Source organism: Spermophilus citellus, assembly GCF_964194105.1.
Source record: "Spermophilus citellus genome assembly, chromosome: 16".
NCBI lineage: Eukaryota > Metazoa > Chordata > Mammalia > Rodentia > Sciuridae > Spermophilus > Spermophilus citellus.
In genome coordinates, this window is record NC_138196.1 from 10,897,556 (window position 1) to 11,016,819 (window position 119,264).

The window sequence follows — 119,264 nt, forward strand, 5'->3', positions numbered from 1 at the left end:
ATATCACAAAGTCTTTAATAGCAATTGCTTGCATTGGTATTTTTAATATAAGTTCACCATAATTAGTCTAGTGTTACCTGGTATATAATGTGTACTTCTGATTTTAGGTGGTAAGAAAATATTTTAGGTCTTAAAAAACTTTGGATAGTATTGTAAGAAAGTTTTTACCGTTTTCCGTTTTCTTTCTGCTTATGATAACGAAAATCTGTTTGATGCTTGTCTGTCTTTAACAGTCTTTTATTTTGTCCATTTTTTTCATAGCCTTCAGCAACCTCTAACTAAAATTTCAATAATAGATTTATCATTTCTTTTATTTTCAATTTATCTCTTAAAAGAAATAACAAGTGATATTAACTTTCAATTTAAAGAAAATACACTGTTTAAAATATATTAAGTAAATGATAACGTATCGATGACTAGGGTTTGGTACAAATTCTGATGATGACAGACAAATGATAAAACACCGCTGTTTAAAATTTTAAGTTACTTGTAAGTTTTTCCCACTATAAATATGGCTGCAGTGAGCATTTGTATAGCTAATAGGCTAATTATCTTTTTTGTATAAAAGATAATTATAGACAATATCTTTTGTATAAAGTAGTAGAACAGAACAAGTGTGTTTGGAGCTCCTTGTTTTTGTGTGTATTTTCATATAATCTTAAATCCAGAGATTATACTGTGAATGAGAGTCCCTCTATTCCCCTGTTCTAGTTATAGAATAGTTATTCCCCTAACTCAGCTAATTTCCTCTTCTTTAGGCAGAAGCCATGGAGGACGAAGAAAGAAGGAGAATGATAGAAGCTGGTAGAAAGAAGGTAGGAGAGCAGGGGACCGCCGGGCCAGAGGTGGGAGGCGGTGGCCGGGAAAGGGTGGGAGGAGGCCTGGGGAACGAGTTTGCGGCAGCCGGGTGCGCTCAAGCCGTAGCGTGCTTGCCTGGCATGCATGCGGCCCGGGTTCGATCCTCAACACCACATACAAACAAAGATGTTGTGTCTGCCGATAACTAAAAAAATAAATATTAAAATATTCTCTCTCTCTCTCTCTCTCTCTCTGTCTCTCTCTCTTTTAAAAAAATAGATAAAAAATTCAACATACATTTATTTAATATTGCTCTAGGCTTTTAATATATAGAAGTAGGGAGGAAAAAAAGTCCTTGCCCTCATGGGGTTTACCTTCTGGTTAATTTTTCTGAAAAAATAATATAACTCATATAATGAGTAATATAGGCCTAGAACATTATCTTTTTAATTTCTAATTTCCTCTTCTTTAGACTTGACATGTTCATTTCTTACCCCTCAATATTTAATAAGTTCATTCACAAGTACCTAGTGTTACAAACTTTACAACCCGAATATTCAATCCAATAGTTATTCTGAAACTGTGAAGTCATCTATATTATTATCATCATTTTAATTTGGTGATAGTTTGATCTTTTAAAGAAAGTGATCCCAAAGAAAAATTATCATTGATGTTAATGATACTTTTTCCTGTAGCTTGCCGAGTTTCGAGAAAGAAGAGCTCGATTGGATGGACAAAACCCTCATAAGAAGCCAAAAAAGAAGAAAACCTCAAGCAATAAAAATGATGTTCATGGCTTGAATATTGATCAATCAAAGAGTGAGGAGATGTTCATAAATAGTTCTCAGGGTGTTGGATCGGCCGTGATGCCTGAATCCACAATAATGAGAACTCTAAACAATGAAGAAACGCTTAAACATGAACAAGTCTTTTCTGGTGATGTAAGTATTCATCCAGATTTTAAAACATTCTACCTCTAACTAGAAAGTAGTGGCAGTGAAAAGTCATTAGCATCCACCTGAGGGAAGCTTGACAAAGTCATTGACTTTTTAGCATCAAGAACTGATAATTCTTTTAAAGAACTTGAATTTTTCTGATGGCATGTTAAGGATTTAGTTTTATTTAAAAGAGTTACATAAATTAGAGGAATGGTGTCTTTGATGCTTTTGGCTTACAGATGACATCTACTATATATGTAAAAGTTCTTGGTACTTTTGTATTTATAACAATGCCTTGTGATAAATTTTATATGCATTATTATAAGTCATTGTAATTCATAATGAAATGAAATTTTTAAAGATTTGGATAATTTTTACTAGTTTTTTAATAGTATTTTTGTGAATTTTCTATCATTGTTACTAACAGCAATGTCTTAGTAAAGCAGGATTTTTTTTTTTTTTGTAAAGTATGATATTTAGCAGGGGAAAAATGTCATAATTGTAATCATGTTTTACTTTTGTTTTAGCTGGAAAGTGAGATTTCAACCACAGCAGATGATTACAATTTGGAGGTAAGACTAACATATCCCAATTAAAAATGTCATAGATAAAATTGATATTTTTTTGAAATTATTGATTGTTGGTACTTTATTTCTTATAAATTTATATGCTTCTGTATATATTTAATATAAATTAACATAATATAATATAAATGGATTGAAAAACTGAAAATTATATTTTTTGCTGTATCTTTTTCCAGTGGTTAGCTAAAGTCTTAACTGTTTGAATTGCTTAATCCTTAATTATATAGCAGCCCTATTTTGGTTTTTAGGAAAGTGAGTCTGCATTTCTAGGACCCATGACCATTTTAAGATAGCCATTTAGCACAGTAAAAATTTTATAATTTAGTATGATTTTTATAGTAATGCTTTTTACAAATGTTTGAATACTAGTTTAATAAAATGTGTTTATTGGAATTAATGTTGCTGTAGTGTTGTGTATGTGTGCATGTGTGTACGTGTGTGTTACTGGGCATTGAACTCGGGGCCTTGTACATGCTAGGAAAGCACTTTGTCACCAAGCTACATTCCCAGCCCCTTTTCAGTTTTATTTTAAGATAGATTCTCACTAAGTTGCCCAGGCTATCTTTGAACTTGTGATCCTCCTGATGCATGGTGTGCATCACCATGCCTGACAATGATGATTTTTATTTTAGGTGATAAACTGTAAAATAGGCATTGGTCTCTTAAGAAATACCTGCCTTCTTTACATGTTTGCAATAAGTATCACTTTGTTATCTTATTCTTTTTAGATATGATTGTCATTTCTTTGCTCCCAAATTTAGAGTACATGGAAAATTATTATTTACTCTGAATGTTTAAGCAACTTAGTATATTTCATAAGTCTGAATTTATTGTAGGCTTCTAATAGAAAAACTAGGTTCTTTTTTTTTTAAGAGAGAGAGAGAGAATGAATATGAACCTTTTTTGTAGATGGACACAACACGATGCCTTTATTTTATTTTATTTTTTTTTTAATGTGGTGCTGAGAATCAAACCCAGGTCCTGCCCATGCTAGGCGAGCGCTCTACCACTGAGCCACAATCCCAGCTCGAAAAACTATGTTCTTAAATTAACATATTACAGTTTTTATTTTTGTTGTTTGGGTGTGGGTGTATGTTTGTTACTGGGGATTAAACCCAGGGATGCTCTACCACTGAGCTACATTCCCAGCTGTTTTTATCTGAAACTGACTTGCTAAGTTGCTCAGGCTAGCCTTGTACTTGCAAACCAGAATTATCTCAACTTTATCCATGGTGTGGTTGACTCTGAGGACCTGCCTTTGAACATCTCCCAAGAAAATGCTCCAGCAGAGCAAAATCTTGAAAGTCATTCACAAAGACATTGTTAAAATTTGCCTTGAGCTTTTTTTCTGAGCTGGCACAAAATAAAGAAAACTACAGGAAAAAAAATGTCAGAGGCATTCTCTAAAACTCTCTAAAACCTGGAAGCACTGAGGACTCCCAATAACTACTGATGCCTTTCTGAGCTGCTTGACTATCATACCTCCCAGTCTGGAGGTGAGATCACTTTTCTGTCAAAAATGTCTGTTGCCTGAAGGAGACTCAGGTCTCATCACTGAAGAGAGCAAAGATCAGATAGCAACTCTGCTTTTGTGGAGTGGAGAAACAGGGCTTTCAGGTTGTGTATTGGTGAGTATTGCATGCTGTAGCTTGGGGGATTTGGTGGGAAGGCCTGCAACTAACTAAAGATGAGGATGAGAAGAATGAAATGGAGGGGAGTGAGGTGAAGTTTGAGAACTCTTCTGCAAACTTATGAAAGAAATCTTAGATAAGAAGTTGAGAATCTTAGTTATGAAGGTTGTGACAATCCTCCAGTAGGCTGTCTTCAACCTGCTGCATTGTGACTAGTACTCAGGGCTGAACAGCGAACTCAGAGCAGATCATAACAGTCCAGGCACTTCAAGACAACTCTACAGTGGGCAACATGATGACCAGAAAGTACTTGGAGATAGATCCTAACCAACTCATTGTGGGGCATTATAAATATGTTTAAACTGAATTAGAGGAGAACTAACTGAATATTTGCTATAGAGGTATTAGATATAATTATTATACTGGATAAATAATTTATGTAATACTGATAACATGATATTTGACATGATCTTTGATGGATATTTACAAATATTCATTTTATTACACTGTTACTTCAAAATAGAAATTTTAGTGTGTACTAAAATCAGAATGTGTCATTTCTGAGTCATGAAAAACGAATTGAAATTTAGAAGTATTATAATTTGAAAATTATCACAAGTGACTTTATATCTAGAATTAGTATTCCTACATTCTTGTGGTTTTTCACCAATTGCAATAATGTGTTAACAAAAGTTGGTTTTTTGCCTTCCCTTTAGCTTTATTTCTCAGAGATTATTCTTAGAATAAAAGTAGAGCAATCAAACTGATTTTTAAAAAGTCTCTTAGTTAGGACCCTCTCCCCCTTTTATTTGGCAGTTGTGGGTATTGGGCCTTGCACATACTAGGCAGATGCTCTACAACTGGGCTACATCTTCAGTCCTAGGATTTGTACTTTTTAAAGTGGCATGGCTCATATAGTCTTAATCCTAACTCTAGACATTCTGACTGGTCTGTCCTACATATTTCAGTGTTAACAATTTCATTCTCCTGGGTTCTATTAACATAGAATTGTGAAGGCTTAAGATATGGGCAGGAATGTGTGCAGGAATGAAGGTGGTTTTTGTACTCTATCATCCTCCTTTCTCTTACTACAACATATCTGTGCTACAGACAAGTGGTGATATGTTAAAGAAAACCCCCTCATCTGTCTGGATGGCGTGACTAGCAGTAGTACTATCCCCAGAGGAAAGTTCTTAGGGGAGTGTTCTTTACCTCTTTATTTCCCTTGGTTTGCTTACTAGCCTTTAATTAAATTTATACCAGTAAATGGTTTTATTTGAAAATAAATAGGGCTTAATTTTAAAAATATATTTAGCTAATTTTAAGGAAGCATTTTGTAAAAGAAGATCTAGTAACTTGAAGCTTTTAGTTATCTTTCTGAAGACTAAATAGGAACTGCACTTAGAACTTCAGTTACTTAAATGAAAGTGTCTTTTGCATTGTAAGAACTTAGATGTTTGAGGAATGATTGACATTTGATATGCCTCTTAGATACTTCAGTTAAATATAATCACCATATTTGTTTTGCTATTAAGGCATTTTCCCTAGATGTAAAAGATACAGTTAGTAGAAATATTATTGTTATGTAAATAAAATTTGGTCTATCATAATATATCAGGAAATTTTTTTATACAGGTAAATGATTGCTGTAATGTGGTGAAAACAGAAAAGCCTACCAATTTATTAATGGTACAGTATATAAAACTACTCATGATACTAATGTTTTTTATTATTTAAAACCAGTTGACTTACTAACCAAGCTTTCTCCTGTATGTAATTCTTTCTGTATGTGATTTCTAAAAGTTACTAGATCTTCTTTACTGCTTAACAAAACAAAGTTACCTCATTTTCATTATAACATTGAATTGGAACAAAATTTGCAGATATGCTGTTTAGGTGTTTTTAAGGTAATATCACATTAATAGCAAACCAGATTGCTATAGAAGTGAACTTCAAAGTGAAGAGTGATGTTTTAAAGTGGATTTTGCTATGGAATTCAATATTCGAATTCCTATCTCAGGAATGTTGCTAGTACTGAATCATTAAAAATATTGGTTTGATTTAGGAAGAAGAATTTGGTGTCGTTGATTCTTATTCTGAACAAGGCACACACTATAGTGAGACTCGCCTAGAGTTGATAGAAAACGAATTAGTTGGGAAACCTGAACATGAGCCCGAAGAACTGAACAGAGAACTGGAAGAAATGAGGGCCACCTATGGGACTGAAGGATTGCATCAGGTACATTTACCTTCTGTGGCCTTTGTTTGCTACTCACAAAAACAAAAAAGGAAATTTTTTAAAAAATATTTATTTTTTAGTTTTTTTTAGGTAGACACAATATCTTTATTTTACATTTATGTGGTGCTGAGAATCGAACCCAGTGCCTCACGCATGCTAGGCGAGGCACTACCACTTGAGCCACATTCCCAGCCCTCCAGGAAATTTTAATGATAGTTTATGTATTTAATGAGAATTACAGGTGTTAACTTAAGATTATCTCATTCATGAGAAAAATGGGGTTCTTGCGCATAGTATTAAGAATCCCATTTTACAACTAGAATTCAACTAATAGGGGTAACATGTATGTTACTTTGTTTATTTAACTTAATAAGATAGAGTAAAATAACTTTAGTGATTTCAGGATAGATGTTTTTCTAATGAGCCTGAAAGAAAATTGTGGTATAAATCACATTTTTTTAAAAAATGATGACTTAAACCCATTAAGAATATCAGCAAGTCCCTGTAAATATTCTCTGCAGTTAGAGTGACATCTCTTGTATTAAGTAATCAGTTATGAACTCAAGATGAAAATGGGACATTAATGAGGATGACAGAATAGATTTCAGTTTCATCCTCTCCAAAAACAAGTTTGTGGTGTTGCCTGGTAACAGATTGGGGGAGCTCCCCAATATAAAGGCATTTGCTTCTAGAATTAGATATATAGAAAAGCCAGAACAAGTGAAAAATTTTTGCATGTGCACATTAATTTCTTTGAGATTGATTTGGAAGTAAAACAAATTTCTTAAAGCTCATAGCTTTCAAATGTGGGAGATAGCATATAAATTGTAAGAATTCCATTAATGTGCTTTGAATCTCATATTTTTTAAAAAGTTGCTTGTAATAATGATAATCAGTTTTATGTAAAATATAAGCCTAGAATGTAATTCTTTTCTCTGATTTCCTTTAGTTACAAGAATTTGAAGCAGCAGTTAAACAAAGAGATGCTATTATCACACAGCTCACCACCAATATACAACAGGCAAGAAGGGAAAGGGATGAAACGGTGAGAGAATTTTTAGCGTTGACGGAGCAAAGTCAAAAATTGCAGATTCAATTCCAACAAGTAAGTATTACAAGTAGAACAAGACTTACTCGATTTTTATAATGAATTTTTAAATTTTTTCACTTTCTAGAACAAATCTGTTATAAAGCCATTTGTTTATTCGTACTGGAAAAACTAGTGAATAAGTGTTATGTTAATCAAGAATTTAATTTATACTTCTTGGGTAGTTTCTTGCTGTTATTTTCTTTGTACTTTTCCCTGTCTCTATTTAAAAATTCTACAAAGTCTTATCAGGTGTATTTTTGCAGAAATTAACCTGCAGTTACACCCTACTTTTTCCAACCCTGGTATGGTTTTATGTTAATTAGGTTCTCAATTATAACTAGACTGACAACTGGATATATTCCATTAATCTTTAGTTGGAACTATAATCTAATTGCATTAAACAAAAGGGAGGAATTTAAGGTAAGAATACAGGCTTGTTTATAGAACTTAAGGGCAGAAATACAATCGGAACTCTGAGAGAAATTGGAACTAGAGTTTGAAAAGTCATCAGGAATCCAGGAAGAACTTTCAGTCCGCATTTTTCTCTGCCTGTCTGCCTGTCTTATTTCTCCTATTTTCTCAGCTTTATAATGTGAAAGGTAAATTCTTTGGCTCATTACCCAAAGTGCACATTACCTATCAGCATGTTGACAGCATGGAAACATGTTGACTGAGATTGTAAGCCTATGAAGTGAGCATACTTTCCAGAGAACCCCTGTGGGCTGAGGGTATGATAAAGTGTCACTTAAAATTTAATATTTTGAGGTTTCTATTTTTAAGTTACAGGCTAGTGAAACTCTACGAAACAGTACTCACAGTAACACAGCTGCAGATTTACTGCAAGCCAAACAACAGCTTGAAGAACAAGACCATCTATTAGAAGATTATCAAAAAAAGAAGGAAGACTTCAAAATGCAAATTAATTTCTTACAAGAGAAAATTAAAGTATATGAAATGGTATGTGTATCTTAAGGAAGTCAACCTACTTGTAGCAGCTTTGTAATTAACTTTAAAGTTTTTAATGGAGGTGTTTATCTTTTTTTTATGCATATGCACCACAAAATTTCATAATTGAGACAAACTCTTTGAGTACATAAAATAATATATTTCAAAAGCATTGAGAATTTCGTAGTAATAGTTTTAAATATGATACTACTCATTACTCTGCTTAAAAGTGATCTGCCTATGTTAAACTGAAGTCAGGAGAATCTATTTTTATAACTAGGATTTCTATCCTTTTTCCCCCAACTAAATGTATTTCTTCTTATTTTAGCCATGATTATAAAATTCTGAAAAAGAAATTTTGTAAATTTAAACTACAAAAAAATGTGGTTGATTCTTTTTATTCACTTGAGTTATATTCCAGTTTGGGGAAATTATTTAGTCAATAAGAGCTCCTGGTAGGAAATGTATCACATGGATTGTAATCTTTAATCTTTTTTTTTCAATTATTTTTTTTTATTGGTTGTTCAAAACATTACAAAGCTCTTGACATATCATTTCATACATTAGATTCAAGTGGGTTATGAACTCCCATTTTAACCCCGTATACAGATTGCAGAATCACATCGGTTACACATCCACATTTTTACATAATGCCATATTAGTAACTGTTGTATTCTGCTACCTTTCCTATCCTCTACTATCCCCGCTCCCCTCCCCTCCCATCTTCTCTCTCTACCCCATCTACTGTAATTCATTTCTCTCCTTGTTTTTTTCCCATTCCCCTCACAACCTCTTATATGTAATTTTGTACAACAATGAGGGTCTCCTTCCATTTCCATGCAATTTCCCTTTTCTCTCCCTTTCCCTCCCACCTCATGTCTCTGTTTAATGTTAATCTTTTCCTCCTGCTCTTCCTCCCTGCTCTGTTCTTAGTTGCTCTCATTATATCAAAGAAGACAGTTGGCATTTGTTTTTTAGGGATTGGCTAGCTTCACTTAGTATAATCTGCTCTAATGCCATCCATTTCCCTGCAAATTCCATGATTTTGTCATTTTTTAGTGCTGAGTAATACTCCATTGTGTATAAATGCCACATTTTTTTTATCCATTCATCTATTGAAGGGCATCTGGGTTGGTTCCACAGTCTTGCTATTGTGAATTGTGCTACTATGAACATCTATGTGGCAGTATCCCTGTAGTATGCTCTTTTAAGGTCTTCAGGGAATAGTCCGAGAAGGGCAATAGCTGGGTCAAATGGTGGTTCCATTCCCAGCTTTCCCAGGAATCTCCATACTGCTTTCCAAATTGGCCACACCAATTTGCAGTCGCACCAGCAATGTACAAGAGTACACTTTCCCCACATCCTTGCCAGCACTTGTTGTTGTTTGACTTCATAATGGCTGCCAATCTTACTGGAGTGAGATGGTATCTTAGGGTGGTTTTGATTTGCATTTCTCTGATTGCTAGCGATGGTGAGCATTTTTTCATGTACTTGTTGATTGATTGTATGTCCTCCTCTGAGAAGTTCAGGTCCTTGGCCCATTTGTTGATTGGGTTATTTGTTATCTTACTGTTTAATTTTTTGAGTTCTTTGTATACTCTGGATATTAGGGCTCTATCTGAAGTGTGAGGAGTAAAAATTTGTTCCCAAGATGTAGGCTCCCTATTTACCTCTCTTATTGTTTCTCTTGCTGAGAAAAAAAAACTTTTTAGTTTAAGTAAGTCCCATTTGTTGATTCTTGTTATTAACTCTTGTGCTATGGGCGTCCTATTAAGGAATTTTGAGCCTGACCCCACAATATGTAGATCGGAGCCAACTTTTTCTTCTATCATACGCAGAGTCTCTGATTTGATATCAAACTCCTTGATCCATTTTGAGTTAACTTTTGTGCATGGTGAGAGAAGGGGATTCGGTTTCATTTTGTTGCATATGGATTTCCAGTTTTCCCAGCACCATTTGTTGAAGATGCTATCCTTCCTCCATTGCATGCTTTTAGCCCCTTTATCAAATATAAGATAGTTGTAACTTTGTGGATTAGTCTCTGTGTCCTCTATTCTGTACCATTGGTCCACCCGCCTGTTTTGGTACCAGTACCGTGCTGTTTTTGTTACTATTGCTCTGTAGTATAGTTTGAAATCTGGTATCGCTATGCCACCTGATTCACACTTCCTGCTTAGAGTTGCTTTTGCTATTCTGGGTCTTTTATTTTTCCATATGAATTTCATGATTGCTTTATCTATTTCTACAAGAAATGTCATTGGGATTTTGATTGGCATTGCATTAAACCTATAGAAAACTTTTGGTAATATTGCCATTTTGATGATGTTAGTTCTGCCTATCCATGAACAGGGTATATTTTTCCATCTTCTAAGATCTTCTTCTATTTCTCTCTTTAGGGTTCTATAGTTTTCATTGTATAAATCTTTCACCTCTTTTGTTAGGTTGATTCGCAAGTATTTTATTTTTTTTTTGAGGATATTGTGAATGGGGTGTTTTTCCTTATTTCCATTTCAGAAGTTTTGTCGCTGATATACAGAAATGCCTTTGATTTATGCGTGTTGATTTTATATCCTGCCACTTTGCTGAATTCATTTATTAGTTCTAGTAGTTTTTTTGTAGACCTTTTTGGGTCTTCTAGGTATAGAATCATGTCATCCACAAATAGTGATAATTTAAGTTCTTCTTTTCCTGTTTTTATGCCTTTAGTTTCTTTCGTCTAATTGCTCTGGCCAGTGTTTCGAGAACTATATTGAATAGAAGTGGTGATAGAGGGCATCCCTGTCTTGTTCCAGATTTTAGAGGGAATGCCTTCAATTTTTCTCCATTCAGAATGATGCTAGCCTGAGGCTTAGCATAGATAGCTTTTACAATGTTGAGGTAAGTTCCTGTTATCATCCCTAGTTTTTCTAATGTTTTGAACATAATGGGATGCTGTACTTTGTCGAATGCTTTTTCTGCGTCTATTGAGATGATCATATGGTTCTTATCTTTAAGTCTATTGATGTGGTGAATAATATTTATTGATTTCCGTATATTAAACCATTCATCCCAGGGATGAATCCTACTTGATCATGGTGCACAATTTTTTGATGTGTTTTTGTATCCGATTTGCCAGAATTTTATTGAGGATTTTTGCATCTAGGTTCATTAGAGATACTGGTCTGTAGTTTTCTTTCTTTGAGGTGTCTTTGGTTTCGGAATCAGGGTGATGTTGGCCTCATTGAATGAGTTTGGAAGAGCTCCCTTTTTTTCTATTTCCTGAAATAACTTGAAAAATATTGGTATTAATTCTTCTTTAAAGGTTTTGTAAAACTCCGCTGTATACCCATCCGGTCCTGGGCTTTTCTTGGTTGGTAGTCTTTCGATTGCTTCTTCTATTTCTTCCATTGATATTGGTCTGTTCAAATTGTGTGTATCCTCCTGGCTCAGTCTGGGCAAATCATATGACTTAAGAAATTTATCGATGTCTTCACTATCTTCTATTTTATTGGAATATAGGTTTTCAAAATAATTCCTAATTATCTTCTGTATTTCTGTAGTGTCTGTTGTGATATTGCCTTTCTCATCCCGTATGTTAGTAATTTGAGTTCTCTCTATTCTTCTCTTCATTAGGATGGCTAAGGGTCTGTTGATCTTATTTATTTTTTCGAAGAACCAACTTTTAGTTTTGTCAGTTTTTCAATAGTTTCTTTTGTTTCAATATTGTTGATTTCCGCTCCGATTTTAATTATTTCTTGCCTTCTGCTACATTTGCTGTTGTTTTACTCTTCCTTTTCTAGGGCTTTGAGATGAAGTGTGAGCTCATTTATTTGTTGGTTTTTCCTTTTTTTTTTTTTTTTTTTGAGGAATGACCACCAGGTGATGAATTTCCCTCTTAAAACTGCTTTCATTGTGTCCCATAGATTCCGATATGTTGTGTCTGTATTTTCATTTATCTTTAAGGATTTTTTGATTTCCTCCTTTATGTCTTCTGTAACCCATTGATCATTCAGTAACATTTTGTTCATTTTCCATGTGATGTAGGATTTTTCCTTCCTTCTTTTATCATTGATTTCCCCGGTAGCTGGTGCAAAAGACCTCAGTTGTCAGCACTGGTGGGAGCGGTAGCCGGGGGTTCCTTGCCCTGGGTCCTGCGCCACTCTTGATTCCCTTGGTCTGACTATCGTGCTCACGGGAGAGCTGGGAGGGGCCCTTAAGGTTTCCCCACTGTGTGGAGAGTGTGGGCTGGGGGTTACACACCTGTAGCCGCCGGTTTCAATGGAGTTATCTCCTCCACCGCATTCTGGTGACGTCAGTTCTCTGCCATGGTGGTATCCCATGCAAATGCCGACTGTTCGTTCCCTTTGCCGGGTGACCAATGCAACGGGTGGGTCCTGACTGGCTCTCCCAAGCCCCGTCTCAATCCTGTGGCCACTGCCTATGAAGGCTCGGTTGGTATTAACCTCCGCAGGTTCAGAAGGGCCGACCAGTTGTTTCAGCGGGATCATTTAGTGCTGAGTCACAGTTGTTTGTCTGCGAGACACAGGCGATCCAGGCTCAGTGTGTGTTCTGAGAGGCCCAGACTGTTTGCCCCCGATCCACATCAGCTCAGCATTGCCTAGTGATCCTGAGCAAACAGCATTTAGACGGTTTACGACTCCCTATGCCCACGCAGCTGAAGAGGTCAGAGACTTGATGTCTCCGCGCCCGCCGCCATGTTGTAATCTTTAATCTTAAAAACAATTCATGCTAGTAGATTCTATTTTTTTTTTGTTTGTTTGTTTTTTTGAGAAGTTGAAGTTTAGATGTGATTTGCCTGAAGCTGCCCCATTAACAGGTGCCAGAGTTGAGATTTTGAGCTCCTTGCACTACACTGCATTCTGATCCTTGCCATCTCTGTCCTCTTTTTTTCTCTATGAGAGTTGAAACAAGGCAGTGTGATCATATAGTGTGATCATATCATTTGAATATAGCTGAACATCATTTTACAGTAACTCAAATTTCTTGCCATCACTCTGTGCATGTCTACAAATGTCTATGAAAGCACCATTGTTATGGATTTGTGGGTTTCAAATAAATTTGAGCAAGTAGGCAAATACAGAATCTGTGAATAATGAAGATGCAGAATACATATAATACAGCATATTTTATAAACATAGAAGATTCTACAGAAAGTTGAGAAATTACCAAGGCAAGAATATTGTTTGGATAACAAAAGCATTAACTAGCACTTATTAAGTACTTACTCTATAACAGGCAGTATTCAAAGCCTCTTACACATATTAATGCATTGAATCATCACTACAACCCTATGAGATAAGGGTACCTTTATCATTTACATTTTACAAATGATGGTACCAAGACAACGCAAGATGAAGGAAATAATCCAGGTGCAGAAGTGATGTATTGATAGAGCCAGATTTCAAAGCTCAGTTATCTGACTCCAGAGACTCCTCTTTGAAAAATAGGAAATGTACAAATTAAAATTATGAGAAGGGCATGCTTTTCAACTAAGGTAATTTAAAGATTATGCAAGTGTTTACAGAATATCTATTCTGCAGTAACCCTTGCAAAAGATATATGATGAACCTTAAGATGTCCCCTTTCTTCACTGAACCCATGGAGAGGTGTGGCATGTACACAAGTTACCACAAAATAAAAAATAAGTGCAGGTAACAAGTGTTATGATTGTTTTGACTAGGTCTGCTTTATGAGGAAAAGATTCAGGGTAGACATCAGCAGGGAGGTAATATTTGAGATAGATCTATAAATTGGAATAAAGTGGTATTTATATTTTGTTTACCCATAAATTGGTATAATATATGGAACATAATAGCTATTCAATATTTATTTGGTAATCAAGATAATTGTTTATGAATTCATAACAAATAGAGGTAGACAGGATATTCTTTGCGGGGTGTGGAGTGGGCATAAAGACCCAGGCTGAAATGTTGAAAATGTATAGGGAGCAAAAAATAATTTACTTAGAAAGCAGTAGGCTTTGGAAGTGTCTTTCTGGAGGGTAAGAGTAGAAAGATAATCGAGGCCTAGGTTGAAAGTGCCCGGATCTAGGATTTTATTATCTCTTATTGTCACTAGGCAGTATAATTTCATATTATCTAAAATTTATGTAATTCATTTTAGTAATGAAAATAAACTGTTTATTTGAATGTTAGCAACAATACTTTTATTGTTCTTCTTATTATATTTTAATTTCTCAGTTTTCAAAAAATTGAATCCCTTTGACAAGTAGTTCTGTCAGAGCAGATGAAGTAACTATATTGATGGTCAAAGGCTCATTATCCTAATTCTCCAAACCTCCTGTGTTATAATAGTCACAAACAGGAAGTATATTATTCCCCACTCTTTCAGGTGTAGTTCTAAAAATAGAGGATTGCATCCTTGACTGAAGGGCTGTCAGTTTTGTAACATAGAACAAGTCATTTAAAACCATGTAATTTGAAAAAAGCTAAACAAAGAAAACTGTGAACTTGTGGTGTTTAATAGTTGAATGAAGAATTATGGTTAGTTATTTATTAATCATATTAGGTGTTGGACAGTGTTGAATTAAGTTATTTTCTTTTATGAGGAGTGTTCCTTTTATCTTATAGAAAATCAGGAAATAAAATTATAGCAGATTTTTATATCAGTGTTAACATTTTTCAAAACTAGTTATTATTTAACAGTTTAGCTAAAATTGACCATCATGAACTGATTTTACTTTTTAAAAAATTTTTTTAGTTGTAGATGGACACGATATCTTTATGTATTCATTTATTTTTATGTGGTGCTGAGAATTGAACCCAGTGCCTCACGCGTGTAAGGCAAACACTCTACCTCTGTGACCCAGCCCCAGTCCTGATTTTACATTTTATATAGGTTCCAAATGATTTATAAATTTATTTCTAGTATATGAATATATTTGTATAAAGTTCAGTAAAAATAAAATACCTTAATTATTTTATTTTAGCCTCAAACACATTCTGGGAAATAGAGGAAGTTTATCTTTATTGTACAGATAGAAATACCAGGATTAACAGATTAAACTAATTTACTAATGTTGCATTCTAGTGTAGAAATTAAGAAGGCTCAGCACTTGGTAATAACATATGATGTAATTGGAAAAGGAATATGTGACACTAAGACAACAGCTCATAGTCTCACTCAAGAGGCTGCACAAGATAACCTTGGTTTATGTAGTGCAAAATTTGGCCTTTATTTGTTAGGCTCAGAAGTCTTTTTTTTTTTCTTGAGCTATATCAGAGGTGAATTAGTTCAAGAGGTTAATGTTTAAGTCTAAATATGAGACTGTGAATTTACAATGAGAAATAATTATCACAAACTTCAGATTTTAAGCTCATTGGATTTTATTTTCTTTCTATGGACAGATGAATTTTAAAAGCCAGGTAATAATTTAAAAAGTTGTTTATTAAGTATTAGATGAAAGGGTGTTGGAGGAATCAGATCTTCAGTGGCATGAGGTTGAGATAACCTGTTACATCCATCTCAGAGTTGTAATGTTCATGTCTGTAGACTAAACTTCTTAAATGCTCCTTGCTGTACCTCCCAACATTGTTTTCTGCATTAAGTATGGCTTTTCGAGAGGGATCAGACTTCTCAAAGGTTGACAGTGCGTTGGTCTTCTTCCAAGAACTATACTCAATTGATCAATGCCTACATTTTCTTAGTACATTCATTCAAGGCGCCTAGAAGTCCTGTTTGGCAAGGACTCGTGTCTCCTTAAGATAACTTTACTTCCTTACCCATATTTTCATCAGTTATATAGATTTCACTTATTTCCTTGGCTTTGGGAATACAGCTCTTAACTGTTGAATGAATATGCGTTAATATGTCTTGTCTTAGCCTAATCTCCAGTTCCAAAATTGAGTCCCCAGATAGGAACTGGGGAAAATTATCTGATGGTCTTTTATATTTCTGTTTGAACTGTGAGTCTAAGCCCAAGTTGGTATGCCGTAAATATACAGTAGTGGTCTTAGGTGTCACTTGATGTTTAGTCACTTAAGCATTGCATATCCCTAAATTTCTGATTCACTTAAAACCCCAGGAATGAAGTTAAGGAAGACTTAAAGGAATCCACTTTAGTTCTTGTTGTTTTTCTCATTTTATAGCACTTGTCCATGAAATACCTTCAAATCATTAGAATCCAGGGGAGGACCGGTATTTATTTATTTATTTTTTGTTTCTTCTGAGAATCCAGGGGAGGACCGGTTTTTATTTTTTTGTGTCTTCTGAGAGTGTCTAGAGAGTATGTAGTACTATAACTAGCCATCAGAAATACTTAATATTTAGAATGTTGACCAGTTAATAAGAAAAATGAAAATGTGATGGTTTATATAGATATTTTAGTCAGACTGGTTTTTGTTTTGTTTTGCTTTTTTCGTGGTGCTAGAGATCAAACCCAAGGCCTTACACATGCTAGGCAAATTAGATTGCATTTTTAAATTTAAATATTTAATCACAGCACAATATAAGAGAAATTTCTTCCCAAGAAGGGTAAAACTGTTATATTGTTTGCTCATATGTACTGTCAGGTAGATAAGTCCTAGGTCTCCTTGTACTGGGAAAAATGGGGGGGCAGGCCCAACAGTTGCTTTTTATAGAATTATATAAAAAGGAGACACCCATAAGAAGTTGCCAGAAGCTAAAAATGTCATTCTTATATTTTCATTTTCTTTTCTTTCTAAAGGAACAAGATGAAGTAGAAAAGTCAAATAAAAAAGAATTACAGGAAAAGGAGGCAATCATCCAGGCATTAAATATAAGACTAATAGAAGAAGAAAAAAAGAATCTTGAGCTAAAAGATCAAGTCACAGCCACTGAAAAATTAATAAGAGAATTACAAGAACAAATTGCAAGTATGAAATTAGAGCTGGCTAATTCTAAGCAAAAAGAAAGACAGTGTTCTGAAGAAATAAAACAGGGTACAGCTGAAGACCTTCAGAAAAGATATCATTACTCAGAATGCCAGTTTGAATCTGATGTGGTACAGAGAATGGTGGAACAAGAAATGCAGAAAAGATTAGAACAACTCCGAGCAGAGATGGATGAAATGTATGGGCAACAGATAGTACAGATGAAACAAGAGTTAATAAAGCAACACATGTCACAGATAGAGGAACTTAAAGCACAACATAAGGAAGAAATTGAGAGTGTTTTAAAATCACATTTAAATATTACAATTAATGAAGATCAAATAAAGTTAATGAACGTGGCAATAAATGAACTGAATATGAAATTACAAGATACTAACGCTCAAAAGGAAAAACTCCAAGAAGAACTAGGAATAGTTTCAGGAGAAAAATCTACTCTGCAGAGACAACTTGATGACCTTTTGGAAGAATTGAACTTTTTAAGGGACCAAATTCAGAGAGCTAGAATGATAATAGCTGAACAAGAAAGTCAACTGAATGAAGCACATAAGTCCCTTAGTACAGTGGAAGCTTTAAAAGCTGAGATTGTTCTGGCATCTGAATCTAGGAAAGAACTAGAGTTAAAACATGAAGCAGAAGTTACAAATTACAAGATAAAACTTGAAATGTTGGAAAAAGAAAAAAATGCTGTATTAGACAGAATGGCTGAATCACAAGAAGCTGAATTAGAGAGGCTGAGAACACAGCTCCTATTTAGTCATGAAGAAGAACTTTCGAAACTAAAAGAAGATTTAGAAGTTGAACATCGAATAAATATTGAAAAACTTAAAGATAGCTTAGGCATTCACTATAAACAGCAGATAGATGGCTTACAAAATGAAATGAGACAAAAGATAGAAACAATGCAATTTGAAAAAGATAATTTGATAACTAAGCAGAATCAGTTGGTTTTGGAAATTTCAAAACTGAAAGATTTACAGAAGTCCATCATGGATTCAAAATCAGAAGAAATGACCCTTCAAATGCATGAACTCCAAGAGGAAATAAAAATATTAAGACGAGAAAAAAAAGAAAAAGTTACACTTGAACAAGAAGTTCAGGAATTACAACTTAAAATTGAATTATTGGAGAAACAAATAAAGGAAAAAGAGGATGACCTTAAAGAAAAGTTTTCACAACTTGAAACAGAAAATAACATTCTTAAAAATGAGAAAAAAGCTATTGAGGACATGTTGAAAATTTATGTTCCTGCTGAACAAGAAGAAAAATTGATTTTCATTGACTCCAGCAAGTCCATATCCAAAGATTGTAGCTGGCAAAAAGAAATGGAAATGCTTACAAAAGAGAATGAGGCCCTCAAGCAACAGTGCATTCAGCTAAATGAAGAAATTGAGAAGCAAAGAAGTACATTTTCATTTGCTGAAAAAAATTTTGAAGTTAACTATCAAGAGTTACAGGAGGAGTATATTTGCCTTCTCAAGGTAAAAGATGATTTAGAAGATAGTAAAAACAAACAAGAATTAGAGTATAAAAGTAAACTTAAAGCACTAAATGAAGAGCTTCATTTACAAAGAATAAATCCAGCTATAATCAAGTTGAAAAGTGCCATGCTTGATACTGACAAAGCTTTTGTCGCAGAGCCATTAGAAATCTGTGAAGTTGTTGAGAAAGATACAACAGAACTTATGGAAAAACTTGAGGTAACCAAGCGAGAAAAGCTAGAATTGTCAGAGAAACTGTCTGATCTCTCTGAACAATTAAAACAGAAACATGGTGAGGTTAATTTTCTCAGTGAAGAAGTCAAATCTTTAAAGCAAGAAAAAGAGAAAATTCTATTGAGATGTCAAGAGCTAGAACTCCTAATTAACCATCATAGAGCAGAAAATGTAAATATGTGTGATGTTCATTTAAGCTCTTTACAAGATGGAATAGTAACTATTATAAGCAAGGATTCTCAAGGATCATTATCTAATGTAGGTGAATATTTTGGAGAAGAAGCAAAAACAGTAGTGGAAGAGAAAATTTCTTTTGAAAATGTGGCTATTAGAAGAGAAAGCAAGCAAGAACAGTTATTTTCACCATCAGTAACAAATGAATCCTCACCTGGGACAGATCAATCAAGTGAAAACGATAAACTCCTTCAGGAACTTTATGTACTTATATCAGAACAGGTATGTTTACTTATTTACATATGGTATAGCACAGTGAAAATGTACATTTCATGCTAAAAAGAGTTTTCACCTTCTTAAAACAAATTCATAAAACAGAATGAAAGTGAATCATGTAATTCTCATTTGGATCTATCATTTATCATTTAATTTTCCTATTTTTTCTTAAACACTGTTTTTCTTTTAGCTAATCTATTACATATTCTGCTCAGGAAGTAAAGCAATATTTTCTTTGTAAAGACAATACTTTAAATAATATTGTTTAGAATCTCAACTTTACAAAATTATTGATTTTATAACTTAGTATTTTGTTGCAATTTCAAAGACTTTTAGAGTTTTTATTTCATACTGGTCTTTTTCAAGGTTCCACAATTGTAAACAAACTCTTGAGTGTTTTAGAACCTTATGCAGTTGTTCAATAGTTAAAAATTCTTTTTCCTTTGTGCAAGAAAAACACTTAAGTCCTAGAGTTTTTTGAGTCTTATACCTGAGGAGGAAAAAATAGTATTAATTCTCTGTACAGCTAAAGAAATAGAACACATAAAATAATAGGTTATTTCCTTTTATGTCAGCTATTGATATTAGAAATAACAGAAAAGTCTGATGTGTATCTTCAGTATGATAATGCTAAATAAACTTTTTATAATTAAAAACATCTTTTAGCTATAGATGGACATTTTACCTTTATTTTATTTATTTATAATATGGTGCTGAGGATTTAACCCAGTGCTTCACACATGCTAGGCAAGCTCTCTACCACTGAGCCACAACTGTAGCCTGCTAAATAAACTTATGTGTTTCTAAAACTTAGGTAATAAATATCTTTTGCAGATATAAGAGTTTAGTGTTGAAACAGAGAAGAAGTTAAGGAGTATATATTTCAGTGAGGAAGACAGGTAATAAATTAGAAAATAAGACAGAAATATTGTTACAGTCTATGAAGAAATAAAATAGGGTATTGTGATAAAATAAAACAGGGAAGCTCACAAAAGAAATTGAGAATGATGGGTGGAGGTGGGTGGTGGTCTGGAGCTTGGAGGAATTAACATTGAACTGAGATTCGAATGAGAGGGAGGAGGCTGCATTATGGAAATTAGAGTAGTTGTACCATGAGTAAGTTTGAGGAACCGAATTGAAGGCCTATGTAGTTGAGTTTGAGAAGAGTTTGAAGAAGGAAGAAACTCAATCATAGGGAGCCTTATAGACTTTGTAAGTTTAGATTTTTATCCCTAAGTACAATAGGAAGTCATCTGAAAGTTTTCTGTTTTTATTTCTACTGACATGTTTATGTTGATGATCTTATCAAATGTGGTCATACTTTACGTTTTTAATAACTTGAATAGAGCCAAGAAATTCAAATTGCTTAACTACTATTGCTATGATGAATATTGCAAATTGTTTTTAAAACTATAAATGGTGGTGATTACTCCTAAAAAATGTCAGACATAATTTAAATTTTATTAAAAACATTATTCAAAGAAGACCTGAATTTGAAGCACATTTGTCAAATTGGTGAAATTTTCTTAATAGGAATTTTGTTTCTGTATTGAAGATACTTGCAATGGTATTTAGATACTCTCTCCTTGAAATTAACTAAACAAAGTGAAGAAAAGCAAGTCTGTTAATTGCTCCCATTTATCATTACTAAAATAAACTCCATCATTGATACAGAGAGGAGTAAGGTATGTATGCAGGTGGAGGGAAGCTCACAGAAGAAATTGAGCGGTGACTTACATAGTGATACTGTTTACTTGTCTGAAATACTGCAGAGGCAACAAAATACTCCTACTCTCAGTATTAAACTTAGTAATTAGAGCAGATATATCTCACTGAAACCAAAATAAATGTGGCTGTTAAGAATTTTTAACTGGCCAGCTGCAGTGGCAAATGCCTGTAATCCCAGCTGAGGGAGGCTGAGGCAGGAGGCTAGTGAGTTCAAAGCCAGCCTCAGCAACAGTGAGGCGGTAAGCAACTCAGTGAGACCCTCTCTCTAAATAAAATACAAAATAAGGATGAGATGTGGTTCAGTGATCAAGTGCCCTGAGTTCAATCCCCGGTACCAAAAAAGAAAAAGAAAAAAATAATTTTTTAACTGAAAAGAAAGAAATGAATAGTTTTGGAGTATAATTCCAGATTATCAGAGAATCTTTTCAACATTGGGGTGCAAGAAATAAGGAGTGGCAGGAACATTATAGATATTGGCTAATTATTGATGCTGAGAGAAGCCATAAATTCAAGTGTGTGTGTTTAAAATTGGAGGTAATTATTGGTATTGGAAGAGATACTAGAGCTTAGAAACATATACTGGAGCTTAGAAACCTCAAGAGGAACCATAATATCAGTTCTGTGAGTGAAGAGACACTACTATATAGGCTATATAGACAGCTGCTATATCCCTAGTACCTAGAATAATGTTTTGCACATGATCAGCAGTTAATAATGTTTTACGAATGGACAGATGAGGGGTGAATAGGGGAAATAAAGCCGTTTTATCAAGAATCAGCAGTGAATCAGGATAGGCCTTCATGTTAGAATGAAAATCAGAATAGCTTTTGTCGCTTGCTATTTAGCATTGTTCTATAAGCCCTAACCATTCCAAAGATAAAAAGATACATGGCATAAATAGAAATAGATAATTCACAGGTGTAATTAAGAAATTGAGAAAAAAAAATCTAAGCAAATAAACCAAAAAACCTAATGTGAAATAAATGTCAAAATTAGCCAAAAATATGTAAGACCAATACAAATAAAATTAGAATACTTTAATGAAAAATATTTGAATAAATGAAAAGTCTCATTTCTGAGTGGGCAATTTTTTATATTATAGAATGTCAGTTATCTCTAGATTTATCAAACTTAAAAAGTTACGGAAATTTGACTTAATTGGTTTATAGTTCAGCTGGAAGAGTAAATGCACAAGTAGAGCCATGAATATTTTTTTTTAAAAGTAGAATGTATGTAACATGATATGTGAAAAATAATTTTTAGGTTTAAATATTATCAATTTAATAAATGAGATATTGAAATGAGTTAAGTATTCAACAGCATAGAAAAGTGTCAAGAATATCTACATTCAAAGGAAATAGAAGGAAGGAAATAAAGAGCAAAAATAAGGGAACTTGTAATAAACAAGTGGGAAAATTTTTCAAGAATTTTGGAGGTTTATTATTTGAAAAGATTATTTACAGGTATTAGATCTCCAAAAATATGACCAAGGGGAAAACACATAAGCAAAATCGAGAATGAAATAAGGATATAAGTTCAGGTGCCACAAGAAATTTTAAAAGTCATAAATAATGCTACAAATAATCTCTGCCAATAGATTTGAAAATATAAGCAAACTCTAGATGGTGTTCTGGAAGAATATAAATTACCAGAACTAATGCAAATAGAAATGAATAAGTTCAAATGACCACTAAATAGAAATGAATAAGTCAGGAATCATTAAAGAGTTTGAAGTAGTGGTCAGAAATTTTCCCTTTTGCCTCATCTCAAACCAAAATTCTAGACTTAAGACCATTTTACAAGTGATTCTTATTAACTCTCCAAGAACAAAAGTGTAATTGTCCACTAAAATAGGATTAAAGAGAGAATGGAAGAAGAAAGGAAAGAAGAAAAACTGAAGAAAGAAAAACCACCCGGTTCACCTTAGAAGGCCAATCTTAATATGAAGTCCTGATAGAAATTGTAAAGAAAATAAAATTGTAGAGTAATCTAACTTGTAAGTGTGGTTGCAGAAATTCCAAATAAAATATTAACAAGTTATATTAAGAGTGGACAAATAGTTAAACATTTGAAAAAATATCTGTGACTGTAATCTCTACATTTTTATGTAGCAAGACAAAATCCATGATTATTTTAGTACATAATCAGAAAAAAATTCATAAAAAATTTGACAACCCATTTATAAGTTAAAAAAAAAGCTTTAGGAAATCAGGAATAGCAGGAAAATTTTCTAGTCATGATGCTGATTTTCATCAAAATGTTGACAGATTATATTTCTGATGGTGAAATTTAGAAGCATTTCCATTAGAATCAAGCATAGGACTAGGATACATACCCATTGTCAACATTACTATTGCAACATGGTTTTGTAGTTCTTAGTGAATGCTTCTCCAGTTCTTGCAATATGACAAGAATAGGAAATGAGAAAAAATATGAACAGATCAGGCAAAACTTTAAACCCAAGATAAGATGTTTTGAGTTTTTGTTAAGAAAATTATAAAATATTGAAGGACACAAAGACCTGACTGTGTGCTAATACATATCATATCCATAATGGAAAGATACAAAGAAAAATATCAGTTCTCTCCTAATTAATAGTTCTAGTCAAAATTACAATAAGGTTTCTTAATGAATGTGGACCACTGATTCTAAAATTGATATAGAAGAGTAAATAGCCAAGAATACTCAAGACAATCCTGAAAGTATGTATTTGTTATCAAAACTTATTACAAAATCATTATAAACAATATGGTTTGATGCCAGGATGGTTAAGTAGATCAGTGGAATATAATGAAAAGCCCAGAACAGATCTGTATCTTGTAAAAATTTAGTATGTGGCAAGAAGGCCCTACAAATCAATGAATCACTTAGTGAATCTCTACTACATTCCAGGCACTGTTCAAGTCATTCATAATTTAACAGTGAATAAAAATGGTCAAGGAAGAATAAAGTTTACTTTTTAGGGTTTAGATGAACATTAGAAAATACAGACAAATATTTCTGGTGGTCTTAAGTGCTATGAATAAAATTACAGTATGATAAGAAGAATAAGATCCCTAAGTGTAGGGCTTTTTTTGCATAGGGTAGGTCAAGGAAGACTACTTTGGTGAGATAATATTTGAGCAGAGACAAAGGAAATCAAAAAATAAACCAAATTAGCAGAAGAAGCTTAGAGTATTCAAAATTGTTTGGGAGGAAAAAAAAACAAAATTGTTTGAGCACAATTGACTTTTGATACTATAGGTTAGAAGTTAGGGAATTAGATCCTTGTTGCTTTAGGGAAAAAAAATCAGGTTGGTTAAAAATGTACACATAAGAAGAAAATAGAATCTTAAGATAGGGAAAGACTTTTAATAAAGACAAAGCATGGGAAAAGATTTAAAATTTTTATTGTATCTTTTAAAAACAATAATATAAAACAGATTTGAGGACTGGGACTAGATATTTGCCATGTATGTAAGTTGCAAACAAAAGCTATCAAGAATATAGAAAGAACAATTAATGTAACAAGAGGTCCAAAAATAAAATAATAATGGGCAAAAGATGTGAAAGACATGTGCCTGAATAGGAAATCAAAGTATCTAATAAACATGAAAATATTCTTTCAACCTTACTATTCAGTGTAAAAATAAAATAACATTTTATACCCATTAGGTTGGTGAAGTTAGTCTGATATAAAGAATGGTAAGGATGTGAGTATATAAGTACTCAACCTTCTGGAAGCATTGTAAATTAGTACTGTCATATAAAAATAATTTGATCAAATCTAGCACAGTTAAAAATGCACTATATTTCTAAGTAGTTCTCAAAGTGTGGTTCCTGACCAGAAGCACAGCATTACTTGGTAACGGGTTAGAATTCAAAGCTCTTTGACCTCTCCTGAATCAGAAACCGTGCGGATGGGGATAGGTTCCTAAAGTAACCTGTTTTAATAAGCATTCCAAGTGATTCTGATGCATGTTACATTTGAGAACCACTAATTAGAAAGAAATTAGCGCATTTATCTAAGGGCATGTGTAAGAATTTAACAGCAGTATTTTTTTAAATATCCAAAAATTAGGAATAAACCAATTTATCTCTTGAAAGGAAATGGACAAATTTTGGTATAGTCATAATACCACAGTTAAAATGAATTAACCTGTTGCCTACATGCTGCTAACTTTTTGTTTGTTTGTTTGTTTGTTTGTGGTACTGGACATTAAACCCCCTGTTACCTACATGGAATAATACCAGAGACATATTGAATAAGAAAATAAATTTGTAAAATTAATATTATTTGTGTAAGTCCATAAAAATACAAAATATACAGTGCATTGAGAATGCAAAATGTATTGTAATGAGAAGTGATAATGTAAGAATTGGACTGGATTTGTAGCAAATTATGATTATGGTTGCTGTGAGGAAGGAGTGATGAGAACATAGAAGTGTATAGGGAGTATAGGGAATGAAAAAAATAGACAAAATATTATAGTACTTGTTAATTTGGGTTTTGAGTTTATTGCTTGCATTTTTTCCATATTTAAAATAGTATTTTAAATCCAGGCATGGTGGTGCATGCCTGTAATTCCAGCTGTTTGGGAGGCTAAGGCAGAGGAGGATTCTAAGTTCAAGACCAACCTTGGCAACTTATTGAGACCTTGCCTCAAAAAGGGCTGGAGTTGGGATTGTGGATCAGTGGCAGAGCGCTTGCCTCACATATGTGAAGCACTGGGTTCGATCCTCAGCACCACATAAAAATGAAAATATTGAAAAAAAAGGGCTGGAAATGTAGCTCACTGGTAGAGAGCACCCCTGGGTTCAATTCCCAGTGCCATGAAAATAAAATGTTATTTGAAAATAAAAATGAAAGATAAGGAAGAATCAAGACAACATGAGAGAAATTGGTATGAAAATTTGTTCTCCTGGTCTCCTTGGCTAACTACTCTTACACAGCTGTAGCCGATCCATTGCTGATAGTCCTCTTAGGGTTTTTAATTGGACCCTGCATCTTTAACTGTTTATTTAATAAGATGTATAAAACAAAAAATACATTCTGTAAAACTGATGGTCCTCCATACTCACTACAGTAGCTGTAAACCAATGATGATTAATTAATGATTTGACTAGTTCCATAAAACCAGTGGGGAATGTTATAGGCCAGGCTATATAAGCAATGACCAAACAGATTTCATTTTACCCTGAGACTCCATATTACATAAGAAGTGCTTCTCCCATAGGAAAGCCCCATCACTGTACCACATTACTAATTGCCTAGCATAGCCTATTTGCAATACAGAATAGCAGTTCTTACACAATGTAAAATTGTTCTCTTTGGTTCCCATTTTCCTTGGGCAGTGTACCTTATTGGGGAATAATTGATTAGATGTTAGTAGCCATTCTTTAATTTGTATTCAACTAGGGTCACTTTGATCCATTTCTCTTTTGATTATGATTATGAAAAAATCCCAGGAGAAATGAATGAGATGAAAATTTGATTAAGACATTGCATTGTTTCGCTAATGGCTTTATTCACCTTCTGTACTACTTCTTGCTTGCTTGCTTGCTGGTTGCCAAGTCAATCTGGATGTGGTTTTCGCCTTTAAATATCCTAAAATGTTGAGGCTCTAGGCTGTTTCCTGCAGAGACAACTTGTTCCTGTAGGGAGCAGTCCCAGACAGTCAGAATAAAGACTCTCCAATATGGACAAATTATAAGCTATACCAAATATCAAAATTTGCTATAAAATTGAGGTAATGATACTACTCTCCTTGAAAAAAGAAGTAGCTCAGTATAACTGAATGAAGAATGAAGAAAAAAATGTCATTGGTTCTCTTATGAAGTTTTAAACTATAATTTATTTCTCCTCTTGTTTTAGTATATGCAAAAAGTAAATTATTTTATAGTAAATTATTTTAAATTTTTCTAATATATATTCACTTTCAGAATGATTTAAGGCTACAGATGGAAGCTCAGCGCATATGCCTTCCACTGGTTTATTCAGCTCACGTGGATCAGGTTCGTGAATATATGGAAAATGAAGAAGATGAAGCTGTTTGCAGTCTTAAAGAGGAGCTTATTTCTACTCAAGAGGAAAAGATCAACGAACTTCAGAAAATATACCAGTTAGAACTACAGAATGTAAAAACACAAGAAACAGGTAAATAATTTCTGACTTATAATTACCATGAAGCATCACTTAGAGTCCACCATTTCATAATTCTGTCCTTAGAACTCACAGGGGAAGGTGACTTGTGTATCTAAGCCCTAGTCTTATTTGTTCATATAATCATTGGATATTCATTCAAGTGCTAGAGAAAACTAAAATTACTGAGTCATTTCCCCATAGGAAATCATAATCTATTGGGAAAGCATATATAAAATAAACTGAAAATTTCTGAAATATAATGAATGGAGGGAGAAAAAAGAGTCTTGTCTTTCCTGGGGAGATGAGTAGGATGAGGGTATGGACAAGAGTAATTAGGTTGGAAATTTGGGGAAGGCTATGGAGTCTTAAGCATTGAGCTCTATCTAAGATTGCATCCATTTGGGAGAACTGGGAGTTCAGGTCGTGTTAGCTAGAAAAAACTGGAGAGATTGGAAGGAGCTTGATCAGGAAAGGTTTTATGTACCCTGATGAAACATGTTTATGTTTTATGCTATTGGTGATAAGACCTACAGCAGGATTTTAAATAGTGGGAGTAACAATAAGATTTTTATTTTAAGGTGATACCATTAGGATCAGTTGGAAAGGATGAAATTATTGATGGGAAGACCAGCCAGATTGAATTGAGTATGATAGAAAGTTAAGTTCAACACTTAGAGTTAGGTTTTAGTTTGTCGTTAATGTTAGCAGAAATTAAGGATGATACCCAAGTTTCTAGCTTAAGAAACTAGAGTATGGTTCTAGTCATAAAAAGGAACCAATTTGTGAAAAAAATAATAAATTCAGTTTTAAATATATTGAGTTAAGAATAGAATACTTACTGACTTTGAAAAAATATATAGGAGTTAGTTGAAAATAGAAGTCTGAAACCTGGGAGAAAAATTTTAAGTATGAGGCAAAGATTTATAATCAGCATGAATGTCAAGGACAAGAGGTCAAGGACAAGAATGAGTTATCCTGGGAAACTAGAGAGTGAGTTAAAAGACCAAGATGGCATAATGGAAAGCAACAATGTTAAGGGACCATACAATGAACCATAAACAATTAGTCACAGTTAATGTTTTTCTTTCATGAATATTTGGCTAGTTAACTAGACTTCTTGTGTTCAAGGTATCTCTAGGCCTTTACTTTTGCTTTTAGGAATGAGTTTTATTATTGGAATTGCTTTGGTGAACAGAATAGAATTTCAAGCATATCAGATAATACCATGCTTTTTCACTTCAGGGGTTCTTTGAATATAGTAATATTTTAAGTTTGTATTTTTTTTAATTGATATCTTCTTGAGGTAGTCTGTCCACTATTTCCCAAATTTCATGTTAACTAATGGTTCATTTAATTGGCAAAAAAGTTAGTTTAGTGATTAACTATCAGCATTTTTTAGAAATAAAAATAAAAGAGGAAAGTGAAAGGTATGAACTACTCTCCTCTGGTCCCTTTTCAACACCTCTTTTGTTTCATGTTTCTGAATTGTTTTAATGATATAAAATTGTTGAATTTAGAGATACTATACCATAAGGATAGGAGAAATGATATTGAATCACACTGTTTTCTTGTTTTCATCAGTCAGAATGAGTCAAATTAAAACCTGAGTTTCACTCAAAACATTTTTCAAAGAATAAATATTTTTATACATTGAAATAAAATGATTGTTATTTCACTGAGAAGTTTGTATTGAAATGTGTATTGTCTTCTCTTCCTGTTATCTTCTCTGTAAGATACCAAAAAAATTAAACAACTTGAAGAACAAATTCAAGAATTAGAAAACTTCATATGCTTTTTGCGCCAACAATTGAAAGAAACTAAAGAAAATCATAGGGCAGAAATTTATTCTCTACAGGAGAAGCTTCAAGCCATTAGTGAGGCCAGGGTGGACCCAAGGTATCTATTTACTTAAAACTTCATTCAGCGGTATTTGTAGCTTAGTAACAATGATAGTATCATCTGGAATGGTTATTTTAAGAATAAAATATAACTTTAACAAAGAGATAGGATGTAACATTTTTGAGAAATAAGAGCAGGAGATAATTCTGTATCTTTGAAATGTGTGAAATAAATGTTGGTATAAACCAAAGACATTTTATTATAGGAATTTTACTTATACTCTTATAAAGATGTTATTATTAATCTATTTTCTGAATTAAAATAAGTCAGGTAGTAGACATTTACTTGTTTATTCTATGCCTAGGCTTTGATATGTTGATGTGGTGAATACTTAAATAGTCTAAGTATGATCATTCCACTATGACTTGAACATACTCCATTTGATTGTCTAATTGCTCAAATTCATCATGTCCCAAATAGAACCCTGATCTATGAGGAGAGAAGAAATGATTTTGAATTACCACTATTTATGTTTTCTTGGATCAGGATCTTCTAAAATTTGCTCCTTCTGTAGCCATCTTCATCCATCATGACTCCTTTCTGTCATAACTCTCTGCCATTCTATGAAAAAATCTTGTTTTTTTTAACCTTCAAAGTACATCAAAACTGTGCCACTCCTTACTGCTCCACTGGTCCCTGCCATTGTTGTGTGTTTCACCTGGATTACTCAACTTCTGTTTACAGTCTGTTCTCTATATAGTCAACACAAGCGCCAGAACCTTTGCTTTTATAATTTCAGTTACATCATGTTACTCTAATCCTCTTCTGCTCTTTACAGTCTCACTAGGTCCTGAGGACCATGACATCTTTGACTTTCATTTCCTACTGTCTTTCTTATCACTTACTATTCTCAAACCATATAATCCTATGGGGTTGGGGTTGGAGCTCAGCGGTAAAGCCCTTGCCTGGCTTGTGTGAGGCCCTGGGTTTGATTCTCAGCACCACATATAAATAAACAAAGTAAAGGTCCATTGACAACTAAAAACAATTTTAAAAGATTAAAAAAAACCTCATACAACCCCACTGTGATCCTCAAATATATCACATATCAGTACGCTTCTGCTTTAGGGATTCATTGGCTTTTTCTTCTACCTAGAATGATTATTCTCCAGGTATTTGTATGCCCACACCCTCATCTCCTTTTGGATCTTTACTTAGATGTCATGTTCTTACATAAATTGAAATTGTCCCCAAAGAGTCTGTGTCTTAACTTTTCTACTTCATTTTTTCTTAAAATTATTTGTTTTATATGTACACATACATTATAATCACTGTGTGTGCGCATGTATGTGTATATATAAATAATGTATGTATGCACTTTATATATCCAAATGTATATAAATTTAGAGGAAGTATTGTTTCATTTTGTTTGTCTTCAATTAAGGAATTTAAGCCTTTTTAAAAAATATTTTTATTAGTTGTCATTTTATTTATTTATTTACATGCAGTGCTAAGAATTGAACCCAGTGCCTCATACACGCTAGGCAAGTACTTTACCACTGAGCCGCAACCCCAGCCTAGGAATTTAAGCTTATCTTTGTCTATTTAAGTCACTGATATATTCTAAATCCACATGATTCCTAAATACTAATCTTACCTTATTGTATAAGATTAGACATTTTAAGAAAACATTTTTACAAAGTATTGAATGCTTATATAACAATACAGAATTCAGACATACATACCAAAAGATATGTGGGTAGATAAAATTAAAATTAAACTAATTGTAAGTTAAAATTAAACTAACTGTAAGTTAAGAATCTTCTCTTTACTATTGCCACACTTCATTTCCAATATAAACAATCACTCTTACTTTTGATATGTATTCTTTCAGACATTTTCCTATTTATATAGACATATATGTTAAAACAGGTTTTTAATGCAAGTGAGAATTTACAAACTTTTTTTAAACTCAGTAATATATCTTAGATATATCTTTATATACATACATACATGCGCGCGCGCACACACACACGTGTGTGTGTGTGTGTGTGTGTGTGTGTGTGTGTGTGTGTATTGTATCAGGGATTGAATTCAGGGGCTCTTAATCACCAAGCCACATCCTCACCCCTCTTCTTTTTTTTCAGAACTACTGTTTTTATTTAAAATAACTCATGTTCAGATCTACCACATACCAGTTGGGTAATGTTAGACAAATCAAATTTAATGAACTATTATTTCTATATATGTAGTTTCAATAACTAATTATTTTTTTTAGTTCTAGCAATTTTTTTTCTTCTAACTAGTTATCTAAGACAGTAGGATGCATTTTGACATCATACATAAATGAAGTATAACTTCTCATTCTTTGGTTGTACATGATGTAGAATATGTGATGTAATCATATATGCACCTAGGGTAATAATATCTGATTCATTCTACTATCCTTTCTTCCCTCATAACCCTTCCCCTCCCCTCATTTCCTGTTGTCTAATCCAAAGTATGTTTATTCTTCCCTATCCCCCCCACCCCATTGTGAATTAATATCCACATATCAGACAAAATATTCAGCCTTTGGTTCTTTGGGATTGGCTTATTTAGCTTAGCATGATATTCTCCAGGTCCATCCATTTGCCACCAAATGCCATAATTTCATTCTTCTTTAAGGCTGAGTAATACTCCATTGGGGAGATATATATCACACTTTCTTTATCCATTCATCTGTTGAAGGACACCTGGGTTGGTTCCCTAGTTTAGCTATTGTTAATTTAGCTGCTATAAACATGATGTGGCTGCATCACTGTATTATGCTGATTTAAAGTCCTTTGAGTATAAACCTAGCAGTGGGATAACTGGGTCAAATGGTGGTTCCATCCCAAGTTTTCTTAGGAATCTCCATGCTGCTTTCTATAGTAGTTGCACCAATTTGCAGTCCCACCAGCAATGTATGAGTGTATCTTTACCCCCACATGCTTGCCAACATTTATTGTTGCATATTTTTTCTTTCTTTTTTTTTTTTGTGGTGCTGAGTATTGAACTAGGGCCTTGTGCATTCGAGGCAAGCACTCTACCAACTGAGCTATGTCCCTAGGCCTGTTGCTCATATTCTTGATAGTTGCCATTCTAACTGGAGTGAGATGGAATCTCGTTGTAGTTTTGATTTGCATTTCTCTAATTGCTAGAGATGTTGAACGTATTTTCACATATTTGTTGATCGATTGTATGTCTTCTGTGAAGTGTCTGTTCAGTTCCTTAGCCCATTTATTGATTGGTTTGTTTTTTCTGGTGTTTTTGTTGTTTTTTAATTTTTTTTTTGTTGTCGAACCTTTATTTTTTAAATTTATTTATATGTGGTGCTGAGAATCAAACCCTAGGTCCCTCGCACATGCCAGGCAAGCGCTGTACCACTGAACCACAACCCTAGCCCCTGGTGTTAAGTTTCTTGAGTTTTTTTAATATATCCTGGAGATTAATGCTCTGGGGTGTATGTGGTAAAGGTTTTCTCCCATTCTGTAGGCTCTCTCTTCATGTTATTGATTGTTTGATGTGAAGAACCATTTTAGTTTGAATCTTTTTATTGATTCTTGCTTATAGTTCTTGTGCTCTAGAAGTCTTGTTAAGGAAGTCAGTTCCTAAGCTGAGATGGTAGAGTTTGGACCTACTTTTTCTTCTGTTAAGTGCATGGTCTCTGTTCTAGTGCCTAAATCCTTGATCCACTTTGAATTGAGTTTTGTGCAAGATTAGAGATAGAGGTTTAATTTCATTTTGCTTCATGTGGATTTTCAGTTTTTCCAGCACCATTTTTTAGGCTATCTTTTCTCCAGTGAGTATTTTTGGCACCTTTGTCTAGTATGAGATAACTGTATTTATATGGGTTTGTCTCTGTGTCTTCTATTCTGTATCATTGGTCTATGTGTCAGTTTTGGTGCCAGTGTCATCCCATTTTTGTTGTTGTTGTTGTTGTTGTTATGGCTCTGTAGTATAATTTAAGTTCTGGTATCATGATGCCTCTTGCTTCACTTTTCTTGCTAAGGATTGCTTTGGCTATTCTGGGTCTCTTTTTTCCAAATGAATTTCATGATTGCTTTTTCTAGTTCTACAAAGAATGTCATTGGAATTTTAATAGGAATTTCATTAAATCTATATAATGCTTTTGGTAGTATGGCCATTTTGGCAATGTTAATTCTGCCTATCCAAGAACATGGGAGATATTTTCATCTTCTAAGGTCTTCAATTTTTTTCTTTAGTGTTCTGTGGTTTTCACTGTAGAGGTCTTTCACCTCTTTTGTTAGATTGATTCCAAATATTCTGTTTTATTTTTTGACTATAGTGTGAATGGGGTAGTTTTCCTAGTTTCTTTTTCAGTGGCTTTATCACTGATTTGTTGTATCATGCATTTGATGTATGGTTGTTAATTTTATGTCCTGCTGCTTTGCTGAATTTCATTCATTAATTCTAGAAGTTTTCTGGTGGATTTTTTAGGTCTTCTAAATATAGAATCATATTGTCGGCAAATAGTAATAATTTGAGTTCTTTTTCTATTCGTATCCCTTTAATTTCTTTCTTCTGTCTACTTGCCCTGGCTAGTTTCCAGGATTATATTGAATAAAAGTGGTAAAAAGAGGGTTTTCTTGTCTTACTAGAGTTCTTAGATGGAATGCCTTCAGTTTTTCTCCATTTAGAATGATTTTGGTCTTGGGTTTAGCATGTGTAGCTTTTACAGTGTTGAGATATGTTTCTATTATCCCTAGTTTTTCTAGTGTTTTAAACATGAAAGGGTGCTTTATTTTGTCAAATGCTTTTTGTGCTCCTATTGAAATGATCATATGATTCTTCTTGGAGTCTATTAATGTGGTGAATTACATTTATTTATTTCTGTATGTTGAACCAACCTTGAATCCCACTTGAATATGGTGCACTATTGTTTTAGTCAGCTTTTTTATTTCTGTTACTAAAGGATCTGACCAGAACAATTTTAGGAGAGGAAAAGGGCTCATGGTGTTATTTGAGGGCTCATGGTGTTTAGACACCTTAGTCCATAGAAGGCCAGCTCCATCCCTTGGGCTTTGAGGTAAGGCAGAACATCTGGAAGAAGAGTGTGGCAGAGGGAAGGAGCTCACATAGTGATCAGGAAACAGAGAGACAGAGACGACTCCACTCTCCAGATACAAAATATATACTCCATACAGAGACTCCACTCTCCAGATAAAAAATGTATACTCCATAGCCATCCTCCCAATTCCCATCTCCTCCAGCCATACCCTACCACTTCATTTAATTCCTATCAGGGGATTAATTCACTGATTGGGTTAGTCATTTCTCCTCTGAATCTTCTTGCATTGTCTTATGTGAACTTTTGGGGGATACCTCACAACCAAACCATAACAACTATATTTTTAATGTTTTTATATGCGAGTTGCCAGAATTGTATACAGAATTTTTGCATCTATGTTCATTAGGGATATTGGTCTGAAGTTATCTTTCCTTAATGTGTTTTTGTCTGATTTTGATATCAGGTGATACTAGCTTCATAGAATGAGTTTGGAAGAGTTCCCTCCTTTTCTGTTTCATGAAATAGTTTGAGGCTTATTGGTGTTAATTCATCAAAGGTCTTGTAGAACTGGTTAAGAATCTGTTTCGTCCTGGGCATTACTTAAATGGTTGGCTTTTGATGGCTTCTTCTATTTTATTGCTTGAAATTGATCTGTTTAAATTGTGTATGTCCTCCTAATTCCATTTGGGTAGCTCATTTGTCTTAAAAATTTGTTGATGTCTTTAAAATTTTCATTTTTATTGGAGTATAAATTTTCAAAATAGCTTCTGATTCTCTACTGTATTTCAAGAGTATCTGTTGTAATATTTTTTGTGACTATGAATTTTAGTGATTTGAGTTTTCTGTCTTCATTAGCACAATTGAGTTTATCAATTTTATTTATTTTTTCAAAGAGCCAACTTTTTGTTTTGTTAATTTTTTAATTGTTCCATTTATTTCAATTTCATTTATTTCAGCTCTGATTTTAATTATTTCCTGTCTTCTACTGCTTTTGGTGTTGATTTGTTTTTCTTTTCTAGGGCTTTGAGATCTTATGTTAGGTCATTTGCTCATTGAGTTTCCATTCTTTTAATGAATTTAGCTTAAATAGTGTCCCAGAGATTTTGATAAGTTGTATCAGTTCTCATTTATCTCTGGTATTTTAAAAATTTCATCCCTGATTTCTTCTTCTATCCATTGGTTAGTCAATAGCGTATTATTTAGTCTCTAGGTGTTGGAGTAGTTTTTATTTTTTATTGTATCAATGATTTCTAATTTCATTCCATTATGATCTGATAGAATGCAGGGTATTATCTCTTTTTTTTATTTCATAATTGTTGCTTTGTGGCATAAGATATATCATCTATTTTAGAGAAGGGTCTGTGTGCTGCTGAGAAGAACATGTATTCGTTGATGGATGTAATACTCTTTACATGTCTGTTAAGTATAAATTATTGATTATATTATTAAGTTCTATAGTTTTTTTTGTTTAGTTTTTGTTTGACTATTTATCCAGTAGTGAGAAAGGTTTGTTAAAGTCACTCAGTATTATTGTATTATGGTCTATTTAATTCTTGAAATTGAGGGAGGGTTTGTTTGATATATGTAGATGCTCCATTGTTTGGGGCATAAATATTTAACGTATTATGTCTTGTTGATGTATAATTCCCTTAAGCAGTATGAAATGTCTTCTTTGTCCCTTCTGATTAACTTTTGGCTTGAAGTACACTTTATCTGACATGGGGATAGAAACCCCTGCTTGTTTACTCAATCCATGTGAGTGATACGTTTTTTCCCATCCTTTCATTTTCACTCTGTGGATGTCTTTGCTTATGAGGTGAGTCTCTGGGAGACAACAGATTTTGGGGTTTTGTTTTTTTAATCCAATCTGCCAATCTATGTCTTTTGGGTTTATTAGTTTAGACCATTAACATTCAAGGTTATTTTTGAGATATGATTTGTGTTCCCAGTCATTTTAGTTTATTTCTACTTTTTACTTTGAATTAATTTCTCCTTTGATTGATTATTCCTTTTGTATGGCTCCTTCCTTTGCTGATTTTGACTTTTTTTTCCATCTTCATGGAATACTTTGTTGATAATGTTTTATAGCACAGATTTTCTAGTTGTGAATTCTTTTAACTTTTGTTTATTATGGAAGGTTTTTATTTCATCTTTAAATCTGAAGTTTTATTTTGTTAGATATAGAATTCTTGGTTGGCATCCATCTTCTTGCAGAACTAGGTATATATTATTCTAGGACCTCCTGGCTTTGAGGGTCTGGGTTGAAAAATCACCTGAGATCCTAATTAGTTTCCCTCTCTATATAATCTGATATTTTTTCTCTCATAGCCGTTAAAATTCAATCCTTATTTTCTATAATTGACCTTTTTCTTTATGATGTGTCTTGATGTGGGTCTGTTGTGATCTTGTACATTTGAGGTCCTCTTGTATTTGATTTTCCATTTCATTCTTCAGATTTTGGAAATTTATTCATATTATTTCATTGAAAAATTGGGCATTCCTTTGGTTTGTATCTCTATGCCTTCACCTATCCCGATAAATCTTAATTTGGTCTTTTCTTGTTATTTCATCATTCTTGGAAGGTCTGTTCATGGTTTCTTACCATCTTCCCTGTGTAGTCAACTTTATTTTCAAAATTATATATTTTGTCTTCATTGCCCGAGGTTCTATCTTCCAAATGGTGTAGTCTATTGATAATACTTTCCATTGAATTTTTAATTGGTTTATTGATTTTTCATTTTGAAGATTTCTGGGGTTATTGTTGTTGTTGTTGTCATTTTCTGAGAATCTCTGCCTCTGCAATGATCTTTTACCTCCTCAAATTTATCTCTGATTTTATTCCCTATATCGTTCTTTATGTACCAGGTCAGTCTAGTATGTACTTTCTAAACTCCTTTTCTACATTTCTTTTACTGTGTTGTCTATGGGTTTAATTATTGGATCATCTTGGTTTGTCTGGGCCACTTTGTTCCATTGTTTTCTCATGTTGTTCTTATGTCTGCCCTTCTAGCAGTGTGGATTTCAGGCAGTACAGTTTCTACCCTGTAGATTCATAGTTTCCCTGAAGATTTCTAGTACCTCGCCTTTAAGGAAGAGACAAATAATAACTGCACCCAATACAAACAATATACAGCCTTAAACCAAATAGCTCCTATTAAGGCATCCACAGTTTTGTTCCATTAAACTGAAATGATGTGTTCAATTATTGTCTGCAACATAAACAGTAAGTTTGCAAAAAAGTTTACAGTTTCCATTGGTGGACAAAGAGAGAACAAAAGTCATGTAGGGTGTGATGTTTATGAGGAAGGATCAGAAAAGATAGAAGTTAAAAAATTATAGGAAGAATGAAGGGAGGACTTAATAGAGGTTGGGTGTTAGCAAGAGAAAAGTGAGAAAGAGAATCCAAGGAGACAGATAAATGAGAGGGAAAAATAAATAAATAAATAAATAAATAAATATATATATATATATATATATATATATATATATATATATATATATAGTAAAAAATTTTTTAAAAGAAAATAATAAACAACAAAACTGTAATGTAGTATTCAGATATCCCAGTCCTCAGTAAACTGATCCATGAAAAATACTTGGTTTCAAAAATGGTAGACATGTGAGAGAAGAAAAAAAAGGAATCTCGATGAAAAGTTGAACACTTTTTTCCATTGCAGTTCAAAAGTTTCTCAGCTTCTCTTCTGAGCAGTTAGGTATGTTGTCTGGAGTTTGATGCTAGCTCCACCCTCAGGGTAGTTAGGGTTGCTAGGGTGAGAGGGTTAGTCCTGGAAGCGGAACTACTAGAGCCAAGGTGTAGGCTTAGGTACGTTCCAATCTCTTCACTGCGTGCCTATTGGTCTGAAGATTTTAAGTCATCACACCTCCAAGGCTCAGCAATTGTCTGTCCACATTGGAAGACCGCACCTTGGGAACCTCCTTTAGGTTCTACACATGTGATGTAGGAATCTGTTCTTAGCCCACTACTTTGCCTGTAGACCCCATGAACCCTGGTCATCATTTGGTCTCCAAACTTGATCTCTCCTTTGCCTGTCCTTTCAAATTCACAGTCAGGCACTTCTCTTCCATCCAGTACTGCAAGCAGCTGATTGGATGGGGAGGGGAAAGCCAGGTGGGTTTCCTTGATCAGTATTCTCCTGTGTAAATATCCCTCCATGCTTGATTTTCTCACTTTGGAACACTCTGTATCACACAGCATAGGTTTGCCTTGCACATTTTTGGGGCCAGACTTTGGTCTGCCAATAATTGACTCACCTAGCTGCAGGCCCCCCAGCCACTGCTTCGCAATGGTTCTTTCTGCTGTCCTTCATGCATGCCGCCAAGAAAGCTGGTGGCTTCCCTCCTGTACACAGATGCTGTGCAGCACAGCTTACTGAGGTTTTTAGTTTGTTTGTTTGTTTGTTTGTTTTTTGTTTTTTGAGCAGTATCTCTGAGCTCTTAAGCTCTCCATACCGCAAAACACCTTCGTTTTCATGGGGGTTCCTTTAGTTCCTTTATTGCTTTACTACATTCACATAGGGATTATTCTGGTTTGTACTTCCAGCTATTTTACAGCTGTGGAGCTGGGGATCTTTCCCCCTTATTTTATTATACAAGATCTCTTGAGTCCATGATCTGTTTTGAGTATCCAGTATTAAATTCCAGTTAAGTCCTTCCTAGTTCTGGACTATTCACCTACCCATCTTGTTGAAAAGTGGCCTTTCTGCTTTCCTTGGTTCACTCCACAGATCTGTCAGGGAAGCAAATACTTTATTCAGCCATCTTCCTGCATTTCCAACCTTTTTTTTTTTTATTTTGAAAGAGAGTCTCACTAAATTGCTAAGGCTCGTCCTGAATTTTTGATCCTCCTGCCTCAACCTCCCAAATTTCTGGAGTTGCAAGCACGCACCACTGTACCTGGCTCTTTTAATATATTTAATCCAATAAAATCTATTCTATATTATTATATGTTTTGTGTCTGTGTAATTTAGATATCCATGTAATATGAATAATATGTATCATATATCTTAGGTATATAAGTAGTGTGTAGTATCAGTGTATATAGTATATTATATTATGTACACTGTTGATATATAAGCATATCTAAGATATTATTTTTAAAAGACTTATTAAAAATGTTTTTTTACATAATAAATTTTTTATCATACATTTATACTGAAATTCATTAAATGACATAGTATTCATTGTTACTTTTAAATGGAAAACTTAGTCAAAAATGTTTTAAGTTACAATACTTGTAACCCTGGGGGAACTATCATTTTTGTCTCCCCACTGCCTCAGTACACATTATGCATGGTAGAAACTTTGGATAAAACACATAACACTAATTTTTTTATACTTTTTCATTTATATTTAGCTTCTCTGCTGATTCAGTGGTAATTAAAGAATCTGATGTACAGAAATCAGTAGTACATCCTGGAAGTTGTCTAAAAAAGAATATTGATCATGCAATAGAGGTATGTTATTTTTAATCTTCATTTTTAAACAGTTATGTACACTGATACTTTTTTCTTACTATCAGTTTTATGTCTTCAGTTTTGTAATTATGTAGTAAATATTTGGCTAAGATTAAGCATAAAGCATGAGGATAATACCTTATGTAAAAGATTCAGAATGTCTACAGAAATATTTTCATAGCATAGGAAAAACACAGAGAAAGTTAAATTTGAGAATTTTCCTTCCTTGTTACAGTTTAAATTTTTTCTTTGTAACATTTCTTTATGAACTGTGTAATAAATCAGCTTCAGTACCATGGCCAACATAGTCTTTTCTTCCTCTTATGGAAGCAGAGGGTATCTTCAGAATGGTGTATAGGATTCCCTAAAATCCAAGGTGCTAGGGCTGGAATAATGGATCAGGCCATCTTCCAACAGAAGTAATGATAGAAAAGCCCTTTTTTTTTTTACTGTGCTTGCCACTGAACCACTCTCTGCCTCTCCTCAACATTGTATTATTCAAAACTTTTTTCAAACCCCCAACTGCATCTTCATCTTCACTCAATAATTCTAAATTCTAGTAAAAATTAAAATCACTGCCTATTGCCCTTTCTCATTCTGGATATTAAGAAGAGATATGAGCCACACTCATCCCTTATTAAATGTCTGTTGGATGAAATTCAAATAATTTCTAAATAAACAAATACTTTCATGTTGACAGTATATCTACATTTCTAAAAGAAGATTTATTTTTTTAATAAAAATAATTTGTATGTGGAAAATTGTGTTCTTTTAATAAATACCAAGAAGAAAATTTGCTCATAATTTCATTATCAAACATAGCCACTTGTTAACATTTTACTTAAAATAAATATACATTTATATATATATATGTCTTATTAATTATATTTAAGTATCCTTAACCCACCCTAGAATTTATGCTAATAATTACAGATATGTAAATATATTTCTCTCTTTGCATCTTTAAGTTTATAATAAGTGTAATTATTTCGTAGGATTATTAGATTAATATTTTTAGTTAAAGATAACTGAAATTTATTTTTATTTGAAAGTGTCCAAAAATAGTGATATTTTTGGAATAATGAGTACATCCTTAAAATTAATGGTATAAAATCAATGTAAATTGTCATATTTCACCCTTTAATTTAGTTTTCTAATGAATGTGGAATGAAACAAGAAACAAATATGGTTAAATTGTTGGAAAAACAATACCAAGAAAGATTAGAAGAAGAAATAGCTAAGGTAAGTTTATAGTTTATCTGGAAGATTTTCTTGGTTTATAGATTTTCTTGATCTTTGAACTGTCAAGAAAAAGCATAGATTTTATTGATGGTATGTACTTTGTTTTTATTTGTAAGTTTCATATATAGTCCACCAAACAGTTGTATAACAGCATCAACTATAATTGCTGCTTCATAGAATGTTTTGCGGTGCTTTTCATTGAGAAGAACATTTTTTTCTTGATATAGAATAGTAATTACAATTTTTCAGAATGCCACAAGTTTTTATATATGTGTTACATTGTAAATAGTTACCTTGTGAAGGAGTTTGGCATTCTAAAAATGAGGGAAAAGTTATGAAGAGAAAAAGTGGTTGTATTACCCTGATAAATTATTGTAATGTTAGATAATAACTACAGATACTGATGGAGGATTGTCACGGAACATTATCACTCATGGCCAAGTGAATTTTTTTGGAAGGAAGAATTATAAAGACTTTTATTTTTTTTATTTTTGTACTGAGCATTTATTGATGTTATAGTTAGAAAAATTTTGCTTGTTTTATTTTAAAAGGCAGGCAGTAAAACACTTTGATGTTAAATTTATTGAAAAATAGCCTATCTCTGTATCACTTTATCAGAGGATTTATTTTTGTTTTTAAAACTATGAGGCCAGGCTTTTTTCTAATTCATATAATTTTGAATAATGACCCACTTTTTAAATCCAGCTGGTATTTATAAATCTAATCCTTTTTGTTTGATTGATTGATTTCTTTAGGTCATTGTGTCAATGAGCGTTGCATTTGCTCACCAAACTGAACTATCTAGACTATCAAAGGGAAAAGAAAATACTATGTCATCAAAACAAGCACTTACTTTCTGTCAGCAAAATGAAAAACATTATTTTAATGAAATGAAATTATCTCAGGATCAAATTGATCTTCAGACCTCTGATGCATTGGACATGAAATTTAAAGAAGAATTTAAGCCACTTAGTAAAGAGTTAGGAGAAGATGGAGAAGTTCTGTTACCAAACAGTGATCATCTTGATGATATAGTAGAATCAGAGGTCCACCAACTAACTATTTCAGAAGAAATGTTTTCCAAAGACAAAACATTTATAGTTAGCGAATCTGTAAGTATGCTTCTTTGAATATAAAAAAGAAAAACTTATAAAAATATCTTCAGTTTAAAACAGTAGCAATAATGCTGATTAATAGAGAATGAAAGTATGAAGTCCAGTCTTGACTTTAATGTGTTTTATTAATTATAAGGTATTTGATTAAGTGAAACAATATTGGTGTGAAGTATAAAATAAGTCAGGTCATAGTATTCTTGGTTGTCTTATGGACATAGTACATGTTAAGTTCTCATTGTAAATTATACCTGTGTTAATTTTATTTAAACTAATTGAAGGTTAATTATATTATAACTAGGTAATACCTGTGGCCAAAAGATTTGCTCAATTAAATGTAAGAACATAAAAGGAAATTGCTACGAATTCAAGAAGACAATTCAAAGTATCTTATTATCTATATACTAATTCTTTTTTCTTGTTAGTTGAGGATCTGTTACCCCAACTAATTGCAGCCTTTATCAGAAAACAATAAATTCTACTTCTTTTAAAATTATCTGAATTTCAAATTTATTTTATGTGTTCACGATAGATATATCTTGTTCAGAGGAGTATTCAAATAAAACTGTCAGCTTTTTATGTAATGCAAAACTTGTGAAATGTTTATGAAAACTAATTTAGCTGTAGCTGTTCAAGGCAGAATGATTTTAATTAGTATCTTAAGGGATTGAAGTATTCATAGAACCTATTGACTTGTCATGAGTGAGAAACTCATAAATGTAAAGTATTTATTTCCAAATAAAATTTATTATAATTTTTCTCTGAATAAGCAGTTTTCTATAATACTGTGATGACCAATGAATAAAAATTAAATAGGCAAAATTCTTTTATTTTGTGAACTTAATTTTTAAAAATATTTTTCTAGTTGTATATGGACACAATACCTTTATTTTATTTGTTTATTTTTATGTGGTTCCCGGGATTGAACCCAGTGCCTCATGCATGCTTGGCAAGTGCTCTACCACTGAGGCGCACAACCCTGGCCCTATAAACTTTATATATATATATATATATATATATATATATATATATATATATATATATATATATATTTTGTTGTTGTTGTTTATATTATTTCCCCATTATAAAATATCAGGAGTTATAACTTTATTAGGAGAAGGGGCTGGAGATGTAGCTTGGTGGTAGAGCACTTGCCCAGCATGTGTGAGGCCCTGGGATCAATCTCTAGTATGGGCGGAAAAAAAAAGTGGAGGGGGTGGGGGTTGGAGGGGGTGGATAAAGAATCTTGAGTATTTTGTTTTTCTCTGTTAGAATTAGATTTTAGCTAAACTATCTGGTAAGTAGCTGTTTCCTTTTGGAAAATAACATATATGGTGGTAATAAATTAACTTCATGTTGTTTTGGAATTATAAGTAAGAAAAATACTTTTTTAAAAAAAGTGATTTATGGGCTGGAATTGTGGCTCAGTGGTAGAGCACTTGCCTTGCATGGGTGAGGCACTAGGTTCGATCCTCAGTTCCACATAAAATAAATGAATAAAGGTATTATGTTCATCTACAACTAAAAAATAATTTTTTAAAAAAGTGATTTATGCTTTTGTTTAATAATAAAACTAAAACTCAGATGCTTTATGTTGTTAATAGAATTGTTTTCATGTTCAGTTAAAATATCAATGCTGACTAATTGCCACAAAATTGTTATGATTGAGTTTTTTGCTTGTGTTTTTTCCTATCAAAGATTCATGGTAAGATGTTGGCATCAAGCATGGATGCTTCTAGACAAATGATGTCAAATGAAGAACAGTTGGAAGATATGAGGCAAGAACTTGTACGACAGTATGAAGAACATCAACAGGCCACAGAACTGTTGAGGCAGGCACACATGAGACACATGGAGCGACATCGAGAGGAACAGGAGCAGCTACAAGAAGAGATTAAGAGACTTAATAGACAGTTAGCCCAGGTATGGAACTTTAGAGTCTTTTTTCTCCTCAATTGAAATAATGGTATTTTTTATGTGGCTTTTTTTTAAGTCAAAATTATTTTTCCTAGATACAAATAAATTACAAATACTTAACATCAGGAAGTTCCTGGGATCAACTTTAGACCTTGTTAGGCACACTTAACTGGTATAATGTGCATTATCATTTTATTTAACTGCCTTTCAGGCACTGGAAATGTGACTACAATATAAATTTTAAAATTCTATTGATCATACATAGCTAAAGCACTTTGAGAGTTTTGGAAATATTATACTTACTTGAGTATACAGCTGCTGTGTCATTCACTTTTTCCATGTTCATTTATAGTTCCGTGAGTCTACCAATTACCATCTCCAAGGTTTATCTTTATCTATCTTTAATCTATCTTTTTAATCATGAATGGAAATCTTCTGAAGTAATCTGTTTCTAGAACTCTCTCCAAGGACACATCTCTTGTTGATTAGAAAAATTCAAATTTATATAACATTCTTTTCTAAATTTGAATATTTCATGGTATTTGGGAGCTATATTCTTGTCAACTGCTATATAAAATATATTCACAAAATTATTGCAGAAAAGCAAGAAATATTTACATGAAAGTTCTTATGAAAACAAATTTATTAAATTTAATTTTGAAAACTAAAACAACGTGTATTTTTTAAATATAAAATAATAGGAAAATTGATATTTGAGAATAAAATATATCATTTGAAAAATCAGTTTTGCTTTTCTTCATTGCATTTTGTGAATTTATTCTTCTAAAATTTCAATGCAAAAATTGACAGAGAAAATATTACTCGAACTATACAAATTCCTGAATATTTAAGTTTAAATAACTTTTTTTTCTAAAGTTGCAAATTTTGTATTGAACTTCATATGTGCTTTTAATCCCTAATAATGAAATATGAATCATAAGGTAGAACCAAGGTCTCTTGGTCCCAAGGGGTTAAAAGAAATCTGCTTGATGTTTCTGCTTTTTACCTCTATCACAATCAATATTCTTCCATGACCTTTTTTCTTATTTAGAGATCCTCATTAAATAACGAAAACCTGGTTTCAGAAAGAGAAAGGGTGCTTTTAGAGGAGTTGGAAGCACTAAAGCAGCTGTCTTTAGCTGGAAGAGAGAAGCTGTGTTGTGAGCTGCGCAGCAGCAGTACGCAAACACAGGTAGTATTGACTTTGGTGCATTTAGGAACAGTAGATCAACAATGCAGTAGGATTTGTTTGTCTTTATTGTTGGTGGGAAACATATTTTTATAGTTACTAAGTTTAACATATTGGTGATCACTTAGATGTAAGGTAGGTGGAGTCAAAATGCCTTGCTTTCTGTTTAAGATAATTTGAATCTGGCATTGCTGTAGGAGAAACTGTTGTTCTACCAAGGAGCAACCTGACAACCCTTATTGTCACATTATATAGAGTGTATTAGTTTGAAGCCATTAAAACATTTTTCATCTCTACACTTGAATGTTTTATCCTTTTTTGATAATGCTGATCTCTTGATAAATTGTAGTTAAATATTACTTCAAGCACTCTCTGTTTCACATCATACCAGTATAGAAGAATGATATGCTGTTTCTAAGATGACAGGTTTTCTTTCTGTCTTGTCCTCTCTGCCGTTGCACAAACTTAAACAGAATGAAAATGAAAACCAAAGGGAAGTTGAGGAACAGACGTTGAAAGAAAAGGAAATGGACAGAAAACCTGAAGATGTACCTCCTGATAGTCTGTCCAGTGAAAGGTATACAAAATGTGTATTTTTTCAGTGCAAAGTCAATTAAAATGGTTGTTCAAATGTAATAAACTTTATTCATCCTTATTTTTATCTTGTACATGTGTATTTTCTTAAAAATACTATCTTGTGTATGAAACGTGTCATATATTTCTATGTATGAAACATGTCCGTATATGTATAATATATAAAAGATTATCAATTTTTAGACATTAAATTACAAATTTTTAAATCTTTTTATGTAATAAAAATTTTTGATCATAAACTTGACTTTAAATGTTTAGAATTGTTTTGACATCAAACCTTTCTTGATTAATTTTATTCTTCTTAATGCTGTTTTGTAACCCAAAAAACAAAAAAAACAGTTCTACCTGTGAGCTTTATTTCTTTGTTCCTCCTTCAGTGTATGGGCATGGATTCAGTGTAAGCTATTCTCTGGTTTGTTTATGTTGAGAAAAAAAAATTACTGCATATGTAAATATTCAACATTTAGTTTTCTTTCATGCTTTCATGGCATAACAGGTGAGAACTTTTAATACATATCCTAGTTTTATAAAGTAATAAATTAATGACCCAATGTTAACAAAACGTTCCTTACCTTCATTTTGTAGATGTTAATATTAAAATATACAAAACTATACTATAATTATCCCACATTAATATTAAGCACAGTATCTAAAATTTATTTTGTTCAAATGGAAATAACTTTTAAAATTTTAATTAAAACTAATATCTACTAACTTAATTTCCTCCTTTTCCAATTTCTGACTGTCAACCCTTTTGTTTCCTTCTAACCTCCTTTCTCAGCTTGCATGGAGGAATTTGGCCCCTAAGATTTTGGCTTCCCCATTGGATCATCAGTAGGAACATAGTCAGTATGGAACTCAAACAAGAAAGACAGTGTATGAAAATTAGAGTTACCATGCCAATATAAAATAAACATCTTGCTCATCTTTATTTCTTTTTACCATTATATCAGTTTTAATCACATTATCCAACTCCTGGAATTTAGGACTTGAACAAAACTATAAATAAAAGTTAAAGAATTAATTACATATAAGAGGTTGTGAGGGGAATGGGAAAATAAACAAGGAGAGAAATGAATTACAGTAGATGGGGTAGAGAGAGAAGAGGGGAGGGGAGGGGAGGGGGGATAGTAGGGGATAGGAAAGGCAGCAGAATACAACAATTACTAGTAGGGCATTATGTAAAATTGTGGATGTGTAACCGACGTGATTCTGCAATCTGCATTTGGGGTAAAATTGGGGGTTCATAACCCACTTCAATATAATGTATGAAATATGATATGTCAAGAGCTTTGTAATGTTGTGAACAACCAATAAAAAAAATAAAATAAATTTAAAAAATTTTTAAATTTTTTTTTAAAAATAAAGAAGTTAAGGAATTAAAACCCTTACTTACCGCTAACTAAATTATTTGGGGTTTTATGTTTAAACATTCTTGATTATGTAAGCAGAGAATTTGATCTAGATACAAAAATAGAACTCTCTTTCACTTGACAAATACTAAAGGAAAACTACTCCATTTATTACCTGATCTTAAAATAGGCCTGTCATGTGCTTGTGAAACAGATACCCTTTCAACCAGATTGTTGGTAATGTGTCAAACAACATGTGAGGTTGAGAAAGAAGTCTCTTAGGCCAGGGGACCTTACTATGAAAGTTTCTTATTGTATCTTATGTGTATTAAATATAAAGCTTATAACCATAGTATCTCTGTTGAATTAAACTGTTGAGTGAGTTGTTTAGTTATTCATAAAATTAATCATATAATCTTTTGAATCACCATTTATGGAAGCACATTTTTTCACATGGTAAAATGTTCATGTTAAGCTAAAAAGAAAGCTTACAAAACACATTGTCCAGTATGATCAGTTTTTGTTTTTAAAATGTATATATTTTTGAGTGAAGCTGAGGAGGAAAAAAGTCTGGAAATATAGGCATTAACATGTTCATAGTGCTAAGATATTTTGAAGGCTGATTAATGTATTTCTTATCTCTAAAAAGACAAGCTATTATTTCTACTTAGTTGAAAATATGTTTTTTTCCTACTGGCTGAGTGCAATGTGTGTAACTAGAGATATTTTTGTCTTTGGAGCAGGTATAATAACAGCCTATGATATTTCCTGTGGTGTTGACTGAGTAGTTTCACTGAAAGCCTTTTTAAAAGCAGGTCTTTGCCAGTTCTTGTAATTTAAAAATCTAGTTCATCACCAAGAAATTATACAAATACTACCACTTTTTTCTAGTTGGATTCTTAATTATATATTAAAATATTGTTGTCTGACAACATAAAAAGATAAACCTTATATATATATATATATATAAACATGAACAGTATAACCAAGGCAATTATCTAGATATTGGTATTACCACAATTTTTGAAACTCAAGTTTTATGTCTCCTTAAAGTTTTCTTCCAATTAAATTACTATCTTAAAAAATATAATTATTTGATTTCTTTCAGGTCAATAAAATGCACCTTTAAAAATGTTATACATTTGTTTTCTAAACAAATCACTTTTTTAAAAAAATAAGAGTAAGAAGCACTTCATTGTAGGTGCTATTGTGTTATTTTAAATTCTTTTTTTTTTAAAGAGAGAGTGAGAGAGGGGAGAAAGAGAGAGAGAGAATTTTTAATATTTATTTTTTAGTTCTCGGCGGACACAACATCTTTGTTGGTATGTGGTGCTGAGGATCGAACCCGGGCCGCACGCATGCCAGGCGAGCGCGCTACCGCTTGAGCCACATCCCCAGCCCTATTGTGTTATTTTAATAGAGCTATATATTTTTCACCAAACGCATATTTTGCATTGTGTTTTTGGTGAGCAAAGGCTTTATCCTATAAAAAGATTAAATATTTTAATAAATGAATATTTTAAGATTAAATGTTTTATAAAGAGATTAAATATTTTAATAAATGTGGTGTTTTTTTAATCTGTATAGGTTTGCACTCCAGAAAACTAATAACAGACTTCTGAAGATCCTCTTAGAAGTTGTAAAGACTACCATAGCTGTTGAAGAAACTATTGGCCGCCATGTTCTTGGGATTTTAGATAGATCTAGTAAAGGCCAGTCATCTGTCAGCCTTATTTGGAGGTCAGAATCAGAGGCATCTGTAAAGTCAGCTATCCAAGAGGAACACATAAGAGGTAATACTAGTTTCATACGCTTGTGAAATAATCATCTTCAAATGATCTTGCTGAGTTCAAGGCACTTTTTCTGTGTATAGAATATATAGGAGAGAGAATATTCAAGTATTTTTCAACAAATGCACCTCCAAACACAAAGCCACTCTGTTCCAAGCACTATATGTATTATTGTATAGCATTTGAAGTGAATGTTTTAGAGTTGCCATTATATACCTTGGTATGCCTACACAAACCAGAAGACTCTTTCATTTCTCCACTTATAAAGGAAAAGTTCCACATCACCACCCTGTAAATCAGGAAAGCTTAAAATAAAGAACTTGTAGGAATGCAGCACCAGTTTTCATTGAGATAGTTAGAAGAATGTGATAATAAGAAACCAAAGACTATCCTCTGTTAGGTCCTTTCTTCCTTTTGGAAAAGTGGTTTGACAGTTTTTGTGTGTAGATATAAAGATTAGGTCCTTTTATGAGATGGCTTTTTTCCTAATTCTGTCATCTTCCTGTAGCTGTGTGGGTTGGGCTCTTCTTTTAATTTCTTTTTTAATTTTATTTTTTTAAATTTTAATTTGTTATATATGACAGCAGAATGTTTACTATTCATATTACACATATAGAACACAATTTTTTATATCTATGATTGTACACTCTTATTTTAAATTTTTACCATCACATTGCTGACCTCCAATCTGTCTTGTTTTTTCTGTTCCTTTTTCTTTGCTGGAGAAGATACCAGGAAATCAAAGAGGGGAAAGGTTAGTCAGGTGCTTCCAGAGAAATAGGCCCTGGATTCTTAAATTAGAAGGTCAAGCCTATAGTTCACTATCATTTCACATCCAACCACTTCTGCCCAGGTAGAGGGAAATATTCTGAAATGCCAGAGCTTTACAATTTTTGAAACATTCTAGTTTTTAAGCTTCATGGGGAAAAATAGAAAGTATTCCAATTACAGAAGGTTTGCTTAAGTACTAGTTAGCCAGCAGTACATTTTAACTACAAAGAAAATATTGATTTGGAATTTAAAATAAATTTGAATTAAAGACACTTCAGGTGAGTTCAAAAATAATTTTCAATGCCATTTTTAGTAAAATACAAGATGAAATAATCCTGACTTTTAAACCCTTCCTTCCACATTTATTCTTTTCGAACTAGGTAGATATATTTTTCAAATTAACTTACTTTTGGTTAAGTTCTCAATGAAGGACTATTATGTCTATATATGGATCTTGATGTATTAAGAAGAATTAGGTAATGTTTGAAAATACCTAAAACTTATAAAAGTGACTACCAAAAAATTTTTAAGGTAATTAATTTGTTTCACTTAATCATCTAGGGAGGAATTTTGCTGTTCTGTTGGTAACAACTGTACTAGATTGACTTACATATTCAAAAGACACTCTAAGGAATGTTCTGTACATTGCAAAAATATGTTTTGCCTTTTTGTTAGCATTTCTCATAGATATTTCTTAAAATGGCTACTGAATATTCAGCAAACAACAGCAACTACTTAAAGAAGCAGTATGCTGAGTTATAAAGACAAATTGGTAATTGAGATCAAGCAAGCACAGAAGATAATGTTTATGTTCATTTTCTTGGAGAAAGCAGATCCTCTATCCACTATCTATATCCATAGATAGTGTCTATTTTAACATATCTAACAATAGTCTGTTAATTATAAGCAACTTTATCTGTTCAATTCTATAAACACTTATTCAGCAATTTCTGTATCGTCTCTGTTTTACAGTAGTTCATAGTCTAGTAAAGGAAACACTGAGATTACTGTTCAAGGGAAGATTACATCATACTTAATATTTTACTTACAACCATTTTGTACATAAATGAATTGATTATGATTATTATTATTGATTATTATTATTGATCTTTAAAAATGTTAACTGTTGAAATCAACTGTTGATTCAGAAAACATTAGAAGAAAAATTCAATCCAAAGTTAAGAAATATATTGTGTAAAATATTGTGGCACAGATAATTCTGCTGGTCCATTTAATTAACTCAATCTTATATTTTTGTATTTACAAATCATTCTTTGGTTTGATTTGGTACCAAGAATTGAACCCAGAGACACTTAACCACTAATCTGTAACTCAGCCCTTTTTATCTTAAGTTGTGTAGAGCCTGGTTTAAGTTGCTAAGGCTGCTCTTAAACTTCCCATACTTCTCCTGCCCAAGTTGCTGGGATTATAGGCGTGTACCACCATGCCTGGTTATGTTACTTTTACTAATAAAATTAAATATCACTGGGGTATACTTACCTAGTTTGCATCTTTAAGGATATATTGAATTAATAGAGTTTATGATTTAAAACATTTATTTTATGAAAATACTGGCTTTAAATATTGACAATATGCCCCATATGTAAGAAGTTCTTTTGACATTTCTTCACATTCTTAATGGAAGCATTTCTGTAAAAACTAAAATGCACCTTTGAAAGATTTGTGTTATTTACCATAAAAAAAATTAAGGCTTAATCTGATTGTGAATCACCTTTTGTTGTTTTTTTTTTAAAGTATCACTTGTGATGTAGTTTCAGCCTTCAAGCCTGAACTTGTTTAGGCTTTAAACATGTATGAACTTGTTAACACTTGAAAATAATAAATGATTGTGCTAATATTCACTTCCTCGTAAAAGCAAACTAGTTTATGAAATTGAAAGGAAATTTTGGCCAAATGTCAAATCACTTGAACCTGAGTGGATATTAGATCAGTTCATAAAAATCAGTTCCCTAGGTTGTTGAAAGAAAATTTCCTTTAGGTCTGCAGTGTGATAGTTTAGGCGTAGAATGCTCTCATCTTTCCTGTAGGAGTCCATGGATTGAAGTTTGTTTGCTTCAGCTTCCTTTTGAAGCAGTGGGAAGTTATAGAAAGAATACTGGATTAGTAATGAGAAAGCCTCATTTTTTTCTGCCTTAATGTGACTTTGGACAAATTTCTTTAAGTCTCCACTCCATATCTTTTAGTACAGTTTTCATCTGTCAGACACTTGGGTCAAGCTTGATTCGCATGATTTCCAATTGGAACCATAGAGGTCTTCAGTGAGCCACTGAGGCTGGGAAGACACTATGATATTGCTCACCCTCCTTTAACCTGAAAAACTTACCATTATGCATCAGGAAATGAATGGTATAATTCATAAAGTATATGACTAAAAGACTTTAATAACTATTATTTGCTGCCATAGTCTGGCTGGGCACAATCAGGAGCCACTTGTCAAAAGAAACTAACTTTATTTTTAGAACCACACACGTCAAACAAAACAGCTCCTCAGGAAAAACCCTCAGAGCCCAACTGCCACCACCGGCTTCTCACAAGCCTCTCCCCAAACCACAAGCCTCTCCACCTCCCCCAATCCTCCTGCTCTTGAGGCCCATTGGCTGGGTCACGTGGGCAGAGCCAAAAAAAAGTCCCCCAATGAGCAGCTCTGTAGTCTGAAAGGGCAGGGAAACAGCCCAATGAGCATCACTGCAGAGGAGCCAATGAGCTAGAAGTTGCTGGGGCCGCTGTGAGCCAATCATCAGCTGGCAGTCTGAAAGTTTGCTGGGGCCCCTTGGGCTGTGGCTCTCAACAATTTGCTGTGTTTACAACATACATCTGAGTGGTTGGTTCACCACTCAAGTGATTCTGTTCACCAAATTGCCTGTTCTTGATTTCTGTTAGCATGTTTTTGTCCTCAGATTTTTCCCCCAGACTAGTCATTATGGGTAATTATAATTTTGCTGTCTTTCTCTTTTGTTTCATAGGAACAAACAAATTTGTTTCTTTAATGGAACATATTCATATTATTTCAGATAATTTCTATCTTCAATTTGTGTGTGTGTGTGTGTGTGTGTGTGCGTGTGTGTGCAGGCGCGCTAGGAATTGAACCTAGGACCTCACTCAGGCCAGGCAAGCACAAGCACTCTACTACTGAGCTACACCTCCAGCCCTGAAAAATACGTTAAGCTGATTGATATCTTTATCTTTTCTAGGTGCTTTATTGCCTATTTTTGTTGTTGTTGTTGCCATTCCAAAAAAAAAAAACTAACACCCAGTGATCATTTATAAATGGCTTTGTTTCACCTTGTGCTTGTGTTTTCTGTAATTTGTGTTTTAGATTCATTCCCATGTGAACACAGAATCTTCAGTCTTTTTCTCACCATTGATTGCTTCTCTGTACCACAAAATGTCATATTGTACCATAAAATTTCATTTTATATTCATAAAAATAACTATTTGTTTCTTTTAACTTACACACACACATCCTGCAAGGTAAACTTCAGTATACTTCATAAGAGAATAAGCAAGAAGAGACTGGGCTGGGGATATAGCTCAGTGCTTGCCTAGCACCTGTGAGGCTCTGGGTTCAATCCTCAGCACTGCATAAAAAATTTATATATAAAATGAAGGTATAAAAAATTAAAAAGAATAGACTAACTCTTGCTTTAACTGACTTTAGTTTCTGTTCTTATAGTACCAACACTTCTTTCTGAGGAGAACAGTGACTTTTCAGTCATTAAATTCATAGCATAATCCTTGGCTGTTTGTATTTCTAGGCAAATAACTTCACTAAAGTTTTTTCCTTTTTGAAATGTTCTCTTCTAGAACATCCCTTTCCTCTCTGATATTTCTTATATGGCTTCTTTGGTTAGCTTATGATATACAGAGGCTCCAACTTTGTTTCCTCCTTTCACTAAATATCACTCCTAAAACAGATGTAACCCCTTTCAGTGTTTAAACTCTTATCTTTTTACAGATGACCCCTAATTCTGTACCCAAATTTCTAACAGTTTATGTATCTCCACATATTCCATTACTACTCCTCTGTTCAGTTGCAAAGCTTAACATCTGCCTATGTCAACCAGATTTTCTTATGTAAGATGTAACAATAATGTTGATAGTATGGTAACAGTGTCTGTAGTTAAATTAGCACTGTTCATTATCCTAATTTCTTCCCAGTATACTTTTTACAAAAATAGCAAGATACAAAATTATCTGTTTCTTTTAATCTGTAGCCAGAGCAGGTAATGTTCAAATATGTAATGCTTAAAAGTCAGGTTACTCCAAACAAATTAGGAGCACTTATTCTATTCTTTGATAACCTGTTACATCCCACTGCACAATAGAGTTTTTTTTCCTTATGTATCTATGTGTGTTGTTTCATTATACTGTAAAGTCCTTCACAATAGGAACCGGATTTTGTCTCCTTTGTGTCCTCATTTCTTAGCAAACTCTACATGCTTGACATTTGATAAATATCTATTAAAAGTTATCTTAAAAAGTTTTTATCAGGTTGGGAGTATAGCTCAACAATACAGCACATGCTTATTATGTGCAAGGCCCTGGGTTTTATCCCCAGTACCCCCCCAAAAAAACCCCAAAACTTTTATTAAAGAAAAATTACTAAATAACCCAAATCTTAAATTCTGCAATTTTACAATGCTGTTATTAAAACACATGTACTTTGAAAAATGATTTCAATTTGACTTGATTTTAAAAATTTAAAGTGAAATTATTGTTATTAATGTATGCCTTTAACATTTTGTTATTCTAGTTATAGACAGATCCATATCCTCTTATTCTGGAAGTGATATGCCAAGAACTGATAATAGCATGTGTTCAAAAGTAACTGAGGAAGGAACAGAATTATCGCAACACCTTATAAGGATTGGTTTTGCTGGAACTGAAATAGATCCTGAAAATGAAGAATTAATGCTGAATATTAGTTGTCGACTACAAGCAGCAGTTGAAAAAATACTGGAAGCTCTAAGTGAAACTAGTAGTCAGGTAAACTCCTTAATTATTACTACCTACTGAATATTGCATAAGGCATAAATGAGTAAATATTTCTCTCTACTGTCCCACAGAAATTTATTTAGGCTTCTCTTTAATAATTGGCTGTGTTTGTGATAACCAATATTAGTTTTAGTAGTCTTGTTTTTGGTGGTGAAGGTAATGTAATGATGAGCTCTTCCAGTTCAAAAACTCATTGATGTTTTAATATCCAGATTTTCTAGATTGTTACACATTACTTTTTTTAATATCAAAAGAGATTTTAACTTCACTATTGTGTGAAATGTTCCATTAAAATGTTATTTAATACTATAAGGAATCTCTAAAACTATATGTTGTAGTGGAAATGTCTGAAACTATATGTTGTAGTATGTCATAATATACCATTATTGTATTACATATCAAACTTGCAATTTTTTCACTTGATTTTTACATTCTTTTTATAAATATGAGTAGATTAATTCACCATACAAGTTATCTCTTGGTAGGAAATTAGTTTGAGCAGTTTTTCCTTTAAAATATTGTTCTTTACGGGCTGGGGATGTGGCTCAAGCGGTAGTGCGCTCGCCTGGCATGCGGGCGGCCCGGGTTCGATCCTCAGCACCACATACAAACAAAGATGTTGTGTCTGACGAAAACTAAAAAATAAATATTAATATTCTCAAAAAAATATTGTTCTTTAAATATTAAGTTTGAGAAGTTGAAAGAATGTCTTTGAGCTCTTGTTCTGATGACTGGCTTTTCTTTGGTATTTTTTCTCTAATAAATTATTTAATATGGCATGTTTCTGCAATAGCAGTAACTATTAGATATAGTAACTATGACAAATATATATTTTGCATTTTAATACCTGATTCATTTCTATTAGGGTTAAATTATTGACTTAAGCTATTTCTTCAATTATTGACATTTAAAATGATTCATTTATTCCCTATTAGTTGGTTAACTTCTCATATCAATCTACTGTCCCACCCCCTGATACTTTTAATATGCTGCTGGGATTCAATGAAGAAGGAATTATCAAAATAACATACATTTCTGTTGAAATATTTGTTCTTTGAATGGACTTCAGATATGACACTTACCCAGAATTTTCTCCAGGTATTTTTTTTCTGTTTGGAAACAAACTAAACCTTTTTTCTGTGATAGAATATGAATTATACCTTGAAAAGACTCTTGAGATACCACATATTGTAAGGGGAATTCACTAACTGGTCAGGGAAATTCATCATAATGTATTTCCTGTTATATGGCTCAGTGATAGAGTACTTGCCCAGTATATGCAAGGCCCTAAGTTCTATCCCCAACACTGGGGGAAAGGATGGGGAATAAATAGTTAGATAAATATATCTTCTGGTTTGCACCTTGATTGGCAAAACTAAAGCAAACATATGCCTTATGTAGTTCCCAAAAATGTTTTCATAGATTAATTCTGAGGCCTGTAGTTAAATAGCAGATGAAATTTCTAACCTTGGGCAATTCTTGTTTCTCTAGAGCTTTCTTTTGTAGCATGTACAGAATGATTAAAGCTTCTATTTCAGTAACTCAAAAATTTACTTGAGCATCACAGAGAACCAAAGACATATAATATTCTTGAAAGCTCAAATACTTGTTATTTGCCAAGAGTAGGAAAAATGATTTAAATTTAAAAAAAAAATCAGTGGTGGTCCTATATTCAAAGTTCTGAAGAGTTATTTTATTTTTCATTATCAACATCCTAAGTGCTTGTAAGGAAATGAAATGGTACCCATAAAATTCAGCTTCATTTATATTATTAAGACATTAATTTTACACTCTTGGATCAGAGAATTTTATAGTCACCTTTCCTTTAGCCCAAAGTTGAGCAGACTATTTAAACTCAAACATTGACATTGTAAATGTTGTGTTGAAATGTGAAATTCCATATTTAACATTAAAAAATACACATTTTTACCAAGATTTACTATATTTTTAGTCTTTTATAATTAGCCTAAGTCCTGCATTCTCTCTCTTTTAGAATGCTTATCCATAAACAACTTCTAGAGTATGCGGGTCCACTGAGTCAGTTGAGTCAGTACTTAAAGCTTGAATGCATAGGCATCTTAATATTATCCCTTTTATTCTATGAAAGTTGTATAGTATAGATAATTCTATATTAAATTCTTTTTGTTTTGTTTATGCTTATTTCAGTCATATTAGTGTTTATATTCTATGATCTATACTTTTTCTACCAGGAAAACAACTGGTAATACTTTTTCTTTCTTTTTTTTAATAAACTTATTTTACTTATTTATTTTTTTTAATGTGGTGCTGAGGATGGAACCCAGTGCCTCACACATGCTAGGCAAGTGTTCTACCACTGAGCTACAATTGCAGCCCTACTTTTTCTTTCTTGATCCTTATAACATACTTTTGACCTGGAACTTGACCACTGTTGATAGTGTTGCTACTCTTCAATGCCACTATAAATTATGCACATTATGGTTAATGTACTATAGTATTTATCTTTTGATAATCACCATGGAAAATGACAAATAAATGACAAGTGAGCAGTGGTTTCTACAGATTATTTGCTCTTACAGACAACTAGAGAAAACTTCGCCATAGTCATTAAAACTGCCATCAGTCAACAGTTAAGTGTGTGGGATCTTCCTGAAACACTCAGTTCCCTAGGTCAAGTCCATAACACATGACAACTCTCTGTTTATGTGACTAGGTAGTGAGGTGCAGTAAGAGCCTTGTCATGGTATTTTCCAAATGAGTCTCAGTTTGTTAAGTGCTAAAGTAAGGGAATAGGAGCTTTGTGACAGTTTTTAAAACTAACTGCAGATCAATTATTAATCTTAACCATGGATAAATGTTTAAATCCAATGACTTCTTCAGAATATTGTTAATAACTAAAATATTATGAACCAAATGAATAATTTAATCGTTAAATTGACACAAAATAAAGTCTAACATCTTTGTGAAATAACTAGTATCCCATTTTCCTCTTTAATATATTATCATTTGCTTCTTCTTCCTTTAACCTTGATTTATTTTCTTCATTTTTATAACAAAATGGCACTGCTGTGATGTCTTTTTGCTTTCATTTAAATACAGGCAAATAGCTCTGCACAGGATACTCTGAATAGCATCTGACAGTTTGGGGTAAGGTGCAGGCCATAAAGCTTACTGTGGGGTTTGATGTTTGAGATAAGTCATTCATTCATTCATTCAGCGAAGTTTTGAGTGCCTACTATATAACAATTATTGTTCTAGATATTAGAGATACAATGATAAGGGAAATGGACAAAATCCCTGCTCGCAGGAGCTCATAATTTAATGGTGGAGGCCAATAATAAATAGATGCATAGTTGGTAATAACTGCTGTGAAAAAGAATAAAGGGAAGTACAGCATAATGGAGGAAGAGAGTATTTTATCGAGGAAAATTAGTAAAGGCCTCTCTGATAAAGTGATATGAATTCATATTCCTTAAAGAAGAGTGGGAGGCTAATACACAGGTAAATGGGAAAGAATGTTTAGGCAGGGGAATAGCAATTTCAAAGGCCAGGGGCTGTGCTTGACAGAGGACAGGGCAGCTGGAGCAAGGAGAGTGGAGAGAGGCATGGGAGAGAAGGTCAGAGGGTATCTGGAAACCAGATTATACTCTGACCTCTTCTCTCTTTAACTCTTCATGTTAAAGTCATAGGGGACAGTTTTTAACTTTTCATTCTAAAATAACTTTAAGCTTACAGAAAATTCTAAAACTTGAGAGTTTCGATGTACCAACCACTCATTCAGCTTTCCCTAACATTAACATAGTGCATAACTATAATATAATTATAAAACTAAGAAATTAAAATTGCTGCAGTACTGTTAACTAAAGTATAAACTATTTAGATTTCATTGGTTTTTCCTATAATGACGTTTTTCTGTTCCAAGATTCATTCCCAGATCCCACATTGTACTTAGTTGTCATGTCATCTTTGGTTTCACCAGTCTCTGACAATACTTTAGTCTTTTGTCGGTTATTTTTTAGAATGTTCCTCAGTTTGGATTTGTCTGATGTTTGTTGTGATTATATGAAGCCTGTATATTTTTGATACTACCACAAAAATGCTATGCCCATCTTGTGCTTCATGCCCGGTTATGTGAGTCAATATGTCATTATTACAGGTAATGTTAATCTTCATTGCTTGTGATATCTGCTGGGTTTCTCAACTGTAATGTTACTGTTTTCCCCTTTGTAATGAATAACTATCTTGGAGGAGGTACTTTGATAATATGCAAATAACCTTTTCTCCTTAACTTTCTTTCATCTAATATTCTTACATCCATTGTTGGATCTTGCATGCAGTAATTATTACTATGGTGTTCTAATGGTAATTTTATACTTTCCTCATTGTTTTATTTATTTATTTAGCTATATGAGCTATATTTTCACTTCTAATCAATATCAGTATAGACTCATGACTAATTTATCACTTTAGTTGTAACCTAATACTTTGTTTTGTTTCAGTTTTGGCATTAAGAACTTTTTGAGGTACATCCTTTTGAAGTGTACTTGCTTTTTGGAGTATTGGTACTACAAGAAGCTTCAAACCCATCTTGTATTTTTCCTACCCTAACTTTAGAATCAATCACTTCTTCATGGAATTCATATTTCTTTTATCGGAAAATACTATCTAGAAACCAAGATCTAGGTACTAGATGTTCTCATTGTTACTAGGATGTCATTACTTCTAAGCCCTGTTAGTGGATAGTTTAAAAATATATCTTTGTATGCTAATCCTTCTATCTATACCTGAATCTCTCTGTATACATGTATAATTTAAAAATCCATAAATTCATTCTGAGCCCTCCAGTTCTGGTACCACAGCATTTGTTTTGCCCTGCCCTTTTTTCTTAGTAACTTTGTTCTCCAACAGTGAAAAAGAGAGTCTCATGTTCAATTGCATTTTTATTTGTTTGCTCAACCATATGTCATTTCAGAATTGCTATCCTACACCCCTGTGAAAAACAAATTCTCTAACTAGACTACATTATTTGTGTGTAGTACTTTTTGTTTTTAGCCTTATAATATACAGTCAAAATATTGTTTTTCAAGTACCTTAGATTAACTCTTCTCTCTCACCACTACTACTTCTGCCTTCTTGGAATCTGAGGATTAAAGAGCAGACTAAGATTTTTGTTTAGTTATTCTTTAGTTTTAATCATAACTATAACTGAGAAATGAATTTTGAAATCCAGATATTGTTGGCAAACTTAACAGGAATGATTTCAGTGGAGTTTGGCAGTTTTCCAATTTGTTGGACTAGTTTTCAACGTTATGTGATGAAACATTGCCATCAAGTATTGCCCCCAGTGTGCTTAGCATTGGTCAGGTAATGTATGCAGGAGTTAGTCCCTCCATTAAATAATTTAGAGAAATAAGTAAATAAAGTGAAGACGAAAAGACAGCAGCAGAAGTGTTTTACAATTTGAAGGAAATAATTTACAGGGAAAAAGGTTAAATAGCTTGACATTATATGATTAATGTAAACCTTTTTCATTGGGGAAATGTAGCTCAATGCTGTCAATTAATAGCCTCCTGTATATGGTAAAGTCATGATCTTCTGAAACCCGAGGATAAGGAGCTAGTCTGGACAGTTAAATGTGTTTCTAGAAATTGAAGTCATTGTATTTTAAGTTTTTAGTTGCAGAAAGGTTTATATGCTTTTAAACTAGAGGAAAAAGCAAAATTGAATATAACTTGAATTATTGTCAGAATCACCATATGCCATCATCCAGACTCTTCTTTACTACTTTTTGAGTCTTTTTTCATTCATTTTTAACAGTAGTTAAATTTGTAGTTAGTTTCTTACCATGACCCATGTTCCTAGTCATAAGAGGACACACCTTACTTATAAAGATTTTTGTTTTATGTTAATGGAAATAAGTTCTATGTGTTTCCAAAACTGGGGTGAAAATATTAGTATATCATTTAATTTAAAGGTATTTTATTGCTCAACTTATTACACATTTATGTTTTCAATTCTTTCATTCTTCAAGGATTTACCTATTGTAGTTAAAGCAATGGTGTTTTGTTTGTTTTTGGTTTTTATGCAGTTTTTTTGTTGTTATTGTTTTATTTTGTATTCTTTCTGAATATCAATGTAGTATGCCACTAGTTAATATATTATTACAAAGACTGTTTGCCACATTCTGGGTCATCTTTATCTATTACTCTTTGAGTCTATTTTTCTCCTTAGTTATTCTTTCTTTCTTTTTTCTTTCTTTGTTGTTAATTCTTATGTTGACTTAAATGCTGCTATTTATGAATAATTATTTCTTACCCACAGTTTTGTTTTTACCTCAAATGAGAGAAATTGGATGATTATCAAAATAACTACTTTGCAAAAGAAGCAGGGAAAGAGTATTTTAAGAGGTATCTCATAGGCTAGGTGTGGGATCCACCAGTTCATAAAGTGTGAAGAGCTAGGGTATTGATGATTTTACGTCTGCTGGAGCTTCATTAAAATCACATTTAGCTGCTTGGGCTGGGGATATGGCTCAAGCAGTAGCGCACTCGCCTGGCATGCGTGCAGCCCAAGTTCTATCCTCAGCACCACATACAAACAAAGATGTTGTGTCTGCTGATAACTAAAAAATAAATATTAAAATTCTCTCTCTCTCACTCTCTCTTTAAAAAAAATCACATTTAGCTGCAACAGTCATAAGGTCAGGCCTCCATCTCATATAGGTGTTAAGACATCTTGACAGACTAACTGCAGGTTATAAGAAACTGTAATAAACAAAAATTTTCAGAACTTTAAGCAGCAGCTGCCCCTCCCCAACTACATCTCCTTGCAACTTTGGGACTTGTATATAAAACAATTTCATTTTCTCTGCCTCAGTTACTAGTCTGCTGAGAAGGGTTTAAGTACTAGCTCTTCGAAACTACTTTATGTAGTCAGAGTAGCTATCAAAGGCCTTTTTAAGCCTGTCACTTGCTTTAGTATGGTGTTTTTCCATTTAGATAAAGGCTTTGTGGGTTTAGGATATTCAGTTACCAGATGGGGGAAAAAGGCACCAAAATGAAAGTCTTTTATTTAAAACAACTTTCATTATTGAGAGTCTTTTATTAGTAATAAGTAAGTTATTTATCTTTTAAAATTATGAATGGCTGGTTTATTCAGTATTGCTCAGGCTTCTGGAACAACCTGAAGCTAACTATTATGGACAATTTGTCGCTTTTACATTTCAGTCAGGGTTCATAGGCTACCTTAAGTGGTGTAATTATCGACTTATATACAAAGTGGCTCTAAAAAGAATTTTTTCCTTAATATGCCCTGTATAAATAAGTCAATGTGAAAATAAGTTATAACTGAATTATCTGTATTTAGTTAGCCTCAGTGGCTGCTCAAAAGTATTATATCTTAAGGAATTATCAAAAAGAAATTCTAATTTAATTTCCAGAAATAATTATGATTATTTGATATTCTTGAATAGCTGATTAGTAATGTAAACTCAAACATATTTTATTCACATTTTTAATTAAAACAATTTTTAGTAGGGTGGAAAAATACCAGCTTATCTTAGACACATTATAAACTTCTCTAAATAACTCTTTCAAAGATCTGACGTGGAACTTGGATCCTGTTAGGCAGGCTTTTGTGTGGGCGTATTAATTCACATTCCACCTGTCAGTGCACATATAGGTAAAGACATTAAACCACACCCTCTGTTCTGACCTTTTCCTCAGGGGACACTGACTAGAATCCTCTGGCTCAGCCTGCAAGGCTATTTGAGCAGCTCGGTTTGAAAGAGCTTTTCCTTTTGAATAGGGCAAAGCTGCAAGACCAAGAGAAATAATGTTGCAACTACGTTTCTCAAGACTGCTACTATGGAGATTTAAAACCTGACCTTCCCTGCCAGGTTCTGCTTGGAAGGCTTACTTATTACCACAGACAAATTTGATACCGAAAGCAGTTTTATTGCACAGCATATTACACATTTATGTTTTCATTCTTTTATTCTTCAAGGATTTACCTATTCTAGGTAAAACAGTGGTGTTTTGTTTGCGTGCTTTTGGTGTTTGTGCAGTTTTTTGTTGTTTTGTTTTGGATTCTTCAGATAAAGACTGGTAGACATTTAGGAGTCTTTCTGTTTTGTTTTTGTTTTTTAGATTTGTAGGGTTCCCCCCGCCAGACATTTTCACCCTTTTTATTGTTCAGTACTATGAATTAATTTTTTTTTATGTATTTGATAGCACTAAACAGAATGGAATATCTAGATAAACTAAAAGGAACTTTTTAAATGTAGTAGAAAACTGATAATTGAAGAAGCTTGGCTCCTTCATCTTCTAGAATGGATTCTTACAGGACATATTTGGCAACTGTCAAACTCGATGGCTCTTGGTTGGAAGAAAAAGATGAAGATATTTATGAGGTTGAATCTCGAGTGCCTTTACCGTATCCTTTTCCTTTGTGTGAACATTTGGATGAAAATAACTCAGTAATTATTAATACTTCTATTTTCCACTTGATTCATAAAAGAAATGGGCATATATTAAAGCTAATTTCTAAAATTTCACTGCCTACCCCTCCTTATTCAGTAAGTATAAAATATTAATTTAGTTTAACAAATAAGTATAATGAGAAATGAAATTTTAAGTATTGTTAATAAGGTTAACGGAATAGAACCTTATTTTGTTATTGTTTGGTATATACTGCTGCCCATTCATCCTAAATGTATCAAAGAGCTCAATTTGATCTAAAAGTCCCAACTTGGCTGTGTTCTTAATTCCAGAAAGCAGAATGAGATAATATTACACTTCTCCAGTGCCAGGTGAATTGTTTAAAAAATATTCTGCTTGTCTTTAAGATTCTTGTTTTTGTATGTTTATGAATCCAATCCTGAATAAAAATGGGAATAAAAATGGAATGATTATATTTGAGAGAATAGGTATTGTGATACCTAGACCAGCTAAATGAATTGTTTACATCCATGACATACTGACAGTAGTTCCAGGCAAGGTAAAAGCAAACTTGGATTCTAGATTTTCTTACACCATAAGGAACTTATTTTTAGTTTTCTATATGTCAACTAATTCTGTAGAGAAATATCTTTTTTCTGTTTTTAATGTGAAACTTATAAACATTGCTAAAGGTGTTTAGCATAAAGATACCTGCATATTCAGTATTCCAGGTTTATTTGATTCTCAAATATGTTGTGAATGATTGACTACAAGTTATTCAGCACTTTTTATAACTTTGGTGACTTTAACTGTACATGCTAGCTAATATTTAACAAACCAGATGGTTTTTAGAATAGTATTGTTACCCCTTCTACAACTTTTGTTTTAAGTGTCATAATCTTTACTAAAGCTTATCCATACTTTAAGTATAATGGTGAGTTTACTAAATACTTTGAAAATATTGAGTTTAAAATTTTTATATAATTCATACTATTATAGATATTAGGAGTAAATCATACCTTAACTGGATAGAAGGTATTGTGTAAAGTATGTAAATGAGAATTTTAAGGGGGACTCTTATCCCAAATGCAGTGGATCCCAATTGCTATTGTAAATAAAATATATTAGTCTTACTTATTTGATTGCTTGAGGTTTTTGCTTTGTTTCTAAAACTGAAGGGTTTTTTCATGATTTCATGGTAAATATCGAAATGTATGTGAAGGTGGTTTAGATCTTGTCATGAAATGGAGCATAGAGGCAAAGACTTATCAAATTTATCTAAAGCAAATATTTATTTTATTGTAAATACTCTATTGAATTTATCTAGTAAATTTGGAAAATAGTTCATCTTCTTTTAGTTATAACTTTGAACTCTATATTTCATGTATTTTCTAGGTCATTAGTATATAATAAAAATTATGTACATATTGAAGCAATTGATGTATTTTAAAAAATGTATTGACTAAATTCAGGAGAGTAGTTGTGTACAGCATGTATACTTCATGGTCATTTTCTTTATAGTAAAAATTAAAATATAGTATTTATCCACATTTAAAGGAAAATACTGTTGGTAGTTAAAAGTGAACATGTTCATAAAATTTTTCCTTTTTAAAGTAACAATATATTTTCACAGATATTTTAGGAAATTAGTTACAAATTAAAATTTATGTTTAATTTTCCATTATGAGTCTTATATCTATGCTCATTTTTAAATAATAAGTTATAAATAAAATTTAAACTTTCTTTTAAAACAACAATTATTGGGGTTGGGGTTGTAGCTCAGTGGTAGAGTGATTGCCTAACATGTGTGAGGCACTAGGTTCAATCCTCAGCACCACATAAAAATAAATAAGTAAAACGAAGGTATTTTGTCCATCTACAACATAAAAAAATGAATTAAATTAAAAAAACAATAATTGTATACTGAATATTTTGGAAATTGATTTGGTTTGGCAATAACACTCAGGTGTGAGGAGCAGAAGTCTTTAAGAATAAGATTTTAAATATTATCTTAATTTTATAATACATTATTTATGTCTAATTAGAAACCTTAGAAACCACTACATTTTATCATTTTAAGCTTAAAACATGGCAGTAATGTCTTTCTGATACACAAACTTATGTAAATTTACAAAATTTATTTAAGAGACTTGCTGTAAGCCTGTTGTCAATACATACAATTATTTCTTAAAATTCTGGGGCTAAGTACTGGAAACATTTGAGCTCAGTTTTTTGTTTTTTGTGGAGGTTTTTTTTTCTGCATGTAGTTGTTTTAGTAAAAACAGATAAGTAGATGGTGACATATAAAAGCTCAGATAACTAAAGCAAAGTTAGTGCTTTTTTGTAATTTCACACAAATGATTAAGTTATGGCGATTGAGAGCTTTGGCCTCAAGTGTGTATTACCATCTTAAAAACTATTTTAAAAATGGAGTCAGTATATGCCAATGATAGCATTCTAAGAAGGCTATATTTTTAATGCCTCCGAATTCTAAAGTGTTCAAAACAAATGTGGAGTCTACTATTGACTTATCCTACCCACAAATGTTAACATGCATTAGAACTGTCTTAAGTGACTGTAAGTCAGAAATATGTCTTTTATTTGAAATCCTTACTTTAATGGAAAATGACACTTGTTTTCCAACACTTCATCTTCCTTTATGTATTCTTTCCCTTCTTATTTAGCTTGAACATGCAAAAGTTACACAAACAGAATTGATGCGTGAGTCATTCAAACAGAAACAACAGGCAACAGAGTTCCTTAAATGCCAAGAAGAACTGCGAGAGCGCCTTCATGAAGAGTCTAGGGCCAGAGAACAGCTGGCAGTGGAGCTCAGTAAGGCTGAGGGTAAGTACCTTGCCTTTGGCAAGTCAGAGTAGCAGAACTTCAATCTTAAAATAGAGATTTTGATGTACAGCCAAATTCAGAAACAAATCTACTCTAATTTAGAGCAGCCATTGGAAAGTAGTTGTAGTTTGTCTTCAGAGTTTTTCCAAGCAGTTTTTAAAACTGCATATACACATTTAAATATAAAAGGAACTTGTAGAATTACTGAAAATATAAAGGAATTTTAGAAAATAGAGAAATGGATGGTGGAGAGTTGTTACCATGATCCCACCATCCTAAGACATGCCTGTAATTTAAAAATGAGAAAACCGAAGGTAAAGATGTTATTGAATTGTTTAAGGTAACCATTAAATAGTGACCATAGGCTTTAAGCCTCTAAAGCCTTGGGCTTTGCCTCTTCCCCCATGCTGTGGTATTGACCTTAACCTTCTAGAATTAAAATACCAACTTGAGAGAAAATGTTTTGTTAGAGCTTCATAGTCATACATAGTAGCTGAGTTCATCTCAACAAACTCATACATGCATGGAAATAAATTTCAGTTCATGATCCCCTTCTTTTCCCTCCCGTCTTCTTTCCCCTCTCCCATTCTCTTTACTCTATTAGAATTGTGATTTGATTTATAATATCTGATTTACATTAAGCTAGAAACTTGTCTATTTTTATCTTTTTACTAAAGTGAATTACGCATATACAATGTGATGATACTTCAGTATAGCAAAGTATTTGAAAGTTTAGAGAAATTTCACATTAATGTCAGGTTGGTAAACAAGAAGACTGCATTAGGCAAGGCACAGTGGCACATGCCTGTAATCCCAGTGACATGTCCAGGGACACTGAGGCAGGAAGATTATTAACTCAATGCCAGCCTCAGCAATTTAGCAATGCCCTAAGAAACTTAGTGAGACCTTGTTTCTAAATAAAATAGAACTGGGGATGTAACTCAGTGGTAAAGCACCCCTGGGTTCAATTCCTGGTACTCAAAAAAGAAGACGACGACTAAATCAAATGTACATATTAAAAGTTAAGGGCTGGGGTTGTGGTTCAGTGGTAGAACATTTGATAGCACACATGAAGCACTGGCTTCAGTCCCCAGCACCACATAAAATATACTAAGTAAAGGTATTGTGTCCATCTTCAACTAAAAAAAAAAAAAGTCAATAAGTTGCTGCTATTAATAGCAAATTCATTCAAGACTCTTAATAGGTTGGAATGATTTAAAGTTTTGCTAACAGCTCTTTTGTTCATATTAAAACATATTAATGTTCAAATTTAAATGAGTTGTAATTCCATTTCCTGTTCATTTTATCTTACAGGTATCATTGATGGCTACGCAGATGAAAAAACTCTTTTTGAAAGGCAAATTCAGGAAAAAACTGATATAATAGATCACCTTGAGCAGGAGTTGTTACGTGCAGGTAATGGGTTGCAAGAATTGGAAGCAGAACAACAAGAAATCCAAGCAGAAAAAGAATTATTGTCAAGACAGAAGGCGGCATTGAAAGCAGAAGCAAGTCCAGTTGTACAACGTACGTATTTTCAGACTTTGGAACACTTTTCTTTTCATTTATATTCTTTAAACATTAAGAGTGATTTTCCCCCTTTTTTCAATGCCATTATTCATATACCATATAGGAACTTTAAAAATAATAGCAGAGTGGGCTGAGGTTGTGACTCAGTGATACAGCACTTGCCTAGCAAGTGGGAGGCACTGGGATCCATCCTCAACACTGTATATGAGTAGAATAAAGATCCACTGACAACTAAAAAAAGTATATTCAAAAAAATTATAACCAAACATACCTATAGGTAATTGTCTTATTAGACAACCAAGTAGAACCAGGGTTTTCTTTTCTTTCTTTTTTAATCTCTGGCAGATGTTGACTGTTAACAGGAAAAGACAATTCTTTACTTAACCCCAAAAATCTGCCTCAAGAGAAGGTTACAAATAATGGGGCAGAATATTTTATAAATTGTGTAAGCTTTAGGCTTTTTAATAGAAAAGAGACAGCAAAAATGTATTGTCGGATTAAATAACTAAGAACTTGTTTTAGTAATAAGCAGGTCTGGGGCTTGCAAGCCAAATAGATGGAAAAGGTCAATGGCGCTAGAAGCAGGCTGACATCTAGTGTAATAGGAGTTCAAAGAGAATTTAAATTTATAAATAACCTTAATTTTTCCTTAAATAAGAAATTAAATAATATCTTGACGTTAAAGTTTGTTTAGCAGTAAATGTCAATCTTTGTAATAGTAAAAATTTAAATTCAGTTTATTGTGTCCTCACTTTTATAGTAAACATAAGTTGGAATTATAAACTGTCTAATTTCATTTGATCAATTAAGAAATACAACATACATTTTTTGTAAAATGATGAAATTAGTCTAACATGGGTTTAGGGTTGTAATTTTTAATGGGGAAAAACTTTGTGTCATACATGTAAAATATTCAAGAAATATTGGAACTTCTTAAAATCTCCAGTGATAATAATCAGTGGCTTCAGCGTCTGCTTTCTAATATATATGTGGGCACATGCATTATCTTATTTTAGCCAATAGAATATGTATAATATTTTTGTTGTGTCTTGTCTTGTTTTCTATTTTCATAGGACTAATAGATGCTGCAGTCGATGCAGCACCTGAAGCAGGTGTGTGCGTACAATTGCATGGACTATTTTTGAGTGGTAGATTTAGATGCAAATTTTGAGTAACACTTGGATTTTCAACCAACTAACATGTCTCTAATTTCGCAGTTTTGCTGCTGTGATTCACTCTTAAAGTTGTTCTCTTTAACAACAAAACAACTTGTCTTACTATAAAAGTTCACATTTTCACTTGAAATTAACAACTGAGATTGATAATGACATCATCTTATTATCTGTTATGCATGAAACTTAAAACAATTTCAATTTTTCAAAGAAAATGTTTTTTTTTTGTTAACAAATATATTAAATCTTGTAGTCTATGACTTTCCAGAATCCTCTTCTAAGTCAGGAAGTTTATAAGATGATGGTAGTAAAAAGATCAATGGAATTTAGTAAGAGGCTTTCTGATTGATTTACTTTATGTTAACATCTAGTATCAGTGTTGTTTTCAAAGGAAAAATTTTTTCTGTTGATTCCTTGTCCTGAGTATAGTGTTGGTACATCAGTTAGTATAAAGATTCTAGAGATAAGTTCTTTCCATTTTCTTTATTAGAGGATTGGTTTACTTTTTCTTTTATACTTTATTATTATATTAATAATGATACTAACACAATAGTGCTTACTATACTACAGTTATTGTTTTACATATTTTAACTCATTTGATTCCAAATTTGCTGTAAGAGATTGGCAATGATATAGTTCCCATTTTACATATAAGGAAACCAAGGATCATCATATTGAATATCATGTAAAACAAAAGAGGCAAGCTAGGATTTGAAGACATAGTCTGTTTTTAGTGCTAACCACACTGCCTCTCACGTGTCAGTTTTCCCTTGATGCACATACATGTGAGCATGCAAAAACAACTTAGTAATATGGATCTAATAAGGAGTAAGAATAACAGGAAATTCTGGGTCTAGTCATATTTCTTCTTCTACAACTCTTCCTTGCTTGTTTAAAGATTTACAGTGATTTTTTGTGTATATTATGTATACATATGAAAGTGATTTATGGGTTTGGAATGAATTAATTTTTGTGTGAGGTAAATAAAAATGTTCTTTTTCTATGCTTAAATTTCATTCAATTTTGTTCTATTCTTAATAGTGAAAAGTGGCTTTTTTGTCATTTGCTATGTTTTTACAAAAATGGTGTTTTTGTGACGGGACTTTCTTTTTGTTAATTCTGCATAATTTTAATAATACTAGTTTATGTATGTGTAGCAGTAAGATATTTTGTTATTTCTATAAGAGAATATTTACTTTTTAATATGGACTTAAAATATTTCTCAGCCTTTATTTCATGAAGGTAAAATTTACTGGAAGCACCATTAATTATAATTAACTCTGAATGCTTTTGCATTTATAAACAGAATTACTACATGAGACAGAAAAATTAATGAAGGAAAAGCTAGAATTGCAGTGTCAGGCTGAGAAAATACATGATGAACTTCAAAAACAAATGAAAGCTTTGGAAATAGATGTTGAAGAGCAAGTCAGTTGGTTTATAGAGATGGAACAAGAAAAAAATGCTGAAGTAATGGATTTAAGACAGCAAAACCAAGCACTGGAAAAGCAATTAGAAAAAATGAGAAAATTTTTAGATGTAAGTATTTGCAATTTGATATTGATTTTTCTCAGTAGAATACTATGTGATACTGTTCTATATTATTTTAACTTTAAATTATAGGGACTCTTAATATTTTTGCTTATGTGTGTATTCCACCAATGGAGAGAGTATTCCAATAATTTATTATGTAACAATCAAAATGAAAATAGTAAAACTAGGGCAGGGAATGTAGCTCAGTGGTAGAGTACTGTTTAGCATGAATGAAATGAGGCCGGCCCTAGGTTGAATCACCAGCACCAAAAAAAAAAAAAAAAAAAAAAAAAAAAAAAAACCTAAACAACAACAAAACTTGTGCCACTAGCTTGTGAATAAGCCCTACTAGTTAATGTTCCAAAATTCATAGTTAATCTTCTACTAGTCTCTCATTTAATCAGTAGTCAAAGCAGGTAAGAATTCCAAGAGCTAATTGTCTACCATTGTGTCCACCTCAAAAGGTGTGAACACAGGTAACAACAGTGTGGCACTTGGACTGGAATAGTTGCCAAGCTTCCATTGCTCTCTTCCAAAAAGATGTTAAATCTTTAATTTCACATGGATATTCTTCTTTAAGATTTCTTATAAGCCAGATTTTCTCTTCACATATCAGAGAATTAGAGTCTTATACTATTTATAATTTTAGGTATAAAACTTAAGATTATAAGAAATCGATTTACCAGACAGTTTGTTTATTTGCTTAATGACTGAGTTAGCAGTGTAATTTCTCCATTGTACAAGTACATTCATTGATGGAGGAGAATTATTTCATTCTGAGTTTAACATTACCTAAATGAAAACAAATGTACTTCAAATAAATTTTAAGTATTTAAATTTTGTGGAAGAACCCAAATAGGTAATGTGTCATACCAAAAATATTTTTGAATCTTTGTGATTCCATGGTCATCAGTCCTTTCTTTTCAAACAAACTTAACCTATAACTAAAGAGAGATAATCGGTTTAATAAATATTGTTTCTTCAATTACTATTGTTTTTATTATTGTTCAATTTCAGGAGCAAGCCATTGACAGAGAACATGAGAGAGATGTGTTCCAACAAGAAATACAGAAGTTAGAACAACAACTTAAGGTTGTGCCTCGAATCCAGCCTGTTGGTGAACATCAAACTAGAGAGGTAAGAATTTTATTGGTATTGCCTATTTGTATCTTGAGTGTGAAGTAAGAGTTACATTATGAAAAACTTAAAAGTGAATAAGGTATAAATCTTAAAAATCAGGACATTGAATGTTACTTAAATGTGAGGAGGTCATTAACCCTAAAAAATGTTTATATTGGACTAGGGGTTATAGTTCATGGTAGAACACTTGCCTAGCATACCTGAAGTCCTGGATTTGATGCCAGCACCATCAAAAACAAAAAACAAAACATAAAAATGTTGTACTTAAATTTGGAATTATTTCCATCTTTATATATTTTCTAGTATTAAATAAACTTCTCTGCCTAGTTCTCTACTCCCATCCCAACTAAACTGATAATTCTCTGTAGTCACTCTTTACTAATTATTTCCCTTTCTCTTCTCTTTTACAGTCCACTACAATGAAGTTTCCAACATCTTTTTCTTGGAATTTTATACCCCTTAGTATATTTAAACTGTTCCTATGAAGGTTACCCAAAGCCTCTTGGCTGTATCTAGTAATCACCTCTCTGTCTTTAATACTACTCAACCATTTAGAGACACTCATTACAGTCTTCTATAAGTATCGCCTTCTCTTGACTGCTGTGACACACCTACTGTAGAGTGTGGTCTCTCTCCTCCAGTATTTATTTGTCTTCTGCCTACCCAAAATAAATGAGGGGTACCTCATGACTTAGTCTTAGAGTCCTCGTTCTTCTGTTTTTACATTTTCTTCCCAGTCATCTGTAAATTGCCCCACAGATGTTCCTTTATTCCTAACATCTCTGTTGAACTCTGTACTTGAATTTTCAACTGCCTACTCCGTCTCCACGTAGATGTCTCATTTTTAACATATCCAGGGATCATATTCTTGGTTCCTGAATAGCCTTTATCAAAAAGACAAGAATAAAATTATTCCTTCTTCATCTCAATAAATGTTGTGCCTTCTAAATCATCTTTGCTAAGTTCTAGAATTCTTCCTCAGTCCCACTCCTTCTCAGCCCTGATCCCAAACCATTAATGGATCAGATTTATACTATATCTTTTTATTCTTTTTCAGCTTTATTCATTTCCCTGTGTCTTAGTTGTCATTATTATTTGCCTATATGTGTGAGGTAGCCTCCTGACCAGTCTCCCTGCTTCTACTCTGTCACTCCCACTGTCCATTTTCCTCATACAGAAAACTCTACATTTATTAAACAAATGCTACATGGGAAATATTATACATATTTATACGTATATCACTTATATATATTTCTAAAGATGGCTTATCCTGGTTATAAAGAGATTGTGCTTGAGATAAGGCAATCCCAGTGTGGATCATGGCTATGCTATGTAGTAGATGTGTGACAGTAACTAAGCTACTTAACCTTTTAAATCTATTTATTCATTTCTAAAATAAAGACAGTAATAGCTCCCACTGCATAGCAGTATTAGTGTGGCCCTTAGTTAACACTTAAATTCAACTACTATTATTTCTGAAAATAATTTTATTGCTGAAAATTATCTACAATTTCTAAGAAGTTTACTTGATTCATTTCTCTTAAAAGTACCTCAATGAAGTATAAAATGCCTATAAGTTCATTGTAATGAAATTTTAAATCTGCTAGAATAGCAGAAAAGTCATCATTCCCCTTGTTTGTAGTCATTTTATTTCTAACAAATGTATTTTTAGCTTTTGAAAAACAGTGACTTATTCATTGAAACTCAAAAGATAATTCAAGATCTAGAACTTTGACTGCCATTTTCTACTATATAATTTTTTAAAAAATATTTGAAATTTGACCTATCTCATTCATGAAACTTTAAGGTATGTTTGAGTTTCCTCAGGAACATTGTGACCCATTTGTTCTCTGCTTACCCTGCCAGAACTAATCCCAGCTTCTGTTTTTCTGAAGACCCAAAAATTCCAACTGTGAAAACATTATAATATGCCATTTCATTGTACCTGTTTTATAGCCTTTTCTTATGAACTTAATCCAAAACTTAGTCAACCTATTATTCTCAGTAGCTTTATTACTGTTAAAATTTAATCCTGTAATTATAATTAAGCTTGCATTTTTTAATGTTCTGAATAATGATTGTCATTTTGTATAATTGCCTCCAAGTATTTCACTGAATAAAGGCAGTATTCTTTTATTTCTTACCATCACTTATCTTTTTAGGAACTTCCTCTCCCTCTTGATCAGAACTAATTTCATAAATTATCTTATTAATCCTTCCTGTATTCTTCTATCCCAGAGCCACTGAATTGAAGGCACTTGCATATCAGTCTTCAGGGATAAGTTCTGGGATGTGTCATCATTTATTTTGGATGCAGGAGAAACTATTAAGACACTAAATGTACAGCTCTCTCTTACCACCCATCCTCATCTCTATTCTGGGATGGTGCAATGTATAGATTGAAAGTGCTTTGTAAATAACTATTATCAAAAAATAATTCATGAAAGATTTTTTTTCAGGTTATCTTACTTCACATTCTGAGAGCAAGTCAGTAAGTACTCTACAAATTTGCCATCTTTAAGGTCATAGGTCTTAGTATGATTGTACCATTACTAGATAATTCAACATTATTCAAAATGTGGTTTTTCCCTCTTCCTAGCTAAAGTCTTAGTCTTAAGAGAAAGAAATTTTTCTAAAAAGGGTTGAGCAAAAGCAATATTTGTTGTTTACTAGTGCTGCCTAGTTCTTATCAACTTGGGAACTATCAACCTTTGTTTGAGATAATAGTTGCTATCCTTATAAAAAATGAAATTAATATAGCATTTCAAAATGTTTTTTGAAAAAAATGATTTTTGAGATGAATTAAAAGTTATGAACATTTCAAATTTTTAGATTTTTTTTTTGTTTATTATATTTTCAGGTTGAACAGTTAACAAATGATCTAAAAGAAAAAACAGACAAGTGCAGTGAGCTGCTTCTATCAAAAGAACAGCTTCAGAGAGATGTACAAGAGAGGAATGAAGAAATTGAAAAGCTAGAGTTCAGAGTGAGAGAACTGGAACAAGCCTTACTTGTTAGCACAGACAATTTTCAAAAGGTGTGACATTTTGAGTTAACTTTATTAAGTGTTTTAATGAAGAAAAGTTTGATACACAAACATCAGAGCTTGAATAAGAAAGCTTGAGGGTGGGGGCAGATGGGAAAGAGCCTTCATTTTTATCTGAGAAATGCATTTTAAGTGTCAAAAGTTCCTGTTTGACTCTATGAATGTATTCAAGACTGACAGTAACTTTTTGATATTCACTAATGTAGAGTTTGTCCTCCTAACTGGTCAGAGAGAATTGCTACTTATCCAAAAGGAAACACAAACACACACACACACACACTCTGAATAATCAGTATTTAATGTCTGAAAATTTGAGAACATTCTTATATATTTAAAGGTAGCGGACCAGAAACAATTTGGAGCCTTAGAAGCTAAAGCAGAATTGTCTCTAGAAGTGCAACTGCAAGCTGAGCGAGATGCTATCGACAGAAAAGAGAAAGAGGTAAGGACTTTTTTTTTTCTTTCGTGTGTGTGTGTGTGTGTGTGTGTGTATTAGATGTAGATGGGCAAATATCTTTTGTTTTATTTACTTACATGGTTCTGAGGATTGAACCCAGTGCCTCACACATACTAGGCAAGCGCTCTACCACTTTATTTTTAAATGACAAAATATGTTTTGAGTTATTTTAAAATCAGTTACCTTGAAAATATCATTTGAACAAAATGAAGTTTGTGGTCTAAAACCAAAGTATAGACTTTCTCAATTCAGTGCCTAAATTGATCTTCAAGACAATAAACATGTGAACTGATAAGCTTATGAAGGAAGTTTATTCCAGGTTGAGAGGATAACTAGTGTGAGCACTTTGAAGCAAGAAGAAATTTAGAGAGGGAGAAAGGATAATTTAGCAGGTACGGGCTGAATGAAGAGGACAGTGGAGAAATGTAGTAGTTAGGACAAAAGGCAGCATCTCTTTTCTCCTGTTCGTGCTATGGGCATTGAGTTTTTGCTCCTCTCTACTGTGAATTTGGGTTTGCTTGCTTTCCTTTTTCTTTTTAAACTTTTCCCTGAGAATTGATAGTATTGTTTTACAACATATGAAGCTTGTGCTTAAAAGATTAATAATGAACTAGGAATGGGAATTTAGCTCAATGTGGGTTTGAATCTGCAGCACCACAAAATAATAATAACAAGAAAGTAACTATAAAGTTATCCTGTGTTGCCCTTCTCCCTCCTTCTTAAAGAGAAGGATCCAATTAGGCATGGTGGTGCATGCCTGTAGTCCCTGCTTCTCAGGACTCTGAGGCAGGAGAATGAATCACTTGAGCCAAGGAGGTTAAGGTCAGCCTAGGCAACATAATAATACCCCTGTGAGAACAAGAAAAGAAAATTTACCTTTAGAGCTATAGTAATTTTAACTTTCTTTGTCTACTAGTAGTTTTCCTAAAACATATAATACTCAACATTGTATAGTAATAAATAATTTTAAATGTTTAAGATGTTTTTAATTATGTTTTTGTCTCTTTCCATAGAATTTTTCTCAGAACATTTAAATTTATTTTAACAATTACTTATTTTGCTTAAATATTGTAGAAGTATTTGGTAATAAGTACATGGAAATCTGTTTACAAAACTAATTTAGACATCAGCTAAAATGACGGTTCAGTGAATTTGTAGTTCAAAGAAGAAAAAAGGAATCCATAGAAATTACTATAGTTGAAATGATCCATGAGAAGGATCGTTTTCCCATTTTTATGTAACATCTGAGAAGTTCTTGTTTATTAAGTTTGGAGTTTTCATGGAAGCAGTGAGCACATTTTTTTTGTGTGTAACTATTTCTGTATATTTGAAAGGAATTAATACTTAATGATTTATCTTAAATACTGAATAATCTCCTCTCCCAAAAAATGAACCTTCACAACTGGATCTAAAAGTAGTGGTAGTTGATTAAGGATACTTGATGTAGCTTACTAGTTGTTTCTCTTCATTTGTGTGTGTGTTCTGGGGCTCAAAGGGCCTCACACAAGCATTCCATCACTGAGTTATTTCCTTAGCCCTAATTCTATACATACACACACACACACACACACACACACACACACACACACACACACACACACAGGTTTTTTTTGTTTTTGTTTTTGTATTTTGAGATGGAAGCCATTAAGTATAGTGCCAGGCTGACTATAAACTCCAAATTACAGGGTTCAAGCAATCCTCTCACATCAGCTTCCTGAGTAGCTGGAACTACATTCATGTGCCACCATGCCCTATTATTTTTATTATCATTTGAATGTAATATATATCTACTAACACCTTAATTTCCTGAATTAAGTTTCTAATAAACATCTACCTTTTACTCAGGATTATAGTACTAGTAGTACAGAACTATAAGAAACCATAGAGAGAGCATCTGTTAACTGACTTTCAGTTTTTGCAGATAGAGACCCAGAGCCAAAGATGTTGAGTGAATATATACAAATTAAAATAACAGCTGACCTTCATTTACTTGCTTTAAATAACTATAATGAGTATTCTATCAGAACTCACTCCCTTACCTATAACTGAATAATGAGAGGTATGAATGTAGAATTAAAGCATATGTCTTTTAATGAAAATAACTTAAGCATTCTATCCTGAAAACTAGGCAAATGTTTTCAGATATCCTATTGAGTATAAACATAAAGATATCTTTATGTATCATTATAGTTGAGACGTTCAAATACTCCTAAAACCTAGATTTGTATAAAACATTTTTTGAAAGTTCATTAGACTATTTAGAAATGTGGGATGAATAAAAAGAAGAAAACAGCTTCTTATAGGAGAAGGAAATATTGTGGAGACAATAGTTATTTTGAGAAAAGGATCAGTAAGTTTTAGCTCTCTGTAGAACTAATGAGCTCTAGTTTACAGATAGCAATAGTAAATAATAGTTAACTTTGCTGAGGGCTGAGGGCTAGAAAGTATATTAAATGCCTTGTCCCATTAACCCTTAACACTCTCCCTGGGAATAGATTCTGTTCTAAAATCTCCTAATTTGCCAATGTGTGACCTGATCCTTAAGAGAGGTTAGTACTTAGTACAGACAGAAAGAACTGATTCTGGAACCCTATGATGCTATGATGCCAGAACACTGAATATATTTTGCTTGTTAGTGAAAAATGTTAAAGACTGTCATTCAACATTTATTATTAAGCTGTTTCTGAATGTAGAGCACTTTTGTTCAGTTGTGAAATCAACACCAGACTTCAAGGAATATGCTATCTAATTAGTGGAACATATATAAGTTTTTTAACATTTTTTTAAGTTGTTGATGGACCTTTATTTTATTTTTTGATTATATGTGGTGCTGAGAATTGAACACAGTGGCTCACACATGCCAGGCAAATGCTCTACCACTGAGCCACAACCCCAGCCCCTATACTTTTTTTTTAAGAGAAAAAAAAAACACAAAATAAAATAAGACTCAAATAGGTACAAATCAGTGTCATCCAAATAGTCTAGATATCAATTGGTAGATAAGTAAAACAAGTTTAAACCTTTCTAATGTTCTGGTTTGGGTGTTGTTATAAGACAGCCTGAAACTAGAGTCTGCTTGAATAACAAGAATGTTCCATAGTGTCATTTGGAGAAACTAAAGTCTGATGTGATGTCTAAAGTTCAGCTACTTAAAATAAAAAAATGTTAGTACTTTAAACCAGTCCTTCTCTGCATATGAATCAGCTGGGGATCTTGTTAAAGTGCAGGTCTTTTTTTTATCTTTTTTTTAAATTTTTAGTTGTAGAGAAACTAAATACCTTTTTTTTTTTTTAATGTGGTGCTGAAGATCAAACCCTGTGCCTCACGCATGCTAGGCAAGCGCTCTACCACTGAGCCACAACCTCAGCTTCCAAAATGCAGCTCTTGAGTGCAGCACAAGATTCTGTGCATCAAACGTGCTCTCACATGATGCCTATTCTGCTGCTCCAGACTACACTTTGAGTAGCAGGGCTTTTAAGACATAGAGCTAAGAATTCGACTACTAAGTGATATTACAAGGAAAAAAAAAGGTCATGTGAGGTGGGGCAGCAATTTTACTTAAATAAATATGTGTATGTTGATTTTATAATACCTTGTCATTAAAATTTGTTATAGAAGAGAATAGGTGTAAATACTGTCATATAACTTTGAAGAAGATACAGTCATCACAATTTTCAATAAACTAACCTGGAAATTATATATGTACAACCACTAAATGTATTTTAGTGTCTACAGAGTTCAATATCAGTGTTACAAAAAAATTTTAAGTAGAGGTCTTAGACATTAGTTATTAGAAACAGGATAAATTATAGTTTAGGACTGGAACTCCCCAGGTTCAAAAGGTGGTTTCACCACATAGTTGACATGTGACCTCAGGACAAGTTACTCCTTGCTGTAACTCCCTTTCTCAGTTCTGAAATGGGGTTAATCATAGAATAGAGCTCCTAAGGTTGTTACAGGCTTTTTAAAAAATAACAATATATAAAGTACTTTGTACCCATGCCTAGCAGTAATTCTCTATAAATAATAGCCATTATTTAGTATTGATACCATTTCTGTTTAAGAAATATTAGGCTGATTTTTTTTTCCCTGCTGATTTCTTTTTTTAGGCTGATTTTTAAGGCCTTGCCTTGCCTGTGCTAGAATGATTCTAATTATGTGATGTATCAGTATATAAGCAAGATATGCCCCTTTTCAACTTTAAGGCACTAAATGATTTAAAGTTGGCTCTGAGCCAGTTACTACTAAACACTGCTTCTGCATCTTAGGTTGCTGTTAATGCAACATTTTTGATCATCAAGTAAATATATGTTTATAAATTCATTTATTAAATATTAAGTAGCTGTGAAGCAGTGAGCTAAAGTGATTGCTAATGTCCTCAAACCCATTTTTTTTAAATAAAGCAATAATTAGCTCTTAATATTCGTCATCAGGTTCATTTTTTTTTTGGATAACCATCAAAGAGGATTATTTTACTTTTATTACTAATAATCTATCTTCAAAAATTAAATTTCTGTTTTCCTATAAGTAAGAGCTCTCTGATTTTCTACTAAAATTATTTTGTTAACTTACTCTGCAATTCAGACCTAAGGATCTCTTGACCTTATTGTGTATCTCTGCTTCCATCTGCTTAATCAAACCACAAAGCAGCCAGGGCATTCAATGGATTATAATTAGATATTTGTGGGACTATATTAAGTTAGTTTTATTTGATACTAGAATAACTGAATTAATTCTACAATTTTTCTAAGCTTTTCAATAGCAACTAACTTAATTTTAACTGAATTTAACATAAGAGTTAGCATGTGGACTGCTCCTTTCTGTGACTCTTTCTGCTTATGGTAGAAAATGTTTCCTGGTGTCCTTCTTTAAGGTGTCTTCTAATTGGGCAAGATGGTTTAAGAATGTGCAGTGTGACAGGCACGGTGGCACACACCTATAATCCCACAACTCAGAAGTCTGAGGCAGGAAGATTGCAAGTTTGAGGCCATCCTCAGCAACTTAGCAAGACCCTAAGCAACTTACTTAGCATGACTCTATCTAAAAACTATAAAATGAAAAAAAGGGCTGGGGATGTGGTTCCATGATAAAGCTCCCTTGGGTTCAGTCCCCAGTGCCAAATCAAAAACAAAATAAACAAACCAAAAAACAAAAAAAAAAAGAATGTGCAGTGTGAGCATGTCTAGGAACCATACAGGTATGGCTGGCTTAGAAAACCACTTTCCTTTATTCTTATGAATTAAGCATATGTACTTTGTAAAGCAAATACAACATTCTTTTTTTAAAATTTTTTTTTAGTTGTAGTTGGACACAATATCTTTATTTTTATGTGGTACTGAGGATCGAACCCAGTGCCTCACATGTGCACAGCAGGCGCTCTACCACTGAGCTACAGCCCCAGCCCCAACATTCTTAATTCTATCTTGACAAACATCTGTGTAAAGTTTTTTTTTTCTTTACTTTTCATAATTTTGATATTAAAGATAACAAACTTAGAAGAACAACTAGAGCAATTTAGAGATGAGCTTGAAAATAAAAATGAAGAAGTTCAGCAACTACATATGCAATTGGAAATACAGAAAAAGGAATCCACTACCCGTCTACAGGAACTTGAACAAGAAAATAAATTATTCAAGGTAACTATTTTAGAAAATTTTTTTTCCATAAAGAGATAATAAGTTTTGCTCCTATGTAGTTATAATAAACATTTACTAAGTCCAGATCTAAATAATACTCACTCGAAGAACACTAGCAAGCAAATAGATTTGCATGGAACTTATTTTCTGTTCATAATTAAATTTTTGAGATCTTTTATGAAAATATTTCAAGAATTATTGATCTACATTATGTCTAATTTTTTTTACTTGTACATTGTAGGAAATGTATTTTTTATAAGACTTAATTGAAACAATGTTGTGAAAAATGCCATGTCATGAATACATCCAACTATGATGGTTATTTTTGTCACTAGGATGAAATGGAGAAATTGAGATTTGCCATGAAGGATCCTGAGGCTATCTCTACTCATGACCAGCATATGCTATTTGGGAAATTTGCTCAAATAATACAGGAAAAAGAGGTAGAAATTGATCAAAATGAGCAAATTAGAGACGTTCATCAACAAATTAGACTTACAACAGATAACAAGGTATACTCATTTAAAATTGGTTATTATCTGAAATCTAATATAGTTAAATAGAGTAATTAGCTTTGGATGCCATCTGTTATAGACTTAATTCAGTATTTTATCCTTTCCAATAAAATGTACTAATGTTGACATTTTCCTAATAGAGAATCAAATACTAAAAGCATAAGCCACTTATGTTTAATAGAACTTCCAGAATGATGTTCTAAATAAGGTCTTTGTTTGATGTGATAAGGGAGGTGTTGGTCTATATTGTTGGTCTATTATTGTAACATAATGTGTCTGACAAGCATACAGCTTTTGTGCCTGATCATCTTTAAGTTTTTACCCTAAAATAAAACAAAATTTTAAAATATGAATACATACTTTTCTGTGTTTCCCTTTTTCATTAACTAATAGGATTTTGAAGAAAAAAATGAACTGATAAGGGATCTTGAAGCCCAAATAGAATGTCTGAAGAGTGATCAAGAACGTTTGAAGAAAAATAGAGAAGAAGAAACAGACAAGCTCAATGAAGTGATTGAAAAACTTCAGGAGGAATTGTCATATATTGAACAGAATATGTTGGTGGATACCAGTTCCCCCTCAGAACAAGAGGACAGCTTGAAACATCAGTTAGAAAAGGTTATAGCTGAAAAGCTGGCTTTGGAACAGCAAGTAGAAATCACTAATGAAGAAATGGCCTTCACAAAAAATGTACTTAAAGAAACCAATTTTAAAATGGATCAGCTAACACAAGAATTAGTCAACTTGAAGAGAGAACATGACCCTAAGGAAAAAATCCAAAGTATACCAGATGAAAGTGTTAGCATGACTATAGATGATATCAGCAAAGACCAACCCGAACTGGAAGTAATCCATATTGAAGATGTTCTTAAACCCCCTGAGAACAAGATGTATCTCAGATCTTTTGAAGAAAGCACCAAAGTTTCCAGAAATTTGGAAATGAAACTGCTACAGCTTGAGAGCTCTGTTAGCGCAAAGGACTTAGAACTTATCCAGTGTTATAAACAGATAGAAGACATAAAAGAACAAGGCCAATCTGAAACAGAAATGCTTCAGAAGAAGATCGTAAACCTACAGAAAGTACTTGAGGAGAAAGTAGCTGCTGCTCTTGTAAGTCAAGTCCAACTTGAGGCAGTTCAGGAATATGTGAAATTCTATCAAGATAAAGGAGTAGATTCATCAGAACTTGAAAAGGAAAATATGCAGAATTTAAATCAAATAACAGAAAACAAGATGGAGTCAGATATGTCTGCATTAACCTTGAGAATATCAGACTTAGAAAGACAAGTGATTGAAATGCATACTACTTTGATTTCAAAAAAAGAACAAGTAGAAACTGCAGAGAAAAATGCTTTGGAAAAAGAAAAGAAGCAGATAGAACTGCAGAAGTTATTGGAGGACAGTAAGAAAAAACTTGAAGGAAAAGAAAGGAAAAGAAGCCCTCACGGAGATTTTGTTCTCAAGGTTAGTTTTATATTTGAGTTTTTCACATAAAATACCCTAAGAAACTCTTTTTTTTTCCTTTGCTTATTAAGCTGATTGGTAATTTACTAAGTCAAACAGTTCTGCTGACACCTACCAATTTATACATAATGGGATTTTATTTAAAAAAATCATACTGTTCTTAAAGAACTTTAGACAAACTAAAGAATTTGTTTGAGCAAAAAGTGCTACATGCATTGTGCAACACTCAGAACCAGAAGAGATTCAAACAGTTTCACTGTGCAACAGTGGGTGGTATTTAGAGGCAGAACTCACAAATAAAATTCAGAAATTGCTTGATTGGTCATGGCTAGACCTTGTTTGGATGTGATTTGATTGGTTGATTGCCTATGATTGGCTGAAACATAGTTGCCTACTATCATTGGCTGAGACTTAGTAGTTGATTATACTCTGTTCATTTGATTTCCTACCAAGTTACATTGCAGACAAGTAACATTTCTTACACAGAAACTCAAGGTATAGAGACCAGATTAAATTTAACACTATAGGGTCATTTTATTATCACTAGAATAATGGGCCCAAATTATATTTTGTGATCTTCAAACATCTTTATTCAATCAGGGTTGTCATTAATTAGAATAGTTCAAATAAATATGGAAACATTAAATTTAGCAAATGTCCTCTAGAATTTCTGTGGATATTTTCCCCCTTAATGTACCTCTACTAAGTATGTTATGTCATCATCTCTTTTAAGTACCATAGTGCACCCCATAATCATCACCACCACAATAATGTATATTCATGAGTATTCTATACATTCTAATCTTGCACCGAAGACAGTTTATTAATAGATGATTTTTAATTAATACCAGCACAATTTTTTTTTTTTTGGTTGGGGGAGAGCTTCATAAAATGGTCATACCACAATTTTGCAAAAACAATTTTGGCATAAAATCTGTGAAAGTTACGTAGGTGAGATACAATTATAAAAATATCAAAATATATTCATATTGAATTAATATGAGTAACAAGTTATTAGCTTGGCAAATTTTATGCCTCATAATAGATTTTATTCTTAGGAAAAATTTGTAACTGACCTAAGTCTACTTACAAGGTCAGAAATTGCAGTTATTTCTTAGTGTATGACAGACATGACAAAGACTTTTTTCCTTCAAGTTCCCTCACTTAATAAACTTACAATTTCAAGTACCAGAAGTTCAGTCTTACCTGCCCCAGAAGATTAATTGATACATTGGGATTTTATGTCTACTTAATTTATATTGGCAAAGGATAATAATTTCATTCACTATACTTCTTCTTCCTAGCTCATTGGAATTGCATATTACTGTAGGTAATAATTATTAAAATATTAATATAACTTTTTAGGTATAACTTATAATAATTATCTTTGAGCTCATATCTTTTGAGGAAAGTAATATAAATATGAAACTTTTGAGTGGCACAAAGAATACTTTTATCAATAATTTATAAATGTTTTTTATATATATATATATATATATATATATATATATATATATATATATATATATATATATATGGCATGATTTGTTTTTCATTCCCAGAAAATCTTATTTCCTTAAGAATACAAAATGATAGTTCTTAAAATGTTTCACTATTTGTTGAAAGAGCATTTATCACTAAAACCCCTAGGCAGTCAGTCTTGGAAAAGCTTCATTAGAATGTGTAAATGCTTTGAACTTAGCTTTTTTTTTTTAAAAAAAATGGTGTATTTCTTATGTTTTCTACTGTTATCCAGACAACTACTGAGTTAATAAATGCCAGTGGAGAAAGTGGATTTTTTGAAGAACTTGAGGCTCTTAGAATTGAGTTGGTGGCTACCAAAGAAGAACTTGCCACTTTCAAAGAAAGGACAGAAAAACTTCAAAAAGAGCTTTTGGTAAGACAAGTAACATAACTCCTAATTCATTCATTTCTACCCATCTTAATTCCCTTTCAAAATGTCCCATAGAAACAAGTCCAGAGCCATAACTTAAACTAAATTTACAAGTCTTTTTGAAAAATTCCATTGTTATAAATCTATTCATCATATCCTTGCTTGTTTTGCTAGGAATCTTTATATTAGAAGAATGCTTTTAATCTCTAGTCTTTTAGTAAAGGAAGTGAAAAACTGCTGTTAAAGAGAACTTAAATCCCTTGAGAAACAAAAGTAAAGGCTAATAAAATTATTTCAATTTTGTAGTAACCTGTGACCATACATACATGCGAAAGTATATATGTATTACAGTTTCCAAAGTGTTTTTCCTATTATTCTGAGGCAAGTGAACATATAAATGAAATTATACTCTTTCCCTCTCCACTGTAAGTTCTTCATTTGATGTGCAAGATTTTCAACTTAATTTATCTGTGTTTCAGGTAAAAGAGACAAATATGGCATCTCTTCAGAGAGATTTAAGCCAAGTTAAGAATCAACTTGATGAGGAAAAAAAGAAATTATCCCACTTCTTAATAAAAGAGGATAAGTCTGAAGTACCAACAAACAGAAACATCTGCTTAGAGCCACTTCCTATTGAAGTAGGTAAAAACACTGCATCCCAAACGGACCAAATACTCAAGGTCAACATGAGCAACCAGACTCCACAAATTCTTGTTAAAAACGCAGGAATTCAAATTGATATACAGACTAGCTGTTCCTCAGAAAAAGTCTCTGAAATAATTAGGCAATTTACTGAAATAATTGAACACATACAAGAACTTCATGCCGCTGAAATTTTGGATATGGAATCCAGGCATATTTCAGAAACTGAAACTTTAAAGAGGGAACATTATGTTGCTGTTGAGTTACTGACAGAGGAGTGTGGTACATTGAAGGCAGTGATACAGTGTCTGAGACCTAAAGAGGTATTTATTTTGTTGTTGTCATGTGGGGGGAGTTTCCACTGTTGTCAACAATCTGTTTTTAAGCAAAAATTTTAAAAGAAATTTGGGAAATATCTCTTCTTTATACTATTAGAATTTAAATTTCCCCATTGTATTAGATAATAGAGTTCTTATGTAAATTTGCAACTTGTTATGGTTCTTAAATAATAACTATCTCTTCTTACTATGGTAAAATCCATAAGGAAAAAATTATAGACTTGTTATAAATCATAGATAGTTTCATTTCAAGTATGCTTAGATTGAGTTTTTTTCTTTTTCTTTCCTTTTTTTTTCTTTTTACAGCATTATAACAGCAAAATAGTTCCTTGGGTTCTGTTTTTATTAAAACAAAAATATTTATGTATGTTGTTTCTTTTTTCTAATTAGGGATCCTTGATACCTGAATTAACGTATTCTAATGCTTACCAAACTAGAGAAATATATTCCAGTGGTAAGTTATATAAAATTCTGGAATGTTTATAGTATTTGATTAAAACGTGTTATTTTTGTTTGGAGAGGGTATGTTTTTTTTTATTTTTGTTTGTTTGTTTGTTTAACAACAAATGATTGTTTTCTTTATTTTAGATTCTGGATCAGACTGGAGTCAGGGAGTTTATCTTACACAAAATCAGGGATTTGACACAGCATCAGAAGGACGAGGAGAAGAAGGTGAAAATTTAACAGAATCATTTCCAAAGAAAATAAAGGTATATATTTTAATAAACTTAGCCTGTATAATTTCTATGTTGAACATTGTAGTTTATTTAAAGTTATATACTGGATCTCTGAAAAAACTTGTATAGCAAGAAAGATTGAAGGAAGGGAGAGAGAGAGGGAGAAAATATGCTGCCCTCCACACCCTCCTTTCTTCCAGGATTAGTGAGTGACCAGATCTTTTTGTCAATTCTCTGTTAACTAGATATTGAGGAAAAAGGATGTTGGAAGTAGCATCCCTGGTTGCTCAAACAAAGTCTAGTACAGTCTACCCATCAAATAGAAGCAAAGAGTAGCACTCACCTCATGCTTCAAATGAAAACAGGCTAAAATAAATGACTTAAAAGAAAAAAAAATCCATGAGAATCTATTTCATTTTATTCCCATATTCCACAGATAATAAAATACAATATATTAAATAATTATGTTATGAAGATTTAAAAAAATAATTTTTATTATTGGTGTTTTTGTTTGCCAAAATTATAAAAGCAGTCTCAAGGAATGGAAGTTTTTCTCACAGTATTTCTTTTGGTCAAATCAGTGGCTAATCATTAAATCTGAAGGAACTTAAGAGATGAAACTGAAGGAACTTAAGAGATGAAAGCTATGGAAATCATAGACCATCTATTGCAATTGACTTAGCTCTCCACAGGAAGAAGGCATTTAGTAAAGGTGCCTGGAGTTTCTTTTCTGCAGTTGCTTTTCTAAATCTATTTTGCTTCATAATGCTATATTGCTTAATATTTATTTTTCTTTGTAGCTCTCATTTTTTCAGTATTTGGAGGAGTGGTCATAACTTTGGCTTTTGGATTTTGGTTTCTAGGGATTACTGAGAGCTGTTCATAATGAGGGCATGCAGGTGCTTTCTCTTACTGAGTCACCATGTGGTGATGGAGAAGATCATTCTATTCAACAGGTTTCAGAATTTTGGCTAGAAGAGAGAAGAGCTTACCTTAAGATCATCTCATCTCTTAAGGATTTAATTACCAAAATACAAGTGCAAAGGGAATCTGAGGTACCCAAATAATATTATATTCTATGTAGCATTGTTATTTTTAATGACAATAATGAACTTTGTAAATTAAATTCTTTTTTATATGAATTTTCACATAAATTATTGTATGTATTTTTGAGACTGAAAATACATACGTTCTTTTAAATACCTATTTTGGTTAGTGGAATGTTTTAAAAACATGCTTATTTGAAACCTAACTTTTGTTATTTGTACTCTGCTAGGTTTATGATAATTCTCAATCTCATGAGAGCCTCCCGGACTGGCGAGGGGAATTTCTACTTGCTCTCCAACATGTTTTCTTAAAGGAGCGCAATGTTTTGCTAGCTGCATTTCAGACTGAACTGACAGCTCTAGGTACTAAAGATGCAGTTGGATTATTAAAGTGTTTGGAACAGCGAATACAAGAACAGGTATCAAAACAAAATTTTATTTTAAAGAATACTATTTTTAATAGTAATAAGAAAATCAGTTGCTGATTTGTTTTAGAGTCTTAATTTAAGTATGAAGATTAGCATTTTTAACAGGGGCCACTAGGAGTATTAAGGAGAAGAACATTACCTTTTGTCTTATATTAGAAAGTAAGAAAAACTTAAAATTAATGAGATAGTCCTCAAACGTGGAAAGTTAAAAAGAGCAGTAAAACCTAAAGAAAAGAGAAGGAATAAGATACAGTCACTTCTCATTATTTGCAGTAGTTATATTTTATAAACCTACAAGGAGTCATTGCTCCTGTGGGAAATACAGGAATAGATTACTGCAAGCCTCAATCACAATATTTTCACCAACCAGTCAATACATGATCTTATTTTCTGTGTGGTTGTGTTTAAAGAAATCTTATATGGGGAGGGGAGAAGAGATGTATCTCAGTGGTAGAATGCTTGCCTAGCATACTCTTGGCCCTGGGCTCAGTACTCAGTACCATTAAAAAAAGAAAAAAAATACTTTCTGTGTTGTATATTATTCATTAATGTTTAACACGGCAAAGAGCAATCATACAGAAGCTTATCTAACACAATTTTCTCCTTAAAGCACATCACAGATTTCTTGCACTTAGGAACACCAAGCCCTTCACTTGTGGGCCATTTAAAACCATGAAATCACAAATAAAAAGCACAATATGGAAAAACAAGTTACTAAACAGGACATTTGTGTACAATATGAGAGCTAAAATACAAAGGTAGAGTATGCCCTTGTTTAACTCAGCCAGGAACATGTGCATGAGGAAATTTAAATTTTTTACTACTCTAACTATGTCTGACAAAGCAATACAAGTATTGATTTGAGGGTTACAAAAACTTTTTATCAAGTAGACAAATCTGAAAACACAGGATCCATTAATAATGAGGATTAACTATAATAAAGTATAACCAGTACAATATAGAGGGTAAAACATTAAAAATTGGTTCCTTGAAAATGCTAATAAGAAAATCTTTTCTGGAGAATTCATTATGATTTTTAAATGTTATAAATGAAGATGAGATCATAATTAAACATGCAACAAATAAAATAACAAAATATAATAAATTATTTTATTTATAAAAATAAAAAAATGAGGTGAAATTTTTAAAAAATCACTTATCAAAATTCATGCAGGAAGAAATAAAATACCTGAAAAGACCTACAACAGAATCAAATCAGTAGTTAAAAATCTTCTCACAGGGCTGGGGTTGCAACTCAGTGTATATTGATGGATTAGATCCTTAGCACCACATATAAATAAATTAATTAATTAAAGGTTTTTGGGCTGGGGATGTGGCTCAAGCGGTAGCGCGCTCGCCTGGCATGTGTGCAGCCCGGGTTCGATCCTCAGCACCACATACAAACAAAGATGTTGTGTCCGCCGAGAACTAAAAAATAAATATTAAAAATTCTTTCTCTCTCTCTCTCTCTCCCCCCTCTCTCACTCTCTCTTTAAAAAACAAAAAGTTAAAGGTTTTGTGTCCATCTACAACTAAAACAAAATTTTTAAAAATCTTCTCACAATACTTAGTACCCAGGACTTGATTTTTTAAAATATATTATCCATTAAAAAGAATTAGGAATCCTTTTGAATCTGGTGATTCCAAGAATAGAGTAGGAAGACAATAAGGTAAACCTGGAATCCCTCATTTTGCCAGCATGTAAAGAATTATTCAAAGAAATAAGGGAATATGACAGAAGGTCACAGAAGCCTGTTGAAGGTTCCCTCACTGGCCAAAGTTAGAAAATTAAAAGATCAAACAAAATGAAAGTGACAGATTTTAAAGTTAAGAGTAAAATAAGAATTCATGAGCTCATATAGATGGATATATATTATCACAGTTTAATGCCAGCTATTAAATGTAGAAGGAACAAAGGAATTATAAGATCATACTTTATTCAACAATATAGTAACGATCAATTCAGCAATAATCAACAGTGGATGCTAAAACTAATGTGAAAAAGTTGATAAGAAAAGTAAAATTCCTAAAAGAGCATTTTTAACTACAAAAGGAAAAACAGTAACTTTACACTGGAGAAACCTTGCAAACCCCACCCAAATGATCAGAATCAATATTACCAGTAATGAGGAAAGAAAGACATCGAGTACTTCCTAATACGAAGGAATTAATTTGTTGTACTTCTATGAAATGCATAATCAGAATCCACTTGGGGAAATATGAGACCACAACCAACTGAGGCCACCATGCATCTATTAGACTGAGCACAATAAAAAATAGTGACTCCACCAAGTGCTGGTAAAGAGGGAGAGAAACTGCATGTCACATACATTGCTGGTAAGCAGTGTAAAGTAGGACTGCTACTCTGGAAACTAAATCTGGCAGTGTCTTGTAAAGGTAAACGTACATCTGTTACACAGCGTAGCAGTCACACTTGTAGATATTTAATCAACAGAAATGAAAACTTGTGTCTATTTATGAACCTATTTATGAATGTTCACAGTAATTTTCTTTGTAATAATCAAATACTTGAAACAACCCAGATGTCTTCCAGTAAGTGAATGGATGGAGAAACTGTGATATATTCATACAATGAAATACTATTCACCAATTAAAAAAGGAACAATCAATACCCTAAACTTCCTGTGTGTTATGTAACTTCTAAAAATGACAAAATTATAGTGATAGAGAACATATCAGTAGTTGCCAGAGGTTAGGATTAGGAGAGAGGGTAGGACTACAGAGTAGTCTCCGTGGTGATTGAAATAATTTGTACCCTTATTGTGGTATATATATATATGAACCTGTTCAAGTGATGAAATTTCATAGTACTGTATGCCAAGAGAAAAAATGAGTACATGTAAACAAATGAAATTTTATTAAAACCTATAGTTTAAATAGAATTTTATCCATGTCAGTTTCTTAGTTTTGATAATGTGCTCTGATTATATAAGCTATTATTGGGGAAAGCTGGCTGAACCCCTCAAGTAGTTTGACTTACATTAGTCCAAAAAAGTTTTTTTAAATTAATGGACATGTAACAAAATAACCTGTCTGTACTCTTTAAAAAATTTAAGATCACAAAAGACAAAGGAATGAATCACTTTTTTTTTCTTAAAGAACTTTTGGCAAAATTTGAATAAACTCTCTATACCAGATAATATTATGATAAGTTAATTACTCTTTTGATCATTGTACTGCAGTTATGTAAAAGAATGCTCTTATTTTTAGGAAATACACTACAGTATTTAGAGGTAAAGAAGCATCTATCTGCAAGAAATCTTCCCACATTTTAGACAAGAAAAATAATGAAATTTTTAAAAGAAAAAAAACTTTAGCATGTGTGGTTCATTTATTCTTCAGACTTCTGGTTGTTAATTTTATTATCTTTACAACTCTCTTCACTTGATTTTTTCTTTTCCTTTGTTACAAAAAGGGTATTGAATATCAAGCAGCTATGGAATATCTCCAAAAAATAGACAGAAGAAGCTTATTATCTGAAATTGAAGTACTACGTGCTCAAATTAATGACAAGAAAATGACCTTGAAAAGAGAACAAGAAAATGATAAACCAAACCTAGGTATGTTACAAAACAGACTCATATAATTACACAAATGGGTGTAAATATTTCACTTTACATTATTATTACTCAGTTAAAACATTTCCTTTTAGTGTATTGATTTCTCATTTTCATAACATTAATTATATTGATTACTGTAGTGGCTAGAGGATTGTCAAATTGGTTTTAAACAACTGTATCTAATTTTAAATACAGTAGCCTTACCTTGACCAAGTTAAACAAATTAATTTCATGGTCTCTTTTTGTTTGTTTGTTTGTTTTAATTAGTTATACATGACAGTAGAATTCATTTATGCACTTTGATATATCATGCATAGATGGGATATAATTTCTCATTTTTCTGAGTATACATGTTGAAGAATCATATTGGTCATGTAGTCACATATATACATACAGTAATAATATCTGTTTCATTCTACTATCTTTCCTATCCCCAAATTTCCTCCCCTCTTCTCCCATCACTTCCCTCTACCTAATCTAAGGTAACCCTATTCTTTCCTACTAACCCCCACCTTATTGTGAATTAGCATTCACAAATTAGAGAAAACATTTGGCCTTTAGTTTTATGGGATTGGCTTATTTTGCTTACCATGATATTCTCCTACTCCAACCATTTTCTGGCAAATGCCATAATTTCACTCTTCTTTAAAGCTCTGAGTAATATTCCATTGAGTATATATACCACATTTTCTTTATCCATTCATCTGTTGATTGACACCTAGGTTGGTTCCATAGATAAGCTATTGTGAATTGAGCTGCTATAAACATTGATACAGCTGCACCACTATAGTGTGCTGATTTTAAGTCCTTTGGGTATATAAACCAAGGAATGGGGTAGCTGGGTCAAAGGGTTGTTCCATTCCCAGTTTTCTGAGGAATCTCCATACTGCTTTCTATAGTGGTTGCACCAATTTGTAGTCCCTCCAGCAATGTATGAGTGTATGCCTTTTCCACCACATCCTCGCCAACATTTGTTGTTGCCTGTATTCTTGATGATTGATTGCCATTCTGACAGGAGTAAGATGAAATCTTAGAGTAGTTTTGATTTGCATTTCTCTAATTGCTAGAGATGTTGAACTCTCTTAAAGCTGTACATTAAGAAAGGTGTTTACATACTAGAGGATAACTACCTAAAGGAAAAGGAAATCCATAATGAAAGTAGCCATTTCTTTTTTAATCCCTCTTTTTAAAAATTTAACTATAACAACATACAGAAAAGTGAACAATTCAACTCTTCAGTATGAAATTATTTTTTAAAATTTTTTTTAATATTTATTTTTTAGTTGTAGTTGGACTTAATACCTTTTTTAAAATTTATTTATTTTTATGTGGTGCTGAGGATTGAACCCAGGGCCTCGCACATGCTAGGCGAGCACTCTACTGCTGAGCCACAACTCCAGCCCCAGTATAACATTATTATATGAATGTCTGTGGAGGAGACATTGCTCATGTTAAGAAGTAGAACATTGCCCACATCCTAAAGCCGCCCCCTCTTTAGTAACTTAGAGGTTATCCTGATTTTTCTTTAGTTTTATTACTAATTTATATATTCCAAAATCATATATGTTAGTTTTTCTATTTTTGAACTTTATCTGTATATTTTATGTCTTGCTTCTGTCACCTTCCTGAATTATACCAACTTACTGCATTTATCTATAGTTCATTTTTGTTACCATATAGAATTCTCTTGTTTGGATATTCTACAACTTATATAATATTTCATTCTGTGGTTGATTAGATTTGGATTGTTTCTGCTTTTTAGCTATTAGAGTCAATGCTGCTGTGGACACTGTTGCAAAGTGTTTCTAATGCAGTTGTGCTTATGTCTTTCTAGGAATGAAATTGCTGGGTCATAGGATTCATATCTTTAAATTTATTAGAGAAAACCAAACTATTTTAAAGAGTAGTTTTGTTAGGGGCTGCGGTTGTGGCTCACAGGTAGAGTGCTCACCTAGCACATTGGAGGCCCTGGGTTTGATCCTCAGCACCACATAAAAATAAATAAAATAAAGATATTGTGCCCAACTACAACTAAAAAATAAATATTTTTTTAAAAAGTAGTTTTGTCAATTTGTGCATGCACTAGCAGTATGTGAGAGTTATGTTATATACAACTTTGCCAACTTTCCAATCCGTTTGGTGTGCAGTACATAATTGTAGTTTTAATTGATTTTAATTATTCAGGTGGCTTAGTGCTTTTTCATATGATTATCAACTATTTGGATTATTGTTTTTGTGATACGCTTGCTTGGATCTTTTCCCCACTTTCTGATAAAAGTCTATTTAATTTAACTATAAATGGAAATCGTTATTAAATTCTTATCGTATCTATTGAGGACACATGCATCTTTAGTAACTGTTTCATGTAGTGATGATAGAAACACCTGTGCTTTTGCAGACTTTAAAATCACAACACAAGCTCAAAATTTGTCATTGAAAAGCTGAATCATGTTAAAATTCTTCAGAGAAAACAGGTATAATAAGTTAAATTAAACATATCCCTGTAGACAAAGGCTTAATTGAAAAGTTTTAAAGGTAATTAATATTGTTTATATAGAATGCTATTGAAGTCTTATCTCTGTAGATTCATGTTTATATGTGTAAATTATTAACCTCTACCCCTAAGAAATAGTTTTAAAAGCTAAATTAACATGATTATCATCTAAAGTCAATGTTATGTCCTCCTTGTAATATCATTCTTACTAATTGTAATGTCTATTGATGAACTTTGCTAGAATTTTAAGTAAAAAATTTTCTTATTAAATATGTAGTGTTACATATTTATGGTGGGATAGAAAAACAAGAGAGTAAAAATCACATCTTGAGTCACATAAATCCTAAAATAATGACTATTTAACACCCAAGTAAATATGTCTACAGACCTTTTCAATGTCCATATGTACATAAGTATATTTTTTGTCATAAAAACAGGATCCTGATGCATATTTTGTAACCTGTTCTTATTTAACATGTATAAGATTTTAGTTCGGGGACTGAACTCAACCACTGAGCCCTCTTTTATATTTTATGTAAAGACAGAGTCTCACTGAGTTGCTTAGCACCTCACCATTCCTGAGGCTGGCTTTGAACTCATGATCCTCCTGCACCACTAGGATTACAGGCTTTCACCACACACCTGGCCGAGATTTAAATTCTTGAGTTTGTTTTCATTGTAACAAATGTGTATTATGGAGGTTTTGGTTCGTTTTTATTGAAAAAAACAAGATCTCAACTGGAGTTTGGACTTCCATTTCTGGAACAATTATAAAAGTAAAGTTCCTAAGGACTGTCTGCAAAGAGAGGCTGAACAAAAGAAGCAACCATTATAGTCATAGATACATGAATGACTCCTACAAGTACTATGTGCGATTTTCAAAAGTTCTTGGAGGGCTGGGGTTGTGGCTAACTGTGTGAGGCACTGGGTTCAATCCCCAGTACCACATAAAAATAAATAAATAAAAGTATTGTGTCCATCTACAACTAAAATTAATAAATAAAGAAATTGTTTTTTTTAAATTTTTTTATATATTTTAGTTTTAGGTGGACACAATATCTTTGTTTTTACATTTACGTGGTGCTGAGGATAAAACCCAGTGCCTCATGCATGCTAGGCAAGCACTCTACCACTGAGCCACAACCCCAGCCCCTGTTGTTAAACTTTTATTATTTTCATAAATACTTCTGAAATCTTGGCCACTACCACTATGAGGAAAACATGCATAAAGTTTATTTGTATTAAACTTTGGGGACTGTAATCCTTTCATGATTGCTTTGCAGTTATCTCCTATGCTACAAATCAGTCCTTATCAATAAAATATTTATAAACCAAATAGGAGTTACTAGGTTAAATTATAAATATTGATCATTTTTTCTTTAGAACTTTTGGAATATACTGTGCAGCAGAAGCAGTCTCAAATTCTGGAGATGCAAGTGGAGCTCAGCAATATGAAAGACAAAGCAAGTGAACTTCAAGAACACCTGAGTTCAGAAAAAATGGTAGTTGCTGAACTAAAAAATGAACTTGTGCAAACGGAATCGGAACTTGAAACAACACTCAAGACACAGCATAAGCATCTAAAGGAATTAGAAGCATTCAGGTATACCACACTTCCTTATTATAAATGTGTATTAGTGAAGGAATTGGAGTAAATTTGTCATATATATTATGCAGATATTATAAAAATAAAATACATGTTGTTTAAGTAGCATGTGATTTTGTTATTCATAGGAAAAAACTACAGTAGAGGGTGAAAATCCCCAATTTTTCCAAATTATAAGTTTAAGATTGTTTTGGCCCAATCTGTATTGTGGCCCTCAGTTCTATTTGAGACTTGTATAAGATATACTTGTGATCTTTATTTTACCTGCAGCCAATATGAACTTAACCTTTATGATCTCAATATGTTTCAGAATTTAGTTAGCTAAAATACACAGTATTTGAAGATATAACGCTTATGAAAAGGATATATTTGTTGGTGTAAATACTAAGGTATTTCGTTTGTAAAAATGCATGACAATTCCCATGTTCAGTAAAAGACAAGGGAAATGTTTTGTTAATATTCTTTTCTAGAAACAGATTGGATAATTGTTACATTGGTAAATAATGGTAGTTGTACTACTAGGAACAGGTAATTTGAAATAAACCACAGTTAATCCTTAATCTCTAAATAGTTTATATTTTTCTATTAGGTAGTTTATAATATGCCTCAGCCCTTTAGTGAAAATGTTGCCTGTTTCTCTCAATACATAGAATAGTTTTATGAAAGTTCATTTATTCATTTTATTTAGATTGGAAGTAAAAGACAAAACTGATGAACTACGTTTGCTTAATGATACACTAGCAAGTGAACAGAAAAAATCAAGAGAGCTCCAGTGGGCCTTAGAGAAGGAAAAAGCCAAATTGGGACGCAATGAAGAGAGTGATAAAGAACAACTTGAGGTATTCTCTTTGCCCTTTTATTTTTGGAAACTCTAAACTCTTGAGATTTTTCTCTGTCTAAAATGTCATCCTTGGGCTGGGGATGTGGCTCAAGCGGTAGCGCGCTCGCCTGGCATGCGTGCAGCCTGGGTTCGATCCTCAGCACCACATACCAACAAAGATGTTGTGTCCGCCGAGAACTAAAAAATAAATATTAAAAATTCTTTCTCTCTCTCTCTCCTCTCTCACTCTCTCTTTAAAATAAATAAATAAATAAATAAATAAATAAAATGTCAACCTTAATCGCTGGGATTGTGGCTCAGTGGTAGAGCGCTTGCCTAGCACGTGTGAGGCACTGAGTTCAAACCTCAGCACCACGTAAAAATAAATAAATAAAGGTATTCTGTCCCTCTATAACTAAAAAGATATTTTTAAAAAAATGACAACCTTAGACTCTTGTATGTGTTGAATATTGTTGTAGTGTTATCTAAACTGAATTATGAAGAAATGTTAATGGTACGATAAATTTTTGTTACATCCAAGGAAGCAGACAGATTGCTCTGCTGCACCATATTTTTGGGATATGAATTAGTACACACACATTTTGATAAATAGGGCAGTTATGTCAGTTTAATACTAAAGTAGTTTTTTGGTTCCTGTTTCCTCTTAAAGAAGGGTAAAAAGAATACTTTCCTGGTACCAGGAGCCCTTCTGTTATACTTCAAGAAGATTTAAAATGAACATTGGGGGCTGGAGCTGGGGCTGGGGCTCATGTGGTAGAGTGCTCACCTAGCATGCGTGAGGCACTGGATTCGATTATCAGTACCACATAAAAAAAATAAAACAAAGGTATTGTGTCCACCTATAAATATATATAAATATATTTTTAAAAAACTAAAAAAATAACATTACAATGTTGAGGTAAGTTCCTGTTATCATCCCTAGTTTTTCTAATGTTTTGAACATAAAGGGATGCTGTACTTTGTCAAATGCTTTTTCTGCGTCTATCGAGATGATCATATGGTTCTTATGTTTAAGTCTATTGATGTGGTGAATAACATTTATTGATTTCCATATATTGAACCATCCTTGCATCCCAGGGATGAATACTACTTGATCATGGTGCACAATTTTTTTGAAGTGCCTTTGTATCCGATTCGCCAGAATTTTATTGAGGATTTTTGCATCTAGGTTCATCAGAGATATTGGTCTGTAGTTTTCTTTCTTTGAGGTGTCTTTGGTTTCGGAATCAGGGTGATGTTGGCCTCATAGAATGAATTTGGCAGAGCTCCCTCTTTTTCTATTTCCTGAAATAACTTGAAAAGTATTGGTATTAATTCTTCTTTAAAGGTTTTGTAAAACTGCTGTATACCCATCTGGTCCTGGGCTTTTCTTGGTTGGAAGTCTTTTGATTGCTTCTTCTATTTCATTTATTGATATTGGTCTGTTTAAGTTGTGAGTATCCTCCTGACTCAGTCTGGGCAAATCATGTGACTTAAGTAATTTATCGATGTCTTCACTATCTTCTATTTTATTGGAAGATATGTTTTCAAAATCATTTCTAATTGTCTTCTGTATTTCTGAAGTGTCTGTTGTAATATTGCCTTTTTCATCCCGTATGTTAATAATTTGAGTTCTCTCTCTTCTTCTCTTCGTTAGCATGGCTAGGGGTCTGTCGATCTTATTTATTTTTTCAAAGAACCAACTTTTTGTTTTGTTAATTTTTTCAATAGTTTCTTTTGTTTCAATTTCATTGATTTCTGCTCTGATTTTAATTAATTCTTGCCTTCTGCTACATTTGCTGTTGTTTTGCTCTTCCTTTTCTAGGGCTTTGAGATGAAGTGTGAGCTCATTTATTTGTTGGTTTTTCCTTTTTTTCAGGAATGACCTCCAGGCGATGAATTTCCCTCTTAAAACTGCTTTCATCGTGTCCCATAGATTCCGATATGTTGTGTCTGTATTTTCATTTATCTCTAAGAATTTTTTGATTTCCTCCTTTATGTCTTCTGTAACCCATTGATCATTCAGTAACGTATTGTTCATTGTCCATGTGAAGTAGGATTTTTCCTTCCTCCTTTTATCATTGATTTCCAGTTTCATTCCATTATGATCTGATAAAGTGCATGGTATTATCTCTACCCCTTTATATTTACTGAGGGTTGCCCTATGGCATAATATATGATCTATTTTTGAGAAGGTTCCATGTGCTGCTGAGAAAAAAGTATATCTACTTGATGATGGTTGATATATTCTATATATGTCAGTTAAGTCTAGGTTATTGATTGTGATATTGAGGTCAATAGTTTCTTTATTCAACTTTTGTTTGGAGGATCTGTCCAATAGTGAGAGAGGTGTGTTGAAGTCACCCATAATTATTGTGTTGTGGTCTGTATGATTCTTGAACTTGAGGAGAGTTTGTTTTATGAACATCGCAGCGCCATTATTTGGTGCATAAATATTGATAATTGTTATGTCTTCTTGGTGAATGGTTCCTTTTAACAGTATATAATGTCCTTCCTTATCCCTTTTGATTAACTTAGTCTTGAAGTTGATTTTATTCGATATGAGAATGGCCACCCCTGCTTGTTTACGAGGACCGTGTGCGTGGTATATTTTTTCCCAACCTTTTACCTTGAGCCTGTGTATGTCTTTTCCAATCAGATTGTCTCCTGGAGGCAGCATATTGTTGGATTTGTTTTTTTAATCCATGTTACCAGCCTATGTCGCTTTATTGGAGAGTTTAAGCCATTAACGTTTAGAGTTACTATAGATATATGGTTTGTACTTCCATCCATGTTTGATTATTTATCCTTTTTTTAAAAAAAAATTTAGTTTGTTTCTCCATGATTATCTTTCCCCCCGTCCTCTGTCTTTACCGAGGCACTTCCCGCTGATGGTTTTGGTTATTGTTTTTCATTTCTTCCTCGCATAGAGTTTTGCTCAAGACGCTTTGCAATGCTGGTTTTCTGGCTACAAATTCTTTTAGCTTTTGTTTATCATGAAAGATTTTTATTTTGTTGTAATATCTGAAGCTTAATTTTGCTGGCTACAGAATTCTTGGTTGGCATCCATTGTCTTTCAGTGTTTGAAATACGTTGTTCCAGGATCTTCTCGCTTTCAGCGTCTGTGATAAAAAATCCGTTGTTAACTTTATTGGTTTACCCCTAAATGTAATCTGCCTCTTTTCTCTTGTAGCTTTTAATATTTTCTCTTTGTTCTGTATATTGGATATCTTCATAACAATGTGTCTTGGCGTTGGTCTACTGTGATTTTGTGTGCTCGGTGTCCTGTATTCATCTACAATTTGTATATCTGTTTCCTTTTTTATTTCTGGAAAGTTTTCTGTAATTGTTTCATTCAGCAAGTTACTCATTCCCTTGGCATTAATCTCTGTGCCTTCCTCTATCCCGATGACTCGTAAGTTTGGGTTTTTTAAGTTATCCCAAATCTCTTGGATGTTTTTCTCGTGATTTTTTACCAGCCTATCTGAGTTGGCTAGACTCTTTTCAAGATGATATATTTTGTCTTCATTATCTGACGTTCTGGCTTCTACTTGCTCCACTCTGTTAGTGATACTCTCGATTGAGTTTTTAATTTGGTTTATCATTTCCTTCATTTCTAGAATTATTGTTTGATTTTTTTTTATAATCTCTATCTCCTGATAAAGATGCTTAACTTCTTCTTTTATCTGTTTATGTAATTCATTTTCAATGTGATCTTTAAGGTTCCTTTCCATCTGTCTAAGGTGTTCCTTGAGTTCTTTATATGGCCATTTTTCTGATGACTCCAGGTCCTCCTGAATATTTAGGCTGTCCTTCATTGTTTGTACTCCTTTTCTTCCTTGCTTTTTTATGCTCATGATACTTCTTGTTCTGTTTGACTGCTGAGTTACTGTTTACTCTTATAAATTTATTTGATGCTTGGGAGGAGAGGTATTAGAAGGGAAGGGAAGAAGTCACTAAAGAGAGTGAGTGTAGGCAGGTAGAATTCAAGAAAGGGGGAATAAGAAAATTGAAAAGAAATGAAAAGACAAAAGAAAAAAGTGAAAAGAAAGAAAGAAAAAAATGAAAAAATAAAAATTTAAAACCAAAAAAATATTATAATGATAATAAACAAATGGAAATTAAAGTTTAAAAAATAATAGTAATAATAATAAAATAAAAAGAATTTTAAAAATTGAAACCATTAATAAGAAAGTTGAAGAGCAACAACAACATCAACAACAAAAAGTGAAAATAAAATTTAAAAAAATACCAATAATAATCATTTAAAAATAAAAATAATAATAATAATATTAAATGCAGTCATAGAGCTCAATTAACTTCTATTCCAGTAGGTGGGAACTGGGCCAGGCTTCTCTTCTTGATGGGTGGAAACCAATCACTGTTCCTCAGCTCTTCTTCCCAGACTGTGCAGGTCTCCAATCCTGAGTGCCTAGGGCCTTCTCTTGTGGTTCCTCAAGCCAGGCCCCGCTCACCTGTGAAGCTCGCCACAATACTGGCTACACGCCGGGTCTGCTGCTCCTGGGAGCCCTGTTTCCATGGATGCCTGGGCACACCCTTTCTGTTTGCCTCCCTCAGACCCTAAGTTTGTAGGGCTTGGGGCTGAGGACCCCCAGCGAATTTGTTTGCCCTCAGGTAGCAACTCCCCTGGTAGCTGGTGCAAGGGACCTGTTGTCAGCAGAGGGATACCCTGGGTCTGACTATCCTGCTCAGTTGGCTTTTACCTCTGTGAGTTCAGGTGGGCCGACTAGTTATTTCAGCGGGATCATTAGTGCTGAGTCACTAGAAGCAGGCAAACCAGAACTAGAATGCAGCCCAATCCGGGCTCGGTGTGTTCTGAGAGGGGCAGACTGTTTGCCCGGGATCCCCTTCAGCTCAACAATGCCTAGTGGTCCTGAGCGAACAGTATTTTGACAGTTTACTTCTCCCTATGCTCGCGCAGCTGAAGGGGTTAGATACTTGATCTCTCTGCGTCCGCCGCCATGTTTGATCACTTAGATTTTAAATTGTCACTCATCTTATCAGCTGTTCCATTTAACTCGGCAGCTCACTTGCATGGTGAAGAGTCTGCTCTATGGTGCTCCACGGGCGGTGGCGGCGCGGTGGCGGTTCAGCTGTGGCCTTCGGGACACCGGGGGTGGGGGTGCGGGCTGGGGGAGGGGAGGCAGCGCCTCGGGGCCGCGTGGGCCAGTACCGGACACGCAGGAGTGCGGGCGGGGTGGGGGAAAGAAATTGAGATCTAGATTTAGGTACTGAGCGTGGGAGGAGAGACAGCTGGGGAGAAGCAAAGCGGAAAGGCGGAGAGGAGAAGGAGAAGGGGCCGAGGGAGCCGGGCAGCTCGGGCTGCAGCCTTACTGCTCGTGCTGAAGTCATGGTGGACTCACTCCACCTTGGCTGGAGTAGTGGCGGATTCACTCCACCTAGGCCCCTTTCTTGACACGGTGCTGGGTCTTTATTGACAGATATCCTTTAATGATCTTTACCTCATCTTTTCAGACGCGGCGGCCCGGAGCATGGAGCGGCTTACTCACTTCCCGCCGCCATCTTCCCCTCTCAACATCTGAATGACTTCTTAATAATGACTTTATGTTCTTCCCTTCTTTAAATGTAGAGGACTTATGGTAAATACTTGAGGGCAGAAAGTTTTCGAAAAGCTCTCATTTATCAGAAGAAATACCTGCTGCAATTATTGGGCGAATTCCAAGAATGTGAGGATGCCACCATAACGCTGCTTGCCCGGATGGGGGGTCAGCCAGCCTTCACCAATCTGGAGTTCATCAGCCGCCCAAAGGGCTTATCCAGATTTCGTTCAGCTGTCAGAGTGTCCATTGCAATTTCACGGTAAAGTTTTTGAAAGAAAATTGATTTTATTCAGAGACCCTCTAAAGGGATATTTGTCCTGTAATTCTAGCTACTCAGAAGGCTAAGGCAGGAGCATTGCAAGTTTGAGGCCAGTCTCAGCAACCTATTGAGACACTATGTCAAAATAAAAAGCAAAAGAGGTTGGGGATATGGCTCAGTGGTAGAGCAGTTCTGGATTTAATCTCCAGTACCATAGGGAGGAAAAAAAAAGTTTGTATAGTATTTCTTTGCCATCCCTAAAATATAAATTTCTCTCTGGGTTTTCATCCTTTTAGCAAGGATTCTTTATTCTGTACTGTGTAAATATACCCTTTGGAAAGGGCCTGCTTAGGTACATGCAGCTGGTGACTCAAGCTGGCATATCCAGTCCAATTGTCATTTTTTAATTTGAATAGACCCATGAACTAGCTTATACATACATAGACATAAGAGAGGTCATAAAAAGGAAAAGTTTTTTTTTGAAAAATCACACTTCAGGCCGGCATACATCTGTCTTCCTTTCCTACTAAAATAATCTGTTTTTTACCCAACTCTGGAAAGCCCTGTTCTACCTCTGCATTCAAGTCCAAGGTTGGCCTTCAGGGATTCTGCTAGTGCTTTTGTCACTCTTTTCCTAGTAGTTACAAGCTAGGAACTTTGGCATTCATTCCATATGTGGTTGAAACTACCTTGTAGTCATGAACCACTACTGTCCTCTTAACTAGTAGATAAGATAATCAGGGGCTGGGGCTGAGGCTCAGTGGTAGGGCGCTTGGCTAGCATGTGTGAGGCACTGGGTTTGATCCCCAGCACCACATAAAAATAAAGGTTTGTGTCCATCTACAACTAAAAAAATAAAATAAATTTTAAAAAGATCACTCAGACACTTAGGCTTCTCCATGTGTACCCTCCTTTTTATTTCTCTGAAACTCAGCAGAGTCCCAAAGAAATTTTGTTTCTTAAAGTAGTTCTTGCCAGGTCACATTTGATGCTTCTTCAAAGGATTTTGCTCTTTTTTTTTCTTCTGAAAAATATGAGTTTTGCTTTTGTTTCTGTGTTTTTAAACTGGAAACTTGAGTTTCCTTAGTTCCAAATGTCAGTTCACAAATGAAAAAAAAATGGGACAAGGAGGGGTTATAAACCCAGTAGGGACAATTAGCCTGGTCTCTCTATTGCACCCATGCTGGCTCTCTAAAAACAGCTCAAGTCTGGCCTGTTTGTCTTCCACTGTGCCTGCCTCTTCTTCTTATTATAGTCTCACACTCCAGTTTCTCCTTTCCCACTTCTCATTCCCAATGTCCCCTTGTGTCTGGAAAATAAAGGGTAAGCACTGGCAGATACATTGATGAAAAAGATGTAATACCTGCCTAAAATCCAAAGACAGCTCACTTTCTGTTGGGGAAGGGCCATATACACAGAACTTAGGAGACACTCATGTGAAGTCTCAGGAGTTAGACAAGTCATTTTGATTAGAGGAATTTGGGGAGACTTATATTTTGACTCTCTTAAAATTGAGTCTTGAAACAGACTGGTTCCACAGTGTGCTCTCACCTTCAGAATTATGATCCTGACAGAGCCCTGGCACTCCAGAAAGCTCTCTAAGCCAAGATGGGCCATGCAGCAAACCTAATGCAGCTATATGATGACATTAATACCCCCATTCATTTAAAGCCAGCATTGTTTTTTGTTCCTGGTCACATGGCCTCACCCATCCTCCAGCTTTCCCAGCTCCCTCTTATGGGTCCTTTTATTCTTTTTTCCTCTCATCTACCTTTCATCCACTGTTCTGTTTCCTGCAGCTACTTTCTTTCTGTGTGTTTTTTGCCCTCCATCTCTTCCTGTCTCATTAATCCGTAAAGCTAGAACCTGATTCTTGCAACACCAAAGACCTCTGCTTCCCCTTGAAAATGAGGTGAGGGGAGCTTACAACTGTGTTCTTCTGTTCCAGTTAATTTTGCCATCAACCCAAGCGCATGTACATAGTTTTGGATTAGGAAATTGTGATTATGTTGAAATCTGATCTGTGTTCATATTTAAATGATTTTTGTAGACGGTATATTTTATGATCTTTATAGATATGCTGTGATGTCTTATCTTGGAATCTTTTTTTTTAGAATGAAAATTTTGGTTCAACGGTGGCAGCAAGTCACAGGTTCTGGTTCCACCAATGTTAACAGGGATGACTTTGAACTGAATCCAGGTAAAGTCAAAATAGCATTTTTCTACATTTACAGCCCTCTAAAATTATTGAAAATGTAATATCTTCCAAATAGCAAATTCTGGAGCCAGGGTTTTCCAAAGATAAAGGACCTTATTACTAACAAGGCTAGGGACTTCATTGTTTTAAAGAGAATAAGAATTGCTGATTTTTGTGGGCGCTGGTCTACACTAAGCCCTGCTTTTTTCATATATTCTGCCAATTTGATGTAATCACAATTACTATTATTCTCACTTTACAGATGAAAAATTGAGCAATGGAAAACACATGGTATTTGTCCCAGATTTCCCAGTAGTGCTGCCCTGTAGGGGCACTTAAGGCTCTGGGTTCAAGAGAGAATAGCTATTAGTCATGTAAAACGGTTATGGTTTGAAGTTTTCATGATCTAATAACACTCGAATCATTTGATTTTACTACTACATTGTATAAAAATAAGAACAGTTAAAATTCCTTCTCTCTACACCTAGAATGAAGTAGAAAGAACATTAGGGCTTGAACATTTGGGATATAAGGATGAGGTCAAAAGCGGGGGAGCACAGAGTACAGAGAAAAGGGAAATTTCCATGAAAGTATTTTGAAATATAAATGCTTGCACTGAGAAATTTTTATCTCTGTCATACCAAAAATTAGCAAATCTTGATTGCATTTTTTTTCCTATAAAAGGAGAGTGGAGTCATAAAGGATCTGGTTACATTAGTCTAATTTTTCTTATCCACATTATCTTTTCCCCCAAATGATAACACATTCAGAAACCCTAAGATTGAGGTCTTTTAGAAATAAAATACTCCAATTCAGTAGTTTTTCTTTGAAGCATAGTTCAGATATCAGAAATACTCAATTTCAATAACAATATTGAAAGCTTAAGTTTTATCTGTACTGTTCTCTTCTTTAGCAAGAATAATTGAAAATTATTATTATAAGTAAGACAGCATGGTATAATACACTATATACACATGGTATAATACTGTTTTGTAGAAATGTTCAAGGGCTTGGTTTTTAGTTTTTGGTGTGTTTTGCTTTGTTTCTTAACATCTTGCATTACATTAAGGTGCTGAAAAGACTGACCCATTTTATCATTCTTCTGATGAACTAGAGCTAGATGGAGAACCAAGACATACAACATACCGCTCAAGATCAGATCTGGATTCTCCTAGGTGCCTTTTACCATTTCAAAATAGGTAAGAATTAAATGTATTAATATTTAACAGAGAAAGATGGACACTGATAGGACTTTGGCAGATGGACATCTTTAGTTGTAATTTGTTTAACCTATAGCCCAGAATCAAAGCTAGGTTTTAAATTTGTAAATGGTTTCTAAGGTTAACGGAAACAGAGCTGATCAAATGTTGCTACTATATGCCATAGTTAGACATTGGAAAAAGTGTTGATTAAAATTGATAAGTCCCTGGCCGTTAGAGAAAATGTTAGTCTGCATGACAGATGCATTTTTACATATCCAACATTTACTGACAAACTGACAGGGTTTATACTTGGCATTTTCATGAAGCACTAGCTTCTTTGAATTTATTGAAGACCAATTTCTTTCCCATCCCAAACTTAGAAGCATTGGGGATATAGATCATATAATATGTACGTGGCCTGCCTTTCGGGGGTGGGGGAGGAGGCAGGTGTGTAATGTGATTGCATTGTTTCTGGGTAATTTGGTATATGTACATTGCTTTTAATCCTTAGGTCTCCAGGCACCCTAGCTGATTTAAATCCTGGTTCCACAGCGTGCTCTCACCTTCAGAATTATGATCCTGATAGAGCCCTGGCAGATTATATCACTCGGCTAGAGGCACTACAAAGAAGACTTGGAACTGTACAGACAGGTGCTTAAGTTTAACCACTTATTGGTAGTGCCATAGTGCTAGACCCACAGCTCTCCTCATTTTGAAACTCCTTAACCCTCATTGTTTAGAATAAAATCTACTTCACTTACCAAGTTAGGTAAAGCTTAAACTGTGTAACCAGCAGCACAACTAACTTTAGAGTATTCAAGACATGATTTATCACCTCAAATCCTGCCCACCCCAAAATAATTCCCCTACTACATCTTCATTCAGTAGATTGCTCATAGAAAATACATGATTGAAGACTAATGTGGGAAGGTGCTCTGAGGTAATGCATGGTAGAAAGTGGTGAGGCATACAGATACTGGTGAGGAAGAGGATTGATCACTTAGTACAACCATTATCCCTACTACTGCCTGGTGCTTTTAAGAGTGATCCAAAAAAAAAATCCTAACAATGATCTTTTACTTTTCTTTCCTCAAAAACATACCTGAAGTGTCATACTTGATAACAGAAGTGGATTTTCTATTCATTATGAGAAAACTTCTTTACCCTGTCTTCCTTTAGTTCACTTCTGATCCAGAGATTTTGAATCATTTTAGTTTGAATTGTATTCAGTCTACTTTTACAGGTTTTTTTTAACTTTTATTAATGATTCTCTTTTCCTACTAGTCCCACAAACTGTGGACTAATATCAGATTGAGTTAGTAGTTATCTCTTCATTCATTCATTCAAAAAATTCATGTGTTTAACACAAGTAACTTGTAGTACTAGGAAACTCTCATTATTATAGTTGAAGTCTGTTTGTTGGTTAAAGGTTTGTTTTGTTTTAAGCGTCCAAATTTCACAAGACCCAGAATCTGAAGACCAAAATATTTTTTAGGATATACTAAAAATATATAGAACTTCAACCTTTAGAACACTTTATATTAGCATGAGTCTTGATTCCTTGCTTTAGAACCACTCTTGATGACTTATAAGTATAGTCAAAATCTCTTTAAAAATCAGTTGAACTATAAATAAGACGTTTAAGGAACAAAGGGCATTTTTTCTGATGGAGAGTTAAGAGTAATTTTTTTGTTATCTAAAATCATGCAAAATGTCTTGTTTTTCTCTTACAGGTTCAACTACTACATTTCATAGTGGTATGAGAAGATAATACTTTAAAAACATCAAAAGTTGAAGTGATTTTAAACAAATTCTCTTTTGTAAATCGAAGATTCTTTTGTGCTTTTATATTGTGAATATTTAATGGGACCAAAACAAACACAGCTTATGATTGTATCAGATCTCTTGCACATGAAAACAAACTGGAATTTGTACATACAAGCATTGTGTATGTATTCATGCACAATAATCACTAAATTACATGTATATTTGCAGAATGTTAATTTAAATGATTAAATTATAAACCTTGTGTATTTATCAAATGGGTGAAAAGATTAAAATTTTGCCGATATGATACTGCTGAATGTGTAGCTTGCGGTGTCCTGCACTTTTCATTTAAGGCTACTGAAATTACATGTTTCTGCCTAATATATTTGCTACTGGTGATGAAGACAGAAGATATCACTTGTAGACACCTATTTTTGTATAATGGTAGAAGTTTTGAATTTTATGGGGTATTTTGTCAAAGCACTGAAAATAAAAATGACTTCACCATTTTCACCACACTGTATTTGAAACTTCTTCATTTTTAACTGAGCCATATAGTTCCTGGTGCATATCCTCATAAATTACTTATCTTAAATACGCAAGACCTTAGGATTCAAACAGAAAGTTGTCCTCATATAATTGTATATTAGGGTTTTCTATGAAGGTTTTCCCTCTGCCTTTCCATCAACTTATATCTAAGGATAATATTTCTTAAAAGCCATATTTATTCAATTACATTTGGTTTTACATGTATCTAACGGTATGTCTTTACAATCTGTGGCCCACTATGACACAAAAATCATTTAGCTCAAATAATCTAAATTTATTAATTAGATTTCAGCAGAATGAAACAGAATTCCTGCTGTCCAACACAATTCAGAGTGGGAAGCTGTCACAGATGATGTTTCTTTATCTAGAGTGTTCCAATAACATGGCAACTCGCTAAAACAGGAATTGTATTTGTTGCTGATGTCTGGAGGATTTTGATGTCCTATGATTTAGATCAACACAAATAAGCATAGTAACGAGTTGTACATTCTTGGAAGTTTCAATATTAGCAGCTGGGCTTCAGTATGAGGATTTCTAAACATAGCAAAAGTATCCTAAAACAGCTAGTGGAAGTGGAGGAGAGTTGTGGGTAAGAACCAGAAGCTAAAATGATTGCCATTCAGGACTATTTTGTTGTAGACACATGACAAAAGCAGATGGACATAAGGGGAGGGAGGGGAAAAGAGAGGAGGGAGCAAGAGGGATAGGAATGATGGTGGAATGAGTTAGACATCATTACCCTAAGTACATGTATAAGACATGAATGGTGTGAAAATACTTTGTGTATAACCAGTGTCTTGAAAAAATGTGTTCTACATGCGTAATATAAAATGAATTGCATTCTGCCATCATGTATAACAAATCAGAATAAATTTTAAAAAATTAAAAAAAGAGCAGATGGACAAGTACTTAGCAACAGCAGTTCTCAATAGTCTGTAGTTTAAAAACTAAATCTGCAGTGCTCCCCTAGCATACACAAGGCCCTAGTTTCAAGCCATAACACCATAAAGCAAAACTGAAATCAAACTTCACTAACAGAGCAGCTTTGCCTAGGGTTCTTAACTTTTTTCTTTTTTAAGTTGTCAATGGACCTTTATTTTACATATTTATATGAGGTGCTAAGAATCAAACCCAGTGCCTCACACATGCTAGGCAAAGTGCTCTACCACTGAGCTCTACCCTGACCCACCAACTCATGCTTATTACATAGTAAATCCCAGCTCCTGACCACTGACAGGAGCACTGACATGGATCTCTTTAGCCGTCTGCCAAAGCTATCAATCCTGATTTTCAGAATGCTTTTAAAGACAATATATATATATATATATATATATATATATATATATATATATATATATATACATACATATGATTCCAAAGAAAACCAATTATACACAAATAATTACTAAACTTTTCAAGTTGTGATATAGTACATATTAAAACATTAAAGTGTACTATAAGCCACCTATAATCCCAGCTGCCCAGATCCACCCACACCAACCTACCCAGAATCCCTGCTCTCAGTGGTCCTGATTTACTCCTCCACAAGCAGGGCAGACACCACCAGAGTCTAGCCTTTGGTGCAGGACTTCCCCTTCCAACCAGCAGACTACCACAGGAGGTCAAGCCCAGCGGCCCAGACCCACCCATTCCAACTTAAGCAGGACCCAGATCCAGGATGTAGTAGCATTTATTGAGGACACCAGAAGGGTCTGGAAGCCCAACATCAAGGTGAGGTGAAGACATTCTGCACAGGTATGACAAAAATATAGAAAAGAAACTGTAACATCTCAGATCCACACTGCAAGAAAAGCAGACACATATAGACAACATAAAAAAAACAAGGGAAGAAAGTGCCCCCAAACAAACCAGGATGCTATAATATCAGAACCCATAATATCAGTGAAGTTGATGAAATGTCAGAGAAGCAGTTCAGAGATTCATAATTAAAATAATCTTGGGTTGAGGATGTGGCTCAAGCAGTAGCGCGCTCGCCTGGCATGCGTGCGGCCCAGGTTTGATCCTCAGCACCACATACAAACAAAGATGTTGTGTCTGCCGAAAACTAAAAAATAAATATTAAGATAATTCTCTCTCTCTCTCTCTCTCTCTCTCTCTCTCTCTCTCTCTCTCTCTCTCTCAAAAAAAAAAATAAATAAATAAAATAATCTTTGAATTAAAGAATGACCTAAATGAGCAAATACAAGCAAAAATTGATCCTTCCAACAATGAGATAAGAGCAAATACAAGTAGCAAAATATTACTCCGAGAGAGAGACACTCTGGGGTGGGGGGAAACAGAAATCCTTCAAATGAAGGATACAATAAATCAAAAAACTCAATAGAAAGCATAACCAACAGACTAGATCACTTGGAAGAAACATCAGATAATGAAGACAAAGTATACAATCTAGAAAATAAAATTGATCACACAGTGAAGAAAGAAACCATGAATAGAATATCTAAGAATTATGGGACAGCATCAAAAGATCAAATCTAAGAGTCATTGGGATAAAGGAAGGGACAGAGTTTCAAGCCAAAGGAATGCACAATCTCTACAATGAGATAATATCAGAAAATTTCCCAATCATGAAAAACAAATTGGAAAACCAAATACAAGAGGTTACAGGACACCAAATGTACAAAATTACAACAGTTCTACACCAAGGCATACTATAATAAAAATGCCTAGCATACAGAATAAGGATAGAATCTTAAAAGCTGCAAGAGAGGGGAATCAGATCACATATAGGGGGAGACCAACCCATATCAGCAGATTTTTCAACCCAGACCTCAAAGCCAGGAGATTGTACAACATACACCAAGCTCTGAAAGAAAATGGATGCCAACCAAGAATCATATCCAGGCAAACCTAAGCTTTAGATTTGATGATAAAATAAAAACCTTCCATGATACACAAAAGTTAAAAGAATTTACAACTAGAAAACCTGCACTACAGAACATCCTCAGCAAAATATTCCAAGAACAGGAAATTAAAAACAATGATGAAAATTAGCAGAGGGAGGGATTACAGTAAAGGAAAATCTAATCAGAGGAGAAACCACAAGTCACATTAAATACTAAAAATAAACAAAAATGGCTGAGAATACAAATCATGTCTCAGTAATAACCCTGAATGTTACTGGCCTAAACTCAACAATCAATTATCACTTTACAGAATGTATACACACAACTCCGGTGCTTAAGCAGGACTGGTGGTTCTTTTATATCTGTAGGAATATTTCAAAATTATTCACCATTTTCTTTTCTGAAAGAAGTCTGACATGCAGAAATTTGGAGGGAGTGTTCAGTGAGTGTTGTAGGGAGAATTTTCTTTTTGAAGATCACAAAGCCTTTAAAACCCTCTCCTAAAAGAGATTTCTCTTCTAATTCTCAAGACCAGAGTGCCTTCTTTAATTACCCTCAGTTCTGTAAGCCACTGTCCTTGAGGTGCTGAGGATTGTTCTGCACTTATCTTCTGAACTTTGTCCAGAATGTTCTGTTTATGGACATGTTGCTCTGCACTGATCCCTTTTCAGGCTTTAACTTCCTTGATTGCCCTCTCCCTTTCCAGTTCTCTTTAGATGCAGGGACACTGTTTCCCCCTTGAGTCTTCCAAAAACATTCCATATTTTCAGACTATACATCCTTTAACATTTTGAAAAAAAAATTCCCTATTTTGGGACAATGTACCTCTACCCACATCTGTGACTCTCAGCTAGTAGGCCTGGGAAGTGCTGAAGGCTCCCAATCTCTCCATTGTTGCCTTTCAAGGGAATTCACCCAATACCTGCTAGGACATGGCTACCTCAGAATACTGAAATCTTTCCAGAGCTCTAGAAAGATATCTGAGATGCTTCTCTTTCAGGCAAAAATTCATCCATTTCTGGGGAATGGGTTCTCCATCTTAGTCATTTTCAATCTATGGAAACTTAACTTTCATGAGATTCTCTTCAACCTTGATTTCCCAGCCTCTCTTCATAACTTTGCAGAATTTCCAAGGATCCTGGGACAGAATATTTACTGTTAGAAATTATGAAGATGTCTAAAAATAGCTCTCACACTGTCCATAGATAGTAAATAGGATCTGTGTATTAAACAACCAGTGCTTACTTTCCTGTGGTTCAAGATGATTTTCATACCTTTTCTTCAAATTTCTTTTTCTTTCACTTTGTTATTTTAGTATCTCTTTTTTTATTTCAGAAAAACAAAAAGTAATTCACTTTTAGTATTTCATTATATTTTTCATTTATTTGATTGGCCTTATCTCCTCCTCCATTTGGGAAGATAAAAGCTTAAAAAAACAGTCATGCACTCAACTTGTCCCCACCAAGTCTATGAACCTGTCTCCATCTCCTGAGTTCTCCCGCTTCCCCCATTGTCATGAACTGCATGACCATTAATTCAGAAAACTGGACAAGGGGCAATGGGAGATTAGAAAATAAAGCACACACACAAATAGAGAAAAACCTGGGATATCCCATGAACACCACACTCAGATGGAGTGCAATGACACGAGTCATATCAACACATTTATTATGTAAGTTTTTATCATAGAAAGCGATATTGTGGGGAAGTCTCTCCAAAACAAGCAGAGCCAAGGTCATGAGTATGAGCAGCCTAATTATGATTATCAGCTTGTGCCCGTAACTTTCTACCCCAAGCAGCTGGCATCTTAAACCCAAGGTTAAGAACATAATATTTCTGACTGGCATAGAACCCACAATTGCACAGGTTGTTACCATAGCAACTGGGCTATCTCCATGGGCACTTTTGCACCAAGAATTCTCCAGAGGGCCATCACCTCTGTTACAGGACAATTTCAATACTCATAATTTGGTTGCCACTCCCGACACCCGATCTTAAAGAAAAGCATTCTCTCCTCCTATCTGGTCCTCTTTTTCTATATCTCTCACTTCCTAAGATTTCCCGCATTCAGTCATCTTCTGTAATCCTGCAGCATCCAATCTTTCCCCCTGTCCTGGATCATTCCAAGCATGAAGTATACTATGGAGTTGCCCATCCTAAAAAAGACCTCATCAGATCATCAGCTCCAGCCTCTACTGCCCTTCCCAGCTGGATTTTTTCATAAACAAGTGGTCTGCACTTAACCTCTCCCTTCTTCACCTCTTCATAAACAGACCAACAACTCCATAAACCCCAATAACTCCAACAAATTGCTCCCAACAAGGTCACTAGCAATCTCTGTGCTGTCAAGTAAGTCATAAACCTTACCTTATCTTTTTCAAGCTGTCAACACCATTCAAAATAGCTGCCCCCTCCCTCCAACTTGTAATGTTCTTTGCTCTTGACTCCTGTGACTTCATGTTCTCTGGCCATCCCATGCCAGCTTGGATGGTTTGGGGTTTTGTGTTTTCTTCTTTTTCTGGGATGACAGAGGGAGACAGACTCCTCATTTTCTATTTAACCACTCAAATTGAGGATACTTTGGCACTCAGAACTTGCCTATCTTTTCTCTAACTTCCCACTGTTTGGATTTCGATTTTTTTTTGTTTGTTTGTTCAACTGCTTATGTAGCTTTCTTGCTTACACATTCCCATGAATGTCAAACTGAACTTGTCTAAATCACAGCACTGTTTGCTCACCTATGTTCCTCAACAGGTTCCTCTTTTTTCATGCTTCCCCTTCTGGTTAATGGTCCTGCCATCAATAAGTTCCATAGTTTTATTTCCCAAACCTACCCATCTTAATCACCATGGCATGAGTCCCAGCCACCATCATCTCTCATCTGGGCTCAGCTTCTACTCTCACTCCTTTCCAGTTTTTTAAAGAAATAAAGTTGGAGAAAATTGACCGCATCAATATTTAAAATTGGAGAAAAGTTGCAACAACTGTATTTAAGCAGGGCTGTAGGAATGAGGGATAAGGAGATGCAGTTCAAAAACATGTATTTAGCTGGTAGAATACACAGACTTCAACATAACTGAACCAGTGAAAAGTGGGAAAGAACCATGCGGAAGGAATCCGGGTGATAGGAAACAAGTGGGAAAGAAGTGGAGGCCAGGGTTTTTGTTTGAGACAGGATCTCATGAAGCTGCTGATGGCCTTGCTAAGTTGCTCAGACTGGCTCTCAAATCTGGAATCTTCCTGCCTTACCCTCCCAGGTTTCTGGGATTACAGGTATATACAAAAAAGTGATCCGAACCTACAAGAGGCCAGGTTTTGAATTGAAGTCTTAGTTGTTGGATTTGTTGAGCTGTAGGATCATCAAATGTCTATTTCTTTTTTAATGAATATTAATTATACAGAATAATGTATTTCATTGTGGCATATTTGTACATGTGTATTATGTACTTTGATCATTTCTACCCCCCGCATAACTCCCACTACCCTCCCCACACACTTTACCCTGGGCGCATTCCTCTTCTCTGACAATCTCCCTTCTAATTCCATGTTGTCTTTTATCCCCTGGATTCCATATATGAAAGAAAACATGATACTAGACTTCCCAAGTCTGACATTTTGTTAAACAGGATGATCACCACTTCCATCCATGTTCCTACAGATGACATGATTTCATTTTCCTTTATGGTTGAATTATACTCCATTTTATAAATATACCACATCTTCTTTCTGCATTCACCTAATGATGAATGCCTGTGCTCATTCCATAGCTCGGCTATTATGAATTTTTCCACAGTAAATATGGGTATGTCTGTAATATATAGACTTAATTCAGGTGTATACCCAGGAGTGTTATAGCTGGATCAGATAGTAGTCCTATTTTTTTTTTTTTGAGGAAGCTCCATATTGATTTCTATATGGCTGCCTAGCTTATATTCCTACCAATAGTACATACAGGTATCTTTTTTTCCTCTGAGTACTCACCAGAATTAACTGGTTTCCTTTTTTTTTCTTAATTCTTTTTTTTTTAAGTTCTTGGTAGCCATTCTGACTAAAGTAAGATAGAATCCCAATGCAATTTTGATTTGCATTCTCCTGATGTCTATAGATGTTAAACAGTTTTTCATATGATTACTAGTCATTTGTACTTCTTTTATGAAATGTCTGTTCCATTTGATGAAATGGATATGTTTGGAGGTGGTTGTATATACACAACTAGAACCAAGACTTGAAGACTAAATGTATAGACTTTGGAATCATCCATTACAGGTTATACCTGAAGTTATGAAGATAGATGAAATCACCAAGGAAAAAAGTACCCATGGAAAAATAAGTGTCAATCCTGCTTGTCAGCCTCAGGTTGACTTCTTGTACTTCCCATCTAGTCTCTGTCTAGAGCCAAGCATTCATTCCTCTTCTCTTCACAGCTCTGCACCATCTTCATTTACCCCAGTCACTCCCTTCTCAGGATACACACAAAAGGAAGCACAGTGCCCCATGTCTTTTTCAGTCTTGTTGTTCACAATGATAAGCACCTACGTCCACCTTCTTATTAAAGGTTTTGTGGCTGAACATTTTGACCCTTGATAATCTTCAGTTATCGGGAGCCAGCAAGAGAGTACAACACTTGACAAACAAATACAGTCACACCTCCCCACCCTAGTGATTACTTATCTGACATTCTAGTGGATGGCCCATGAAGCCAAGAATCCCAAAGTGGCAAATAAAACCTTTCAGCCATCTACTTAGAATTCTCCTTCCAACCATCCTGGTAGAATTACAACATGGAGGAGGCACCAAAACTGGAGTCTGTTTTTTCACTTCTATTTTTCTTGTTGTTGTTCTTTTTTAGATATACATGACAGTAGAGTATTTTTGACATACATATACATGGAGTAAAACTATTCTAATTAGGATCAGATTCTAGTGATTGAACATAATGTGTAGTTACATTGGTCGTGTATATTCATATATGAACATAGGAAAGTTACCTATACTTCTAACGAGGTTGGTTTTTCTGACCATGGCTGTTAACTCTTTTTTTTTTGCATATTTTAATGTCTTTATTTACTTTTGTATTTTGGTATTTTATCCAAAAATTCCGGAAGAAATTTACATAAATGAATATACACAGAAAAATCGAGGCAAATTTGTTATTGGTATAAAGAGAATTCTTATCAATTGAGAATTATAAAATTTCAATTGAAATATTAACTTAAAATTGTAAAATTTACATGCCTTTTTGTGCGATGACATGTAATTAAGCATTTATTTTCCCCACCCTCCTCCCCCCCTCTCCTCCATAATCTTTTTTTTTAAATTTTTTTATTAGTTGCTCAAAACATTACAATGATCTTAACATATCATACATTTGATTCAAATGGGGTACATAATCTCATTTTTCCACGTGTACAGATTGCAGGATCACATTGGTTATACAGCCACGTTTATACAGACTGCCATACTAGTGTCTATTGTATTGTGCTGCCCTTCTTATCCCCTCTCCCCTCCCATTCCCTCCCATCACCTCTTTCTACCCAATCTACTGTGAGATGTTTCTCTCTTTTTTCTTGCCCCTCACACCATCTTATATGTAATTTTGCATAACCATGAGGATCTCCTACCATCTTCCGTGCAATTCCCATTCTCTCTCCCATTTCCACGCACCTCTCATCCCTATTTAATGAACTGTATGAAAGTCCTACATATAATGTTCTGTCCTGGTGTTTTGGGAGAAGGAAGAAAATTAGGTTCCTTTATTGTCATTGTTATAATCTGTTACGAATATTAGCAATTGCCCTCAATGTAATGGTACTGAACAGTTGATCTAAAATTCTAGCTGGTGGTTGGATAAGTTCTAGACAAACAACTATTAGAAATGTGTGTTAATGAAATGGTTACCAGATTGAAATAAATCTAGATAAAATTTCAGTAAGGTCCAAATAATATGGAATATATGTTTTAAATAGAATCGGATGAGATAGAAAGGCATTCTTAGTTTTGGAAGAGTATCAAATAATCTGTTCCGTAGTCTTAATTGAAGTGATAAATTCTCTTTGCATTAACCTTTTGCTACAATATTAAAATATTTACTGCTTGTGGTCAGCATTTATGTTCAAACTTTAGTGTTGAATTCTTTATAGTTGAATATCATATGTATTCTCGAAGAATCTTAAGAGTCTAACTTTGAGGTCAAGTAATATCAATTGGTGTCCAGTGTATACCAGGTATTGGAAAAACAAAGATAAATAAGAGATTGTTCCTACCTCAGAAAGCCTTCAGTTTGGTGAATTTACAGTCTGGCTAAGATAAAACCCATATTCAAGATACATAGCAATACAAACTAGTATATAACATATGCTAGTTGAGTAGCATACACTTGAAGTACTTCAGGACTTTAAAGAAGGGAGCCTCCGATAGGCTGTTCAAATAATTGGAGAATAATTTACTGGTGTCCACCCAACAGCAGCAGCCTGAAAACCAGGACCCCTATGTATATTTACTCAACTCAAATGACTTCTCGCTTTGGCATTTTTTCTGCTAACTTCTCCTATTTACTTGTTTGTTTATTTATTTTTGTAGCACTAGCAATTGAACCTGGGGCCTCGTGCATATGAGGTGAGTGCTCCATCACTAAGCTATGACACCAGCCCTCTTCATTTTATTTTAGATAAAGTTTGCTAAGTGGCTCCAACTGGCCTTGAACTTGGGGTCCTCTTCCCTTACACTTCCTAGAAGCTGTAGTTATAGGTATATACTATCATGCCCAGCAACTTGCTCCTCCTCTTCAGGCACAGTTGATCAACCCCTTCTTTGTAATGCTTCTGTTAGTCCTCCTTAATTATATGGAAGCCCTCAGAGTATATTATAAGATTCCAACCAAAAGATTCCCTATAAGATTCCAACTTCCTTGAGACTGCAAATGTTGTACGTTTGTCTCTGAATCCCCACCACTGCTTAACATGGTACCGAGGATATTGTTAGTGTCCCCCCTAAGTATTTCTTTTATGAATAATTAAAGGAAAAAAATGAATACACAAGATATGAGGTAGGACCTGAGGGAAGATTATAACCCTGCACTTAAAAATCAACAGGTAACATATCTTTACCAGGTACACAGGGATTAGAAATAAAGAAGAATAAATAGTGCAAAGAACAGGAATTCTCAAACCTCACGCGGTCTCATTCCTTCCTTTGTGACTCTCAGTTATTCTGTCTCCTGACATCCTGTTCAGTAGCTGATATTGTCCTGCCTCCTCTGCCGTCCTACCTAATGCTTCTAATGTTTTTGGCAAGCCCAACAGGTCACCTGGCTTATTAGCAACTATATTTTGAAATGATGTCAATCTCATGGACTTGTGTAACTTTTTTTAAAAATATTTTTAGTTGTAGATGACCACATTACCTTTATTTTATTTATTTTTTTATGTGGTGCTGAGGATTGAATCCAGTGCCTCTAACATGCTAGGCAAGCATTCTGCCAGTGAGCTACAGTCCTGACTTCAGGAACTTTATAAAGGGCTATTTTATTTTAGATGCTTCAATTCTCTCTTGCTTAATGGTATAAAGTTTCTAGACAACACCCAAACCTAGAAATCTTGACTCCTTAAATGGGAGGTTCGTAGAATAAGTTATTTAGAAGAGATTACTAAAAGTTTGATTCTTACCTTTTCTTTTAAACATAAGCAAACTGAAGTTCTGGGAGACGTAGTGACCTGAGATGGGAGAGTTGTTATTAATAAACCAAATTCAACAGAGTTTTCATGGTTTGGGCCAGCAATCACTATAAAATCTTAACATCCATAGAAGGAATATCTGGTTATTAAGAAAAAAACAAGTAATGGTTGATACAGTTTCTCTAGTGTCTGCTTTTAAACTAAAACATAATTAATCACATCTATACTTATTTATTTAAAGATTTTTTTCCCCACCCTGACAAATCATAGGATCTTCAGATTAAGGGTCCTTGTTCTGTTCATTTTTGTATATAGCCCATAAACTTAAAACTGGCTCAAAGTATTTTTCTTGTCATGCTACAGATCTATTTTTCAATTAATAATAAATATGTAAATCATAAATATTTTCAGTAGAGCATTCATCTTAGGAATTGCTGCTTGGAAATATATTTATGAAAATATATTGTCATCTTTATTTAATGAAGCCAGATGCTTGCACTAGTCAAAAGATTTCTAGTTAAAAAGAAATGTGAGGGCTGGAGCTGGAGCTCAGTTGCAGAGTGCTTGCATAATATCTGTGAGGCACTGGGTTTAATCCTTGGCACCACATAAAAATAAACAAATGAAATAAAGGCATTCTGCCCATTCTATGAATACAAAAAAATTATTAAATGTATTCATAAAAAAACTTTAAAATTATATAATGGGTCTATCATAAATACAATAATAAGTGGCTTAAAACTTCTAATAAAAGAGATAGATAGCATCCTCTGGGGCTAAAATGCCAATACCATACCTGGGAAAGCTAAATAACAATATTACCTCTTCTGAGTTGTTGGATTTTAAAAAACTAAATGCTCAGTATTTTAGTTTCATGTGCTTAAACATGTTCACGATTTTTGCATGTGTATATATAATATACAAATGTATATATTTACATCTATTAAATATAAACTTCTTGGCCAGGCATGGTGGCACACACCTGTAATCCCAGAGGCTCAGGAGGCTGAGGCAGAAGGATCACGAGTTCAAAGCCAGCCTCAGCAAAAGTGAGGAACTAAGCAACTCAGTGAGACCTTGTTTTGAAATAAAATACAAAATATAGGACTGGGGATGTAGCTCAGTGGCCAAGAGCCCCAAGTTCAATCCCTGGTACCCCAGCAAAAAAACAAAAATAAAAAATAAAAACCTCTCAACTGCAAAAGGCTTATGTAGTCAAAAAGTGTATAGTCTTTATCTCTTTCCTGTCTTCTCTTCTCTTTCCTATCTTCTCTTCTAGACTTACTTCAGTTTGCTCACAACAGATTTATGTAGTTCATGAGATCCTATCACACTGTGTCTGTGTACTCCTTTAAACTGATTCTACCTGAGCATTCAGCTCAGAGTGTTCGGTGTCTGGCCCCTGGGAAGCAATCAAATATTTG

At 33.5% G+C, this 119,264-nt stretch overlaps 1 protein-coding gene across 1 annotated transcript; it reads left to right on the top strand.

Annotated features, from left to right (window-relative positions):
- The first annotated feature begins 758 nt into the window (after window positions 1-758).
- On the top strand, window positions 759-107,271 carry LOC308635085 (A-kinase anchor protein 9-like). Its single transcript, XM_081269340.1, has 42 exons — window positions 759-815; window positions 1,494-1,739; window positions 2,264-2,308; window positions 5,587-5,640; window positions 6,017-6,190; window positions 7,140-7,295; window positions 8,061-8,237; window positions 16,912-19,266; window positions 26,911-27,124; window positions 28,846-29,008; window positions 39,379-39,478; window positions 40,628-40,720; window positions 41,626-41,832; window positions 43,531-43,755; window positions 44,801-44,941; window positions 45,412-45,515; window positions 48,472-48,677; window positions 54,220-54,452; window positions 65,563-65,725; window positions 67,040-67,252; window positions 68,329-68,367; window positions 69,734-69,966; window positions 70,978-71,097; window positions 73,961-74,137; window positions 74,484-74,588; window positions 80,087-80,239; window positions 80,575-80,751; window positions 81,148-82,218; window positions 83,975-84,115; window positions 84,592-85,077; window positions 85,483-85,546; window positions 85,681-85,802; window positions 86,633-86,824; window positions 87,046-87,234; window positions 90,680-90,824; window positions 94,702-94,921; window positions 95,613-95,763; window positions 101,356-101,585; window positions 103,700-103,785; window positions 104,852-104,981; window positions 105,496-105,635; window positions 106,718-107,271. The coding sequence occupies exons 1-42, from the start codon at window positions 768-770 to the stop codon at window positions 106,753-106,755; spliced, it is 9,726 nt and encodes a 3,241-aa protein (XP_081125466.1). The 5' UTR covers window positions 759-767; the 3' UTR covers window positions 106,756-107,271.
- The last annotated feature ends 11,993 nt before the right edge of the window (window positions 107,272-119,264 follow it).

Excerpts from the sequence above, each read along its gene's own strand:
- LOC308635085 (XM_081269340.1), top strand. The coding sequence starts at position 768 with ATGGAGGACGAAGAAAGAAGGAGAATGATAGAAGCTGGTAGAAAGAAG. Across the intron at positions 29,009-39,378 it reads GAGGCCAGGGTGGACCCAAG|CTTCTCTGCTGATTCAGTGG; the intron begins GTATCTATTTAC and ends ATTTATATTTAG. Across the intron at positions 67,253-68,328 it reads AGCAAGTCCAGTTGTACAAC|GACTAATAGATGCTGCAGTC; the intron begins GTACGTATTTTC and ends CTATTTTCATAG.